This window comes from Bos taurus, chromosome 13 (assembly GCF_002263795.3).
Source record: "Bos taurus isolate L1 Dominette 01449 registration number 42190680 breed Hereford chromosome 13, ARS-UCD2.0, whole genome shotgun sequence".
Taxonomy (NCBI): Eukaryota; Metazoa; Chordata; class Mammalia; order Artiodactyla; family Bovidae; genus Bos; species Bos taurus.
This window is the reverse complement of record NC_037340.1, coordinates 43,821,849-43,966,027: the sequence shown is the minus strand read 5'-3', so window position 1 is coordinate 43,966,027 and position 144,179 is coordinate 43,821,849. Positions and strand designations below refer to the sequence as shown.

The following is a 144,179-nucleotide window of genomic DNA, read 5'->3' as shown; positions in this document are numbered from 1 at the left end:
TATTCAGTTCAGTTCAGTTCAGTCACTCAGTCATGTCCAATTCTTTGTGACCCCATTAATCGCAGCACGCCAGGCCTCCCTGTCCATCACCAACTCCCGGAGTTTACTCAAACTTACGTCCATCAAGTCAGTGATGCCATCCAGCCATCTCATCCTCTGTCACCCCCTTTTCCTCCTGCCCTCAATCCCTCCCAGCATCAGAGTCTTTTCCAATGAGTCAACTCTTTGCATGAGGTGGCCAAAGTACTAGAGTTTCAGCTTTAGCATCATTCCTTCCAAAGAACACCCAGGGCTGATCTCCTTCAGAATGGACTGGTTGGATCTCCTTGCAGTCCAAGGGACTCTCACGAGGCTTCTCCAACACCACATTCAAAAGCATCAATTCTTCGGTGCTCAGCCTTCTTCACAGTCCAACTCTCACATCCATACACGACTGCTGGAAAAACCAAAGCCTTGACTAGACGGACCATAGTTGGCAAAGTAATGTCTCTGCTTTTGAATATGCTATCTAGGTTGGTCATAACTTTTCTTCCAAGGAGTAAGTGTCTTTTAATTTCATGGCTGCAGTCACCATCTGCAGTGATTTTGGAGCCCAGAAAAATAAAGTCTGACACTGTTTCCACTGTTTCCCCATCTATTTCCCATGAAGTGATGGGACCAGATGCCATGATCTTCATTACTTAGGCCTATATAGGCGATGATAAAAATAAATAAATACATACATACACATATAAACAAACAAACTTTACTCCAGAGGGGGCGGAAGGACAGAAAGTGTGATTCATCACATTGCCTTGGGAAAAGAAAGTGTTTATTGCCTTTCTCAGACTTAGTTACTGATAAAAATTCACCTTGTTCCTTGAATTGCAACCTTTGCCTCACAGATTCAGGAAAAAGCTCTGAAAGCAATTCCCAAGTGGAATTTGGACTACAAGTGAGACAATTGATTTAAAAAAATTCCTTTCTGGCCAGAAGCCATTATTTTACAAGTTGAATAATGATATCATGCCTGTAACTTGAGAAAGTTATGTCTTTGGGGCTTAGAATTTGGCCTATAATAATAGAATGAGTGGGTATTTATTATAACAGTAAGAGCCACTATGGAGTGGATTCTTCCTTGATAAAATGCTGTCCTACAGTTCAGAGAGGCATCTCCTTCTCATTGATTGATCAATATTTATGAATGGGAATCACTCTGAAATGGCCATCTGCAAAAAAGTTGAGCACATTTTAAAAGTTAAAATAGCCATGAATCTTATTATGTTGATCTTATGATCTCATCAGCAGCAGTGAACCCATATAACAAAGTGTCTTGAATGGAACTTTTGAAAGCCTCACTGAACACCGGGCATCTACACCCTGACCCTACAGACTAAGCCTCTCTCCCTAGCCCTGACTGGGGCTGGGAGTATGCTAAGAGCTCGCTCCTACAGCAGGTCTGGACTTCCTGGTCCCCCTGCGCTCTCAGCCCCGCAGGGTCTTGGAGAAGAACACTCAGGAGCATGGCTTCCTTGGTACCTGGTGTGTTTCCACAGCCAGGAGCCCAGGAAATGCACCTCCTGACTCATCTGATTGTCACCTCACTTCCAGCTCTGCATTTGCTTTGCACTGGGATATGAGCCTGGCTAGAAACTTTTTGGTATGTTGTAAAGAAACCATACTTGGGATTGTAAGGAAATTATACAGTATTTCCTGCTTTGTGCCCATTGCTAAGACAGGTGAAACAAAAGCAGAGCCACTGTGCCCCAGAGATTAAGATGGCAAATTGATTATTGTAGAGGCAACCCCCAGCTTCCCTGGTGACTCAGCGCTAAAGGTTTGATCCCTGGGTCAGGAAGATCTCCTGAAGGAGGAAGTGGCAACCTACTCCAGTATTCTTGCCTGGGAAATCCCATGACGAAGGAGAATGGTTGGGGGTTGCAAAAGAGTAGAACACGACTGAGTGACTAAAAACAACAAGAGGCAACCCCAGTAAGTGAGGAAATTTGGCCAGAAAACTTTGCAATAAAAGTGATGTTAGAAGAATGGACAGGTGAAAAGCGAAAGGGTGATTGAAAGCAGGGCCACATGATCATTTTGAGTAAAAATCCTCTGTTGGGCAGTTGTGTGCTAAAATAATAAAGGGCACAGCTGAGAACACCCATGACAATGGAGGATACATTAGTAATGGTGAGGAAAGATCCGGGTTTTAAGGAGATGATGACTTTTATTTCTGAGCATGGCAGTTTCTCTGCAGGAGCTATGCTGCTGTGCAGTGCTTAGTTATCAGTAGTGTGGGGCTCTTTGCAACCCCATTGACTGTAGCCCACCAGGCTCCTCTGTCCATGGAGACTCTCCAAGCAAGAATACTGGAGTGGGTTGCCATGCCCTCCTCCAGGGGATCAATCCAAGGATTGAACCTGGGTCTCCCACATTGCAGGCGGATTCTTTACCATCTGAACCACGTTTTAGCCTCAAAAGACATGATAGAGGCCCAAACAGGAGGCAGTCTTAGCCTCCACTTTGCTTTCACCATTTCCCTGGATTATTTGTGTTCCTCACACATTTCTCTTTAATGCTACACTATCTCTGGGTATAGTATTTTATTCGTGGAATGGATGATAACAGCAATTTTGAATGGTCAGAAAACAGAAAATTCACATTGATAGCAGTAAACCAAATTACCACCTCATGGACAGATAAGGAATACAATGATGATTTAAATATGGTGCACTGAAATAAGAGCAACAGCAACAACAACAAAAACACATTGTCTTGTAAGCCTGTCAGCATACTAGCTAGTGATAAGATCAAGCAATTACAATTTTCCTTGACAGAGCTGAATAATTTAGAAACAAGAGATGTGAATCAAAATTGACTGGATTATTTAACTGACTGAGCTTGACTTGAGAGAGAGAATTAAAAAACTGTCAAATTGCAAACACATTTTTTCTCCCTTTGATCACTAATATGATTATCAGGACCTTGGGAAAATGTGCCTGAAATCATGGTTTGCCAGCATTTGGTTATAAAACTTTTCAATCAAGAATCATTTCATCAGCCTTGCTTAGCAGAAGTCAACATCATCTTTAATTTCACAAGCAGAGTAACCCAGGCATAGAATGACTTTATGAAAATCTTAGAAGTTGATGTGATAAGCAAGCCTTCAAAACTAATTCAATGGACCACATGAAGGCCACTTAGGGGCAAAATGAAAGATGAAAGTAGTTTTAAAGGCAGTTTGGGGGCTGTGAGTTTGGGGGAAGTTTAGTGTCTGGTCAGTCTTTTTCCCTTTTTCCATAAAAAGCATTTATAAACAAGCAGGTATCCATTTTTAAAACATTGCTGCCAGTTTTATTCTGAGCCCCTTAACAAATATGAGAATATAAGGAAATATACTTTTAAATGTCCTCTATTACATTTACAAAATTATTTATAGAGGTAATACTCTATGCCAAGTTCTGTGCTAGAGCCTTAAAATGTAAATAAGATTTGCACAGCAAAGGAAACTATAAACAAGATGAAAAGACAACCCTCAGAATGGGAGAAAATAATTGCAAATAAAAGAACTGACAAAGGATTAATCTCCAAAATATACAAGCAGCTCTTGCAGCTCAATACCAGAAAAACAAACAACCCAATCAAAAACTGTGCAGAAGACTTAAACAGACATTTCTCCAAAGAAGACATACAGATGGCCAACAAACACATGAAAAGATACTCAATATTGCTCATTATTAAAGAAATGCAAATCAAAACTACAATGAGGTATCACTTCATATCAGTCAGAATGGCCATCATCAAAAAATCTACAAACAGTATATGCTAGAGAGGGTGTGGAGAAAAGAGAAGCCTCTTGCACTCTTGGTGGGAATGTAAACTGATATAACCACTATGGAGAACAGTACAGATCAGATCAGATCAGTCGCTCAGTCGTGTCCGACTCTTTGTGACCCCATGAATTGCAGCACACCAGGCCTCCCTGTCCATCACCAACTCCCGGAGTTCACTCAGACTCACGTCCATTGAGTCAGTGATGCCATCCAGCCATCTCATCCTCTGTCGTCCCCTTCTCCTCTTGCCCCCAATCCCTCCCAGCATCAGAGTCTTTTCCAATGAGTCAACTCTTCCAATCAGGTGGCCAACATACTGGAGTTTCAGCTTTAGCATCATTCCTTCCAAAGAAATCCCAGGGCTGATCTCCTTCAGAATGGACTGGTTGGATCTCCTTGCAGTCCAAGGGACTCTCAAGAGTCTTCTCCAACACCACAGTTCAAAAGCATCAATTCTTCAGTTCTCAGCCTTCTTCACAGTCCAACTCTCACATCCATACATGACCACAGGAAAAACCATAGCCTTGACTAGACGAACCTTTGTTGGCAAAGTAATGTCTCTGCTTTTGAATATGCTATCTAGGTTGGTCATAACTTTCCTTCCAAGGAGTAAGCGTCTTTTAATTTCATGGCTGCAGTCACCATCTGTAGTGATTTTGGAGCCCAGAATAATAAAGTCTGACACTGTTTCCACTGTTTCCACATCTATTTCCCATGAAGTGGTGGGACCGGATGCCATGATCTTCGTTTTCTGAATGTTGAGCTTTAAGCCAACTTTTTCACTCTCCACTTTCACTTTCATCAAGAGGCTTTTGAGTTCCTCTTCACTTTCTGCCATAAGGGTGATGTCATCTGCATATCTGAGGTTATTGATATTTCTCCCAGCAATCTTGATTCCAGCTTGTGTTTCTTCCAGTCCAACATTTCTCATGATGTACTCTGCATAGAAGTTAAATAAGCAGGGTGACAATATACAGCCTTGATGTACTCCTTTTCCTATTTGGAACCAGTCTGTTGTTCCATGTCCAGTTCTAACTGTTGCTTCCTGACCTGCATACAGGTTTCTCAAGAGGCAGGTCAGGTGGTCTGGTATTCCCATCTCTTTCAGAATTTCCCACAGTTTATTGTGATCTACACAGTCAAAGGCTTTGGCATAGTCAATAAAGCAGAAATAGATGTTTTTCTGGAATTCTCTTGCTTTTTCGATGATCCAGCAAATGTAGGGAATTTGATCTCTGATTCCTCTGCCTTTTCTAAAACCAGCTTGAACATCAGGGAGTTCACAGTTCACATATTGCTAAAGCCTGGCTTGGAGAATTTTGAGCATTCCTTTACTAACGTGTGAGATGACTGCAATTGTTCGATAGTTTGAGCATTCTTTGGCATTGCCTTTCTTTGGGATTGGAATGAAAACTGACCTTTTCCAGTCCTGTGGCCACTGCTGAGTTTTCCAAATGTGCTGGCATATTGAGTGCAGCACTTTCACAGCATCATCTTTCAGGATTTGGAATAGCTCAACTGGAATTCCATCACCTCCACTAGCTTTGTTCGTAGTGATGCTTTCTAAGGCCCACTTGAGAACAGTACAGAAATTTCTTTTAAAATTAGTAATAAAATTGCCATATGACCCAGCAATCCCACTTCTGGGCATATACCCTGCTGCTGCTTCTAAGTCTCTTCAGTCATGTCGGACTCTGTGCAACCCCAAAAATGGCAGCCCACTAGGCTCCTCTGTCCCTAGAATTCTCCAGGCAAGAATACTGGAGTGGGTTGCCATTTCCTTCTCCAATATACCCTGAGAAAACCATAAGTGAAAAAGACACATGCACCCCAGTGTTCATTATAGCACTATTTACAGTGTCTAGGACATGGAAGCAACCTCGATGTCCATTGACAGATGAATGGATGAAAAAGTTGTGGTACATGTATATGATGAAATATTACTCAGTCATAAACAGGAATACATCTAAGCCAGTTCTAGTGAGATGGATGAAACTAGAGCCTGTTGTAGAGTGAAGTAAGTCAGAAAAACAAGTATCGTATATTAACTCATATACATGAGATCTAGAAAAATAGTACCAATGAACTTATTTGCAGGGAAGGATAAATATGCCTATTAGATACCTAATAGGGCTTTCCTGGTGGCTCAGATGATAAAGAACCCATCTGCCAATGCAGGAGTTGTAAGAGATGAAGGTTCAGTCCCGGGATCGGGAAGATCCCCTGGAGAAGGAATGGCAACTCATGCCAGTAATCTTGCCTGGAGAATCCCATGTGGACACAGAAGCCTGGTGGGCTACAGTCCATGGGGTTGCAGAGAGTCAGGCACGACTGAGTGACTGGACAACAAACAGAGGCACAGACATAGAAAATGGACTCATGGAAACATCGGGTGAAGGAGAGGGTGGGACAATTTGAGAAAGTAGCATTGAAACATATACATTACCATGCTGCTGCTGCTGCTGCTGCTAAGTCACTTCAGTCGTGTCCGACTCTGTGTGACCCCATAGACGGCAACCCACCAGGCTCCCCTGTCCCTGGGATTCTCCAGGCAAGAACACTGGAGTGGGTTGCCATTTCCTTCTCCAATGCATGAAAGTGAAAAGTGAAAGTGAAGTCGCTCAGTCTTGTCCAACCCTCAGCGATCCCATGGACTGCAGCCTACCAGGCTCCTTCATCCATGGGGTTTTCCAGGCAAGAGTACTGGAGTGGGATGCCATTGCCTTCTCCATAGGGAAAATAAATAGCTAATGAGAACTTGCTGTATAACACAGGGAGCTCAGTGTAGAGCTCAACTGTGACAACCTGGAGGGGTAGGATAGGGTGGGGGGTGGAGGGTTTCAAGAGGGAGAGAACATATGTATACATATGGCTGATGCCCATTGTCATATGAAAAGAGCCAACACAATATTGCTAGACAATTATCCTCCAATTACAAACAAATTAAAAAAAAAATAAGATACTTTCATGCTTTTAGTCTGGTAGGAGAAGACAGACATATAAATAGACTGTTGTGATACATTACAGTAATTGAAAGGATGGCCCTGGTGCCCTAACCACAGGGTACCAAAGACAGGCAGAAGAGGGAAATGGTCTCTGAGACTAGTTATGGAACATGAAGAGAGAGCCATCCAGGTAAACAAAGGCATACTGAATAATAAGAGCAAACTATGGAAGCAAGAAGCTGTAAGGTGCAGGTATGATAATGGTGGGCCAACCACGGAGGCAGAACACAAACCACAGAACTGGCAGGTGGGGGACAAGCCAAAAGCCAAATAAGCGCCTGTAATTACACTCTGGGTGGATCTGTGCTCTTACTGACTCTGCTTCTCATTCATTATTGAGACACAGTAAAAGGGAGCATGCTCTCTCAATGATTCATTGAGAAGTTCCTTTCCTTTCAAGTTTAAAATGTGGGAGTATAAAGGGAGATCATTGGCCAACCCCATATGGGATGACTCTCTCTCTACAGAGGGCACACTGACCCGGGGGTGAGGGGAGGGCAGAGGGGGCAGAAACTAGACTCCAAGTATCTTTAGTAAGAACCAAACCTGTTCTATTTTATTTGTTTTCTTTTGCTTGTTGAGGTTAATTTGTGCTTTTATTTGCAAGCATAATTTAACTACAGTGGCCTGCAAACATTTTTGACCCAAAAAAACATTTTATGTCACAATCCAAGAAGCACACACATATATACAGTATGTGTACATATGATGGCTCAGCCAGTAAAGAATCCACCTGCAATGCAGGACCATAGGAGACAGGGACTCTATCCCTGAGTTGGGAAGATCCCCTGGAGGAGGAAATGGCAACCCACTCCAGTATTCTGGCCTGGAGAATCCCATGGACAGAGGAGCCTGGTGGTCTACAGTCCCTAAGGGTCACAAAGAGTTGGACACAACTGAAGCAACTTAGTATACGTAAAAGTGAAATGAAAGTTTTGCCAAAAATATCTGCCCTGAGTGTTATTTTTATTTAAGACTGTTTTTTTAAAAGCAGTTTTATGATTACAACAAAATTGACAGGAAAGTTCATAAATTCCTCATATACCCACTCCCCTCACATACACAGCCATTATCAACAGGATGGCAACATTATTTTTTAAGCCAAGGATGAACTGCATTAACATTTCATAAGCACCAAGGTCCCCAGTTCATCGCAGGGTTCACTTTATTGACATGAGTAATGTTGCAGGTTCTAGGGGCCAAATCTATTCTTAATTAAGGGTCTGTGCTGGCTGGACTGATAGCACCTTCTGGTGTCTACATTTCCCCCACACCCATTCCTTGACCTCATTGAGAAATTCAACAAAACCAAACCAGAAGGCCCATGAGAGACCAGATTATCACCTTTAATTAGGCTGACGGGGGTAAGTGGCTTATCTTGGTGTGAGAGGGCTCCCTGGTACTGACTTCAGAATCAGGCAGAGATACCCTCACACAGCCCCCCAGCCTCCAAGGCAGACTCTCCACAGTGGCTGTTCTTCTATAAGCTGATACAGACAGTGTACATGGCCTGTAAAAGATGCACAGTAATGTTTATTAAATTAATTGATGAGTGGAATTAGAATAACTTTTCTCTGCCTTGGTCAATACAAAGAAAAAAATTAAATTATTTGTTTCAGAATCATCTAATACCCAATAAAATATTTTTAGCTTTTCTTGGACATAATTTTATACTTTTCCACTTATCTAGGAACAGGTATGTGTAATGAGAACAGTCATGATTGAATAGAAGGGAGAAAATACTTTGGTACAAAGGTCCGTCTAGTCAAGGCTATGGTTTTTCCAGTGGTCATGTATGGATGTGAGAGTTGGACTATAAAGAAAGCTGAGCACTGAAGAATTGATGTTTTTGAACTGTAGTGTTGAAGAAGACTCTTTAGAGTTCCTTGGACTTCAAGGAGATTCAACCAATCCATCCTAAAGGAGATCAGTCCTGGGTGTTCATTGGAAGGACTGATGTTGAAGCTGAAACTCCAATCCTTTGGCCACCTGATGCGAAGAGCTGACTCATTGGAAAAGACCCTGATGCTGGGAAAGATTGAGGGCAGGAGGAGAAGGGGATGACAGAGGATGAGATGGTTGGATGGCATCATTGACTCGATGGACATGGGTTTGGGTGGACTCCAGGAGTTGGTGACGGATAGGGAGGCCTGGTGTGCTGTGGGTCATGGGGTCGCAAAGAGTCAGACACGACTGAGCGACTGAACAGAACATACATCTATCCTGGAAAGAATGCTTTTCCAGATTCATTATTCATACTGTGGCATAAAATTCCTGTAAACGCAAGGCTTGTTCAGAAGAAAGCAACCTCATGTAAAGAAGAAAAAAATCTTTTTCTTGGAACTGTCTCACTTCCCAGGAAAATAGAAGAATTCTTCAGCAATGTGGGAGAGCTGGGTTCGATTCCTGAGTCAGAAAGATCCCCTGGAGAAGGGAATGACAACCAACTCCAATATTCTTGCCTGGAGGAGCATGGAAGGCTACAGTCCGTGGGGTCACAGAGTTGGACATGACTGAGTGACTAACACTGTGTGCACAAACCTTCACAAGTGTCATTAAATCCAGTCTTTAAAGGACAGGGTGGACTTTTAGAAAGACGTCTTCAAGGTGATCCATACAGTGAAATTCGTCCAAGGTCAAAAGTGATTATGCAAAGAGTTCTGAAACGTGAGAGAAGGACTTGGCTTTCTTTTCTGATTCCCACAGCTCTACCTGGTGACTCTGGAAGAGTGGAGCTGATTCTATGTTATGTGAGGAAATTGAAAGGAGATAGAATACAAGATCTTTCCTGGAAACCATTTTTATGTGATTTCTTGACTTCTGAAAACCTGCCTTCTTTTGTTTTCTCCAGAATAAGGCCCTGTAACCCATAGCATTTGACAAGAAAATAAACATGAGGAGGGGCCCTTTTGCAAGACTTCTGGTGTTTCTCAGTTAAGACGATGGGACTTAGGCCATGTAATTTTACTCTAATAACAGAAATGCTGGCTCCTAACCATTTATCATAAAGTCTAAAGACACAAAACTACAAGAAACACTGTTAACCATACAGAACTGCAAGGAAGCATGAAGATGAGAGCCCTTCAAATTGCTGGCTTTACTTTCTCTATTCTTTTATTGGGACTCATGTTTACTGTGAGTGAGTTGGTTGATCACTTATTTTTTTCGTCTTAAGCAGTACCTATTGCCAGCTGTATACCAGGTCCCATGAGGCATGCTTTTACCTCCATCACCTCACAGTCTGGTTGGAGGGGGATAATCCCCCAGATGAGTTCAGCAGGCATGAACACTCGTATTTTAGAATCTACTCTTTGACCATTCATCACTTCACTATTATTGCCGAAAAGAACCAGAGGCACTTGACAAATTCTGTCAAATATTTCCATCAGATGAGGTTAGGTGAATGCTCACAGGCCCTGAGAGAGCCAGAGCCACTGAAACAGCTCCCTGCAACCAACAATGACAGATGCTCCTTCAGTCCAAGGGCAGTAACACCACACAGGCGACGTCAGCCTCCTTGGAAATTTGAAGTCTTCAAAACATAGAGGGAAAACCAAGTACTGTTGTTTATAAGATTAAGAGTTGTTTTAACATGCTTTGTGGAAATTGAAGAGAAATAGAGAATATAGATCTAAAGACCTAGAGTGTGTGTGTGTGTGTGTGTGTGTGTGTGTGTGTATGTCTTCAAGATCAGAAGTGTTGCTCTCTATATATCCATCTATCTATCCAACCAGCCATCAATCCATCAATCACATCTATCTAGCTACCTAAAATGTGTTCAGCCACTCAGTTGTGTCTAACTCTGTGACCCCTTGGACTGTAGTCCATCAGATACCTCTGTCTATAGGATTTCTCATGCAAGAATACTGGAGTGGGCTGCCATTTCCTTCTCCAATCTATCTAGAATATTATCAGTATCAGTTTAGTCTCTCAGTTATGTCCGACTCTTTGAGACTCCATGGGCTGCCACACACCAGGCTTCCTTGTCCATCACCAACTCTCGGTGCTTGCTCAAACTCATGTCCATCGAATTGTGATGCTAATCCAACCATCTCATCCTCTGTCGTCCCCTTCTCCTCCTGCTCTCAATCTTTCCCAGCTTCAGGGTCTTTTCAAATGAGTCAGTTCTTCGCATCAGGTGGCCAAAGGATTGGAGTTTTAGCTTCAGCATCAGTCCTTCCAATTAATATTCAGGACTGATTTCCTTTAGGATTGACTGGTTGGATCTCCTTGAAGTCCAAGGGACTCTCAAGAGTCTTCTCCAACACCACAGTTTGAAAGCATCAATTTTTAAGCACTCAGCTTTCTTTATAGTCCAACTCTCACATCCATACATGACTACTGGAAAAACTATAGCTTTGACTAGACTGATCTTTGTTGGCAAAGTAATGCCTCTGCTTTTTAATATGCTATCTAAGGTGTTAGTAACTTTTCTTCCAAGGAGCAAGTGTCTTTTAATTTCATGGCTTTAGTCACCATCTGCAATGATTTTGAAGCCCTCCCCCCGCAAAAAAAATAAAGCCTCTCACTGTTTCCATTGTCTCCCCATCTATTTGCCATGAATTGATGGGACCAGATGCCATGATCTTAGTTTTCTGAATGTTCAGTTTTAAGCCAACATTTTCACTCTCCTCTTTCACTTTCATCAAGAGGCTTTTAAGTTTTTCTTCTCCTTCTGCCATAAGGGTGGTGTCATCTGCATATCTGGGTTATTGATATTTCTTAATTCCAGCTTGTGCTTAATTCACCCTAACATTTCACATGATGTATGCTGAATAGAAGTTAGATAAGCAGATGACAATAAACAGGCTTGATATACTCCTTTCCTGATTTGGAACCAGTCTGTTGTTCCATGTCCAGTTCTAACTGTTGCTTCCTGACCTGCATACAGATTTCTCAGGATGCAGGTCAGATGGTCTGGTATTCCCATCTCTTTAAGAATTTTCCACAGTGTATTGTGATCCACAAAGTCAAAGGCTTTGGTGTAGTCAATAAAGCAGAAGTAGATGTTTTTTTGGAACTCTCTTGCTTTTTCAAAGATCCAATGGATGTTGGCAAATTGATCTCTGGTTCCTCTGCCTTTTCTAAATACAGCTTGAACATCTGGAATTTCATTGTTCACATACTGCTGAAGCCTGGCCTGGAGAATTTTGAGCATTGCTTTGCTAGCCTGTGAGACGAGTGCAATTGTGTGGCAGTGTGAACATTCTTTGACATTGCCTTTCATTGGGATTGGAGTGAAAACTGTCCTTTTCCAGTCCTGTGGCCACTGCTGAGTATTCCAAATTTGCTGGCATATTGAGTGCAGGACTTTCACAGCATCATCTTTTAAGATTTGAAATAGATATATACATATAATTATATATGAATGTTAAGTATGTTGTCACTTCCTGAGTACTCTTGTTTGCAATGCATGAAATCTCAAGAAAAGAAAAATCAGAAAGTATCTTTTATTTTTACTAATATCCAGTGGAGTAGATCAAATGAATCTTTATGCAATTAGGAAATTAATATTTTAATTCTTTTCAATATGTTAATTCTTGATCTTGGATTACTGTGGAGCTTGAAGAAAATCAATGACACTTTGATATGCATTCACACTTGCAACCAATTAAGAGAGAGATCCAGGAGTTTGGTAAGTGGAAATCAAAATATACGTTAAGTGGGAAGATGTGGCTGAGGAGCATAGCACAAAGGCTTCTTAACAATAAACTCAGCAGCTAGGCGGATTTACCCTTCCAACCACATGCATTTCTAAGATCTCATGGCCCCCACCCTCAAGGCTGGGCTCTCGTGCTAAGTGCACAGAAGCCAGGAATCAGCAGGAAGCACCAGAGACAGAAAGGAGAGAGAAGATGGAGCCTGTACACCCAGCTCCTTCTCTCTGGAACTTACGACTCAGGTCATCACTCTTCCTCCCCAGCTAGGGAAAACAGTGTGCTGAGAGGCCAGGAGTTCTCTGGGAGGAGTTCCTTTATGGAGACAAAAGCTGAGGAGAGGGGTCATCCTGCCTCCTGCTGATGCTTACAGTACCTTCCTGGACCCTCACTCCTTGGAGGGGTTTTCTGGAGTCATATTCCTGAAGTGCTATCTTGCTCCCCACACATAGAATGGTTGCTAACAGACTTAGAATCCTATGCTTATAAACAACATAACAAAGACTGATTGGCATTGGGCTGCAGGTAAATATCACATTGATCAGAAAGCCAGCTTCAGGCAGGTTGGCCCCAAACAGGCATACTTCATTTTGTTTTAAGTAAATAAGTATCAGCTATAACTATGACCTGAAATGTGACATGGGATGGCAAGATTTCACTCAGGGTCCAGAGCCTTGGGTACACAGCGGGGCAAACTTCATGAACCACAACTAATTCTATAAAATGGGTTTCATGGCATTTCATCAGGGAAGAAAAAAATAAATAGCCTTTGAATAGCTTTTGTTGAAACAGAAACACGTTGGAACAAAATTTTATACCATATATCAAAATAAACTCTGAGTAGGCTAAAGAGTGGAATATCAAAAAGCTTAAACGAAATCAAGGCTGTATATTGTCACCTTGCTTATTTAACTTATATGCAGAGTATATCATGAGAAACACTGGGCTGGATGAAGTACAAGCTGGAATCAAGATTGTTGGGAGAAATATCAATAACCTCAAATACGCAGATGACACCACCCTTACAGCAGAAAGTGAAGAGGAACTAAAAAGCCTCTTGATGAAAGCGAAAGAGGAGAGTGAAAAAGTTGGCTTAAAACTGAACATTCAAAAACCTAAGATTATGACATCCAGTCCCATCACTTCATGGTAAATAGACGGGGAAACAGTGGAAACAGTGTCAGACTTTATTTTTGGCACTGAAGATGGTGACTGCAGCCATGAAATTAAAAGACACTTACTCCTTGGAAGGAAAGTTATGATGAACCCAAGCAGCATATTAAAAAGCAGAGACATTGCTTTGCCAACAAAGGTCCATCTAGTCAAGGCTGTGGTTTTTCCAGTAGTCATGTATGGATGTGAGAGTTGGACTATAAAGAAAGCTGAGCACTGAAAAATTGATGCTTTTGAACCGTGGTGTTGGAGAAGACTCTTAAGAGTCCCTTGGACAGCAAAGAGATCCAACCAGTCAATCCTAAAGGAAATCAGTCCTGAATATTAATTGGAAGGACTGATGCTGAAGCTGAAACTCCAATCCTTTGGCCGCCTGATGCGAAGAACTGACTCATCTGAAAAGACCCTGATGCTGGAAAAGATTGAAGGTGGGAGGAGAAGGGGACGACAGAGAATGAGATCATTGGATGGCATCACCGACTCAATGGACATGAGTTTGAGTAAACTCTGGGAATTGGTGATGGACAAGGAAGCCTGGTGTGCTGCAGTCCACGGGGTCACAAAGAGTTGGACATGACTGAGAGACTGAACTGAACTGAAAATTAAATAGATATGAGGAGCAATAATGATGCCTCCATCTTTGGTGTAACAGAAACAAAGTCTATGTTTGAAAACTAAAATGAAGACTTCTCTGGTGGCATAGTGGATAAGAATCTGCCTGCCAATGCAGGGGATACCATTTGATCCCTGGTCTGGGAAGATCCCACATGCCACAGGGCAACTGAGCCTGAGTGCCAGAACTACTGAGCACTCACTCTAGAGCCTGCCAGCTGCAACTCTAACCCACACGCCACATCTACTGAAGCCTGGGTGCCCAGAGCCCATGCTGTGCATAAGAGAAACTAAGATCTTGACATGTAGTCCCAGCACTTCATGGCTAAAGATGGGGAAACAATGGAAACAGTGACAGACTTTATTTTATGGGGCTCCAAAATCACTGCAGATGATGTCTGCAGCCATGACATTAAAAGATGCTTGCCCCTTTGAAAAAAAGCTAGGATCACCCTTAGTTCAGTCAGTTCAGTTGCTCAGTCATGTCCGACTCTTTGGGATCCCATGAATTGCAGCACGCCAGGCCTCTCTGTCCATCACCAACTCCCAGAGTTCACTCAAACTCACATCCATCGAGTCGGTGATACCATCCAAACATCTCATCCTCTGTCGTCCCCTTTTCCTCCTGCCCCCAATCCCTCCCAGCATCAGAGTCTTTTTCAATGAGTCAGCTCTTCACACGAGGTGGCCAAAATACTGGAATTTCAGCTTTAGCATCATTCCTTCAAAGAAGACCCAGGACTGATCTCCTTCAGAATGGACTGGTTGGATCTTCTTGCAGTCCAAGGGACTCTCAAGAGTCTTCTCCAACACCACAGTTCAAAAGCATCAATTCTTCTGATGCTGTGAAGAAAGCTGAGTGCTTTCTTCACAGAAATATGCTGTATTTGAGTCCAACTCTCACATCCATACAACATATTAAAAAGCAGAGACATGTTGATGTATGGCAAAACCAATAAATATTGTAAAGTAATTAGCCTCCAATTAAAATAAATAAATTTTAAAAAATAAAATAAGATTTAAAAAAAGCAGAGACATTACCAACAAAGGTCCGTCTAGTCAAAGCTATAGTTTTTCCAGTAGTCATGTATGGATGTGAGAGTTGGACTATAAAGAAAGCTGAGCACCAAAGAATTGATGCTTTTGAACTGTAGTGTTGCAGAAGACTCTTGAGAGTCCCTTGGATAGCAAGGAGATCCAACCAGTCAATCCTAAAGGAAATCAGTCCTGAATATTCATTTGAAGGACTGATGCTGAAGCTGAAACTCCAATCCTTTGGCCACCTGATGTGAAGAACTGACTCATCTGAAAAGACCCTGAAGCTGGGAAAGATTGAAGGCAGGAGAAGGGGACGACAGAGGATGAGATCGTTGGATGGCATAACCAACTCAATGGACATGAGTTTGAGCAAGCTCCAGGAGTTATTGATGCACAGGAAGGCCTGGTATGCTGTAGTCCATGGGGTTGCAGGGAGTCGGACACAACTGAGCGACCGAACCGAACTGAACTGAACTGAACTGCAATGAGAAGCCTGCACACTGCAAATAGAGAAAGCCTGATCAACAATGAAGATCTAGCATGGCCAAAAATAAATAAATAAAATAAAAAATATAGCTTTAAAGGACAAAGCTAAATGATTTAAAAATTAAAAACTAAAATTTACAGCTAAAATACTTTAAAAATTTAAACACTAAAACAAATAACAAAGTTAGAATAAAAACATGAAGACAAGCTAGGAAATATATTTTCATACGTTATCCCAGATGCATTTAACATGTATCTTGATTTCAAAACAAAACAATCACGGCACCAAGGAACATATCTTTCAGGAATATAGATCATTCTCAGAGTGAAAATGCTATAGAATACAAACATGTGAAACATCTTTGATCTTTGTTAAAAAAAAATAGATTGCAAATTAAAACAATTTAAGGTATGATTTTATATAAATCAGTAAAAGTTTTTTTCATTAAAAGATTTTTTTTTTCTGTAAGTGGCTAAAGTTTGTAACATTTTTGGCTTTTAAAATTATAAATAAATCTATGAGTCTGGACAAAAAGACTGATTGCCATATCCTTTGACTTGACAATTGAGTGATGAGAAATATGTGATTAAGAGCAGGAACTCTGGAGCCAGACTGCCTGGGTTCAAATGTTAGTTCTTTTGTTTACAAACAGTAAATAGTAAAGAAGTAAACGTTTGCCAGAGAAGAACACATATGGATGCAACTGAACAATAAGAAAATGGTTTCATAAATTGGAATGTGACCTGGTACACAAATATTACCCAGCCAATCAAAATTATGATACAAAAAAAGCTTTGTCAAGAAAACTGTAATAGTAAAATTGTAAATAAAAATAGCATATAAGGGAAAGACCACATGCATGTGTATTGTGAATATGCCTACATTCTTAAGGTATTATTTTAACCAGGCTGAATTTCAAATCACTTTTCATTAGTACCTCTGGAAGAGTTTCTTAAGTATGGGCAGAATATAAATTATAAATATATGTGGATTGCAGACAAATCAGGCATTCGTTAACAACCACCAGATGCTTGGATCAGAAAATATTCAGAGATGGTTTCCAGGGTGGGGATCAGTGAATAAGAAGACCTAGTCAGAGATGATGAGTTAGAGAGGAACACGGAGGCAAAAGGCAATCCAAATAAAGACGTAGAGGAAACCTGGAGTATGTGGAGAGAGATGGAGACAGAGATGAGAGAGACATGGAGAAAGAAAGGATACAGGTGTTTGAGAAAAGAGTTTTATTATATTTGGATGATCATATATTTTGAAATTAACTCTAAGTTTTGTATTAAGTAAGAAATATTCCTTCTTAGGGCTTCTCTGTGGCTCAGATGATAAAGAATCTGCTTGAAATGTAGGTTTATTCCTAGGTTGGGAAGATCCCCTGGAGCAGGGAATGGCAACCCATTCAAGTAATCTTGCCCAGAAAATTTCATGGACAGAGGAGCTGGCTTGCTACAGTCCAGGGGTTCACATGACTAAGCACAGACACATACAGATCAGTTCTTCCATGGTGTCCTGTTGTGGCATTCAAAAGTATTCCTAGTAAATACTGTGGCCCACACAATACTAGGAGTGAAATGATGAAATGGCAAAACCCTGGAGCTACTTCAGAGAGGACATGTCCTGCACTTAGGCAGGGAGTTTACTGACATATCTGTATTCAGTAGGAGACTTGGTTCCATCTTGAATTCATAGAAGAGGGAGCAAAAATGGCTATAGGCTTAGAACATTCCAAAAAACAGATGCTACAAGGCTATAATGCCAGTGGCGAGAGACATTATCCATGTAAATTCAGAAGCAAACACTGCATTTCAGAGGAGACACCAGAAAAGTAATACTTTTGCAAAATAATGAAGCAACAGGCAAACAACTAATCTCAAAAATATACAAGCAACTCCTACAGCTCAATTCCAGAAAAATAAATGACCCAATCAAAAAATGGGCCAAAGAACTAAACAGACATTTCTCCAAAGAAGACATACAGATGGCTAACAAACACATGAAAAGAGGCTCAACATCACTCATTATCAGAGAAATGCAAATCAAAACCACTATGAGGTACCATTTCACGCCAGTCAGAATGGCTGGGATCCAAAAGTCTACAAGCAATAAATGCTGGAGAGGGTGTGGAGAAAAGGGAACCCTCTTACACTGTTGATGGGAATGCAAACTAGTACAGACTATGGAGGACAGTGTGGAGATTCCTTAAAAAACTGGAAATAGAACTGCCTTATGATCCAGCAATCCCACTGCTGGGCATACACACTGAGGAAACCAGAAGGGAAAGAGACACGTGTACCCCAATGTTCATCGCAGCACTGTTTATAATAGGCAGGACATGGAAGCAACCTAGATGTCCATCAGCAGATGAATGGATAAGAAAGCTGTGGTACATATACACAATGGAGTATTATTCAGCCATTAAAAAGAATACATTTGAATCAGTTCTAATGAGGTGGATGAAACTGGAGCCTATTATACAGAGTGAAGTAAGCCAGAAAGAAAAACACCAATACAGTATGCTGCTGCTGCTGCTGCTAAGTCGCTTCAGTCGTGTCCGACTCTGTGTGACCCTATAGACGGCAGCCCACCAAGCTCCGCCATCCCTGGGGTTCTCCAGGCAAGAACACTGGAGTGGGTTGCCATTTCCTTCTCCAATGCATGAAGTGAAAAGTGAAAGGGAAGTCGCTCAGTCGTGTCCGACTCTTAGTGACCCCATGGACTGCAGCCTACCAGGCTCTTCCATCCATGAGATTTTCCAGGCAAGAGTACTAGAGTGGGGTGCCATTGCCTTCTCTGCCAATACAGTATACTAACGCATATATATGGAATTTAGAAAGATGGTAACAATAACCCTGTATACAAGACAGCAAAAGAGACACTGATGTATAGAATAGTCTTTTGGACTCTGTGGGAGAGGGAGAGGGTGGGATGATTTGGGAGAATGGCATTGAAATATGTATAATATCATATATGAAATGAGTCGCCAGTCCAGGTTCGATGCACGATACTGGATGCTTGGGGCTGGTGCACTGGGACGACCCAGAGGGAGGGTATGGGGAGGGAGGAGGGAGGAGGGTTCAGGATGGGGAACACATGTATACCTGTGGCAGATTCATTTTGATATATGGCAAAACCAATACAATATTGTAAAGTTAAATAAAATAAAATTTAAAAAAAATTTTTTAATTAAAAAAAATAATAATTAATGAAGAACTTGCATTTGAAATCTGACCTTCACACACTTCACATATATAGCAACTGAATTTCCAAAAGAAAAAAAAGAAAAGAAATACATACCAGGGTGAGACAAGAATTGTACAGACAAGAATTAAAGAGTATATAGAGTAGATAAAGGAAACAATAGTGGTACAAGAAGAGGAGAAACTACGACTGTTCCAATTTAAAATATTTCATTGATTTTAAGATATTGATTTATTTTATATAAAGAGCAAATGTAGTGCTAGCATTAAATTTTTTAAATCAATTTATTTATTTTAATTGGAGGATAATTACTTTATAGTATTGTGATGGCTTCTGTCATACATCGACATCAATCTGCCATGGGTATACATGTGTACCCCCCATCCTGAACTCCCCTCCCACCTCCCCCCCACCCCCTCCCTCTGGGTTATCCTAGAGCACTGGCTTTGGGTTCCCTGCTTCATGCATCGAACTTGCACTGGTCATCTATTTTACACATGCTAATGTACATGTTTCAATGCTATTCTCTCAAATCATCCCACCCTCACCTTCTCCCATTGAGTCCGAAAGTCTTTTCTTTCTATCTGTGTCTCCTTTGCTGCCCCACATGTAGGATTGCTGGTCCCATCTTTCTAAATCCCATATATATGCGTTCATATACAGTATATGTCTTTCTCTGACTGAAGTAAGTCAGAAAGTGTTAGCATTTTAAAAGCAGAGGTTTCAGCTCAAAATATTACTTTTATACTTAGAGTAGGTATTCAAATATGTTTCTTTTTTCTGAGCTATTTAACAAAAATAGAAACATCATGTATGTCTTCAAACAGTATGTCACAATCGGTTTCACTCCTAAGAAGTAGTGTGGTTGTATAAAGCAGATTGCAGTAAGTATAACTAAGTGATAAAAATGAGGAATAAAACATTCTGTGAGACTCTTTCAGTTCAGTTCAGTCACTCAGTCGTGTCCAACTCTTTGCGACCCCATGAATCGCAGCACGCCAGGCCTCCCTGTCCATCACCAACTCCTGGAGTTCACTCAGACTCACATCCATCAAGTTAGTGATGCCATCCAGCCATCTTATCCTCTGTTGTCCCCTTCTCCTCCTGCCCCCAATTCCTCCCAGCATCAGAGTCTTTTCCAGTGAGTCAACTCTTCACATGAGGTGGCCAAGGTACTGGAGTTTCAGCTTTAGCATCATTCCTTCCAAAGAAATCCCAGGGCTGATCTCCTTCAGAATGGACTGGTTGGATCTCCTTGCAGTCCAAGGGACTCTCAAGAGTCTTCTCCAACATCACAGTTCAAAAGCATCAGTTCTTCGGCACTCAGCTTTCTTCACAGTCCAACTCTCACATCCATACATGACCAGTGGAAAAACCATAGCCTTGACTAGACGGACCTTTGTTGGCAAAGTAATGTCTCTGCTTTTTAATATGCTACCTAGGTTGGTTATAACTTTCCTTCCAAGGAGTAAGCGTCTTTTAATTTCATGGTTGCAGTCACCATCTGCAGTGAGAGTCTTTAAGGTACTTTAAAATGTCCAGTATTCTACTCATGTTGCTGTTGTTCAGTCACTGAGTCGTGTCCAACTCTTTGTAACTCCATGGATTGCAGGATGCCAGGCCTCCCTGTCCCTCACCATCTCCTGGAGTTTGCCCAAATTCATGTCCATTGCATCGGTGATGCCATCCAGCCATCTCATCCTCTGATGCCCTCTTCTTCTGCCTTCAGTCTTTCCCAGCATCAGGGACTTTCCCTCATATGAAAGACTATTTTGAAAGGGAACATTTTGATCAATAATTACTAAAAGTGAAATGTGAGAACTTCTCTTCTTCCTATGGCTTTTACTCTAAGACAGATCATTCCAAACATGCCCTACCTCGTTGGTGGAGCTCTGCCAATTTTTCAGTGATTTGGTTCCAAACTAAAATTTGGGAGCTTTATTGATTTCTCTTTTCTTTATTTGTTTTTCTCTTAGGGCTGGGTTTAAGAATACAAAAGTAACACAGTCCCGTGAAGCTTGAGTTAGGATTGTCTTTCTGTTTTATTTCCTAGTCTACGTGAACTTGGGGACATTTTTCTATCTGTTTATGTATAGCACACACAAATATATATATATAGCACAAAAATGTTTTATTTATATTTATATGTATAAATATTTATATGACTAACATGCACATACACATAAATAAATACAATTTATTTTAACTAGTAAAACATTATTTAAATAATAACAAAACCTATCACCATCAACTAAGGCCTCTCTTCTGTTTTTATGGACTGAATAAGACCTGTATAATGCAAAGGATGACAAGGAATCTTAAAAATGACAGAAGAAATGATATCACTATAAATTTTATATAGGAAAAACAAAACAGAATGGATTAATTATGACTTATTTACTTAAAGGGATCCTAAGAGGTCAGTCTTATACCAAGTATTCCACACCCATATTGTGTCATAAGTCTTCTGTATCGTTATTAAAGTAGTATATCTGAGCAGGTCACTGTTAAATTGTATGTTACCTGGAGGCAAAATCCACAATGCCATCTGCATCTATTATTACATTCATACAAACCACTTCCTTACATTGGTTGTCTGAGACATTTTCCACAGCTGTGTTCAGGTTGTACGAATTGCTATTATGGGATGGAATCAAGGAAGATCCATAGAATAGAACATTGTTAGGGCAGGCAGTTTTGAATGGAGCATTTCAAGAGCACTGAATTCATTATGGATTTGCACAAGGGTTCAGGTTGAAAATGAGGTTTAAAAGAGAAATGAGATGGGCCAAAGAGAAGGAAAGGTATGAAGCAAGACAAATGAGAAACTCAGACCATTTTATAGTTGCTGGAACTGCAAAGGGATTTTGCTAGGGCCAGAAAAAGCAATCTGGAAGGACAATGAAAGGCAAATTGCCTAAAATCTGAGAGTTCATAACTTGTAGCAGAGGGAGAAGGGGATGGAGAGAGAAAGAGAGTTCTTTTCATTCTCCATTTTATGGTTGATTTTCTGCCTTTCCCAATCACTGAGTCATCACCAGAGTCTGGCTAGAATTCCCTCCTGTTGCCCTGGAATATAATTTACTCAACTTTTGGCTTTCATCTTTAATGCCTTCAGTCACCAGTATAGCAAAGTGGTCCTGGTGCTGAGGAAAAGCAGAGCTAGATATTTAAGAGGCACGGACCAATTCCAAGTAAGAAACTAACCATTATCAGTTTAGAGAAAAAAGGATGTTTCATTCTACCAGAACTATTGATATTCGTTACCTTTATGATCATTCTTGGCACCAAGAACAGCATTATTGGTGTCCTATACATTTTGCAGACTTTATATACAGCCTACTGATTTGTCAGTGTGTTTCCATGCGGTCTTAAGTTATGCTTTACATTTTCTTTATATTTTCAAGTCAGCATCCATCAAAGAAGGTTCCTAATATTTATCAAAGAATAATCATTTTGATGGCCAAAATAAAATAAATGAAGATATATGTTGTTCTTTAATTTTTATTAGAATAATATAAATCTATTATCTACCTACTGAATAATAGATATTGAAAATTTTAAGTTGTTTTAATTTGGAAATTAATCTAGTTGAATAGAACAAAAACCTAGGTTAGTTGGCTAACGCATTAATAGGATTTTTTAAAAATTTATTCCAGGGATGTTGCTGACATAATTTGGAAGCAACCCTTTAATATGGATGTGTGGATTTTTTAAATTCATACATTGCACTCTTCAGTTGCCTGTTTCCACGCTGCCCAATAGAAATAAAATGAGGACACACAGGCAATTTTAAATTTTCCAGTAGCCACATTAAACAAATGAAAACAGACTATATTAACTTTGGGTTTCCCAGGCAGCACAGTGGTAAAGAAGCCATCTCCCAATGCAAGAAACACAGGAGATATGGGTTCAATCCCTGGGTCAGGAAAATACCCTGGAGTAGGAAGTGGCCACCCACTCCAGTATTCTCGCCTGGAGAATCCCATGGTCAGAGGAAGCCGGCAGGCTACAGTCCACGGGGTCGAAAGTGTTGGCCGTAACTGAGCACTGCACTGCATGTTACCTTGTGTGTGTGTATTAGCCGCTCAGTTGTGCCTGACTCTTTGCAACCCCATGGACTGTAGCCCACCAGATTCCTCTGTTCATGAGTTTCTCCAGGCAAGAATACTGGAGTGGGTTGCTGTGCCCTTCTCCAGGCATATTAACTTAACTATACATTATTTAAACTAATATATTCAGGAAATATCATTTCAAAGTGTGATCACCATAAGTATTACAAATTAAATACAGCACATTATTTTATTCCTACTATGTTTTTGAGATCCGGTGTGTATGTTACATCTGAAATATATCTCAAGAGGATTAACCACACTGTAAGTGCTCACAGTCACAGCGAGTCAGTGGCTACTCCACTGGGCAGCCCAGATCTACATCACAATCATCATTCCAATCATCATTCAGTTCAAGTTTGACATGACTCATCGTCAGTCCTTAGCATTATAGACTTACTTCCTCACTTTCTGTATTTTTCACATTGCCCCTTGCTTATAAACGCTGATCCCAGTAATAGATCTGTACAGGAATGAAAGGAATAATTGAGTCATTTAGCCAGTAGTGCCAGGAAATTACTTCAAATGCACTGATTGTTCAAATTGCTTCTAATGGCATAACAAACTGACATTGTTTCTCAGTTTTGTACTTCTCTAGGTGATTTAGAGATATTGGGATTTTTCTTAAGTACTGGTTTGACGTTTCCATTTTATATGCTATTACAAAGCTCACAGGCCACAGGAATATTGGAAACAGCTATTTATCAATAATAAACCCATACCCTGTTACATTATTTTTTAAGAAGAGTAACTATACGGTAAAAAGAAAAAAAAATTAGAAAAAAGAGCAAGAAGAGAAACATTGTTTTCAGTTCAGTTCAGTTCAGTCGCTCAGTCGTGTCCGACTCTTTGTGATCCCATGAATCACAGCACGCCAGGCCTCCCTGTCCATCACCAACTCTTGGAGTTCACCCAGACTCACGTCCATCGAGTCAGTGATGCCATCCAGCCACCTCATCCTCTGTTGTCCCCTTCTCCTCCTGCCCCCAATCCCTCCCAGCATCAGAGTCTTTTCCAATGAGTCAACTCTTGGCATGAGGTGGCCAAAGTACTGGAGTTTCAGCTTTAGCATCATTCCTTCCAAAGAAATCCCAGGGCTGATCTCCTTCCTTTTTGAAAATCTCTTTATTATCTGAATTAGTAGATATCAAACTATTAGTAATATTAAACTAATAAATATAAATATTAGAGATGTCATAGAGTTTCTGAATTCTAAATATCTGAATGTCTGCATTTACATTCATTGTATTGAAATATGTTTCATTGGATAAAGTATATTGCAAAAAATTCAGCATCATACAAAATATATACCTGGAAAAGGGAGGAATATTGCAATACCCTTTTCAGATTGTTGTTATATTTTTGATGCCATACCAAAATCGAACAAGTGGGAGTTTCTTTCAATGTGAAAACTATAATGTGGGATCAGAAACCTTTCAATAATCATTTTGTACTCTAAGAGTGAACCTTGAGGACTAATGCTAAGTGAAACAAACCAGTCACAAAAATAAAATATTGTGTGATTCCACGTATATGAGCTACCTAGAGTAGGGAAATTCATTGAATAGAAGTAGAATGGTGGTTGCCAGGGACCGTGGGGAGAGCAGATGGGAAGTTATTGTTTAATGGTTAGAGTTTCAGTTTTTCAGGATGAAAAAAGTTCTGGAGGTGGATGATTGTAATGGTTACACAAAAATATGAATGTACGTAGTGCAATTGGGCTTCCCTCATAACTCAGTTGGTAAAGAATCCCCTGCAATCCAGGAGACCCCAGTTTGATTCCTGGGTCAGGAAAATCCGCTGGAGAAGGGATAGGCTACCCACTCCAGTATTCTTGGGCTTCCCTGTGGCTCAGCTGGTAAAGAATCTTCTGGCAATGCAGGAGACCTGGGTTTGATCCCTGGGTTGGGAAGATCCTCTGGAGAAGGGAAAGGCTAATGCAATTAAACAGTGCACTTAAAACTGGTTAAGATACTATGGCTGATTCATATTGATATTTGGCAGAAACCAATACAATACTGTAAATCAATTACCCTTCAATTAAAAATAAATAAATTTAAAAAAACTTGTTAAGATAGTGAATTTTATGTATTGATAATATCTTAGCAAGATTGATCTAGTATTAATAATAACACAAAAATGTAAATGAAACATGTAAAAAGGATACAGGGCTTACCACCACAAATCCTACACATTTAAAAAGATAACTTTATGACAAATACTTGAAAAACATGTGACAACTTTTATTTAAAAACAAAAACTGCAACGAAATTGAGCAGTAATAAAAACTTAAAATTGTTCTTTGTCTATGAAAGGAAGTGATTCCTTATTAATTAAATGGTATTCAAAACATTCCAGAAATGAAAACCCCAGATATAAATATCTTCACTGAGGAAGTCTTCCCAGCTTTTAAGAAATAGATGATAACTGTTGATGTATGGCAGAAACCAGCACAATATTGTAGAGCAATTAGCCTTCAATTAAAAATAAATTTTAAAAAAATTAAAGAAAGAAATAGATGATAACTATTCAATAAACTCACCCAGAGAATATTTGAAAAGGAACGATTCTGAGCTTGTTTTTTGAGGCCAACATACCTCTGGGCGACTGCACTGACAGTTAATTTCCCTTATCTCCCCGTATCCATTCCCACAGTTAATTTCTTCCCACAGACGCTGGGTTTGGCCATAGATTCGCTTTGGTCTGCGGACAGCTCCAAATGTACTGCAGGAAGAGGATAGGGCATGTGGCTGTCACGCTCTTTCCTGGAGCCCGGGCCGGCCGAGAGAGTGTTCTGGACCAGCCACCGGAGGATGCTGCAGACGCAGGAGGGCTCAGATGGCTCCGCTGAGCCCACAGCAGACCAGCCAGCTCCTAGCCCTCTCATCCAGGGATGCCAGAGTCCGCCCACCTGAGATCACCGCGTCCCACTCCAGCAGAGTTTCCAGCCTGCCCAGAAAATCTTGTGCAGAGGGAGAAATGTGAACTCGGGGCTTACAGCAAGCCCATCCCTAGCCCTCTAACTCAGCGGAGCTCTCCTTTAGGTCCCTTCAGGTCGCCATCCACAAGGGCTCAGTGCACCTTTTACACAAGCAAGTGGAGCTCGATGCCGCCCCCATCAGACCTGAAAGCACGAGGTGGGGGAAGGACCCCTTTGTTGCTATCCTTCATAAACCACTTGAAAAATGTTGCGTCGCATTCCTCTGATCCAGGGCTCAGCGGGCTTGGCAGTCCAAGTGACAGAGAGGGCACAACTCTCATCTAATGACCCTCGCCTACAAGAGCCCTTTGCTGGGCTGCAGCAACACATTTTCTCTTTTTTGCCCCATTAGGTACAAAGGCGACTTCACTTTCACTTTTCACTTTCATGCATTGGAGAAGGAAATGGCAATCCACTCCAGTGTTCTTGCCTGGAGAATCCCAGGGACGGGGGAGCCTGGTGGGCTGCCGTCTATGGGGATCGCACAGAGTCAGACACGGCTGAAGTGGCTTAGCATCTGCAGCAGCAGCAGGTACAGAGGTGGTGATAACCCCCTGAAATTCTTAGCCTCCGCCTCCATCTACATCTGCTGTTTGCTTCCATCAACTCTACCTAGACCTTTGCAAGGTTTTGATCTATTGACATCTTTTCAATCACTCTTTGTGAGGGTGTTACTGTATTATGCCAGGTTGTAAGGACAATGATATTCAGAGAGCAGGGAAAACACTGCATTGTGTCTGCAATATTTTTGATATCTCTGAATGGCACTTTCACTACAATAATGGAAAGTTACTGTTTCCAGATAATATTCTGTCTACAGACTTTAAAAGGCTATTGTATTTCTGGGTTGGGTTTTTTTTTTTTTTGGCCACTGTCATAAATATTATGACTATATTATGGATTTTCGCCTAATGTACTTTTGTTCACAATATTAGTGCCAGATTTAAGACTTCTTTTACTTCTTTTCTTGACTCATTGATCATAAATATAGTCTTTATTTCAGAAATCGCATTGTTCTCTAAATTTCCATTCCTTCAGAAAATAACACTCCAAATAAAGACAATTTTGTATGACTCACACACACATATATAATAAAGATTTGGAATGGCACCATGAAATCTGTTTTCTTTTGGAAATTGAGAATAGCCCCAATGCCTAAGCTTTTGATTCAGTTCATGAAGACACTTATATTGTTAGCAAACTGGTATAAGGCCCTAAACCTGTGAACTGCAGAGAATAATATCTCTACCTATGTAGAAAGATTGTTATAAGCATTAGTGAAAATACATGTGTATTATCAGTATATATCCTTACAATAAATATGGTTTCATGCCACCTGACTATAATAATGATTAATTATAATTGTACCCACATATTACACATATTAGTCACCCTGGTATATGAATGAATAAATCTATAACATTAAAACCAGGATACAGTCATTGCTGACCACATGCTTCTGGAGTTTTTACTGCTTAAATTCAGTTTGAGTTTCCCTTTTTGCCAGGACATATCACTAGATTAAAACCTAAACTGCCTCCTAATAGGAATCTTGAAACAGCAGCCTTCCAGGCCTTTGTATGTAGCCAAGTCAGATTAAAGATCTTGTTTTATTTTAAGAGGGTCTCATGACTCTCATTCAAATAAAGTGTTTCATTAGAAAAGATTAAATATGACTAATGAAATAAAAATTATTAACTATCATTTTAACTCAAAATAGGACTCATAACAGTGCAAATATGTACAAGTTATTCCAGAGTACTTTGTGTTTTTCTAAGAAAAATTTCCTGTGGACGAAATGAAGAGCTGCATGTATGGCTTATGTTACAGGTTTCTTTTTAATGAAATAAATCAGCTTTGGGTCTACATATAGATTATACAGTTACTTGTTTTTTAGTAGAATTTCAAGTTAAAATAAATTTAAGTTAAAAATAAAATTGAGCTGGTTCTTCCTTGGCAGTCCAGTGGTGAAGACTCCACTCTCTCAATGCCAGGCATGCAGGTTTAATCCTTGGTCAGGGAACTAAGATGGCAAAAAAATTCCTTTTTAATTTTCAAAAAACAAAATAAAGTAAGTGTTAAAATATTTACACACAGAGATTTTTATTTGCTCTTTGTCCTTCCTTCTGCCCTGAATATCCTAAGATCTCCTACATCCTAAATTTATTTCCAAGTAATCATTTTTATCTGGTTTTTTGAACAAAGAAATACATATATGATATTTCCAAGCTATGTGTAGTATCCCAGCCTTCCATTCTATTTTTAGAGAAAGAAGAGCTGTTCTATAAGTGACATTCATTTTGCTCATGTTTTCTTCTTCCTTCTCAGGAATAAGGAGCCCCCTCTTGGGTTGCGCTCTGTAAAAAGGCTAGACTGTCTCTTCATTCAGAAATATCTTAGCTTAAAACTCAGCTGAGTGGAAAGCAAACTCCTCCCCTCCTTCTATTCCTTTTTCTCATCCTCATCCTCCAAGCTTCAGTTACACTGATCTTTTCTCTCTTAACAACGTGAACAATTTTCATTACATTCAACTTTTTACAATCATATTTGAATGATTATGTCATATTCTATCTAAATCTAATTTAACCCTTTCCAATTATTAAAATCTGTCCTTCAGTTTTTCAAAGATGATGATGTTGAATTCATCAAGATGAATAAGTGGAACTGAAAATTAGACGTTTTCCCCACTGCTACATTTATGTTATCCTTAGAGCTACCATGAGCTTATTTCAAAATGTCTGCTTCTATTTGGTATCATCATGAGCTCCAGAAAAGCTTTACATGAAAATCCACACCATCTTTTGATTGACGTGTTATGAATGAACCTCTCTACTGCCGTTTCATCAGCATCTCACAGTTATGCTTTATGGCTGCATAGCCCTACTCAGTTATTCAAAAGCAGTGATGGCTTCATCATTAGTTACACCCAAACTCATGCATATGAAGACACTGTACACTGGTCTATGGATTTTCTTCTGCCTTTTGGTCTTACTATTTAGTCATCAAAATTGATGGAGAAGTCGTTATATGACCAGTCTTGTACAAGGCATTATGCCAAAGGTATGGTATGAAGTCCCTTGAATTGAGAGTACCAATAACAATAAAATAGTAGTGATGATAGAGAATGTTATATAACACACATATCAGAAACTTTCCTACATATAGAAGCAACCTAAATGTCCATTGATAGATGAATGGATAAAGAAGACGTGGCACATATACACAGTGAAATACTACTCAGCCGTAAAAAAGAACGGAATAATGCTATTTGCAGCAACATGACTGGACCTACAGATTATATACAAAGTGAAGTGAGTCAGACAGAGAAAGACGCCATATGGTATCACTTACATCTGGAATCTAAAATATGACAGAAATGAACTTATCCGCTAAACAGACTCACAGACACAAAGAACGAACTTGTCAAGGAGGAGGAGGTTAGGGGAGGGAAAGATTAAAAGTCTGGGATTAGCAGATGCAGAGTATTATATACATGGTGGATCAACAACAAGGTCCTATATCACAAAGAATTATATTCAATATCCTGTGATAAACCATCATGGAAAAGAATCTGAAAAAGAAAGTCTGCCTGTGTATAATGGAATCACTTTGCTATACAGCAGAAATTAATACATTGTAAATCAACTGTACTTGAACAAAGTAAAAAAAAAAACTGTTCTACATTTTTTAATGTTTATTATTTACTCCAATAAACTGTACTGCTTATTATTGCTTCCACTTTGCATGAAAAAAAATTGAGGCACAAAAATTATTTAAGTGATTTTCTCAAAGTTACAAACACTTTTTGGTGAAAGACCCAAGATTGGATCTCAGGCAGTTTGGAATCTGGACTTAATTTTATAATATGATTGAGTGGGACAAGTAGCATATTCAAGAAAAATTAGAGAACAAAATAGTTTATTATCAAGGGTTAAATTACTGGGTAAAAATAAATGATCCATTAGCCACTGTGTACAGAGTGTTCATTGAATGGTACAGGGAAAGAACCTGGAGAATGAGACCTTCCTAGACAAGAGTGATTATAGAATTCTCCACAGGGTAGATGCAGGTGTGCAGAGAAGACAAACCAAGCCTTCCTCTGATCAGAGGCAGAGGAAACAGGCAAATTCATTCTTCTATCACCAGGGTCAGTCTTATTATTTTTGCATTGCCAATGAGTAACCAGCTTGGATGTTGATATTATGTATTTGGTATGGAAAAAAAGATGTGAAAAACAAAAGTGTGGTATTTTGTATGTGATCATTTTAAGTCACTTTGCAAGAATGAGTTCTCATGGAAATTTGCATTGCTTAAGACTTGTCAGTCATGGTAAAAATAATTACATAACAGTAAGTATTTCCAGGATGCTTGCTTTCCACTTGCACATGTGTTATTTTGAAAACTTGAACAGGCTTAACATTCCACTGTAGAAAAATCATTCTAGCTCATTATTTAGTACATTCATAATGGCACCCCACTCCAGTACTCTTGCCTGGAAAATCCCATGGACGGAGGAGCCTGGTAGGCTGCAGTCCATGGGGTCGCTAAGAGTCGGACACGACTGAGCGACTTCACTTTCACTTTTCACTTTCATGCATTGGAGAAGGAAATGGCAACCCACTCCAGTGTTCTTGCCTGGAGAATCCCAGGGACAGGGGAGCCTGGTGGGCTGCCATCTATGGGGTCGCACAGAGTCGGACACGACTGAAGCGACTTAGCAGCAGCAGCAGCATAGTAATATAACAAGAAAAATGAACAACAACAAAATCTTGTTATGTGATGTATATCCAACCCTATGACCTTGGGTTATTTATAGCCATATCCACTAGTATAATCAATATTTGGAAAATGTTATAACTCTAATTCATGTTCTAGCAAAGTGGAAAATCTTGTATAGAGATGAATCTTTAGTAATTTTGAAAAAATCAAATTTCCAACTATTTTTTAAAGACCTTGCTAAAGGCATCAGCATTCCTTTCAAAGCAAGGCTGGATATGCGCTTTCTAACAGAAAGTGGGGAAATTTCATGTTTTGTAACCTTTCCAGATAAAATAACACATTCAAATCTGGCCTTACCTAAGGGAAAATCTGATTGTGTTAGTAAATGCTCTCATTCTTTACATTCTATATAGAAACTCCTTGATGAACCCAGTAAAAGTGTTGGTTGCTCAGTTGTGTCTGACCCTTTGTGACCCTGTTAATCTGGCTCCTGTTCATGGAATTTTCCATGTAGGAATACTGGAGTGGGTTACCACTTCCTTCTCCAGGAAATCTTCCTAACCCAGGGATTGAACCTGGGTCTCCTGCATTTCAGGCAGATTCTTTACTGTTTGAGCCACCAGGGAAGCCCCTCATGAACCCATACCACATTTCAACTGGCGTATAGTATCTTCACCCATTTAATGTAAGAGCTTGCTTTCTGAATTTTTGGAATCACTTACAACTGAATTCATTTTTATTTTGGTAAGAGAGTTAAGGAGTAGGATTCCCTTCGTGGTCCAGTGGTTAAGAATCTGCATGCTGATTCTGGAGACAAGGGTTTGATCTCTAGTCTGGGAAGATTCCACATGCCTCGGGGCGGTTAAACCCATGCGCCACAGCTACTGAGCCCAGGGACCCTAGAGCCCATGCTCTGCAACAAGAGAAGCCGCTGCAGTCAGAAGCCACACACCACAACTAGACAACAGCCCCTGCTCGCTGCCACTAGAGAAAGCCCACGCACAGCAATGAAGACCCAGCACAGCCAAAAATAAATAAATAAAATTATGTTAAAAATAGAGTTAAGAAGTAAAGAGACCAGACTATTTTTATCACCATTAATTACCTTCCCCTGAGCTTTGATGATCAGCTATCTTCTTTCATTAACAGTTTCGTATTGGTCTTATTTACCTCTTTTTGCCATGGGTTTGTTCTAAATGCTCGTGTTTTTGTCTAGACCAGCTTAAGTAAGATGGAGACCTTCCATCTTTTCCTATAGAAAGGAAGATGTGTCTCTTCCAGAGATGGAAGGTACTTCTACATACCTGTCAGATCCCACCTGTCTTTTCAGCTTAAGAACATCATTAGAATAATTAATTATGAATCATTGCTCTTCCTGTTATTCTGGATGTGATTCTTATTATGCTTCTATCTTGAGAAGATAAAGCTGCTGATTTAAGTGTTGGCATATGAGGAAAACTCCTGCAATGATTCCAGCAAGAGAAGACAGAAGAAAAACATAATGTCTGTTTGTCTTTAACATTTGGTCGTATAAAATTACAGAGCTGAGGTGGAAAGCAACATTATCATCTAAAAGTGTAGGAAATGCATAGATCTGTAAATAGTCTTGTGATAATGTTTTAAGTGTTTAGTGCCACATGTAACAGTTAATCGATGGAACTCCACAGTCCTGTCAGTTTGTCAGTAGGTCACTGCCCTTCTGCTAGCGTGAGTGGATTTTCTAGCACTTTGCAAAGGAATAAGTTCCAATCCATCAGGATAGTTTCTTCCAGGGAAGAAAGCCATTTTACCAGTAGGACCGCAGAATGACCGGGAAGACATCTGAAGTGCTGATTCCAGTTGTCCTGCAGAGGAATAGAATTATTTTTTTACTCCCCTTTCCTCTCTGCCTCTTTCTTCATCCCTAACGATTTCATCTTTGCTTCTAGTAACTTTCCATTTTGTGGGAAGAAATTTATTTTTTCTCAGTCATGAAGTACATATTCAGGGAATGTATCAAGCAGTTACATTTATCTTATAAAGATCTCATCTATTTTTTTTGAATTTTATTTTATTTTATTTTTTACTTTACAATATTGTATTGGTTTTGCCATACATCAACATGAATCCACCACGGTTATACACGTGCTCTCCATCCTGAACCCCCCTCCCACCTCCCTCCCCGTACCATCCCTCTGGGTCATCCCAGTGCACCAGCCCCAAGCATCTTGTATCCTGCATTGAACCTGGACTGGTGATTCATTTCTTATGTGATATTATACATGTTTCAATGCCATTCTCCCAAATCATCCCACTCTCGCCCTCTCCCACAGAGTCCAAAAGACTGTTCTATACATCTGTGGCTCTTTTGCTGTCTCGCATACAGGGTAATCATTACCATCTTTCTAAATGCCATATATATGCGTTAGTATACTGTATTGGTGTTTTTCTTTCTGGCTTACTTCACTCTGTACAATAGGCTCCAGTTTCATCCACCTCATTAGAACTGATTCAAATGTATTCTTTTTAATGGCATCTAAAATGTGTGGTGTTAGAGAAGACTCTTGAGAGTCCCTTGGACTGCAAGGAGATCCAACCAGTCCATTCTGAAGGAGATCAGCCCTGGGATTTCTTTGGAAGGAATGATGCTAAAGCTGAAACTCCAGTACTTTGGCCAACTGGGGGCAGGAGGAGAAGGGGACAACAGAGGATGAGATGGCTGGATGGCATCACTGACTTGATGGACGTGAGTCTGAGTGAACTCCGGGAGTCGGTGATGGACAGGGAGTCCTGGCATGCTGCGATTCATGGGGTCGCAAAGAGTCGGACATGACTGAGCAACTGAACTGAACTGAAAATGTCAGATGGCATTGAAATATTTCATCTTAGAGAAATATAAAAAGAATTGTGTGAAAAATAGTGGATTTTTATTCTGATATAGTTGCAGTGTAATTAAGGAGGATAGATCAGTACCACAAATGCACAGGTGACTCTCGTGGTAAAGAACGCCTGCCAATGCAAGTAGACCTAAGATCGATGTCTGGGTTTGATCCCTGGGTCAGGAAGAGCCCCTGGAGGAGTAAACAGCAACCCACTCCAGGTATTCTTGCCTGGAGAATCCCATGGACAGAGGAGCCTGGAAGGCTACGTACAGTCCATGGGGCCACATAGAGTCGGACATGACTGAAGTGACTTAGCACACAGCACAAATGCATGAGGTCAACTAGGAAGAGAGCAGTAAGATTCCTGAAGCAGCAGCACGTCTTACCCGTGGCTAAGGCACGTTTGTCTAAGCATATCAGTTACGAGGACACTGGAAGCCAACTTGTCTGTTTTCCTGAGCATCACATGGATGCTTGGGTACCTGAAAGGTCATGTTATGCAGACTCTTGGGATGTATCCACTGGACAGGGAGCTTCCTTCTGCTGGAAAGCACTTCTCCATCCTTCACGGTAGTAGAGGGCAAGGGAGAAAGGCAGAAATCCTTCTGTCTCCTTTTCCTTTAGAGAGACCAACAGCAAGGAGATGTGAGTCTAAGCCTTTGAAATGAGGGCAATGCAAGTCCTGATGAGAATGTGTGGTTTGTGAGCAGAGAATGACATCTGTAATCCCACAGATTTTTCTTTTCTTTGCCTTTTTTTTTTTTTTAGCTTGCTATACTTCTTGCAAAGTTTATACCACCTTAAATTATCTCTTGCTTTTGTTTTTCTGATGATGTTTCCTCTCGCATTGTTAATAATTCTTTTTTCACTGTGGATGAGTGATTACTTCCAAAAGATTAGATCAGATTGACTATTTGTAGAAAACAAGACAAGAAAGCATAACTGAATTTATAGTCAAAAGACAGTGTGAGTCATCTAGTTTGGTGGAAATCTTTGCCTGTATAACAGCCAGAAGAATTTTGAAAAACTATATACCCCTTCACACAATGTTAAGTGGCCACCAAAAAAATTTTGTCATAAGTTGAATTAGTTGTAAAGAGTGTAATTTCCAGATCAATAAATATTGAAGTTTTAAAAATAAGTTAACTAAAATTTAGAAAACTGTTGTTAAATTTACCTAACGAAATCTAAAAATTGTAATCATTTTATATCTTGTATTAGCCATTGAAAAGTACACACAAACAAGCTCAAATAACTGTTGGCTATTTTACATTTTTCTTTCCTGAATGTAAATTTCACTCCTTTTCTCCCATTAAATTTTATGTTAGTGTAAATGTTTTTATTTCAGAAAATGCTTTGTTGATCATATTTTTTTCACTTCAATAAAAATGTGGGCAAAAATTTCTGTGACCATAAGACTCCAGGGGCTAAAATTTTCCTCAAGATTGACTTTACACTATGATTATTCACTGATACAGAATGAATCAAGCAACATAGTAATACACACCAAAGAATTGAAATACAAGTGCAGCATGAATACCAGAACTAAACAAACAACAGAAATGCTGATGTATGGACCTTTGGATGGATCTGAGGTCATCCCCAGCCCTCCAGAGATGTCCCCAGTGGAGACGCAGCGGCTTGAGGCAGACTCAGCAGTGATCGGTCAAAATCCATACTCCTGACAGTCGTGTGAATGATGGTCACAGTGCTGGAGGAAGAATTTGACAGTAGAGCACAGATTACCCTTTGGGACTCCATATATATATGAGGCACTGGAATATTGATAGAAGCCAAAGTTTAGGATAACATTTTTGCTGGTGATTTCCTTGGGGCTGGAGGTAGTGAAGTTCACGCCTAAGGGTGAAGCAATGTTGGCCATTGCCAAGACAGATCTGTTTAAGTTAGGGGAAGACCCTCACTTCAGCTCTCTTGCTGTCTTTTTTGGAGAGTCTCATTGACATTTAAATATGAGGCAATTTTGTGGTAAGAATCATCTCCCTGGGAAGGTGTATATATTTGCTGCTTATTGAAAGAGCTGAATATAGCCAAGAGGGGAGTAGCCGTAGTCTATATGAGAAGCTGTGTTTATTTTGCAGAGTGGATAAACTGTGAGTGGTTCAATGATTTTTGAAAACAGCTTGCAAAGCTGCTGCAGGGAATGCAGAAGTGAATGTTGATTGATTTGTTGAAGGGTGCTGGCCCCCAGGCTGCAGCCAATGACTGGAAATGTGCAGTCTGGAGCTCTTTCCTGTTGCACACCTGATTTGCTGCTCCCGAGGCAAACTCTTTCTTTTCAACAGGGTTCTGATTCCTCCTTATACAGATCTCATCTCAGTCTATTTTTTAAAAATGCAGATTCACAGATCCTGCTCGGATCTATTGAATCAAACCTCTGGAAGGAGGGATCTGAGCTTTGCTTCTTAATAAGTCTATCAGGTTATTCCCCCCCTTCATATTTTTAAATGTTATTTGATAACTAAATATTACATGTGAAATATACATAAATGAATGTTTGTGCTGTGTCTTTTTAAACATAGAGCACAAGGACTTGCCTGGTGGTCCAGTGGTTAGAAATCTACCTGCCAGTGCAGGTGACACGGGTTCAATCCCTGGTCTGGGAAGATTCCATATGCTTTGGGGCAACTGAGCCTGAGTGCCAAAACTACTGAAGCCCGCACACCCTAGAGCCTGTGCTCCACAGTAAGAGAAGCCACCTCAATCACCACAACCAAGAGTAGCCTCCACTTGTCGCAACTAGAGAAAGCCTGCCCAGCAGTGAAGACCCAGTGCAGCCAATAAATAAATACTAAAATAAAGTACAGTAAGTGTACTTTCATGAAGCAATCACTCAGCCCCAAATCTGGATCATTAACAATAATTATATTTGCATTTATATTTGTATTTACCCATGTGCTTCTCTCTGATGTCTTCCTTCTGCCTCCCTACAAGAGGTAACATTCTGTATTGTGGATTTCACCTCATTTGTTAGTAGGTTGATGCTGACTTGAAGCACAACCCACACCAGAACAAGGTGATATTGGAAAGCGGGTGGAAAAATTGGATAAAGAGGTCAAGTGAACATGGCAGTAAAGGCTGGAGGTGCGTAGCCTGACCTGCTCTGAGTGGCAGATTTACAGCCAGCACTGCTCTCTGAAAATCACTTTCACGTTCACAGCCATATAAGGCTGAGTGTCTGCAGGAAGACCTTCCTCTGGGATCAAGGTCCTGCTCACCATGATGATCCACAAATAAACATTTTCACAGGGCAGCCCTCGACTTGTATTTTATACAGAGAAGATCACAAAGGGCAAACTTTAGTATCCCAGTTGGCAGAATCAAATTTCTGCTTTGTCTCTGACCTGGAGTCTCCTATCTTCTGAGACCATCCATGGAACTGACAGCCTAACTTGCTGGTTGCAAGTTGGGTGATATCCTACATGCTTCACCACTCTCGGCGTTGTCACAGGAAGCCACACGGTGTTCGCATCTTCAGAGCACTCACAAAACTCGATATAAGACAAACTGAAGTTAACCAGGGGCTTTGGGTGCCTCAGATGAACATCTATCTAAAAATGTAAAATGATACTGTGCATTTAGGTGCCATATGTATCAGAAATGATTCATTGTAAAAATCAGTATCTTCATGTTCTAAATGAAAAATCACCCTAATCACCCAAAAAAAGCACTTCAGGGAGTATTCAAAATATGGGAGTGATATTCACATCATCATTTTGTTTTATTGTGATGTGTGATATGGATGTTAGTAATCCATGGATGGGAGAAAGAGAGAGAGAATATATATTCCGAAGAGAGAAAGTTGACAGCAGGGCGAGAGCAGGCCATTAACTTTAGTCACTCCAGAGATTGTCTTCCCTTTCAATAACCTCAAATGCCGTTATTCTGCCATTTAACATCATTATTTTGATTCTGAGAGGACTATTCATCTTATAAGTCAATTAGTTTGACTAATGGTTAATTTTCATAGTTAGTATTCGATTTTGTTCAAGTGACTCAGAAGTTCATGGGCCCATCTCTCTTTTCAGTCTTTTTGTTCTTTCACCCTTCTTCCCATTCATCATTTTCTCAGTAAGTTCCCTGGGATCTGCTAAGCAGATTATTTGCTTAATGTGCTGCATAAGAGTGGAATTTTGCATGGAAAGGGGATGTTTTCTTTAAGATTTGAACATCGTGCTTGTTCCTAGAGCCCATCTTGCTGTTAGAACACAGTTAGAAATTGAATGTTAGGTGCTTGGTGAAATGAAAGGAGCCTAACACAGGGAGGCACCCCCAGCTGCAGAGCTGCAGAAAGCGGTGGGGACTTCAGAACCCCTCTGTATGCAGGATGTCCTGACTCCAAAGCCACTCCAATAAGCAGATAATCTAAGGAAAGCCTGCCACAAGTCTTCTAGACTCCCCATCCATCAAGTTATCCCTATAAATCTCTCCTTTTGAGAAACTCTGGGACTCCCTCTGGATCTCTCTTCTACTGAGAGACTGAATGGAGAAGACAACAGTAGCTAAACTGAGTCTTTCCCAGTGACTCAGCTGTAAAGAATCAGCCTGCAGTATAGTAGACATGGGTTCAATCTCTGGGACAAGAAGATCTCCTGGAGGAGGAAATGGCTACCCACTCTAGTATTCTTGCCTGGGAAATCCCATGGACAGAGAAGCTTGGCAGGCTACAGTCCATGGGGTTGCAAAGGGTCAGACACAACTTGGTGACCAAGCTACCACCACCACTGTGACAGCAGAACTCTGACCACAACCTCTGCAGCAGCCAGCCCAGGAGGCTAAACCACAATCCCTATAGCCATCAGCCCCAAATGGCCAGGACTAGGGCAATAACTGTCAGCTTCTCTGATGTTGGCCTTTGCTCATATTCCTAACACAGAACTGACCAGAGAAAGTCACCTAGGGGCCCCATGGTAATATTAGCCTGCCTATAGCTTTCACCACCCCGACAGCCTCAATCTGGGTCCCCTGAAGCCCTCCCTTTTGTCCACAAGGAAGCTGCCCAGCTCCTCTGCCTGCCTACGGGTCCCCTGACAAAAGCAACTGAGGGTGGCTGCCTGCCTTCACTCCTGGAAGCTCAGAATCAATAGCCGTTGCTTGTTCCCATCCACATGGTCTTCATATATTTCCAAGTAATGTATTAGAAAAAGTCTGTTAAAGGTCAATGGCTCCATAATAAAATCCTTCAGTTACTGAATTGCAAAGTTAATAAAAGTTAGCTTTTTTGTTTCAGTTAGTTTGTATGTTTGTATTGCCACAAAAAAAAAAAAAAAAGGGCACAAAAAAGATAGTGAAAATTATATGGAACCATGGCAAATAGATGGGGAAACAGTGGCTGACTTTATTTTTATGGGCTCCAAAATCACTGCAGATGGTGATCGCAGCCATGAAATTAAAAGATGCTTACTCCTTAGAAGGAAAGTTATGACCAACCTAGACAGCATATTAAAAAGCAGAGACATTACTTTGCCAACAAAGGTCCGTCTAGTCAAGGCTATGGTTTTTCCAGTGGTCATGTATGGATGTGAGAGTTGGACTATAAAGAAAGCTGAGCACTGAAGAATTGATGTTTGCGAACTGTGGTGTTGGAGAAGACTCTTGAGAGCCCTTTGGACTTCAAGGAGATCCAACCAGGCCATCCTAAATATCAGTCCTGGGTGTTCATTGGAAGGACTGATGTTGAAGCTGAAACTCCAATACTTTGGCCACCTGATGCAAAGAGCTGACTCATTTGAGAAAAGACTCTGATGCTGGGAAAGACTGAGGGCAGAGGATAAGGGGACAACGAGAATGAGATGGTTGGATGGCATCACCGACTCGATGGACCTGGGTTTGGGTGGACTCCGAGAGTTGGTGATGGACAGGGAGCCCTGGCATGCTGTCGTTCATGGGGTCGCAAAGAGTCGGACATGACTGAGTGACTGAATTGAACTGAACTGAAGGAAATAACTACTGACAGCAATGCCCCATCATCACCCAAAGCACACGCCCTCCCGAGAGTGGGGATGCGTGTTTGTCAGGTCCTACCTAATACCCACACCCCCACTGCAGGAAGAGTTATCACAGGTTTTACTTTCTCAGTGTTTGTATTTAATCAGTAGGCTTCACATGGATCCAGGTCCATTATCTTTTATCCATAATTCAAAATCCATAATGCATTAAAAACAAGCAAACAGAGACTGGCAGTCTAATGGTTAAAACTTTGCCTTCCAATGCAGGAGATGCAGGCTTGATCCTTGGTCTAGGAGCTGAGATACCACATGCCTCAGGGCTAAAAAAACAAAACATAAAGCAATATTGTGAAAAATTGAATAAAGGTTAAAAATAAAAAAAAAAAACACAAGAATTCCAACTTCCACTGCAGAGGGCATGAATTCCATCCCTGGTCAGGGATCTAAGATCCCACCTATACTTTGTGCAGACAAAACCAACCAACCAAACAAACAAACAACAATAACAACAGAAAAAAAAAAAAAAAACACCCTTCATAATTCCTCTAGTCTCATCATGTGGCCCGAGGGGAGGATAAACTCTGTACTGCCCTTATTTAGCTCCAGAATCCTTAATGTGCCTGACTGTAGGAAGCTGGTTGGGACACCATATGATCCATTGTATCCACCATGTATTTCCTTTCTAAAATCTAAAAGGATAACCCAAATCTGAATTTTGAATTCAGATCAAAATTCACATCAGACCTCGTGTGTTTGGGGTGGGGCCTTGGGAACCTGCCTGCTGGACACTGGGGCCCTGGACTTGCTCACCATCCCTTCGGGCTCCAACAGGACCATTCTAGACAGTCCACACCATCCAACCTGGGAGAAGAACCCACCTCTCATTCAGCCCAACTCATATCCTGAATGGGGACGCTACGACCCAGGGTGCTTCTCACAACTATCTGTGAAACATTTTTATGTATCTTAATTCATAGATTAGAAAATCTGGCAACTTTTGAGTAAGGGTCAACAATAAAAGAAAAAAGATAATAAGTAATGAACTATAAATTGTTGCAGTTATTAATATTACTTGGTTCAAATTAATTTCTTGGTTCGTACAATGAAAATTATCATCAGATTTTCTACTTGTTAGGTTTCTATTCATTTAAAAAGAAAAAAAGCTAATTAAACTTGACTCAAAGGAAAACATGTGATTCGCAAAACAGTGTAAATTTGGACATGAGGATAGATCATGAGATCTTTTAAATAATGCAGACCCTGCTCCCAAGAAGACTTTTGCCCACATTTAATCCAGAAAAAGTTTCTAATGAATAAGCATGGGGAAAGTCCTGTCCTCGGGGATCATCACCAATTCAAATAGATATTAAAATAAAATTCCAGAAATTTCCCATAATGTTGTCAAGTTGTTATACATAGCTGTTCACACAGAGTTCTCACAGTGAAATCAGAGAGGTTTCCTTATTTCCTTTATTTGGACAAAGGTGGTAAAACCACGAAATGCTAAACCTTGGATGTCTCCAAAAGAACATGTGATTAAGCCACTTATGTTTTATAAGAAAAAGGATATTCAGTTCTTGCCTAAAAAACCTTCTGCTCAAAAGTTGCACACGCTGAAAATTGGATGGTCATTTTGCTACACGGTAATGGATATAATAGTAACAAACTGTCTGAGCCAGGCAAAGGGGAAAGTGCTTACTCATTTAATCTGTGTTTACTGATTTAATCTTACTTCTAAAATATGTATTCCAATAGAGAAACTTTGTCAAACTGAAACTTAAAGTTAAATGTGTAACGATTTGGGTAATTTGATTTTCAGATACTTTCAAAAGGAAACCATATTTTAAAATCATGTTTAAAAGAGTTTCTGTAAAGTTTTCCAATCAGATATTTGATTGAAGTTTTATTTACCTTGTATTGTCTATAACACATTGAAAGTCATTTTATTGTTAAACTATTATCCCCATTTTAAATGCTGGAAATCCCCACAGGAGTCGAGTGTGGCCTTCCTCCTCGCAACTTTTTCGGGAGCAACATATATCTCTCTTCATGTCTTCTCACTACTTTTTCTTATTCAGTTCAATGTCTTAGCAGTTTAATTCCCTAAATACATTTTAATTTCTTTATCCTTTGTTTGGGTCAATTGATTAAATGGTGATCAGAAGCAGCTTCTACTTGTGGTGAAAGAATTTATGTCAGCCTCGAGAAGGCTGCACCCACTCCAGTACTCTTGCCTGAAAATCCGCATGGGCAGACGGGGCCTGGCTGGGCTGCAGGTCCATGGGGCGCTAAGAGTCAAGACACGTACTGAGCAAACTTCCACTTTCACTTTCACTTTCATGCATTGGAGGAAGGGAAATGGGCCCCCACTCCAGTGTTCTTGCCTTGGAGGAATCCCACGGGATGGGGGAGCCTGGTGGGCTGCTGTCTGTGGGATTGCACAGAGTCGGACATGACTGAAGTGACTTAGCATAGCATAGCATGTCAGCTTGCACTTCCTGAATAGCGGCATAGCTTTCATGAGAATTCTGGCTACAGAACCGAAGCCTGGTCTCCATGCTCATTCCTATTATCGGATATTTGTTGATGCTGTAGGAAGCATCTTCTTAGTATAAACCAAATGTGTGAAAAACCCCTCCCCCACTACTGCAGAAATAACCAGAGGCTGGAAAGACAGCATTTGTTAAAACAACTTTGCTTGGTCACAGCTGGAAACAGAGATGCTTTAGAAAATGGTGAAGAGGTTACAGGAGGATGGCAGGTTCTCCCTGAAAATGCCACTTCTCTGAAAATATGAATGTTCTTACAAGAGAGCCAAGGAGATTCTACAGATAAACATCAGCTGAAAAATATTCTTGACTTCAGTGATCCCATATCCCACCCACCCATCCAATTCCCTACCCAGGTGAACTGTGGTTATTAGGCTAAAACCACAGTTGGCTGAGTAGCAGAGTTGCTAAATCACAGTCCTGGACCCTGTAATCTGACCAGAATTCCCATCAAAACTCTTGCCTTGAATCTTAACTTCAAGATTAAGAACCTCAGTCTCCCTGGCCTTAAACAGAGAAATTGGACCAGAAAGATCTAGAGTCCCTTTTAGTTCCAAAAGTCAAATATTATGTACAATAATCCGATCACGACTCAAATACAATTATTATAACTTCTGAGATTTTAGTTTCAAATGTTGCTGTCGATAGTCATTACACTTTTTAGTGTATTAGGAACTAATAAGCAAGGAGAGAAAATGCCATTTTAGGTTGTTTTCTGAGCATTGCTTCTCCCTCATTATAAAACAGGCTGTTGCGCCCTCTGCTGGTATTTCTGAGATTGCCTACCAGGTGACTGCAGTAATTTTCCCGTTTTAAGGATATCTGTGCTTTTTTCCTCCTGTTGCTCCCAATAGCTTTCAAAATTGTTTTCTGATCTCTATTTACAGTAAATAGAAATGCCAAGATAGCTATGCTGGTCTGAAAGTAAAGTTGTGACATTTAATGGTACATTTTCACGTTTCTTCAAGGAGGCTATCGTAAATAGTGCTTCTGTGAACACTGGGGTGCATGTAGTTTTTTAATTATGGATTTCTCCAGGTATAGGGCTTCCCTTCTAGCTCAGTTGGTAAAGAATCCACCTGCACTGCAGGAGACCCTGGTTCGATTCCTGGCTCAGGAAGATCTGCTGAAGGGAGGGATAGGCTACCCACTCCAACATTCTTGGGCTTCCCTTGTGGCTCAGCTGGTAAAGAATCCGCCTGCAATGCGGGAGACCTGGGTTTGATCCTGGGTTGGGAAGACCCCTTGGAGAAGGGAAAGGCTATGCACTCCAATATTCTGGCCTGGGAGAATTCCATGGACTGTATGTATAGCCCATGGGGGCGCAAAGAGTTGGACACAACTGAGCGACTTTCACTTTCACACCCAGGAGTGGGATTGCTGGATCATATGGTAGTTCTGTTTTCAGTCTGTTAAAGAACCATCACACTGTTCTCCATAGTCACCGTATCAATTGACATCCCCACCAATAGTGCAAGAAGAGTTCCCTTTTCTCCACATCCTCTCAATCATTTATTGTTTGGAGATTTTTTGAGATGCCTGGATTGAATTTGTTGATGTAAGTTAAGTGGACCATTTGAACTCTACTTACCTAGTGTTCCAAATGAAGTCCCATCCTCATTTCTGGACTCTCTTCAGGAAGCTAAAGGCTATAAAATAAAGTGGGTTCCGTGGTTACACAGCCTAACTCTGTTTCTAGCCACTTATAGAGTAAGAGGCCATTCCTAGCATGACACTATGAGTGTTACACACATGTGTGCATGCACTGTGCCAAGGAAACTGAGGGAACACTGACAGCTCTGCAAGAGGAGTGATTGGATTCCAAGTCATGATGAATAAAGATTTGCTAATGAACAAAGAACAAAGAAAATATCTTCTTGGGGTGGGGGGGGGAAATGCACTTTGGGTAGAATTAATCAAAGGAATAAATAAAGGAAACCTCCATTACTCACTACTTCAAAGTTCCTGAAATTATGTCTCTTTCAGGGTCTTTGAAGATGTTCTAATTAAGTTTCTAGAGAGGGAAGAATATTTGTCCCTTTTAATGTAAACAAAAAGGCAATTTCATGTCAGTGACATTTTTATGGTTCTGAACTCACAAAATTAACTGTATTCTTCCATCACTCTTTACAGAAGGCAGTGTGAAGGAAACTCTTCTAGAAAAGTCCCCCATTTAGGTGAATTTATAGAAACCACACAAGGTCCCGTCCATTGCACACACCAAAGATGATATGATACACAAGAAGGCGTCTTTAAATCCTGAAATCTCGCTTTGAGTGGAGGACAGGATGGGTTCCAAATTTTATAAATGTTGTATAATCATATTGCAGTGCTTGGAAGTGAGCAGGCAGCTAATTACTGGAACCACTGATAGGTAAGATGGGACTGAAAGAGCATGACATGCAAAACAAGACTGTTTTAAAATGAAATCCACATTTAGTTTAGTTTGTAAGGGGCTGGTGCCATCACCGACACCCATGGCAGAGTTCTGCTGAAAGACTCAGGGGCTTCCACTGAATACCAGCCTCACTGCCCTGAACGCTCAGATCCATGACAGTCTGTGATTTAATCACAACACAGATGAGGTAGGACCTACTCAGGACATGCAGACTTATTGTTCCGTGTGCCTGTAAAACAGTGAGTGTCTGTCAGGTTATGCAATTCGGATTGGCTGCATGATTAGGCCCCGTGATCTGCTTTATTTTTTCCTTCATTCTCCCACCACTCCCCTGCCTGGGCACAGTGGGCACTATGTCAACTGGAAAAAAAAGAAAAATACACGACCTAAAAGTTGAGATACATATTTTATTTGGCAAGCAAAGCTGAGGACTTAAGCCCCAGAAGCAGCCTCTCAGATAGCTCTAAGGCAGGGGTCCTCAGCCTCTGGGTTCTAATGCCTGATGATCTGAGATGGAGCTGTGATAACAGAAATAAAGTGCATGATACATGCGGGCTTTCCAGGTGGCGCTAGATGCTTGGGGCTGGTGCACTGGGACGGCCCAGAGGGATGGTATGGGGAGGGAGGAGGGAGGAGGGTTCGGGATGGGGAACACATGTATACCTGTGGCGGATTCATTTTGATATTTGGCAAAACTAATACAATTATGTAAAGTTTAAAAATAAAATAAAATTAGAGGAAAAAAAAAAAAAAGGAAAACAACTTGAAAAAAATAAATAAATAAAGTAACTATCAACATAAAAAAAAAAAAAAAAAAGAACCTGCCTGCAGTGAAGGAGATGCAGGTTCAAGCCCTGGGTCGGGAAAATCCCCTGGAGAAGGGCATGACAACCCATTCCAGGATCCTTGCCTTAGAATCCCATGGACAGAGGAGCCTGGTGGGCTATAGTTCATGAGGTTGCATAGAGTTGGACACAACTGAATCGGCGTAGCACGCTCATACACATAACAAATATAATGCACTTGAATCATCCCAAAATCATTCTCCCAGCTCTGGGCCATGGAAAAATTGTCTTCCACACAACCAGTCACTGGGACCAAAATGGTTGGGGACAGCTACCCTAAAGAACTGCCCCAGAGAGGTAAGGGAGGAGCCAGGACACACAGGAGTTTTTGCAACAAAGACCAGGTAGTTAGAACATCAAGGGATTACTGTTAAGAAAACCGAACATCTCAGAGTAAGGAATTTTGCACTTTTCTGTGTAAAGGAAGATGCAAGAGTCTGGCTCACGGAAGTCATTCCTTTGTTGTGCCCCTCAGCCATCTGGGGCCAGTGTCTGGTGCTTTCTCCTCCTGAGTCCCCTCAGGGTGCCCCGCTGGAGTGTCTGTAGTGGCTTGATGACTGTAACATCCATTGTTTACTGTTCTGGCAGGTGACAGTTTTCCATTGACAGCTACAGAACCTAGATAAGGAAAAGAGAGAAATGCCTCAAGGGGCCACATAGGATCAAGGTGGCTTCCTTGCTAGAACTGCCTTCCAAGCTTTCTGAATGAATAAAAGACGCTTTTCTACCTGAACAATTTACAGATGAGTCAGTAGGTTTGAACATGTGCCTTTCTTAATTATTTGGGGGCTTTCACAAATTTTACAGGAAAGAGGGACTTCCCCGGTGGTCCAGTGGTTGGGACCTTGCCTTCCAGTGCAAGAGGTGCTGGTTCTATCCCCGGTCAGGAAGCTAAGCTCCTGCATGCCTCAGAGCCAAAAACCCAAAACATTAAAAAAAAAAAAAAAAAGCAATATCATAGCAAATTTAATTAAGACTTTTAAAATGGCCCTTATCAAAAAAACCTTTAAAAATTTTTTTCTGAGAGAATATTTGGTTGACTTAGATATGGCCAAGGTGGTGGGGTTGGTAGCAGGAGAGGGGGACAGCAAATATTTAAATCTGATCAGCACTGATGCTTTCAAAGGAAAATAGTCCTGGCCCCAGACCTCGTCTTCCCTGACATACTAGGTCTGGGCAATCAAATGAATGAAAATGTCAGGAAGAGACATAATTGAATCCAACTAGTGACTGCACAAGCCAAACCTTATTAAATAAGGTAACAGGCAAGACAACCCTGGAAACCCATTACCCTAACTCAGTTATTCCCCTTTGCCCGCAGAGGGGAGAACTGGAAACAACAGACTTGAGCACGACCAACTGGAAAACACCTAACCCATAAGAAAGTATATATTCAAATTATTCTTCTCTTTTGGAGATATAACTTTATTCTTCTCTTTTGGAGATATAACTTTATCAGCTTTATGGAGATATAACTTTATCTCCATATATAGCTTTATGGAGGTAGAACACTCTCCAAGTCTAAAGTGTACAACATGATGACTTGCTACACTTGAATGTTGTTGCAAAATGACCACCTTATCAACAAGGAACACTTCCATCACATCACATAGTTACCACTGTGTGTGTGAAAGAGGAGAACATCTAAAATTTACTCTCTTAGCGACTTTCAAGTACACCACACAGTATAAGTAACTACAATCACCATGCTGTATACTGGATCCAGAACTTGCCCATCTTTTAACTGGAAATTTTTTACCCTTTGACCAGTATCTCCCCATTTCTTACATCACCCTCCACCCCTAGTTTCTGGCACCCATTTTAAAATGTAAATATACTATTGCTACCTATGCAAACATAACATGTTCAACTATCTTTACAAATCTCTGTCAGTTGGCGTGCTTTCAATGTTTCAGAATCCAGTATAATGTTTACCTGTGAAGAGTCTTTTCATAAACTTTATGGTACATAAAATCAACTTAAATTTCTTCATGCTATGGAATTTCAGTTCCACAGTGGGCTGACAGTGTTCTCACAGGGAAAAAAAGAACTAGAGTTGCTGGCAGTTTGTTTTCTTTTTAATCTAGAAAGCAACAATACAACTCAAGGTTAACATCTTTTTTAATTAGTAAATTATATACTAACTCATACACAAGCCTGAGTCAACAGACAAGCCTTTATTTTCTGCACCATGCAATTCTCTCTCATCATTACAGAAATTGCTTATTCCTGGATGTCTCAAAAGCTTCCTAAACACAGGGAATTTGGACAATTACAAAAGGTTTTTGTAATGGAGTCCCTTCTGCAAATCAATATTAAATCAGTATCTGACTTGGAAAGAGGCGCAGACCAGAAAGTCATTTGTTTTAATGGAGTCTTAAGAAAACTGCATAAAAAAGAATATGCCTTTAATATCCTCCTAATAAATCAAAACAAGAGATAGCTTGTATAATAGTAAATGTAACTTTGAGAAAAGTTATATCATTTTTTAAAGGAATAAACCTGGATATTGTTTTGAGAACCACTAATTTTGTAATCTACCTCTTTAGTATCATTTATTTTCTTTAATCCTCTAAACTCTGAAAACTATAGTAAATGATACATCTGAATGCTAACAAACATATGAAATTGAGTAAGCCAATATTTTGAGAATTATTTGAGACATAAATTTTAAACTCAGATATTAGTGAAATTAACCCAACCTGCAAATTCACATATTAATCTCCCAAAAGAAATATGTTTGATTATTGAAAATGTCCTAGCTTTAGAGAATTAAAAGGTACACAAGAGTGGTAAAGTCTTTAACAGGTAGCTTTAAAATGTGGAACATGAAATTTACCTTGCTACATGTTAAAAACTTTACCATTCTTGTGTAGCCTTTAATTCTGTCAGCATTTTCCTGAAATTCAAAATAATTACAATGTCTTAAGTTCAAGACAACATTTTAGGTTACAATTAAAAGCATTGGTTCATTTTTTATTCTGCCTCCAACTTAGCCTAGCTACAAATCTGGACACTAATAGGAAAAAAATACTAAAACATCTTAAAAACTTTTTGGAGGGTTCTTTTTTCATATTTCAAGAAATAAACTGTACTCAATGACCTGTTGGGTAAATTAAAAACAAACATCCAAGACATGAGAAAATTCATTTAATCAAAATGTTTTCTATTTTAATAATGATATTTAAAATCCTTTAAGTATTATGCAGCTTTTTCTTTTCCTTTTTAAGGTATAAAGTTTCTCTTCCTGGTTTTGGAATCAATGAACAAATACAGGGCTATGAACTTGGTATGGACACAATCAGATCCTTTAAAACATTTTTTTCTGTTTCCTTTTTTAAGTTTCCTGTTGGTCTGACACATTGTGTTCTCACATCCTTTTGAAACCATGTGAGAAAGTAATCAAGTGCATCTCTCTGTCCCCAGATATGCAATGTTTATTAACTGACTGAAATACTGAGCGGTCACCACAACTTGTTATATATGGTCATTCAACCACACAGAGCAAGGGAGGAGTTAGGACACAGGAAACACCCGTAGAAAAGGACAATGAATAATGGGCAGTTTAATTTAACACAGAAATATAAAACAGTAGCAACAAGCTACTATAATGATGGGGGAAAAAAATGAAAAGGCTCCAAAATTACTGCAAACGGTGACTGCAGCCATAAAATTAAAAGACACTTGCTTCTTGGAGGGAAAGGTCTGGCCCTTCCTATTTAAGACAGGCTCCCTGCAAAGAGGAAGGAGGCACAGGGCTTGTGTCTCAAAAATGCCTTTTTTTTTTTTAAGCACTGAATTTGCACATTGTAGCACTGCTTCCAGTAAACGCGATGAAGAATCTTCAGACAATATTGTCTCCCAAAGACTTCCCCTCCCAGGAATTTAGATGTGCAAACACAGAACACATACTTGAGGATTTAGCTCCATCTACAGGAAGCGGGAAGTAAAACAAATTCTTTGTAAACAAAGTTCTCGCGGCCCGCACCCAAATATTAAGAGTCTTTTTGCTTCTGATAAAGGATGTTTTTCCACTGAGAACGTTCAAGAGCAGAAAAGAAAGTGAGAAGACGAGCTACGTGCGTTACGGGGGCATTGAATGGACTTTCAGTTCAGTTCAGTAGCTCAGTCGTGTCCGACTCTTTGTGACCGCAGGGACTGGCATCACGCCAGGCCTCCCTGTCCATCACCAACTCCTGGAGCTTACTCAAACTCATGTCCGTCGAGTCGGTGACGCGAGTGGACTTTAATTTTGTTTTGTCTTTCCTTAGTTCATTAAAAAAAGAAAAGTAGGTTCATCCTTGGTTTTAAAAGAAGTAAAATAAAAAGGAGCATTCTGCAGCGGGGATGTTGATGGTGGGGTCTACGCATTTGTGGGGCTGAGGGTATATGGGAAATCTCTATCTTCTTCTCAATTTAGCTGCAAAACTGAAACTACTCTTAAATATATTATCTTTTAAAACAAAAAGAACCTCAGGTAGAGCCCATTCAAAGCAAGAAGTATTCATCCTTACATCAGGCTTAGGAAAATATGGTTCTTTTCGATGTTCTCTGTGTTTAATTATGGGAGGATGTATTGACCATATGGAACAAATTCTGCAACATCATGTGGCAAGTAAAATACCATTTAGTCAAACATTAACGTGTTTTTCAGGACTACGAATAGTTTACCTTCAGTTGGCTTTGACAACATTAGTAGGGAGTCTCTGGGCAGTTTAATTTTTAGGACTAGAGAAAGTTTTAAAATAACAGCAGATATTCATTAACCACTTATTTAGTCACTTTAGGAATGACTTGTGTATAGTAATAACCTTTACTCCCATGAGACCTAAACAAGGGAGGTATTTTAATCTCAATTTTGCATATGAAAATACTGAGGAATATAGAGATTGAGTTACATCCCCAAAGTCACAGAGCCTCTATGACATAGAGACAGGATCTCAACCCAGGAAATTTATTCCAGAACTGATGACCTCAAACCCCACAGTATATTTTGCCCCTCAGCAAAGACCATCTAATATTTCAGTGTTTCAACTAAACCAAACATTCTTTGATATAAAATTATAGTCCCACATCTATTTTTTTATAGGTTAGTATTTATATTCTGATTGATTTAGGATCACCCAAATGTCATCAATGCTAAGAAAGAGCTGCCAACTCTTCCATTTAGAAAATCAATAATTGTGGAACTGGATTCATGACTCTCCAAGTAAGCTTCGTCATCAAGTACCAAATGCAATTTCATCAGGAAGTATTATGGGAAAATATAAGGCATTAATTTATGTAAATCAAAACATGAGCTTGCAAACTATCATATTTATTATTAGAAACACAGGCAACTTTGAACATTTCCCATCTATAAAGTCCATATTTGAATGATGTTTTATCTAAAAATCTATAAAGACACTGGAATACTGAAATGGAGAAAAATGGGTCTGAAAACAATTTTTAGTCTGCTTTTGGTTGTGTCAGATGCACAGGCATAATGTGGCCGTTATAATTACTGGAGCACTGCTTGCCATCTCGCGTGCCTGGATTCAAAGTTGGGATGCCAGTGCCAGGAAACAGAGAAGCCCTAGCTGTACTGCACTTCATGTTTGCTAGCACCTATTGCTCCCACCAAGGCCCATAGGACAGGATTGAGACTGGGTGCGCAGGGAAGATGTGGCATTGGGAGAAAGCAATGTCTGATGTAAACCTTCAGTTAAAATATGCCTCTTTGAAGATGCTGTATAATGGGGAGCCCAGCCCAGTGCTCTGTGAAGACCTAGTGGGGTGGGATGGAGAGAAGAGAGGCCCAGGAGAGAGAGGATATATATATATATATATATATATATATATACACACACTTATGGCTGATTCACATCACTGTAAAGCAGAAACCAATACAACATTGTAAGTTATCCTCCAATTTAAAAACAATACAATTTTTTTAAAAAACCATTTTAAAAAATGCCTATCTGAGCTGGGCTTAAATTACCTGGATCCTAGCTTCTGTGGTCCTTTTGGTTGTAGCCACGCTTTCTGGGAAACCAACTCACTCAGAAGGACAATGCAGATAGTGGAGTACAGTTCATTACACCGGCGGGGCAAGGAAGTCTTAGCCAAGGACCCTGACCAGATTTTGTGAAAACCTTATATACCCTAAGTGCCCAAACCCACCTCCCCAATTTCCCTGAAACTAATCTGAACAAAGGAAAAAGGATACAATCAAAGTTAACCTGTGATTCATATGCCTTAAGCCTAGGTAGTTAACAGTGGATAATTATCAATAGGCCTGTGGTCATACCCCAATAAGCATAATAGAATGTATGATTCTATTCGGTTCCACAGATAATTAGGGTATTCTTTTAGGTGATGGAGAGCCCTGGGGCTCTTCCTTCTAGGGGCCTGGTTTTCCAGTTGGTATGTCGTTTTCGTAGATACTGGGCATATAGCTCAAAGTCCACAGTCCACCCCAAGATGGAGTCTTGCTTTCAAGATAGAGCCTGTTCTGTTTCCTCCTTCACTTCCTCCTTCCCTCCCATCCTTTTTTTTTTTTCTTTTTTCCTCTTTTCATTTTAGTTTGGAACGTTTCAGCTGACGTACCTTCAAGCTCAGTGATTCTTTCCCTGTCTGTGTCTAATCTAATCACGAGCCCATCAGATAGTTCCCACCTCCCTGCTTGCATCATTCGTTCCTTCTTGTGTGCTGTCTACCTTTTCCATTAGAGCTTAATCATAGTGATTTCAAAGCATTCCAGAATTTGTCCCATAGCTAAGTATATCTCTGATGCTCATTTTGTCTTTCCAGACTGTAATTTTCCTTCCTTTTAGCACACCGTGTGATTTTTTTTTTTTAATTGAAAGCCAGACATGATGTGCTGGGTAATAGGAACCAAGCTAAAGAGATCTTCCGTATGGGCTTTGGGCTATTTATTGTAGCTGTACATGCCAGAGACTTCAAAGTCCTGTACTTGAGTCGGTTTTGTCTCCTCTGCTGTCTTCGTGGCTCTCCTAAAATTCTTCCTTAGATAGAGTCTGAGCTCCCTACAATCTACTGCTACCATTTGGGAGCCCCCTGATGGGACTGTGGGGGCAGGGATGTGCTCTGTTACATTCTGGTTAAACCCTGGTCTGTTGCTGGGCCTGTGTCCATGGTCTGTGACTTTCACATGTGCTGCTCAGCTCCTGGAAGAGGGGGCTGGAGTCAGGGCAGCTGACTTCCCCCAAGGGGGAAAAGGCCCTGGAGCAATCTGCTCCCCACAGAACAGGCTTCTGTTCCTGAGAACACTTGAGTGTCTTTCTCAAACACCCTTTTCCCCACCAGAGCCACAAGGGGCTCTTCCTTGGCTCTTCACAGAGCTCCTGGAGGAAAAGCCCTTTTCTGTGGTCTCCATCAACTTCTCATTCTCAAGCTAGTCCACCCTCTGCTTCCAGAAATTCAACAAAAATATAAATTAAGTTTCGCTACCAGTTTACAGTTCCAGAGAGTTCTATTCAGGTAAGCAGGTCTGGGCTCTCATTCTCCAAGTTCACCTTTTTCTCCAGAGTTTGGAGTGGTACCTATATCTGAGACTTCATCAAGTTTTTTTTTTTTTTTTTTTTCAGTTAGTTCATTTTTTTTTCCTGATCTGTAGATGCTAATGACAACTGTCAAGCTCTTCACTTGTCAGAGTTGAAGCTATAAGTCTCTGCCTGTTTCCCAGTGTGTCTTTCTACCAACGTCTCCCTCTCTTGACAGCTGCATCTCCAGATCTGGACAGCTAGCGGGAATCTGCCCTTGTAATTGGTTTCTGATTTCTTCATGTGTGCCAACTACAAATTGGCACTTGCCAAGAGCATCTGCCGCAGAGTGAATAACAACAAGGGCATTTTTAATCCATCTCTAGAGATTGAACCCTGTGTTGCTTCAGCGGCCAACCTTCAACACCCCCAGAAGGGAATTCAGGGTGGAGAGTGAGGAACTTTGTGCTCCAGGGAAACTGGTGGAACAGGTCTTTAGTTAGATATTTTGAGGGACTGCTTTCACTATCTCAGTCCTTGTATCTATTCATACCTAGAAAATCACTAAATCCCTTAATGGTGACATCAGCTCCTCGTGACTAACAGAAAACCGTTTGTAAAGTAAGTGCTTGCTTGCACTGAACTCCTCCTTCACCAAAATCTTACACCCCGAACTTCCTCCACTGCCTCTTTGGAGCAGTCTCTCCGAGCTATTTGAGGTACTGTCTCCCAGGCTGCTGTCCTCATTTTGCCCCAAATAAAACAACACAAAACTTTCAAGTTGTGCGTTTTTTCTCAGTTGACATGTGAAATCACAACTCTGAGGGAACACTGCTGTTGAGGAAAGCTAAGAGGTAGAAAGACTTGTATCATTGATATTTTTGTCATTTAACTAAATAGTTAATAAATAATTTTATGTGATTAAAAATATCATTATCCAGCAGCTCTGGCAAAATTTCCAAAACATTTATTTTGTAGGCAAGTTAAAAGTATTCAAGGGTATTGATTGAAACCACCAGACAAAGAGATCTGGAAGATGTTCTTTAAAATTCACCATTTGAAAAGAAAAAAAAAAACAAAGAAAAATACTCTGTATTCTGACATTGCCCTCCAATAAAAGAGATTAGGCATGTATATATGCATGTGCATTTCAGAAACCCTTATTAAGATTTTAATTTGCTATCAAGGACAACTTGTCATATGAAGAGGAGACTATTTTATGATTCATTTGCCAAGCGTGACTGTGACAGCCAAGATTAATTTAATCGGGGCTTTTATACATTAGTATTCAAAAGGAACCTAAAGCAGAGAGAAGTGCCTGGTTTTGTTTTATTTTAATAATGAAGGAAGTGTGTGCTGTTCTCTGTTTTGATGATTACAATGAGCTGGTGGAGTAAATGGTTTCATAGTTAAACACAAATTTGTGTGTGTGGATTGTGTTTAGGAATGAAAGCTACTTCAAGCTGTATTTCAACCCTTTTAGACAAGTGCTCAAATGACACGGGGTCATAAAAAGCAGGGGCTGTAACATTTACTCTGGAAAATAAATGTTTACCTCGAGCAGCAATTGACATTTCTAGCTCATTATGTGAATGTCAAGCACGGTTTCAAGTCCCTCTCCCAGCACCAGTGCGAGTACCTTGGCTTCGGGCCTTGGGCCAATGTCAGACTGATTCACCTTGACTTTAAAGTGGCTTACCTTTACTTCTTATAATTCACATTCGTGTCAGGAACGTGATCTCCACATTCATAATGAGCGATGCATGTTCAGAGAGGAAATAAACCCGCAGGAACCATGGAAACAGGAAGAGCTGCACACGTGGGTGGCCCTCGTTGCACAGCACCCCATCAAGAGGGCTGTGCTATGAGGTTTAACCCACCCCGCTGAAACCAGGAGGCCTCCGGGACCACAAGGTGCTGCTCAAAGCCTCCATCCTCAACCTGACCTCTGACCTACACTGTGCCTGTTATCACCTCTAGGCACTATGGTTACTGTTGCTAGTGGTGATGCAGCCACAGAAACCTCAGCTAGCACAGGAGCCCCGTCCCTTCCATCACCTCCTTCCTCTTCTCCTGTTCCTTTTTTTTTTTTTTTTGCCAAACACACATAATCCATGGCCATTGTAAGCAAAATCCTTGAATCTTCTGCTTTTGTTTCCATTTTACTAATGCGAAGTTTTCCTATTTTCTTGTCTTAATTGCAGCAACAATAGCACCATAAAAATCTTCATTCTGATGTTTCTACCTATTGTTTCTTTCTCTCAATGTAAGTCTATGGAGAAAATCACACACACTTCATTTCTGTTTTAGTTGTTCAGTCACTGAGTCATATATGATTCTCTGTGACCCCATGAACAACAGCTCGCCAGGACCCCCTGTCCTTCATTGTCCTTCATTATCATTATTGAGAGTTTGCTCAAACTCATGTCTATTGGGCCAGTGATGCTATCTAACCGTCTCATTCTCTGTTGCCCCTTTCTCCTCTTGCCCTCAGTCTTTCCCAGCATCAGGGTCTTTTCCAGTGAGTCGGCTCTTCACATCAGGTGGCCAAAGTATTGGAGCTTCAGCATCAGTCCTTTCAATGAATATTTTAGGGTTAGTTTCCTTTAGGATTAACTGGTTTGCTTTCCTTGCTGTCCAAGGGACTCTCAAGAGTCTTCTCCAGTACAATTTGAAAGCATCAATTCTTTGGTGCTCAGCCTTCTTTATGGTCCAACTCTCACATCCATATATGACTATTGCAAAAACCATAGCTTTAACTATATTAGTAACTTTAATGATTACTACTGAGAATTTATCATATGCCAAGAAGTCCACAAGCTTCCCGAATTTTTAATTATAGACAGCCCCATTACTGTTAGTTATCTAGTCTGTGCCATGCATTTAGCATTTCCATAACATTTCAGTATTATTATTGTATGTAAGTACATACAGTCTGACTCCTCAACTACATGTAAGCCTCTTATAGTTAACTATTGTGTCTTACTATCTATAACAAAGGTCTATATAGTCAAAGCTATGGTTTTTCCAATAGTCATGTATGGATGTGAAAGTTGGACCATAAAGAAGGCTGAGCACTAAAGAATTGATGCTTTTGAACTGTGGTGTTGGAGAAGATTCTTGAGAGTCCCTTGGACTGCAAGGAGATCAAACCAGGAAATTCTAAAGGAAATCAACCCTGAATTTTCAATGGAAGGACTGATGCTGAAGCTGAAGCTCCAATACTCTGGCCACCTAATGTGAAGAGCCAACTTATTGGAAAAGACCCTGATGCTGGGAAAGATTGAGGGCAGGAGAAAGGGGTGACAGGATGAGATGGTTGGATGGTATCATCAACTCAATGGACATGAGTTTGAGCAAGCTCTGGGAAACAGTGTTACTAGACAGGGAAGCCTGGCAATGCTGCAGTCCATGGGGTTGCAAAGAATTGGAAATGACTTAATGACTGAACAACAACATTGTGTATGATTATAATAACAAAAGTGACAGAAAAATAAGCTTTAAAGTCAAAGAAACAGATCCAGCATGGAGTCAAAATAGACTCTCCTCTGTTGCAATATTATTACCTTGCTTGAAATATTTGTTTTAAATGAAAAGACATGATGTGTGTAGCGTGGTGGAGCACTGGAGGAGTGGGGAAGGGTCCTTTCCTGTGTAAACTCTCTGAACAAGAAATATCCAGTGTGCAGCCCTTAATTAAAACAGCATTTTATAATGTGAAAAATAGCTAATTCTTATTTAGAGTTCAGGCTATAGGTCTAAAAGGAAGAACTGTAATTTTTTTTTAAGCTACAAGAAATATCAATATTCTCCATTATTACTGATAATTGGATTATGGATTAAAATTGAGGAATGAGTTTCATAAAAGTGTTTTTTGTTAATTGTTTATTATTACATTATAATATTTTAATAGAATATACTAAAGACCCATTTTACTATAAGTTCACACTTTAGATTTTTTGCATATTGTATATCACATATTTTTTAATTTTTAGGTATTCAAATACATGAACATATATAATGTATCCCTGAACTACAGTTTGATGTGAAAAATCCTACACCTCACATTTTATTCTTTTTTGATGTTTCTTTTTCTTTTCTTTTCTTGGTGGTGGGGGGGTGGGTTTATTTTAAAGCTAAATTTCTGCACTAATTTTATCTTACCTGAATTACAACATCCATTTTTGGGGGGCCACACTATACAACATATGGACTCTTAGTTCCCCAACCAGGCTTTGAACCTACGCCCTCTGCAATGGAAGTGCAGAGTCTTAACCACTGGACTACCAGGGAAGTCCCTATAATAAAGTGTTTTTTAAGATGTTTACCTAAGATGTTATGGAAAATTTGATGAATTTTGGGGCCAACCCAATAAGTTCACTGTAAAAAACCCTGTTTTATGCAGTATTGCTGTCCTAACATGCACAGCATTTTGTTTTTGCTAGTAGATGACAATCGATAAAGCTCTTATTTGATTCCCTGAGGCCTTAGTGATAAAATGGCAAAATGAGATGTATAGACATGATGTTCTCTTAAGATTTCAGAAGATAACAGTTTTAGGTGAAGGGAAGAATAAAAGAGAATCTAATAGAGGAAATGCAGAGCCTTCATTAAATTCTTCAGAAAGGCGATAATGTAATTAAGCCAATAGGGAAGAGAAAACTCAAGATAAGGGAATAATTCAAACCTAAGCTAGACTCCAAAATGTCCACAAAAAGTATGAGACAGAGTGAGAAAACCAGGTTGGCTGGACTGGAGAGGTGGGATGGTCAGCTTTTGGAGACAAAAATTGAGAGCCTGTGACTTTTTTTTCCTCAGTAAGAGGAAACTGACAGAAGTTCTTGCATGTCCCTGGGGGTGAGGAAACAAGTGACAAGGCAGGTCAGATCACGTGGGGAAATACTGTCGTGTCTTCTACAGATGAGTGCCCAGATTCTGGAGTCAGATGTTTCAAACCCACCCCAGCTCCATCATTCATGGGCTCTGTGATTTGGGTAATTAGCCTGGCCTCTCTGTGCCTCAAGTTGTCAGCACCAAAAAGGAGGTTATAATCCTATCTCAGTTGGCCTCATAAATTATGGATATGTTAAAGGTTATATGGAGAGAGGGGGAGGTTGCAGAGGAAGGGCTGTGAAGGTTTGGGAAAAAGGGAACTGGAACCAAGCAGGACTCCATGGACCTTCCGGAACAGGCCTTCCCCGTATCCTCTGCTTTAGCTCCTCTCTGAAAAGTACCTAATGAATAGATAACGGCACCTGATGCACATTTCCTGAGTTGTTTTACAGATATGAAGACCCTCCACCAAATGAAAAATGTTAACTGCTTGCTGACAAAGGTCTGTCTAGTCAAAGCTATGGTTTTTGCCGTAGTCATGTACAGATGTGAGAGTTGGACCATAAAGAAAGCTGGGCACTGAAGAATTGATGCTTTCAAATTGTGGTGCTGGAGAAGACTCTTGAGAGTCCCTTGGACTGCAAGGAGATCAAACTAGTCAATCCTAAAGGAAATCAACCCTGAATTTTCAATGGAAGGACTGATGCTGAAGCTGAAGCTCCAATACTTTGGCCACCTAATGTGAAGAGCCAACTCATTGGAAAAGACCCTGAAGCTGGGAAAGACTGAGGGCAGGAGGAGAAGGGGGCAACAGAGGATGAGATGGTTGGATGGCATCACCGACTCAATGGACATGAGTTTGAGCAAACTCTGAGAGAAGGTGATGGACAGGGAAACCTGCAGTCCATGGAGTCGCAAAGAGTTGGACACGACTGAGCGACTGAACAACTGCTTGGCGACCATGAGCACACTGCCCCAAGCCTCCTGGAGCCTAAGGACTGACAATGTTAACCCTGGTGACACCAGCCTGCTATCTCACTATCAGTCAATCAGAGAACTGTGCACAGAGCTGATCTCAAACCCTGAGACACCCTCTCCCTCACTGGGCTTTTGAAAGTGCTTTGAGGAAACCCTTCAGGGAGGTCAGGCCTTTTTAGGGCAGAAGCCACTCATCTCCCTGCAAGGCCCTGCAGTAACCCCTTTTCTGTTCCAGACTGTGATGTTTCCATGTATTTGGCCTCACTGTGCCTTGGGGACACGGATTTGTGCAAATAGCACCAGTAAAAGATAGATGCAATAAAAACTGTTAGCAGCTACGGAAAGTCAGTCCCCACCTGATCCTGTGGGGAAGTACCCACAGCTCAGGGAATTTCTCTCCATCTATCTACAAATAGCTAGTCTGAAATAGTGAGAAGGCAATGGCACCCTACTCCAGTACTGTTGCCCGGAAAATCCCATGGATGGAGGAGCCTGGTAGGCTGCAGTCCATGGGGTCGCTAAGAGTCAGACACGACTGAGCGACTTCACTTTCACTTTCCACTTTCATGCATTGGAGAAGGAAATGGCAACCCGCTCCAGTGTTCTTGTTTGGAGAATCCCAGGGACGGGGGAGCCTGGTGAGCTGCTGTCTATGGTGTCTCACAGAGTCGGACATGACTGAAGCGACTTAGCAGCAGCAGCAGCAGTCTGAAATAGCATCCTTTACTTGTGAGTAAGAATACATTAACTGAATTGTTACCAAAGCGATAAACCAAAGCCTCTTTGGTGTATCACCAGAATGATGGCATCACTTGGTTAAGGGCTCATTTTCAAACCACATTCCTGAAGTGGTGCTTGACCTGTAATTAAGAGTGATATTGAAAACCTTCCTGCAGCTTCTCAAAAGTGTCCTATGTGGAATGAGAATATCTCCTGACATATCAATAAACAAGAAATGTCACAGCCAACAGGGATTTCTGGCCTTCAAATATGAATGAAGGCTCACCAAAGTGGGATCCAGCAGATGCCTCCAGTCCCTACAGTGACTGCTGAGGAGCTGGGGGAATGCACGAATCAGCCATCTGCCACAACTGCCACTCCTTAAGGTGAACAAGGAAACAGAATTTGGCCCCAGATAGTCGAGGTGCAATGAAAGGAATGGATTCAGTGAGTCCAGAGGCTGGCATCTTCCCATACCTAGAACACTAAGTTCCTTAACTTGATATCTGATCTTTAATGTTCAGACTGACTGCTCCCTTTGTTGCAAACGTATATACAGCCTGACTCCCCCTCCTGCCTCCTTGGAGCAGTTTTCTCAGAGCTACTGAGATGCTGTTTCCCCGTCTTGGGGTCCTAAACATTCCCACCAAATAAAAAAACTCTCTACTTTGAGGTTGTGACTAATATTTTGTTGATACCTAGTACAACTTGGAAGGGTCATCGGAAAGAAAAAAAAAAAAAAGACCGCATAATTGATAAACACAGCAAACAGATCATAGTTCTCTTTGGCCTGAGAACCTGCAACAGTTTTAAGACTCTATCCCACTTAGCATAATGCTCTTGACGGTCACTCATGCTGTTATTCTTTTTCATCATCATAGATTTTTTACTGGGATGTACAGATAAATACAAATTTAAAAGGATCGACTGTCATTTGATCTCAAAAGAATAGAGACATAATTACCAATAATCGGTGTGTCTGTGGAGGATCTGCTTATTCCATTGTTCTGAAAGCCTTGGTCATGGTCAGGGCAAGTCTTCAACACACCAGAAATGCAGGGCTTACTTTAAAAAGCATTATTTTGCCCAAGGAAAGGCTTTTAATATCACATCTAGTTTCCACGTTTGTTTGGGTGAGCTTCTGACATGACCATGACTTGCTTGCCTCCCTTCTTACATCATTTGGACTGAAGGAGAAAGTCTTTCAACAGAGATAACCCCAAAACATGGGATTGAAATTGTGATGCTTTGCAGAGTCAGAAAGACTTTTCCTGCTTAGAAAATGTTTCCTCTGTAACACAGATGTGCTTTTCAAAGCCTTGGAATTTCCTCCTTTGAAAATATGTTGAGTCAACTGAATTTTTAAAGAAAATAATTATACCCTGAATTTGGCTCTGCTGAAAAAGCACACAAGAACTGCAATCATGCTTTTTATATGTGTTTTAAAGTTTTCCTGGAGTTTATCATGTGAGGATGAACTGAAGAACTGTGGTCCTGGGATTAATGCAGACTCGATCTTCAAAAGAATGAGAAAGTGCACAGAGGTGAAAAAATGTGCCAACATGCTTATTATCATTAACCTTTAGGATCTGAAGTGTAATATTCAAAATCTGTATTGATCATTATTTGAAATATGTTTGTTGTTAAAAAATTTTTCTAGTCAAATGAATATTGAGAATGGGTAAGTGTATGACGATGGTAAGAAGGTTCCTTTATGTGTTTCAAGTTTGGGGGGATTACAACTACAGACAGTGTTAACGTATCTTTCCACAGCTGGCTGCACCACTTGTGTTCCCAGCAGCAATGGATGAGTTTTGTTTGCTAAGTATTTCTGTCAACATTTACATAGCCAGCCTTTTCTGTTATTGTTGTTCAAATGTAGTGGACCTCACTGTGGTTTAATTTGAATTTCTCTAATGATTAAAAAGCAGCAAGAGAGTTCCAGAAAAACATCTATTTCTGCTTTATTGACTACGCCAAAGCCTCTGACTGTGTGGATCACAATAAACTGTGGAGAATTCTGAAAGAGAAGGGAATACCAGACCACCTGACCTGCCTCTTGAGAAACCTGTATGCAGGTCAGGAGGCAACAGTTAGAACTGGACATGGAACAACAGACTGGTTCCAAATAGGAAAAGGAGTACGTCAAGGCTGTCACCCTGCTTATTTAACTTATATGCAGAATACATCATGAGAAACGCTGGGCTGGAAGAAGCACAAGCTGGAATCAAGATTGTTGGGAGAAATATCAATAACCTCTGATATGCAGATGACACCACCCTTATGGCAGAAAGTGAAGAGGAACTCAAAAGCCTCTTGATGAAAGTGAAAAAGTTGGCTTAAAGCTCAACATTCAGAAAATGAAGATCAGGGCATCTGGTCCCATCACTTCATGGGAAATAGATGGGGAAACAGTGGAAACAGTGGCAGACTTTATTTTGGGGGGGCTCCAAAATCACTGCAGATGGTGACTGCAGCCATCAAATTAAAAGACACTTATTCCTTGGAAGGAAAGTTATGACCAACCTAGATAGCATATTGAAAAGCAGAGACAATACTTTGCCAACAAAGGTCCATCTAGTCAAGGCTATGGTTTTTCCTGTGGTCATGTGTGGATGTGAGAGTTGGATTGTGAAGAAAGCTGAGCAGCTGAAGAATTGATGCTTTTGAACTGTGGTGTTGGAGAAGACTCTTGAGAGTCCCTTGGACAGCAAGGAGATCCAACCAATCCATTCTAAAGGAGATCAGCCCCGGGTGTTCTTTGGAAGGAATGATGCTAAAGCTGAAACTCCAGTACTTTGGCCACCTCATGCGAAGAGTTGACTCATTGGAAAAGACCCTGATGCTGGGAGGGATTGGGGGCAGAAGAAGGGGACGATGATGAGGATGAGATGGCTGGATGGCATCACCGACTCGATGGACGTGAGTTTGAGTGAACTCCGGGAGTTGGTAATGGACAGGGAGGCCTGGCGTGCTGCAATTCATGGGGTCGCAAAGAGTTGGACAGGACAGAGTGACTGAATTGAACTGAACTGAATGATTAAAGATGGTGAGCATCCTTTCACGTGCTTATTTGCTATTCATATATCTAATTTGGTGAAGTGTCTGTTCAAACCTTTTTGCCTGGTTTTTTATTGCTTCTGTTTTTTCATCATTGAATTCTGAATGCTCACAGCTTATTAAATATATGCATTGATAAAAAACACGTAGTAGAATATAGTTGCCTTTTCCTTGTCTTAACAGTGTCTTTACAAACTCAGTTTTTAATTTTGGTTAATTCTATTTCTTCATTTAGGTGAAGGATTTTTGGTTTTATATCTAGGAAATCTTTGCTAAACTTGAGGTCACCAAGGGCTTCCCTGGTGGCTCAGACGGTAAAGAAACTGCCTGCAATTTCCTGGCAGTTTTCTGCAAAGAAACTCCTGCAACCCAGGAGACCTGGGTTCAATCCCTGAGTCAGGAAGATCCCTTGACCAAGGGAATGGCTACCCACTCCAGTATTCTTGACTGGAATATTCCATGGACAGAGGAGCCTGGCAGGATTATAGCCCATGCAAAGGGTTGGACACGACTGAGAAACTTTCACAAGGTCACAAAGCTTTTCTCCTATGTTTATTTCCAGAAATTTGATACACTTTAACATTTAGGTCTACGATGCATTTTGAGTTAACTTTTGTATACATTGCAAAGTACGGACCAAAGTTCAATGTTTTTGCATATGGATGTCCCTAGTAGTATTTGTTGAGAAGACTATTCTTCCTCAATGGAATTACCCCTGAAACTTTGTAGAAAATCAACTAACAATATTTAGCGGGTGCATTTCTGGAGGCTTCTCAGATCCCTCGATTCATGAGCCTATCCTTTTGCTAAGACCGCACCATCTACAGCAGATTCATAGGAATCCTTAACATCTGGACATGTGAGCTCTCCAACTTTGTTCTCCTTTTTCAAAATGGTTTGGGCTAACAGTCCTGTCCTTTTGAATTGCCATTAAAATTTTAGAAATAGTTTGCCAATTCTTATGAAAAACCCGTGTGATTTTAACTCAAATTGTATTAAATCTCTTTATTAACTTGGGGAAAATTGAGTTATCACCATATTCAGCCTTACTGTTCCTGAACAGATCAAACCACTGTGTTTATGAAAGCGCCGTTTCAGTGTTTCATTCGTGTTTTGTGGCCTGGGCATACAGATCAAGCACATACTGTTAGACTGATACTTAAGGATCTCGAATTATTTTGTTCTAGTGAAAACGGCTTATTTTTAAACTTCAGTTGTTCGTTGCTAGCCTGTAGACGTGAAATTGATTTTAAAATACTAATTTGCTAACCTTACGAATCTGTTCTAGTAGCTTATTTTCTTCATTCCTTTGGATTTTCTACTCAATTGTCTGTGAATAGATATATATATACACAGGATATAAGCCTTTTATTTCTTTGTCTTCCTTTATTTCATATCTAAGATGACTGATACAGACTTCTGTCCTGTTCCTGATTTTAGGAAAAGAGCATTCAGTCTTTCACCAATAAATACATTTGAGCTACAGGTATTTTATAGATCCACTTCATCAGGTTAAGGAAGATCTCTTTTAGTGAATGAATTAATAGTGAACTATGTCAATTTGTTTTTCCTGCATCTGTGGAAAGACCTTGTTTTCTTCTTTAATCTATTATTATGATACATTACATTGATTTTAAATATTTAACCAGCCTTCCATTTCCTGAATAAACACCACGTTTTGCAGTTTTTACATATTTCTGGGCAGTTTGCTCATTTTGTAAACAGTATTTGCATTTATATACAGAAGGATGTTGTCAAGGCTATGGTTTTTCCAGTGGTCATGTGAGTTGGACTATAAAGAAAGCTGAGAGCTGAAGAATTGATGCTTTTGAACTGTGGTGTTGGAGAAGACTCTTGGACTTCTTGGAGTCCCTTGGACTGCAAGGAGATCCAACCAGTCCATCCTAAAGGAGATCAGTCCTGGGTGTTCATTGGAAATACTGATGTTGAAGCTGAAACTCCAATCCTTTGGCCACCTGATGCGAAGAGCTGACTCATTGGAAAAGACCCTGATGCTGGGAAAGATTGAGGGCAGGAGGAGAAAGGGATGACAGAGGATGAGATGGTTGGATGGCATCATCGACTTGATGGTCATGGGTTTGCGTGGACTCTGGGAGATGGTGACGGACAGGGAGGCCTGGTGTGCTGCGGTTCATGGGGTCCCAAAGAGTCAGACACGACTGAGCGACTGAACTGAAGTGAACTGAGAGAAGGATGTTGGTCCATAGTTTCACGGGGAGGTTTGGTGTCTTTGGATTTTTCGGTACTGCTGGCCTCATAAAATGAGTTGGAAGTTGTCTCCCAAACCTCATTATTGTAGAAGAAATTATGTAAATTTTTTATTATTTCTTCCTGAAATGTTTGGTAGAACTCACTACTGAAACTTCCTCGATCTGGAAGAATTTTTTTTTTTTTTGCCACACTGTAGGGCATGTGGGATCTTCACTCCCCACCAGGGATGGAACCAGTGCCCTCTGCAGAGGAAGCCTAGAGTCTTAATGACTGGACCACCAGTGAAGATCCTGTTTGAAAAACTTAACCGCAAACAATTATGTACTTTAATAGATACAACGCTATTATCCATTTCTTCTCAAGTGACTGGCAGTTCCTTTAATGTCCTAGGGAAATTTCCTCTGCAAATATTTTAAGAATAGCTCAAATCCTTTTCACCAGTGGCAAATCATTTTTTGCCTTTAGTATCTGCCGCACTGCAATATTACTTTTTCTAGTCTCAGCCCCCTGGAACTATTTTCACCTTTATCATCTACCCAAAATGTAATATTGTTCATGTCTCACTCTTTCTTGCTGCTGCTGCTGCTAAGTCACTTCAGTAGTGTCCCACTCCGTGCGACCCCATAGATGGCAGCCCACTAGGCTCCGCCGTCCCTGGGATTCTCCAGGCAAGAACACTGGAGTGGGTTGCCATTTCCTTTTCCAGTGCATGAAAATGAAAAGTGAAAGTGAAGTCGCTCAGTCATGTCCAACTCTTAGCGATCACACGGACTGCAGCCTACCAGGCTCCTCCATCCATGGGATTTTCCAGGCAAGAGTACTGGAATGGGGTGCCATCGCCTTCTCTGCACTCTTTCTTAGCAGTCTTTTAAAGGCTCATTCAAATTGCTGAGTATATAAATTCTTCGCAGCACATTAAAAATGGATCTCTACCAAAAGCCTCCAGCAGCATCTCCACTCACATTTTCCTAAGGTGAAAATCATGGCCTACAGAAGCCAGACTGCTTGTGCTTCTGTGACTCAACTGCATTGCCCACACTATAGCTTTTACTGTAACTTTCTACCATACTTACTATCAAGACAGTCGTAAGCATTTTCTCTATTCCTAATCACACATATCCTCTCATTCAGGAACCTTCTTTCTCTAGGGAGAGACACTTTTCCCTCATTCACTCATGCTGTTTCATCATAGGTAATTCAGGTATTTACCATATTAGTTTAGATGGTGGCGATGGTTTAGCCTCTTAAGTCATGCCTGACTCTTCAGACCCTGTGGACTGTTAGCCTGCCAGGCTCCTCTGTCCATGGGATTCTCAGGCAAGAATACTGAGGTGGGTTGCCATTTCCTTCTCCAGGGAATCTTCCTAACCCAGGGATTGAACCTGTGTCTCCTACATTGCAGGCAGATTCTTTACCTCTGAGCCACCAGGGAAGGTTAAATACATATACAAACATAGGAAAGTTGAAATTATCTAAGTTTGCCTCCCTAACAAGGCCAAGCTTCTAGAAAACAGTTAAAGTAATATTATATTTCTATTTCAGTCCCTTACTCCTAGCCCAGTGTCTGAACCTAAAGTAATACCCAGTAATGTTTGTTGAACTATTCTGGGTTACAGAGCACTGTGGTGGGTAGATTCTGGTGTTAAGATGTGACTATAATTTGTATATCATTATCCAGCATTCCTATCATTGAACGAGGCCCTGCCAGTAGCAGAAAGAAAGTAGAGAGTAACCTCTTCTTATCACTCACAATACCCTTTAGGCTCACAGATCACCTTAAACACATGATCAATGTAGACAGTAATTTCCCAAGCACAGTTATCTATACACACACACACACACACACCAATTTTTTCTGAAATTTCATGAAGTTCATAGAATTCTTGACCTCCATCTGATTTCCAATGTGTATACAGGCTTTCCATCCTGAGTTGTTCAAAAAGGATATCAATAGCATCCAATAGGATCAGATGAGCCGGGGGGAACAGAAGAAAAAGAATTAAAGAGACCTGAAAGAAGGCAGCTTAGACCAGATCCAGAAAGTCCGTGTTCAGCGTTTGGTGGAGATCGTCAGAGTACGTTAAAAAAAACTGTGAGGCTGCTGGCTTGACTGTCTCCATATGTGTTCATCGGAGGTGTGAGTGCTCCAGAGGATCATGATGAGACCCTCCACAGTGATCCACCAGTGACCAGAGTTAATGTTGCTGACAGGGGTGGAGCATTAATAGGGGCAAAAGCCCTATTCTTTTGAGGAGAAAAACAGTGTTTTGAAGAGGAGTGTTTAAGAGCTGTTCTGTGACAAGCCTGTGGTGAAAGGAGACAACCCGAATGTGCAGATCTCTGAGGACAGAGGCCATCCTCCACCCCTGCTTCTGGGGCCACTCCTTCCTGCTCTCCTATTCCACTGACTACATCCCCACCAAGCATTCCTCTTTTAGTCAATCTCTCCCCTCAGCATACAAATATACTCAGCCCACTAACAAACATGCCACAAGAAAGAAAAAAGAAAAAAACACAATTAAGATAACAACAGCAAATAAGCTCCAAAACAGAGTATCTTGACTACAACCTTCTTTCACCCACCTTTAAATTCCCCAAATTCTCTAAGAAATAACACTAAGTGTGGATTCCGACATCTTAACCTACTCTTCCCCCTTTCACCCCTAAATCTACTGCAATTTATCTAGCATTCATGTGCATTTCACTGAAACTGCTCATATTAAGGACACCAATGAATTTTTCAGCTGACCTATTTTATCCCCACTTAAAATATTTTTCAGTTGGGGGTCTATGATGCCTCCCTATAAAAACTGAACTCTTTATAAATTTAAATTTCAGAAAACTTAAGTAAAAATGAAGCAATCTACAAGAAAATTTTTTTCATTTCACAGAATTTAGTCACATCCCTTAAGAAGTCTCAACATAAGAAGTCTGAATAGTTGATTAATCATCAGTTCATATATCAATAAGGGCACTATTATTTTCTATTTTCAACATAACCACCTTCAGACTATTATCAAGGTGTGTGTGTGTGTGTGTGTGTGTGTTTAGCAAGAACAAAATCATTCGCCATACAAGGTAGGGAGAGTTTCTCCCCAAGCATTTTTTTTTCAGTAGCCCTTCCTAACGCAGGTCACACACCCAGCTATAAATGACTCAAAACCAGGAGGAAGGACCCTCTTTTTCCTAAACATAAGATCCTGCTTAGCCGTAGGCCCCATGCCAACCCACAAATGAGTCCATCTCATAGGGAAATAGACCACCCACCATGATAAGCCTGGACTAATGACCATTTTCCAGACTCCTGTAGACAAGGGATGGACCCACATTTTCACCACCAAGAAAGAAAAAGCGGGAATAATGTTTGTTGGGTGGACAACCAACAAAGTCTGAAGTTTTCTTTGTACCGGATTTTGTTTCTAGTATTCCCCCTTAAAGCAGTCGTATGAATAGAGTTGTTTCGGGCCTCTCTCTACTCAGTTTTTTTGGCCTCAGAGAATGTTCTTAGCTTCCCCGACCAGGAATGGAATCTGAGGCCCCTGCAATGGAAGCGGCAGTCTTAATCCCTGGACCATCAGGGAAGCCCCTCGCCATTTTCTCCCCCTACTTTTTCAGTCACTAGGGTCTATCAGGGGCACGCTCTTGACTTTGAAATCTACATTTCTGAGGGAGATAATGAGCCTGTTCCAACGAATACCTCCTTAGACCAACAAGACAGGAAATCTAAACTGACCTCCGCCGTGGACACAAACACACTCACAGGCACACAGACAAATGACACACACACACAGACAGAGAGGTTCGTTCCAAAACTTTTACTTGGCCTTTCTCCTTTTCTAGTGTCCTCTGAATGTCTTAAGCACTGAGGAGCGGCCTCCCTGGCGTCACTCGGACACAGGCTGGGCACGAGGTCCGCGGGGCACCAGGCGCGCGTCCTCCCAGGCTCACTTGTACGTCTTCATGTGCCACAGCCCGTCATTGAGGTAATGGATGTTCTCGATGCCGATTCCTTTGTTGACTTTCTCGATCTCGTCCGCGGACATCTTCATGACGCCCACGCACAGAGCGTGCTGCTTTCCCTCCGCCATGATCGCCACCACCGTGTCCACTGCGGCGGGGAAGAGGCGGGCCCCCGGCGAGGTCAGGCCTGGGCACATGATGTTGGCTCCGCTGAGCACGAACTTGATGGCTCCCTTGTCCACCTGCTGGCGGGGCAGGATGAACGGATACTTGTGCAGCAACCTCAGCGTTGGGTAGAAAGGCCCTTCCCTTTGCCTGAAGAACAGCAGCTCCCCGTTCACCGTGAGGATTTCTATGTGCTCGTGGCATCGCACTATTTTGACCGGATCCTTCTTTGGCATGATTTGGTTCAGCCACGGTTCGATGCCGGGAAACTGCTCCATCAACTGGTTCTTAATGCCCTTAATAACGGAAGTTTTCAACTGGATACAGTTCGACACGTTTTCTTTTTCATCAAATTTCTTGAACATGATGCAGGGGTGAAGAGGGCGACCACAGAAAACCGTGGCCGGGAAGCGGGGAGAAAACAGAACTACCAAGAGTCCGGCGGGGGCGGCTGCCGGAGGGGACGCTCGGCACGGCGGTCGTTAACCGGAAGACGCGCGCGCTTTACGACCTTCCGGCACACGACTTTCCGGCACGTCTACTTCCACCGCCCGATACGGCGTCGCGCTCGGCGGCTTTCTGGGGGTTGTGGGTTCTTCTCCGGAGCCGGGCGGGTGAAAGGGCGGGACTTGAGGGAGCGGAGGAACAGCGGTTATTCTTGCTGTTAGAAGAGAATGGGGGGTGGGGGTGGGGGCGGGGGCGGGGGCGGGGGCTGTGTTGCATTTCTGAAACTATTTCCGTCCAGTTAACCCGGCCGGAAACCGGAGGAACCCGGAGCGGTAAGCCCTCACCGTCCTCCTGGTCGCGGCGAGGAGTCGCGCCCTGGCGGTTACTCCTCTTCACGGTCTCTCACGCTCGCCGATGTCGTCAAGCGCAGGCCCGAATACTCGTATACAGTTGCTGTTCGTTCTCTCCACCTGCACTCGGAGAGAAGGGGTTCTGTGCCCAGGAGGAATGCGAATGTTATAGTTTGGATTTCGGTCCTTTTTCAGTTCACTTCAGTTCAGTCGCTCGTCGTGTCCAACTCTTTGCGACCCCATGGACTGCAGCACGCCAGGCCTCCCTGCCCATCACCAACTCCCGGAGTTTACTTAAAACTCAAGTGCATTGAGTCGTTGATGCCATCCAACCATCTCATTCTCTGTCCTCCCCTTCTCCTGCCTTCAATCTTTCCCAGCATCAGGGTCTTTTCAAATGAGTCAGTTCTTCACTTCAAGTGGCTCAGAGTATTGGAGTTTTAGCTTCAGCATCAGACCTTCCAATGAACATTCAGGACTGATTTCCTTTAGGATGGACTGGGTGGATCTCCTTGCAGTCCAAGGGACTCACAAAAGTCTTTTCCAACATCACAGTTAAAAAGCATCACTTTTTCCCCGCTTAGCTTTCTTTATAGTCCAACTCTCACATCCATACATGACTACAGGAAAAACCATAGCTTTGACTAGATGGACCTTTGTTGGCAAAATAATGCCTCTGCTTTTTAACATGCTGTCTAGGTTGGTCATAACTTTCCTTCCAAGGAGTAAGCATCTTTTAATTTCATGGCTGCAGTCAGCATCTGCAGTGATATTGGAGCCCCAAAAATAAAGTCTGCCACTGTTTCCACATCTATCTGGCATTGAGTGATGGGAGAGGATGCCATGATCTTAGTTTCCTGAATGTTGAGGTTTAAGCCACCCTTTTCACTCTCCTCTTTCACGTTCATCAAGAGACTCTTTAGTTCTCTTTCTACCATAAGGGTGGTGTCATCTACATATCTGAGATTATTGATATTTCTCCTGGCAGTCTTGATTGCAGCATGTGCTTCATCCAGCCCAGTGTTTCTCATGATGTACTCTGTATATAAGGTAAATAAGCAGGGTGACAATATACAGCCCTGATGTACTCCTTTTCCTATTTGGAACCAGTCTGTTCTATGTCCAGTTCTACCTGTTGCTTCTTGACCTGCATACAGATTTCTCAACAGGCAGGTCAGGTGGTCTGGTTGTAGGGTAAGAGAGTTAGAGAAGGAGAGGTTTTGAAAAAGAAGGAGACCAGCACTTTAGAGGAACAGATAACCTTTAATGAGGCGAGAAGGGACAGCAGTCAGAATAGTGAGCTGCTGCGCTAACCCATCCAGTACTCTCACCTGGAAAGTCCCATGGACGGAGGAGCCTGGTAGGCTGCAGTCCATGGGGTCGCTAAGAGTCAGACACGACTGAGCGACTTCACTTTCACTTTTCCTTTCATGCATTGGAGAAGGAAATCGCAACCCACTCCAGTGTTCTTGCCTGGAGAATCCCAGGGACGGGGGAGCCTGGTGGGCTGCCGTCTATGGGGTCGCACAGAGTTGGACATGACTGAAGCAGCTTAGCAGCAGCAGCAGCAACACTAACCCAAGAAAAGAGTAAGTATGTATATAGGCATATACGTGGAAAGCTACTGTCATAAGGGGCCCTCTTCTACTCCAAGGCTGTTCGGAGTAGTTATCCCTTAAATGGCTGGGGCAAGGAATTCTGGAGATTGGCCAGAGGCTGGGACGGGCTGGGAGCTGGGCGTAATCAACCTTATTGTCTGTTTTTTTCCTTGGGGTGAGAGAGTTCTTTGTTTTCACAGAATGGTGGGAGGACCTGGAGGGGGCTTTTAACTCCAGGCCATTTTGAGGTGTGAAACTTTCCTTCATCCCAGACCCTAAGGAATATATATAGAAAGAGAAAGAGAGGTGGATGTTGCTAATGTTCAGGGCTTCTTCCTGCTGATAAATGAGGTTCAGGGGATTGTGGTCTGGGAGGAAGGAAGTCTAAGGCCTGTAGTGTTGCTTTTCTATTCTAGCCCTCAGGGTCTCAAGCAAAAGAACAGTCTTGACTTGGTCTCAGAAAATGGCTTGGATTCGGTCTTGGAGGAATCCCTGGAAAAGATTAAACAGGGCCCAAAGGTGAGTAGGAGGATGATAAAAATGAATGGTCCGAGAAGGCATAAAACCCAAAGCATCCAGTTCCAAACTATTAACCATGACTGCCAGGAGTTGCTTAATCTCTGGCGGGTTCGTGAGGCTCGATCTGTAAGGTTTTTTGCAGCTCCTTGGGTAATAACGGACTGGTTGGCATAGAAACAGCAGGATTTGTCTAGAAAAAGGCACAGACCGCCCTTCTCTGTGGTTATCTAATCTCTTTCTGTTTTTGTAATACTATGGCTGCCAAGGAATCGGGTTGATTTTGTATAGTTATTAGGCCTTGAGCTATTTCCTGGAGGCTGTCTGATAGGTCCTTAGAGAGTGTCTGGTAGTTTTGGATGGAGGTGGTTAAGCCAGCGGTTCCTTTTTAAATTCCAGCCGCTATTCCTAGCCCTACTAAGAGGGCAGTGAAATGAATGGCTCGTTTTATTCACTTGTGGATGAGAGGAATAGGCAAAGGCTGATCATTGGGGGCTATTAAAAGGTTTGGATTGGAATATACCAGGGTGCAGGTCCCGGTCCAGTTAGTAGGTAGACAGGTGTGTAGAAGTCCCACACAGGAAAAATAGGCCAGGTGTCATAATACAACAGCTGAAGTTGATGGCAAAGAGGAGTTGGGGGGTGGGGTTTTGATCATTCGTTCAAGGATGCTCAGAGACCCTGCTAAGGCGGCCCCAACAGTGGGAGAAGTGGAGGAATATGCTGAGGGAAACCACCCTGTAAAGGTTAAAGAGTGTCCTGTAGGACCAGAAACATTATATATAGCCTTTCCAGTGGCAAACAGTAAGGTGGAGGTATGGTTGCACATGGAGTTAGGGATTTGTGCCCATGGGTTGGTCATATGAACTGTTTATGGAATTTCTAGATATGCAAAAAGGAGCTGATTGTAACAGTGTTACTCTCTAGGCAATAGGGCCTCCGAATGAAGGTTTTTCATTGAAGGAGGAAAGTTCAGTGAGTAAAAATTCTAAGAGTGTGTCTGAATTTCGGATTTGGTCACTTGTGTGAAGCTATGTAAGATATGAGACGAATAAAGGCTCTCTACGGTGGTGTAGTGGTGTGGGGACATGTTACCTGTGGTCCAGTTGAGGATGGATGTGGGGAGGGCTGAATCTCACAGAGGAGTTATGCATAGACATATCTAGCAGTCTTTAGCCAGTTGTGTGTTAGAAGCATTGAGAAGTGTATGGGTTAAATTAAGATAGTCGAGATTAGGATTTTCAAGGAGTTTCTGGGTCACAGGAAGAAGGGAGGATAAGAAGAAGATGTTAAACAACATTTGGGGAAGTGAGCATAAGATAGATTACTATGGAAAAGAATTGGATTTCAAAGGGGCAAAATTTATAAAAGGTTCCCTGTAGCCATAGGGTGGAGATGTAATCTTCAGCAAGTTTGAACGTGACTCCTTGAGGACTCGAGACCCACATATCTGCCAGAAGTTGTTCCAGGAATAATTGAAGCCGTGAAACCTACAGGCTCATCCATCGCCAGTTGAGTCCGGTGGAAGCTATGAGAACTTTAGAGTTGTAGGGCCTGTGTGAGAAACTTGATAAGTATTAGTCTGGCAAGCATTTTCATCACTGGGCTGCATAACCTTTTTTAACTGGGTGATGTGACCCAAGGGGTAATTTCTTTTAATTTTGTAGTGGTAGGGGTCAGCAGAATTACCGTGTAGGGACATTGCCATTTTGGGGTTAGATCTGAGTGGGACTCAGTTGTCATAGAAACTTTTATTATCTCCTATTTGAAGGGATGGGTATGGAAGATTGGGGTGTGGTCAAGGGAGTAAGTCATCCATATGTTGCCAAAGGGCATCTCGTATCTGGGCAAGTAAAGGAAAAGGAAGGTGAGAAGACAGTTTGGGACTGTCCTGGGAAGGGGAAAGACCCAAAGGTATTATGGGCTTCCCATACATGGCCTTGAATGGACTGATACTTAAGGGTTTTTTTGGTAAGGCCCAGACCTTTAAGAGGGCTAAAGGGAGGAGTTTAGTCCAATCTTGATGAAGTTCGATTGTTAATTTGGTCTGAGTTTTTTTTAGGACTCGGTTGGCTCTCTCAACCTTATGGGAAGACCAGGGATGATAAGGAATGTGAAACTGAAAGGTTGTTGTTGAATTCACGCAAAAACACCGGGATTCTTGGCCCCCGGAGGAGAAGAATTCAATCCGGGGCCAGAGATGAGGCTTGATCACTAAGAGCTTTTGGGTAATAAAGTTTTTTTAAAGTATAAAGGAGATAGAGAAAGCTTCTGACATAGGCATCAGAAGAGGGCAGAAAGAGTGCCCCCCTGCTAGTCTTCAGCTGGATGTTATATAGTCACTAGCAGTCCGTTAATGAAAGAAAGAATGTCTTAAAACTCAGAATGGCACCAGGTCCCTCATCCATAAGATGTATTTTGGGATAATCTTGGCATCAAATGGTTTATCCTGGGCCATAAAATGATTAATTTGAATCTTGAAGAAGGGCAGACCACATAGTTTCATTTACATAGATTAGGGGAACAATATCTCAGTATAACATACTGGTTTGTCAAATAAGTTCTGAGCCAAGAGGGAACCGACTTGAAGACAGAGTTTGGGGTAAATGCATAGTACATTAGCATAGCTTAAGACAAACATTTCCATAAGAAAAAGGCTTTGGTTATCTTTAGGTTTGAGAATAGTTAACTTCAGGTGAAACCAGGTGTCATTATGGCAACATAGTATTTTAAGAGAAACTTCCTTTTAAATTTGTATAGAGAAGAAAAAAATATGCCTAGTTTGTTTCCTCCTGCCGCTTAAGAGAGATAAAAATGTCTGACACTTGCAGGCTATTTTCTCCGTTTGGAGACCCCTGGCCTTCCTGCCTGTTACTCTCTCAAAACCTCCAAGGAACTTGAAGGGCTCGTGCAATATTTTGGGTGATTTGAGATGTGAACTCGGGCCTGTTGTCAGACTGGAGGGAGGAAGGCATTCCAGACCTAGGGAGGATTTCAATAAGTATAAGCTGAGCCATAGTAGGGACTGGTTTGTTAGTAGTCAGGAAAGCTTCGATCCATCCAGAAAATGTATATACAAAGACTAGGAGAAATTTAACCTTTTTTATGGGTGGCATGTGGGTGAAATCTACCTGACAGTCTTGTGTGAAAGATGTCTGCAGTTTGGTGGGTGGGGAAAGGAGGGAGGCAAATGTTACAATTAGGATTTGTCTGCTGACAAATGGTACAAGTTTGGGTCAGATTATTTAAATAAGTCATATCGTCCTTAGTTCAATACAGTTCTGAAGGAAAACCTTAAGTAGTTTTGCAGAGGGGTGGAAAAGGGAATGCAAATATGAAAGTAATGTGTGGATGTTAGGCTCGTCAATATGGGGCATAGTAAAGACAGGACTAACAGAGGCAGCCTGCCGCTTTGTTTGGTGATCTGCTATATTGTTATAAAAGGAGATAGGATTATGTTACTGATGTCCCCAGCAATATATTACAGCAGCTTGTTTTGGGAGCTGAGACACATGGAGGAGTTCAGAAATAAAAGAAGCATTGAGAATAGGTGTGCCCTTCTGAGTCAGGAATCCCCTCTCCCTCCAGATTATAATGTTAGAATGTTATATGTTATAGATATATATGGAGTCAGTGTAAATGTTTATCTTTTGGTCTTTGGCTAGGGTCAAAGCTTGTGTAAGAGCTATCATTTCAGCCTGTTGTGAGGATGTGTGAGCTGGGAGTGTGGCTGACGTGATGCTGCGAGGAGGGATAACTTTTTCAGGCTGTCCCTGGACTATAGTGTATCCAGCCCCAAATGGGGCTTGTTTCTGAGCACTATCATCTATGAACCAGGAAGGGACTGTGGGGTCAGTAAGGGGCTGATCGGTTATATGTTCAAATGAATTAAGTGTCATATCTAAAGCCTGAACACAGTCATGAGATAGGTGTTCTGGATCTGGTGTAGGGAGTAAGCTAGCTAGCAGGATTAAGAGGTTTATAAGGCATAAAAGAAAGGGATGGGTCAAAGAGGTGTCTGTGGAGGATCTGTAGTTAAGCAGGGAGCAGAGAAAGGAAAGCCCGATGAGAGTAAATCTTAGATGGAGTGAGGTGAACATACATTTAGAGGAGCATTTCAGGTTAGTTTTTGGGCTTCAGGGATTAAGAGGGTGGTTGCAGCTAAGGCCTGGAGACAAGGTGGCCATCTGAGCATGACGAGATCGAGTTGTTTAGGTAAGTAAGCTAGAGGCCCTCATTTGTGCGCAGTATCCTCACGCATGTCCTTGTCGAGGATATACAAAAAGGAAAAAAGGCTTGGTGTAATCAGGTAAGTAAAGAGAAGGGATCTGTAGTAAATGTTTGATAAGAGTCTGTATGGGAGTGTGGAGAGAGGTGGGGGCCAAGAAGGGTTCATCTACTTTTCTTGGAGTAGCTTGCTAGAGAGGTTTTGCATGGAGGGCAAAATTCGGGACCCATATTCGGAAGAAGTTTAATAGACCTAATAGAGAAAGAAGTTCCCTTTTGGTTTGGGGCCTGGGGATCTGGGTCAAGGCTTGAAGTCTCTGAGCTGGAATTATTTTGATTTGGGCGTGAGAAGCAATCCCATGTAATTGACAGTGGTGGAAGCAGTTTGTGCTTTGGAGAGTGAGACTCTAGCCCCAGTTGCCTATGGCATTTAATACCTTTGCAGTGTGGACTAGGCAGATATGGTGAGAAGAACTATATAACAATAAATCATCTACATACTGGAGTAGGGTAGTAGAGCCTAAGTCTAAAGTTTGTAGGTCTCTTTGGAGGGCTTGACCAAAAAAATGAGGGCTATCTCTAAACCCTTGTGGTAAAACGGTCCAAGTTAATTGTTGACATTGATTTGTGTCTGGATCCGTCCAGGTGAAGGCAAATAGGGGCTGTGAGGAGTGCTGTAGGGGTATAGTAAAGAAAGTATCTTTTGGTCCAGTACCGTGAAGTAGAGTGTCAGGGGGAATATGTGAGAGAAGGGGTAGGGATTAGTGACCACGGGGTACATGGGTATTATGGCCTGATTGATCTTGCAAAGATCTTAAACTAGATGCCAGGAGTGGGCCCCATTTTGGCTGCCAGTATAGGAGAATTATGAGGAGAACGATAGCCTGCAAAAGGCTGGCTTTGAGCAGTCGGGAGATTATTGGTTTAAGTCTTTGTCGGGATTCTGTGGTCAGGGTATATTGAGTTTGGGTTATTACCTGAGGGATTTTTTTTTTTTTTTTTGCCTGTTTTTTTTACTGGAGGCTCAGGTGGCACATGACCGTTCATAAAATGGCTTCAGAGGTAGGGGGAGCAGGGAAACAAAAAATAAACTGGGGTGGGAAAGAAAAACAACCAGGAGGAGGGAAGAGCTGGCTGGTTCCTTCTCAGCGTGATTTAGGGGAGGGAGTTGATGCCTCTGAACAATAAGGATGGATCCCTTCCTTCAACCCTTGGTAAGGGAGAAAGGAAAAAAAAAAAAAGCAAAAGGCTGTTGCTTTGGCCCTCCTGGGTCTCAAGGAATGGGGGGAAAAGCCGGTGTTTTGATGTCACAAATTATGGGAAAGAGGGGAGGGAGGTGTTGGGTAGAACACAAGTCAGTTGGAAAAACTGGCAGATACCAGACGGTGGCTCTGGGTGTCCTTTGAGTTGGAATCACTCCAGTATGGTGGTTGGGGGGTCCCCACTGTTGATGGGGGCTGAGGTCTCTGGGGCTGTGGACTGCCTGGGTCCCGGGGGCTGCTGCCGTCTCCGCTGGAAGTAGGGGCGGTTTCGTGGACGCTGGGGCTCAGGTCGGGAGCCCCAGAGGGATTTTTAAGAAAAACCTGCACAGGGGAATGGTGTTGGGCTACCAATGAGGATTCAGTGACCCAGACCTGAGAATCTATCGGGGGAAGGTCAGGGGGCAGATTTTGGGAGTGAGGGCTGGCCAAAGGTTCGGGTGCCATTTCGATGCAAAGAATTGGTACGGGATCTAAGGATGGGAGGTTTATAGAAGTTTGCAGCTTAGCCAGAAGATCACATCCCATCAATGCCATTAGGCATTGAGAAACTACTTTATAAGAATGTGTTAGTGTTGTTTTGTCAAAGGAACAAAGGAGAGGAGGGGTTATTTTGGGATAAAAAGGGATGCCTGAGACCCCCTTTGATGGCCACTTGTGAAGGTTGGAGAGGGCCCTTAAAGGAGGATAAAAGTGAAGTCCCAGTGTCTGTTAGGAATGAGACTTTGTGTCCAGCCACCGTGCCAATTACCCAAAGCTCCGAGTCCATCTGTATGTGGTGGACTTGGGGTTTGGAGCTTGTGCTCCATCACTGGAATAACTGGGGCACAATTGGATCATCTCTTACCTCATCCGAGGAACCATGGTCTGGGGTGCCAGGGCCCCCTTCAGTCTGGTTCCTGGCTCATTGTTGTTGGGCCTGGGGTGGACCCCCAGATTTGGTGGGAAATGTCTGAGGACGATCCATTTTCCAGTGGCCCCATTGTTTGCAGGTGGGGCAGGGTTTGGTGGGTGGCTGGGGGTTTAAGTGGGACTTAGCCCAGTGTCCCATTTGGTTACATCTAAAGTAGGGCCTGGAGGGTTAGGTCCCATCCGGGTGGGACGAGGTGGATGGGCCAAAGGGGTTGAATTTTTTTCTTGGATAGCTGCAGTGAATAAAGCATATTTGGCCTTTCGTTCCTTTTCTTTTTCTTTTTTTGCTTCTTTCTCCCTATTGTTGAAAACTTTAAAGGCTGTTTCTAGGATATCTTGCTGAGGGGTTTTGGGGCCTTTCTCCAACTGGCATCATTTTCAGCGAATATCGGGCTGACTGGCTTATGGACTGGACGTGTAGGTACAGAAGTCCGTCAGGGGTGGAGATATCTAGTGTATTTTTGGACTGCCTCAGTAAGCCATGAAAGAAAAAGGACAGGATTTTCATCTTTTTCTGGATTCACTTTGCTAGTCTTATTGTAGTTAACATGAATGTGAGAGTTTTTTAGCATTCCTTGTAGTAAACAGGTGATCATATGATGCAGGTACCGGATGCTGGCATCGCCTTGATGTGTCCATCGTGGCTCAGTTAAAGGGACTGCATCATCAGCCACTGGATTAGTCCTGTCTTGATTATGGAGCTGATCAGCATGAGTCCGGGCTGCCTGTCATATCCATTCCTTTTCATCAGGGGTTAATGTGGCATTTAGAATGTAATCAAGATCATTCCAGGTCAAGTGATAGGCTTGTGTAAGGCAGAGGAATTCTTCTCTATACCTAGTAGGATTTTCTCAATAAGATCCCAATTTTTCTTCATTTTGGCTCATATTAGAAATTGAGAAAGGCACATGAACCCGTGTAGGGCCCTCCGGTCCTGCTACCTCTCTGAGGGGAAGCATGTGTTTGCTTCAGGTCCTGGCTGATGGGGGGTGGGGTGGCAATCTCTTTTGGGGTTTTGGAGTCATCGCTTCCTGTTTTGGAGGAGGAAGGGCTAGAGGATGGGGTCTTGTCTCTGGAAGTTTTCTCTCTGGGCGGTAGGGAGGAGGCTCATCTGCCAGGTCAAAATCAGGGGCTGGGAGTTTAGGGGGCCTTTTAGGGGCTTTAGATTTGGATTCTTTTGTAATGGAGGGGGAGAGAGAGCAGAGGATTTGATAGGTAGAATAGTCCTTGCAAAGAGAAGGATGACTTCTAAGGTCCCAGAAGACTTGAATATAGGGGACCTCCGACCATTTGCCATTCCGTTTGAGGAAGTTTGTGAGAGCTGATAAAATATTGAAATCGAAAGTCCCAAACTCAGGCCAGTGGTTTTGGTCATCCAGTTTGTATTGAGGCCAAATTTGAGTGCAAAGTGACTCGAGTTTATGAACCTTGAGATCGGTCAAGAATAGAGGTTTGAGGTTTCATTTTATGCAGGCCAAGGGAGAGTCCCATGAGACAGATTGGCTTGACCCCATAGCAAATGGCTAGTGACTGTCCAGTGGAGAGAAAAGGGTCATCACCTAATCTTTTAACTAGGCAGAGAGAGAGAGGCTCCAAAGGAGGGGAGGGGCGTCCTCCACGTGTACCTCCCCAGAGGACCTTTTGGCCGGAGGGTTCTCCAGGAACCCAGAAAGGAGGATAGTCTATGGCACCCTAGAGTACCATCCGAGCTTACCTGGGCTGTTGGGTCAGGTGAGAATTCGTGGTGGATGGAGGTAGGTTGAATGGCAAAAGGCCTCTGTCCTAGAGTTGGTTGGTCTCGTGGAAAAGAAAGTGTAGAGAAAAGAGAGAGAGAGACCAATATTCCTTGTGTTACGTGAAAAACCAATAAAGCCCTTACACAGGACTTGTACCACTCAAGAAGGCACAGGATGTCCTCTCTAGGAGGTCTTGAAAGTCCGGGTGGGAAAGTGAGCTCGGCAGGCTTCCACACTCCAAAGAGCTGGCTGTGGAGAACGAGAAGAAATCTCAACCTCCCGGGTTTCAGCAACAAAAAATGTAGGGTAAGGGAGTTAGAGAAGGTGAAGTTCGGAAAAAGAACAAGACCGGCACTTTACAGGAACAGATAACCTTTAATGTGGCGAGAAGGGGCAGCAGTCAGATTAGTGAGCTGCTGCATTAACCCAAGAAAAAAGTATATACAGGCATGTATGTGGAAATGTACTGTCTTAAGGGGGCCTGTTCTCCTCCAAGGTTGTTAGGAGTAGTTATCTCTTAAATGGCTGGGGCAAGGAATTCTGGAGGTTGGCCAGAGGATGGGAACAGCTTGGAGTTGGGGGTAATCAACCTTAATGTCCATTTTTTTTTTTCCTTTGGGTGAGAGTTCTTTGTTTTACATAGACTGGTGAGGAGGACCTGGAGGGGAGTTTTAACTCCAGGCTATTTTGAGCCAGGTAACTTTCTTTCACTGGTAATCCCATCTCTTTCAGAATTTTCCACAGTTTATCGTGATCCACACAGTCGAAGGCTTTGGCATTGTCAATAAAACATAAATAAATGTTTTTCTGAAACTCTTTTGCTTTTTCAATGATCCAACAGATGTTGGCAATTTGATCTGTGGTTCCTCTGCCTTTTCTAAAACCAGCTTGAACATCTCTCCAGATGTTCCCGGTTCACATATTGTTGAAGCCTGGCTTGGAGAATTTTGAGCATTACTTTACTAGCGTGTGAGATGAGTGCAGTTGTGCAGTAGTTTGAACATTCTTTGGCATTGCCTTTCTTAGGGATTGGAATGAAAACACCTTTTCCAGTCCTGTGGCCACTGCTGAGTTTTCCAAATTTGCTGGCATATTGAGTGCAGCACTTTCACAGCATCGTCTTTTAGGATTTGAAATAGCCCAACTGGAATTCCATCACCTCCACTAGCTTTGTTTGTAGTGATACTTCCTAAGGCCCACTTGACTTCACATTCCAGGATGTCTGATTCTAGATGAGTGATCATACCATCATGATTATCTGGGTCGTGAGGTCTTTTTTGTATAGTTCTTCTGTGTATTCTTGCCACCTCTTCTTAATATCTTCACGTGCTTCTGAAGCCTGGCTTGAAGGATTTTGAGTATTACTTTGCTAGCAGGTGAAATGAGCATAATTGTATGCTACTTTGTACATTCTTTGGCGTTGCCTTCCCTTGGGATTGGGATGAAAACTGACCTTTTCCAATCTTGTGGCCATTGCTGAGTTTTCCAAATTTACTGACATATTGAGTGCAGCACTTTAACAGCATCATCTCTTAGGATTTTAAATAGCTCAGCTGGAGGGTAATACTTATGGTTAAATATTGATAATTTAAAAATTAACTCAAAATTAATTATGAATTGTTAGAAGAATGAAAATCATGACACAAAACTCAGTCTTTTAGGCCCAGGGTGTGTCACTTGCCAAGTCTTATGAGCCCCCGCTCAGTATCACTTTCTTTTCTCGTGAAATTGGAATAATACAGTGTGTACTTCACAAGGTGTATGGGGGTAGTAAGAGGAATACAAGATACAGCATGTAATGGACTTAACTAGTAATAGGAAACAGTGTAGTATATATTAAAGTATTTATTTTCAAAACAACCTTTATGCAATAGTGATAAGACTATACTAGATATGTACCAATTTTACAGAACATTAAGTCAAATGGTCAAGAGATACCCAAATTCAGTTTTCTATCCGTAATCTCAAGGGAGTATGTAATAGAGACATGGCGATTATGTTGTGAAAATGATGAAACCAAGTTAGAAAACTTCTCAGCTTCCTCAAATGTCTTAAAATTTGGAACTTGATATTTACACTTCAGTTCAGTTCAGTTGCTCAGTCGTGTCCTACTCTTTGAGGCCCCATGGACTGCAGCACGCCAGGCTTCCCTGTTCATCACCAACTTCAGAGCTTGCTCAAACTCGGGTTGTGTTCATTTCAGAGTTCACCGCATACAGCTTTTAGAAATGACCACTAGAGGGCAGGAGACTCAAACGAAGTTTACATACAGCTCAAGAATCAAGTACTCTTGCCTAGAAAATCCCATGGACGGAGGAGCCTGGTAGGCTACAGTCCATGGGGTCGCTGATTTGGACACAACTGAGCGACTTCACTTTCACTTTTCACTTTCATGCATTGGAGAAGGAAATGGCAACCCACTCCAGTGTTCTTGCCTGGAGAATCCCAAGGACGGGGGAGCCTGGTGGGCTGCCGTCTATGGGGTCGTGCAGAGTCGGACATGACTGAAGCGACTCACCAGCAGCAGCAAGAATGAAGTTCTCCATTTTAGGAGTATTTTCAACTAAATAGGTAACAGTTTTTTATCATGCAGTTGTTTTACCTCAATTATATTTCCTAAATAAACCCATCTGTGCAGAGTCAGAAAATATTTCCCAAGCTCAGCACATATAATGAAGTACATTATAATCTACTTGATTTGCAATTTGTGGATTTTCTCTGCATCTACAGAATAAACAATAATTCCTTCTGAAATGCTATTAAAAAATTAACCGTCCGTTTTTGACCTTTTGAAATAAATATGAAAAATCCTTTTTCTCACGTTGTTTCAAAGTATAAACTATTTTTGAAAATTTAAAACATGTTATTGTAAAAGTAATCTCACAACAGACAGTTTTTAATATCATCATCTATCTCATTGCTCCATTGCACAGGTAACACTGCCAAGTTTCTTATTTATACTGCAAAAATGGTCTCTGCACACCGCGCATATAGATTGGATAGGGAGGAGACCGGAAGTCACGTGCACACCATGTGGGGATGCCCAGAGGAAAGGGCCGCACGCAGGGGCTTAGGGGTTCTCATTCCCAAAGCACACCCAAAGGGAGGGTTTGGCCTTGACCTCAGGGTATTGAACCCTCCCTTCTCTGGACTCCGCCCACCTCTCTGGCTCTAATTGTCTCACTTCCCAGATTGTCCCAGCAGGGGATGGGCTCAACTGCATGAGCCCCACTCAGTGTGGGCACGGCCCAGGCTCCTGGACCCCTTTTCCGTGGATGGATGCAGCAGGATGAGCTCCAGGTCAAAGGGCCTCCCTCCCACATGCGGACTCAGCGAGGGGTGGTGAGGCAGCCTAATCTCCTAGCTTGTCCAGTGCACATGCACACATTTAGCAACGCGCGAAAGAGACCCCGCTTGGGCGAACCCCTGTCCAATGTACCAACGGTTCCCTTCCCGGCGGTTACCGCACGGCACCAACGGCCGCCATACTGCGACCCCACAACCCCAGGGACCCACGGACTACCCCACACCAATCAGCCTGGCTGAAGACCATGGGACGTGAAGTCACAGAATAACCTCCATACGTCCTGCTGTCCTGGTCCCACTCTACCCTTCTCCCCGCCACCAGCGGCCAGCTCCCTGCACCGCTAAGTCAGGAGGCCTGGAGGTGGTGTAGACATGGGCCTGGGCAGGGGAAAGTCAGGCCACCCCTTCCCCTCTCCATCTCTTCTTCAGCCTCTCCCATCTTTTCTGGCAGGACTTGGGACCCGCACCAGGTCCAGCCTGGCCTTGGCCGCTCCCCTGGCTGGTGTAAGGGGCTGGAGGGAGCCCTGAGAGCAGGCAGCTCCACAATGAGGCCCGAGTGTTAGGAGTTAATTACTGTTATTAGGGAGCTCTCCCTGCCACTTAGATCACCCCAATTTCTTGATGAGCCAGGCATGGGTGCTCAGGGTCACTCAGCTCTAAGTGACCAAGTCCAGCCAAACTAAGAGCCATCACGACGAAGCTTGCCTGTGACTGACCCCAGAGGCCACGCCCAAGAGGTGTCCCCGGAGCCCAACCTTGGAGAGGAGTCCGTCTTGGGTGCTGGAGCACGAGGAGGGGCACCGCAGGCCGGGACTCCCGCAATGGCTCCGCCCACTCCCACCTGCAGACTGGAGGCTCTGCAGGGAGGGTCTCACCCCCGGTCCCGGGAGATGCGGCCCCGTACCCACCGCGTCCTGGTTCCCCGGGTCCCCAGGTTGCGCTCTGCTCCCACGGACTCCGGGAGTTAGAAAACATTCCCAGGACTCGGAGCACCGGGTCACCAACGGGGAGCTAAGGCCACCAACTCTTGTATGGTACCGCAGACCCTCAGGGTCCCGCCCAAGCACAGTAACTTGTAGTCCCTCTGGCACCCTGAAGCCGTACCCGCCCCGCCCCCCCCCCCCCCACGCCAAGGTAGGGGTCTCGGGGGCCTAGCCTCCTCCCAGGGCTCAGAGGGAGGGACACCAAGCCTCTCCCCCCGCTGCTCTAGGGGTGACCCGGCCCAGCCGCCCCTGCGAACCTCGGGATCCCCGCCGAGATCCAGATGCTGAGAGCAGGGGAGGCGTTGCTAGGAGACCGAGGGCAGGGCCAGGTCCTTCCTGGGCTGTCTCGCCCCGCGCCAGCGCGCGTCCGTTCCCCGAAGTCCCACCCTTGGCCCCGACAGCTGAGCGTGTTCACGGCCTAGCGTGCTTTGGCTTCTTCCGCCGCCTCCGCGCCGTCAGCCAACCCGGGTTGGCCTCTGTTGTTGCCGGCAGCCAGTCCGGCGTCCACTCGGGTAGCGGCCCTACGGAGCCGTGCGGGCAGGCGGGGACGCACTCCGAGCCATGGAGGCGATACCTCCTGTCCTGGGCCTGGGCACCTGGAAGGTGAGGCGGCCTCTTGGTCGAGGAGGGGCGGCGCCTTCCTTCGACACGCCCCTGCGTGGAGAACCACCTACCTGGGGAAACCGGCAACAGCCTCCGCAGGTCCAGCTGGTCGCTGGCACCTGCCGGGGGCTCGCCTCTAGCTTTTGGAAATGGAGTGTTTAGTTTAGTCATTAGGTTTTCTAGAATTGGGGGTTGTCCTTCCCAATCACTACTTATTTCAATTCAGTTCAGTCGCTCAGTCGTGTCCAACTCTTTGCGACCCCATGAACTGGCACGCCAGGCCTCCCTGTCCATCACCAACTCCGGAAGTCCACCCAAACCCATGTCCATCGAGTCAGTGATGCCATCCAACCATCTCAACTTCTATTGTCCCCTTCTCCTCCTGCCCTCAATCTTTCCTAGCATCAGGGTCTTTTCAAATGAGTCGATTTTTCGCATCAGGTGGCCAAAATATTGGAGTTTCAGCTTCAACATCAGTCCTTCCAATGAAGGACTGATCTCCTTTAGGATGGACTGGTTGGATCTCCTTGCAGTCAAAGGGACTCTCAAGAGTCTTCTCCAACACCACAGTTCAGAAGCATCAATTCTTTGGCGCTCAGCTTTCTTCACAGTCCAACTCTTACATCCATACATGACCACTGGAAAAATCACAGCCTTGAATAGAAGGACATTTGTTGGCAAAGTATTGTCAGAGACTTTTTATTTATTTGTTTGTTTATTTATGTCTGCGCTGGGTCTTCCTCACTGCCTGGGCTTTCTCTAGTTGCTCTAGCTGGACTTCTCATTGAGGTGGCTTCTCTTGTTGGGGAGCCAGAGCTCTAGGGTGTGTGGCCTTCAGCAGTTGCAGCTCCCTGGGCTCTAGCGCACAGGCTCCCTAGTTGTGGCACACAGGCTTAGTTGCCCCGAGGCATGTGGGATCTTTCCCGATTTGGGGTCAAGCCCGTGTCTCCTGCAATGGCAGGAGGCTTTTTTGCCACTGAGCCACCAAAGAAGCGCCCCCCGCCCCAGCCCCGCTGCATTATAATTGTTCAGGGAAAAAAAAAAAAGTCTGAGAAAGCCCAGAAGAAAAGATTGTCAGGCTTGGATAAGAGCAGGAAACTGTCACCTGATGGATCAGAGCAGCAGCCATCAGGAAGATGGGGAAGTGTCTGTACCAAAGAGACAGGAGAATGCTGTCATTGCCAACTTGGTTTTAAAAAGAAACTTTCAAACTTTTTCTTCCCAGTGTAAAAACCTGATAGTGGAAGTTCAGTTAAGTAGCTCAGTCCTGTCCAACTCTTTGCAACCCCATAGACTGCAGCCCTCCAGGCTTCCCTGTCCATCAACTCCCAGAGTTTGCTCAAACATGTCCACTGAGTTGGTGATGCCATCAAACCATCTCATCCTCTGTCATCTCCTTCTCCTGCCTTCAAACTTTAGTGGAAGTACTTTGGACCTTCCTCTACTTTGTCTTTTTCTAATCCCTGTCAGTGGTTTAGACAGCCTTTTATAATTAGACAGACTAATTATAAAGCCTTTCAAATTTGCTTTCTTTTTAAAACAGTCTTTAATAAAAAGATATTTAAGAATTCACATAGGAAGTTATTGGTTGGTGGTGCTAGTGGTAAATAATCTGCCTACCAATGCAGGAGACATGAGACAGAGGTTCTATCCTTGGGTCAGGAAGATCACCTGGAATAGGAAATGGCAACCCACTCCAGTATTCTTGCTTGGAGTATCCCATGGACAGAGGAGACTGGCAGGTTACGGTTCATGGAGTCGCAAAAGAGTCAGACATCAATGAGCACACACAGGAATTAGAATGATCACCCTTACTCATCAAAATATTATTTAAATTATTTCTTCTGTCCATTTACCAACTGGTAGAGGTCAGGGATGTATTAATAGTTTAATTTATTGTGGTCGAGTAAAATAAGTTGAAAGTGTTTCCTCTTTTCCTCTGTCAGAAGAACTTTGTTTTTAATTGGTATGAATTCTAACTGGAAAATTTTGTAAAACTCTGTGTATTGTGTTTAATTGCTTTATTTAAAAAAATAGTTATAGACCAATTGAGCTTTATTTTTTCTTAAGTTTTTCTAGGAATTTTTCCATTTCATTTCACTTTTCCAAATCATTGGCTTCTAGTCATTGATAATGGAGAAGGCAATGGCACCCCAATCCAGTACTCTTGCCTGGAAAATCCCATGGACAACGGAGCCTGGTGGGCTGCAGTCCATGAGGTCGCTAAGAGTCGGACACAACTGAGAGACTTCACTTTCACTTTTCACTTTCATGCATTGGAGAGGGAAATGGCAACCCACTCCAGTGTTCTTGCCTGGAGAATCCCAGGGACGGGGGAGCCTGGTGGGCTGCCATCTGTGGGGTCACACAGAGTCAGACACGACTGAAGCGACTTAGCAGCAGCAGCAGTCACTGATAATAGTTTCTTAAATATGTATTTTTTATCTGTATATACTGCTTTTTTTTCATGTCATTTAAAAAAAACGTGGTCTCCCTAGTCTTGTCCAAAGTTTGTCTACTTTAGGGAATCCCCTTGAGGTCCAGTGGTTAGGTCTCCACACTCCCACTGCTGGGGGCCCTGGCTCAGTCCCTGGTTGGGGCACTGAGATCCCGTATGCTGCACTGTGTGGCCAAAAATTAAAAAAAGACAACAGCAAAAAAAAAAAAAAGAAGTCTATTAAGATTTTTCAAAAAACCAACCACAGGCCTTGTTGGTCTTCTCTATCAATTTGTATTTGGTGTTCATTATTATATTCATTTTCTCTTCCTTCTGATTTCTTGGTGGTCCTCCCAACTCTGAAGTGGATGCTTGGTTCATTAGCTCTCATCCACTCTAAATGTGTTCTCATTCAATGAAGATCATTATGACAGATGAATTTCACGGGGTAATGTGACGTTCAAGGGAGAAAGCGCCTTGTGAGCTGAGACCCCTTGGGGTTTAGTGGTTGTGTGAGCCTCTTCCCTCTTCCCCCACCCCAGGCCCCTTGCCTGCTCGAGCAGCCCCCTTTACAGAGAATGTTTCTTTTCTGAACTTGCACATTGCTGATGCCATCCATTGCATTCCTTTGGCTTCTGGCAATGCTCTGCGTGGTGGGTTGTCTTTGTGTGCACCTGTCTGCTTTTACACTTGGGCTGATGGCCTTTGTGGGTAGTGGGTGAGTCTGTACCTCCTTGCATCACACCTGTCATCATTATTCATCCTAAATTTATTTACGCACCTTCATTCCAGTAGCACAGCCTCTAGCTCAGTCATTTGCAGGCACCAAACATGCCTAAAACATTTTCCCCAAATAAGTAAAGGAATTTGAAATTAGATTATCTATAAAGTCTTTCTGATGCTGATGTTCCTAATTTTAGGATGGATGAATATGAGTACCAACTCAGTAACTTCACTTTTTATGGCTTGTTGACTCTGTGTTCTAGAGTGAACAGGGGTTGTTGGGGTTGGGCTCTCCTGAGTGCAAGTGGCTGACTTCTTGTCTTGTAGGCGGCTCCAGGGGAGGTAACAGAGGCTGTAAAAGTGGCGATAGACGTGGGCTACCGGCACTTGGACTGCGCCTACGTGTACCACAATGAGAATGAGGTTGGAATGGGAATCCAGTCCAAGATCAAGGAGGGCGCGGTGAGACGGGAGAACCTGTTTATTGTCAGCAAGGTAGGATTTCCCGTATATAGAGAGAGGGCCACTGACCACTCAGGGCCGGGCTACCAAGTGGTGGGAACTGCACGGGGAGGGTTTTCCAGTTTCCTTTGTAGGAGAACCCTTGAGACAGGACTTGTGCAGCTCCATGCACAGGCTGGGAGCATTGCAGGTCAGGGGGGTCAGAGACAGTGTGACATGAGCAAAGGCATGGGGCATGGGACACCACAGGTGCAGGGACCCCCCAAGAAGCTTGGCTGGCATTCCCAGATGAAAAACTTTTTAGGCAGCAGAGAGCTGCCAGGTTGAGGAATTGGACGGGCCGGACTGTGGAAGAAGTCAAGATGTCGTCTAAGAAGTTCACTCTTTTCCCCTTAGAAAGGAGCACGGTTGAAAGTTGTTACATAGGGAACTGTGTTGTATAGAAGCGAGGCTGGTGTGGTTTTGAGGAGATTGTAGATGCTGTGTTTGCACAGGAGATAGGAGACGTTGACAGCCTGAACAAGGGCTGCCATGGAGGATCCCAGGGTGCCCGAAGGACGTGTCACTGCCCCACTGTATTTACTGCCAGGGGGTCCCGGACGCCGCGCATCTTGCAGATCCTGGGCCAGCAGGCAGGGATGCACTCACAGCTCCCACGGGCTCCGTGGCCATTGTGTCTGTGCTTCCTCCCTGCCCCTGCAGCTCTGGTGCACCTGCCATAAGAAGTCCCTGGTGAAAGCAGCCTGCACCCGGAGTCTGAAGACCTTGAAGCTGGACTACTTGGACCTCTACCTCATGCACTGGCCCATGGGCTTCAAGGTACAGGACGGAGAGGCCCCCATAGGCCACACCTCCCTTCCTGGCTGCGCCCTGTCATCATTCAGTGAGCACACGGTTCCCTCGGGGCTCAGCTCTGGGGAGGTGTGGGCTGGAGGACCTCAGAGCCCCCAGGCTCTAGTGCCCTACAGGTTCTGCCTCTCAGCCTGCCCTTTCATTTCATACACAGGGCTCCCCTTTGACCTGCCTCGGGGGGCTATACCTGGCGGGGTGGAGGGGTTGCAGACCAATCCCCGAGGCTGCGCTGAGGTCTGGCTTTAGGTTTTTAAAAATTTCCTGCCATCCTTCTCTGGCACTTCCCAGGTGACACTAGTGGAAAAGAGTCCACCTCTCAGTTCAGGAGACGCAAGAGATGTTGGTTCCGTCCCTGGGTCAGGAAAATCCCCTGGAGGAGGAGGTGGCAACCCACTTCAGTATTGTAGCCATCTTTCTCTGCCCTGCACCTCCCAGCATCCTGGTACTAGTTGATTCACTATCTCTCACCATGATGGGGATTCTAAGAAAAGAGGGAGGATCCTACCAGTGGACTTGGGAGATGGGGCCCTTAGGACATGAAAGACTCCATTTTTTTTGCCTGAAATTGCCAAACAGTTTTATGGCCGCTGGCAAGGATTCCAGGTCTTCCTTCCCTGTTGGGTGAGTGGTGGGCAGCGACGTTCAGAGTCCTGGAGAAGGTTAGCTGTGTGTTGGAGCGGAGCCAGGCTTCCTGCCCTCTGGTCCAGTGTTCTTCCCTGCCTTCCTCCCTGTCCTCCCCGGGGGTCACCATGAGCCCCCAGTGAGTGCCTTTCCTCTGGCTCTTGCAGTCCGGAGAGGCAGACTTGCCGGTGGACCACAACGGCATGATCATTCCCAGCGACACGGACTTCCTGAACACGTGGGAGGTAAGCCAGCCCCGCTGACCGTCTCCGGAGGGAACCGTGAGGCCTGCAGCTGCCCATTCAGAGGCCCCTGGTTTGCAGCACGAACTGAGGACGAGCACCTGATTAAGGACCTCAGTGCGGGTCGGTCATCTTTCTGAAGCACTTACTTTAGGGATAGCTGCTGCTGCTGCTGCTGCTAAGTCGCTTCAGTCGTGTCCGACTCTGTGCGACCCCATAAATGGCAGCCCACCAGGCTCCCCCGTCCCTGGGATTCTCCAGGCAAGAACACTGGAGTGGATTGCCATTTCCTTCTCCAATGCATAAAAGTGAAAAGTGAAAGTGAAGTCGCTCAGTCTAATTCAGACTAATTCAGAATGTTTTGAGTAAAAAAAAAGATTACATGGTCTTTACTGAAAATATAGAAAGTGTAAAACATACAGAAAGAAGGAAAATTTGAAAACCTGTGTCCTGGTGGTGACCCCGCTGCCATCCTGTAGTTCCCTTTAGTGCTTTGTCAGCATTTCGGAACCATAACTTCAGCGGCAGGGGATGTCTCGGGGTGGGCAAGGAGAAGTGGAGGAAAGGGTAGCTTATTTCAAACCAGAGTCCAGATGAAAAGTGCTGAGGTGGAAGCAAGGCGGGAGCGTGCCAATCGGGGTGGTGGGTATGGGGCGCTGGGCAGTGGGCGGCCTGCCTGGGAGGAGGGCTCCTGCCTGCAGGGTGTCCAGTCAGGCTGGCGGGTGCCTGTGACCCCCACACAGGCAGGGAGGGGTGGAGGCCAGAAGGGGATGTTCACACTGGAACTTGCAGAGTTCAGGGAGACGAAGTGCAAGCTCTTCGTGTGGGGTGAGAGGTGCAGGTGTGGGGTGCGGGGTCATCCAGGCAGCGTGGGGAGGGGGCACAGATGGGGAGGCGTGCGGGGCCAGGTCAGCCTCTCCTCCTCTTTCATCAAACAACCAAATCAGTGAAACTGAGCTCACCTGGCCCGTCTGTCCACTGCTTGGTCTGGTCTCAAGGATCCAGGTCAAACCCTGGGCTGTTTGTGTGGCCCAAGTGAGGGTCTGGGCAGCTGTTGCCGCTTCAGGGCGTCACAGGGACACCGGGACCCTGGTCACCAGCCGTGGCCACTCAGACTCACAGCTGCCTGCGCCTGGCACCAGGCCTCGTTCCTGGTCAGTGAATAGCGGAGCTGTTCTGCCCTTGTCCCTGAAGACGTTAACTGGCACTGGGGCAGGAGCTGAGCACAGGTCATGGTGCTGAAGCAGCTTGTGATCCAGGCGACGAGGGGTGAGCAGGTGAGGCCGGTGTGGACACCCTGCAGACACCAGGTGACAGGGACTTGGTAATGGCAGCCCGACCTGCTGCGTTTGCTCAACGCCAGCCCACAGCGAAAAGCTCTGTATGCATCTGCTCACACGGCCCTTAAACAGCCCCATGACCTGGATGGGGTGGTCCCCAGTGTGCGGGTGAGGAAACTGAGGCTCAGTGAGGTCCCGTGGTGTGCCCACAGCCCCCAGCTCCTAGTGGTGCAACAGGGAGCAGACCTGGAGCACAGAAGCGCTGGAGAAGCCTTGAGGGAAATACTGTCGAACAGCGGGCAGGGCCGTTATTTGGACCCTGTGCGGGGTACCCATGGGGCTGGCCCAGCCCAGATGCCCCATGGTTCTTTCTCCCCACTAGGCCATGGAGAACCTGGTGGCCGCAGGCCTAGTGAGAGCCATCGGGGTGTCAAACTTTAACCACGAGCAGCTCGAGAGACTTCTGAATAAACCCAACTTGAGATTCAAGCCGGTGACCAACCAGGTGAGCGTGGGGCCAGCTCAGAGGCTATGGATCAGCTTTTCAGCCATTACCTCCAGGAGGCTGCAGGGGCCACGGAAGAAAGGGTGGATCGAGAGATGTAGGTGTCTTCCCCAGGGCTGTCAGCATCGTGAACTGGGAGCAGTCAGGCAGGCGGTGGGTGAGGGGACAGAAGATCCCCGGAAGTCTGGTCTGGTGAGGTGGTGCCCCCAGAGCGAGGGCCTGAGCTGAGCTTGGCTCCCATGTGCAGCTGTGGGTGCATCACCAGGTGCGTTCAAAAATGGAGTGGTCCCAGTGGCCCCCACCCTTCACCAGTGGTGATGCTCCAAGGTGAGTGGGCTTCACGGGAAAGCACTGGGACCCCCCTGCTCTCCAGCCTGGCATGTTGCAGCCTGAAAAGCATGGACGAATGGATGACCTTCAGCCCAGGTCACAGACTGCCGAGAGGTTAATGCAGAGAAATAACTAGTCCTGGCAGAAGTATTGAGTTCTCTAGACGGGCTGGCACTGCAAGTAGAAAGGACATTCTTGCAGTACTTTATTTTAAACTTTCTGTTAAAGTGTTAAGTCCATACAAAAAAGTGCTCACATAAGAACAGAGCTTGAGACCATCTTATAAGCTGAGCCTGGCTCTGACCAGCATGCGGACCAGTAAACCAATGTGACCAGCCCCACTGCCCACCGGAAGCCCCTGGATGCTCCTTTCAGTCCCCCCTCCCTCAGGAAGGGCAGCCGCTCTTCTGATTTCCAGCAGCACTGAGGAGTGTTAGCACTTGGTGCCGACACCATGCTGCCTCCCGCACATGGTGTCTGTGTCCTGCTCCTTCACTCAGCCTTGTGCCTCGTGGGCTCCACACCCGCCTGTGACCATGGGTTGCCGTTCTTCTCTATGTGCATAGAGCAGATGCGAGGCTGAGGTTTTTACCTAAAGTGATGAGGACGGCCTCGCAGAGCAGGGGAAGTTTAAGTGCTCCTGATGTAGGTCTTCCCAGCGGGCTGGTGTCTTGGGGACCACAGTCCAGGCTTTTCCATTTCCCAGTGGAGACACTAGAAGTGGGTCCTAGCTTAGCAGTGATAGGGTCCAGGAAGGAATGTAGGCCCCTTTTCCGGTGGACTGTTTTCCTGGTGAGCTGTCATCTTGTAGATCGAGTGCCACCCATATCTCACTCAGAAGAACCTGATCAGTTTCTGCCAATCGAGAAATGTGTCCGTGACAGCTTACCTGCCCTTTGGTGGCTCCAGGTAGGGATGCTCCAGGGGCCCTGAGTCGAGCCCCAAGCAGGGAATGACTGTACCCAAGCTGAGAGGTCAGAGGGGCCGAAGCACGGAGACCCACTGCCCCGTGGCCTCCAATACTGCCGCCTGGTTCTTGAGAAAAAGCACCAAGTATATGTGAAAAGCTGTGTGTCTAGTTGCCTCCCCTAAAACATTAGCAGTGGTTTGTCTGAGTGGGAGGATTTGAGTGGCAGCTTCTCTGCATCATTTAAGTTTCCTATGATGAACAAGTATGACAAAAATACATCTAGATTTTGTGTTTGGAGGAAGCGTGAGGTTTTCCTAAAGAAGGAAGCATGTTCATTTGTCCTCGTGGCCTCTGCCCTGTACTCTTCTCTCTAGTGGGGGGATGCATCTGATGGAAGACCCTATGATCCAGACGATTGCTCAGAAGCACAGGAAGTCCGCAGCCCAGGTAGGCGGGGGTCGCCATGTCCTGGCTCCACTGTCCCATCATTTGGGGATGGGGCATGACAGTGATTTCTCCTTAAGATGCATGCAGGTCCTCTGAGCTTCTCCCGCTAGAACTGCTCAGAGAATCCCAGTTGGGTTTCTGAATGACTCAGAATGAAAGCGCTTGCAGTACATGCTCCCGCCGCGGGCTTCTGGACTTTCACTGCACGATAAAGCATGACCGTTGGGGAATGTGCTGAGCTCTGACCCCGGTAATGCCTTGTGTCTGATGTTGGACATTTCTTTCCCTGCAGATTTTGATCCGATTTCAGATCCAGAGAAACGTAAGAGTGATTCCCAAATCTGTCAACCCAAAGCGGATTCTCGAGAACTTCCAGGAAAGTGCTTCCTCCTTTTGAATCACATGGCATCGGAGGCTTTGGGGTCACCTTTTAGCTTGGGGAAGGGGTGTGATGATGTCGAGAGCCAGCAACCACACCCCCTGTGGCTTTAACACTGCAGGGGTGTCAGGGTGAGGCCTCTGGAGTAGAGACAGACCCTTCCTAGCCCGGAGCTGTCGGAACTGGACTGGATGGAACAGGGGGTGGGGGTGGGCAGGCAAGGCTACAGCTAGAGTTCTCTCGAGGCTGACCCTCACCCCAGTGCCAGCCACTGCACCCAGGCTGCCCCAGCCCTGATGTGTCGGGGCTCCAGCTGTCTCTCCAGGCAGAACTTTGGTTGCCACTGAGTCTCTGATTTCTGCTTTGGTTGCCACTAAGTCTCTGATTTCTACCCTGCAGGTAGAGGCTAGGCCAGGTTCTGTCCCTCCCCCGGCCCCAGCTCCTCAGCTGCGGGCTCAGGGTTGGCTGTCCCTGAGTGGACGGGCTCTTAATGCAGGCAAGGGTCATAGTCCGCATGTGTGTTAGGGATAGGAAGAGGGGAGAGCTGCTTAGAATACTGCTTTCGAAGGACTAAAAAACTACACAGTGAGCATCAGTGCCTCCAGGGACCAGGGTTCTCCCTCACCAAGTGGGTGTGTGGAAGAAATGGTTTTGGTCTGTGTTTCTTGGGGGGTTTTGTTGGTTTTGTTGTTGTGATGGTGTTTTATTTTGTTTTGTTTCATCTTGTGTTGTTGTTTTGGTTTGCACGTTGGGAAAATTTCTATTCTGGAACATCCCTTACCCTGTGGGCCACACGCAGGGCATACCTATCTTCCCAGGGATTCCTAAGCAGCAGAGGCTGAGCCCGCCTGGTTTTGGTCCAGTGTCACAGGAAGTCTGATCCCCACCTGTGGATCCCCACTTGTGTTTTGCAGCTGAGGTGGTTCAGCCGAAGATCTACCAGACTAAGTTCCCAGTGACTGTTTCCTTCTGGTTTCCAGGTGTTTGATTTTGAATTATCAGAAGAGGATATGACTGACCTCCTTGGCCTGGACAGGAATCTCCGTTTGTCCACGTTCCCCATGTAAATACGACTCCTTTACCCTCCTTCCCAAGGAAGGGGAGCAAGGTCCAGATTGCGTGACTGCTCCCTGCAGAGGGCTTTACCACCTTTGGGGTTAAGTTAACCTTTTCATAATTCTCTCCTGTCTAAGGACAGGCCACTTTGGAGGTAAATTATAAGACTGAGTCCGTACACTCAGAAGTTTAAACAATATGTTAAGTGTATTTTTTCAACATTTCTCTTAAAAATATTAACCGTTCTCTGCTTCTATCTTTGATCTGTTTTTCTCTTTTTCAGAACTGAAAATCATAAGGACTATCCCTTCAGGGCAGAGTTCTGAGGACCCTGCTCAGCCCAGATGAATCCTCACTGACGCAGGGCAGCCCTGGACAGGGCAGGGGACACAGCTTGATTTGAGTGGGCTCCCTGAGAAGTCCCAAGAACTGAATATGGTCTGTGCCTGAAGGTGGAGGCTTCATGAGAGCAGCGATCACTCTCCACCGAGACCCATTCAGGTTTTAGAATCCAAGGAGCCCACAGTGTGCTAGGTTCTCACAAGTGCACGGGGCAGCCTGTACCCTCAAACAAGGATATTTGATGACTCGTGAATAATTTGCCTTCACATTAAAAAAAAAAAATGCTATGGCAATGTTGGAATGTCTACAGTATAAGGAACCTCCACCCCCATCACTCAGCTTCAGCCATTGTCAGTCCCTGGACCCTTCTTGCTTTGTCTCTGATCCTCTGTTCCCTGCCAATCCCCCCAGACAGTTTTAAAGCAAAATCCTTACACAACACACAACAAAAGGGTGTGCTCAGCTGCCTGCCACTGTCCCATCCCTCACTGATGCTAATGTGCTGCCATAGGGGACAGGTTTCCCATAGCCTGGGAAAAATGATTTCTAAACGGTCTAAAAGACAAAGTAATAAAACCATAATGCAGTTCTTATAAATAAGGAAATGATGAATTCCCAGTTTAAAAGGATGATATTGGAGGAGCACAGTAACAGTCGATTATTTACCACGTTGTGCTGTGTGGTTGTGTCCGGCTCTTCGTGACCCTATGGACAAGCCCGCCAGGCTCCTCTGTCCATGGGATTTTCCAGGCAAGAATACTGGAGTGGGTTGCACGCCCTCCTCCAGGAGATCTTCCCAACTCAGGGACTGAACCCGGGTCTCCTGCATCTCGTGCATTGTAGGCAGATTCTTTACCACTAGAGCCACCCGGGAAGCCCACTGGGCCTTTAATTTGCAGAACGTGCTGAGTCCTCTTAAGAAGACAGGCACATGGTGGCTGAATAATTCCCAGAGATTACCTGGTTGTGAAGGTTGAAGCTAGGATTTGAATGTCCAAAAACCAGTGAGCAAATTCTTTTTTTCTTTCTCTTTTTTTTTCCTTTTTTTTTTTTATCAGAGCTTCATTTTATTTTATTTTTTTTTTTTACAATAGTTTTAGATTTACAGGAAAAAAATGTGAAGGTAGTAAAAGGCATACATAACTCACAACCAGTTCCCCTATTATTAAACAGCTTACACTTGTACGGTACATTTGTCACAGCTGAGCAAATTAATTATAATAGAAATAAAAACTGAATTGACAGGGATTTTCCAGTTTCTCCACCCAAAATTTAAAAAAAAATCAACTTCCAAAACCCTTAAAGTATTTTGAAAAAATAGCACTTTCAGTAAATTTGGGTAGGATTATAAATTTATGTAGATGCTCCTGGAAGCAATTTGGTATTATATTTTAAAATCATTAAAAATGTGCATATTAATTGATAGCATTTGAGCCTTTAGGCATTGAACTTTAAAAAAAGAGGGGTTCCCCCCAAATTCTCAAGTTAGAGTATGTTGCTATAGGAAAGTTGTGTTTATGGTTAGTCATTTGTGGTTGTGGGAAGAAATTAAAATTTGAATTTAAAAACGCTTCCCAGAAAGGACTTTTTCTCCTGGTCTCACCCCCTTTTTTTTAATTCCACCTCACACCCCACTCAATAATCTTGTTTTGGTAATGAAGTGAAAGTGAAAGTTGCTCAGTCATTTCCGACTCTTTGTGACCCCATGGACTCTACAGTCCATGGAATTTTCCAGGCCAGAATACTGGAGTGGTTAGCCTTTCCATTCTCCAGGGGATCTTCCCAACCCAGTGATTAAACCCAGGTCTCCCACATTGCAGGCAGATTCTTTACTGTTGGAGCCACCAAGGAAGCCCAAGAATACTGGAGTAGGTAGCCGATCCCTTCTCCAGCGGATCTTCCTGACCCAGAAATCAAACCCAGGTCTCCTGCATTGCAGGTGGATTCTTTACCAACTGAGCCACCAGGGAAGCCCACTGTTTTGGTGATAGCAGTGCCAAATCTCAGGACTGGCTTCCAATTTCCAAAGTTCATTTCCATAGAACAGGTTGTGTATTCATTCAGCTCCTGGTTTTCATGGCCCAGACTATTGTTATTCCCATTTCCTCCAGCCTGTGCTCTGGGCAGAATTTTATTTTTGGATTCCACAGTAAGTAGGGAGGACCCGAAGCTAGAGCCACATCAAAATTCTTCTGACTAGAAAGGAATGCAAAGGGAGGAGAACATGTGGAGCTGGTGCCAAGTTTTCAGTGGCTCTTTTTAAAGTAAACACTTTCTTTTTTGGCCACATTGCAGCATGTGGGATCTTAGTTTCCTGACCAGGGATCAAACCTGTGCCCCCTGCAGTAGGAGAACACAGTCTTAACCACTGGCCCACCAGTGCAGTCCTTAAAGTAAACTTTTAGTTTGAGATGATCATGGATTCACTTGCGGTTCAAAAAGAATACAGAGCAAGCTTGTCTATTCCCCCAACATTACTGTCTTGCAAAACCAACAGCTGCGTGTCACAACCAGAATATCAACATCCATGCAACCCACTGACCATGTTTGGATTTTCCTAGATTTGTGCTGGGTGTGCATTTAGTTGGGCTTGACCTGTGGCTCAGGGGTAAAGACTCTGCCTGCCATGCATGAGATCCAGATTCGATCCCTGGGTGAGGAAAATCCCCTGGAGGAGGGCATGACAACCCACTCCAGTATTCTTGCTGGAGAATCCCCATGGACAGAGGAGCCTGACAGGCTACAGTCCATGGGGTCACAAAAAGTCGGATATGACTGAAGTAACTTAGCAATGCACATGCATTTAGTTCTGTGCAATTTTTTCACACGTTTAGTTCATGAGTCGTGACCACGGTCGGGACACAGGACTTTGCCATCATCACGGGCATCCCTTTTATAACTGTCCTCCCCACTTCTGCCCCACTCCCTCCTCTGGTTCTCCAGCTTTCTTGAGGTATAATCAACAAACTTCATATTTCAAGTGCATGGCATGGTGATCTGCTATGAAGTGAAAGTGTTAGTCATTCACTTGTGTCCGACTCTTTGAGACCTCATGAACTGTAGCCTGCCAGGCTCCTCTGTCCATGGAATTCTCCAGTCAAAAATACTGAAGCAAGTAGCCATTCCCTTCTCCAGGGGATCTTCCCTCCCAAGGATGGAACCCTGGTCTCCTACATTGCAGGCGGATTCTGATCTGCTATCCAGGTGCATTGTGAAATGATAAGAGTTAACTCCCATCACCTAACATGGTTCCCTTCTGAGTGCTGAGAAGGCTTCAGATTTACTCTAGTAGATAGTAGACACTAGCACAATAAATATAAAACTCAATTTTTAAAATTAGAATAGTTATAAATTCAAAGTATTCTCCTCATTGTCAGTTCTATTGTTTGATTCCATGAAAGGACATTTGATGAGATTCATCACTTTTTTTTCAGATTTATTGATGTATAATTGACAATTGAAATTTTAAATATAATGATGGCCTGCTATGCATATACATTATGAAATGGTCCCCACATACAATCAAGCTAATTAACACATCCATCAACTCTCCCATTACTTGTTTGTTTGTTTTTGTTTTATTGGGAACCCTTAGGATCTATAAGCAAATTCAATTATACATCAGTTCAGATCAGTTCAGTTCAGTCGCTCAGTCGTGTCTGACTCTTTGCGACCCCATGAATCGCAGCATGCCAGGCCTCCCTGTCCATCACCAACTTGCAGAGTTCACTCAGACTCATGTCCATCGAGTCAGTGATGCCATCCAGCCATCTCATCCTCTGTCGTCCCCTTCTCTTGCCCCCAGTCCCTCCCAGCATCAGAGTCTTTTCCAATGAGTCAACTCTTTGCATGAGGTGGCCAAAGTACTGGAGTTTCAGCTTTAGCATCTTTCCTTCCAAAGAAATCCCAGGGCTGATCTCCTTCAGAATGGACTGGTTGGATCTCCTTGCAGTCCAAGGGACTCTCAAGGGACACTCAACACCACAGTTCAAAAGCATCAATTCTTCCGCGCTCAGCTTTCTTCACAGTCCAACTCTCACAACCATACATGACCACTGGGAAAACCATAGCCTTGACTAGACGGACCTTTGTTGGCAAAGTAATGTCTCTGCTTTTGAATATGCTATCTAGGTTGGTCCTAACTTTCCTTCCAAGGAGTAAGTGTCTATTAATTTCGTGGCTGCAGTCACCATCTGCAGTGATTTTAGAGCCCCCCAAAATAAAGTCTGACACTGTTTCCACTGTTTCCCCATCTATTTCCCATGAAGTGGTGGGACTGGATGCCATGATCTTCGTTTTCTGAATGTTAGGCTTTAAGCCAACTTTTTCACTCTCCTCTTTCACTTTCATCAAGAGGCTTTTTAGTTCCTCTTCACTTTCTGCCATAAGGGTGGTGTCATCTGCATATCTGAGGTTATTGATATTTCTTTTGGCAATCTTGATTCCAGCTTGTGCTTCTTCCAGCCCAGCGTTTCTCATGATGTACTCTGCATATAAGTTAAACAAGCAGGGTGACCATATACAGCCTTGACATACTCCTTTTCCTATTTGGAACCAGTCTGTTGTTCCATGTCCAGTTCTAACTGTTGCTTCCTGACCTGCATATAGGTTTCTCAAAAGGCAGGTCAGGTGGTCTGGTATTCCCATCTCTTTCAGAATTTTCCACAGTTTATTGTGATCCACACAGTCAAAGGCTTTGGCATAGTCCATAAAGCAGATGTTTTCCTGGAACTCTCTTGCTTTTTTGATGATCCAGTGAATTTTGGCAGTTTGATCTCTGGTTCCTCTGCCATTTCTAAAACCAGCTTGAACATCTGGAAGTTCACGGTTCATGTGCTGCTGAAGCCTGGCTTGGAGAATTTTGAGCATTACTTTACTAGTGTGTGAGATGAGTGTGATTGTGCGGTAGTTTGAGCATTCTTTGGTATTGCCTTTCTTTGGGATTAGAATGAAAACTGACCTTTTCCAGTCCTGTGGCCACTGCTGAGTTTTCCAAATTTGCTGACATATTGAGTGAAGCACTTTCACAGCATCTCTTTCAGGATTTGAAATAGGTCAACTGGAATTCTATCACCTCCACTAGCTTTGTTCGTAGTGATGCTTTCTAAGGCCCACTTGACTTCACATTCCAGGATGTCTGGCTCTAGGTGAGTGATCACACCATTGTGATTATCTGGGTCATGAAGCTCTTTTTTTGTGCAGTTCTTCTGTGTATTCTTGCCACCTCTTCTTAATATCTTCTGCTTCTGTTAGGTCCATACCATTTCTGTCCTTTACTGAGCCTATCTTTGCATGAAATGTTCCCTTGGTATCTCTTATTTTCTTGAAGAGATCTCTAATGTTTCCCATTCTGTCGTTTTCCTCTATTTCTTTGCATTGATCGCTGAGGAAGGCTTTCTTATCTCTCCTTGCTATTCTTTGGAACTCTGCTTTCAGATGCTTATATCTTTCCTTTTCTCCTTTGCTTTTTGCTTCTCTTCTTTTCACAGCTATTTGTAAGGCCTTCTCAGACAGCCATTTTGCTTTTTGTACATTTCTTTTCCATGGGGATGGTCTTGATCCCTGTCTCCTATACAATGTCACAAACCTCCGTCCATAGTTCATCAGGCACTCTGTCTATCAGATCTAGTCCCTTAAACCTTTTTCTCATTAAGCTTTAGATCCCTTTAAAAAGTCTCATAAAATTGCACAGTGTGGGAAATTCACTGAACAGAAGAGGAAAAAACATAGAAGAACTATAGACAGGTGAAAAGCCACACCTGGAAAATTTGGAAAATATACTATGGTTAGCTTTTTCTGAGGGCTCCATCTTCTACAATCACTTCCAGGAACATCAGCATTTCAATTTCAGTTACACAGGGAGAAAAAGATGAAAAAGCTAAACAAGCAGTATGTTGCATTGTTTGGATTGTGTCTTTATTTACTTTTTGGGGAAAAGACTGGGTTTAGGGATTTTTATTTCCTACTCTAGTATCATAACTGGTCAGGCTAAGTAATGTCTAATAAAGCAGGCACCTCGAGATGTGGTTTGATCATCAATCCCAATGCAAGAACTCTGGAGCAACCACAGACACAGTTGTTAATATTCCTCGTGAAATGGGTAATCTGGATGATGAGCAAACCTAAGAGATAAAGGGAAAGTTTTAGTCAAGTACCTGTTTCTGGGCTGGATAGAGAGGTTTCTTTTAAACTGGCTTAATCAAGAGATCATGAACTAACTCCTTATTGCCAAATTCAGACTTAAATTGAAGAAAGTAGGGAAAAACCACTAGACCATTCAGGTGTGACTTAAATCAAATCCCTTACGATTATACAGTGGAAGTGAAAAATAGGTTCAAGGGGTTGGATCTGATAGACAGAGTGCCTGAAGAACTATGGATGCAGATTCGTGACATTGTACAGGAGACAGGAATCAAGACCATCCCCAAGAAAAAGAAATGTGAAAAAGCAACATGGCTGTCTGAGGAGGCCTTACAAATAGCTGTGAAAAGAAGAGAAGGAAAAAGCAAAGGAGAAAAGGAAAGATATAAGCATCTGAATGCAGAGTTCCAAAGAATAGCAAGGAGACATAAGAAAGCCCTCCTCAATGATCAGTGCAAAGAATAGAGGAAAACAATAGAATAGGAAACACTAGAGATCTCTTCACGAAAATTAGAGATACCAAGGGAACATTTCATGCAAAGATGGGCACAATAAAGGATAGAAATGGTGTGGACCTAACAGAAGCAGAAGATATTAAGAAGAGGTGGCAAGAATACACAGAAGAACTATACAAAAAAGGTCTTCACTACCCAGATAATCATGATAGTGTGATCACTCTTCTAGAGCCAGACATCCTGGAATGCAAAGTCAAGTGGGCCTTACAAAGCATCACTATGAACAAAGCTAGTAGAGGTGATGGCATTCCAGTTGAGCTGTTTCAAATCCTAAAAGATGATGCTGTGAAAGTGCTGCACTCAATATGCCAGCAAATCTGGAAAACTCAGCAGTGGCCACAGGACTGGAAAAGGTCAGTTTTCATTCTAATCCCAAAGAAAGGCAATGACAAAGAATGCTCAAACTACTGCACAATTGCACCTCATCTCACCCACTGGCAAAGTGGTGTTCAAAATTCTCCAAGCTAGGCTTCAGCAGTACATGAACTATGAAATTCCAGATGTTCAAGCTGGATTTAAAAAGGCAGAGGAACCAGAGATCAAACTGCCCAAATTAACTGGATCATCAAAAAAGCGAGAGTTCCGGAAAAACATCTATTTCTGCTTTATGGACTATGCCAAAGCCTTTGACTGTGTGGATCACAATAAACTGTGGAAAATTCTGAAAGAGATGGGAATACAAGGCCACCTGAACTGCCTCTTGAAAAATCTGTATGCAGGTCAGGAAGCAACAGTTAGAACTGGACATGGAACAACAGACTGGTTCCAAATAGGAAAAGGAGTACATTAAGGCTGTATATTATCACCCTGCTAATTTAACTTATATGCAGAGTACATCATGAGAAATCTGGGCTGGAAGAAGCACAAGCTGGAATCAAGATTGCTGGGAGAAATATCAATAACCTCAGATATGCAGGTGACACCACCCTTATGGCAGAAAGTGAAAAGGAACTAAAAAGCCTCTTGATGAAAGTGAAAGAAGAGAGTGAAAGGGTTGGCTTAAAGCTCAACATTCAGAAAACTAAGATCATGGCATCTGGTCTCATCACTTTGTGGCAAATAGATGGGGAAACAGTGGAAACAGTGTCAGACTTTATTTTGGGGGGCTCCAAGATGACTGCCTGTGGTGACGGCAGCCATGACATTAGAAGATGCTTACTCATTGGAAGGAAAGTCATGACCAACCTAGACAGCATATTAAAAAGCAGAGACATTACTTTGCCAACAGAGGTCTGTCTAGTCAAAGCTATGGTTTTTCCAATAGGCATATATGGATGTGAGAGTTGGACTATAAAGAAAGATGAGCACTGAATTATTGATTCTTTTGAACTGTGGTGTTGGAGAAGACTCTTTAGAGTCCCTTGGACTTCAAGGAGATTCAACCAGTCCATCTTAAAGGAGATCAGTCCTGGGTGTTCATTGGAAGGACTGATGTTGAAGCTAAAACTCTAATCCATTGGCCACCTGATGCAAAGAACAGACATTTGAAAAGACCCTGATTATGGGAAAGATTGAAGGTGGGAGAAGAAGGAGCCAACAGAGGATGAGATGGCTGGATGGCATCACTGACTCAATGGACATGAGTTTGAATAAACTCTGGGAGTTGGTGATGGACAGGGAGACCTGGCATGCTGCAGTCCATGGGATCACAAAGAGTCGGACATGGCTGAGCAAATGAACTGAACTGACCTGAAGCAAGAGAATTGATGTAATTTTCCTTTTGGACAAGTACAAGCCCATCCAGTTTTATAACCACTATGTGCAATTGCATTGCAGTGTAATAACACATTGTAGAAAAAAATATGCTTACATGCACTTGGGCACATGCACAAAAATAAACCAATATATTAAATTTTTGTAGGTTTGTTATTCTACAGTGTAAGGAGATAGTTTGTGTCGATATTATAAACTCCCAAGAGGGCAGAAATGAGTTCTTCCTCTTAAAACAGTGCCATTCTGGCTTAATATCTGAAGTTAACAAATATTTCAAGGTGATGGTGAGGAAGGTGACAAGAATAATACTGTTGCTCAGTCTCTTCCAAGCACTAAGAAATAATTTACCTATGACTTCACTGGGTGAAAAATTATGTATTAGATCTAGAAATGGATAGGATGATTATAATATAAGCCACTTCAACAAGGGTTTCCATTTTGGCAAAGAAGGTGAACTCTCTTTGTATATATAAAGTCATCATTTTTGAGATAGGTGGTGCTAAATCACTGGATAATTATTATTGATTAAAATGACTGGTATTAATTGCTAAAAATTACTGCCTGCTGCTTCACTGTCTGTTACTGTACCCTATTATTTTATTATTCATTCAACCAATATTCACTAATTACTAAGGGAAAGAATAGTTTCTTAAAATTCCTTCCCTAGGAACTTACTGTTCTATGATAAGCAGAAAGTACCCAAAATAGGTTAGAAAACCATGTGCTATGTTAATGAGGGAGATGTGCCAAGAGAGAGACAGAGCAGGACCCAGAGGGAGGAAGTGTTGTGTGGGCTGGGCCGCCTTTTTAGATGAAATGACAGAGAAGGTGTCCTGGAGGTGCCATCTGAGTTAAGACTGACATTGGTGAGAGAGGGAACACCTGGGTATCTGGAGGAAGAGCATTCTGGGTAGAGAGAACAGCTTGGGCAGAGGCCCTGAGATGGGCCTGACACGTGGGGCAGCACGGAGGCCATTGGGCTGCACTGAGTCGGAGGGGCCGGGCAGCAGGACCAACGTGGAGGCAGAGACATGGAGGGGTGGTCCCACTGTCTCTGTAGGCACTCTGAGGACTTTGGCCTTTGCTCCAAGTGAGAAGACAGGCCACCAGATGCCAAGAAAAGGGGTTCCTGATCAGACCTTTGTTTTTTTCCTAGAAAATAGTAGTATCTTTATTTTATTCAATTTAATTTTTATATTCTATTGGAGTATAGTTGATTAACAGTGCTGTGTTAGTTTCAGGTGTACAGCAAAGCGCTTCAGTTATATATATATATATATATATATATATATATATATATATATATATATTCTCCCAGGGGAGGAGGAGATGATGACGCAGGCAGAGAGCAGGATGTAGCCAGGTTTTAGACCAAGGAGTAAGACAAAGAAGAGTGAGGAGACCTGAAAGTACATGCAAAGGATGTCAACGTGTTGATCGATTTTGGAATTCAGGAAGAAAACGGACTGAGGGGCGTGGAGCAACAAGGGTATGAGGGCTTGAAGGAAAGAGGTTTTCCATCCACTTCCCTAAAAGAAGAGGCAACAGAAGACCCTGCCCTTTGTGGACTAGAATAAATGGAATTCCCTTCTTACCCTGCTCCCACAGCATCTACAGTGTAACCAGCTACTTACTCGCCATAGTCAAAATAGCGTATGTTTCTATTTAGGCCATCCAGACGCTCCATATCCTGTGGGGTCAACTGGAATTCAAAAACCTATCAGAAATATGAGACGACCAATTCAATTTCCCAGAGGCAAGTACTGCCACCCCTACATGCCCCCCAGCATGCAGATACAGACACACACATTTATGTAGGAACTTGTGTAGTTTTTATGAACCTGGGGTTCATCCCCGGCAAAAGTCACAGAAATTTGTCCATTCAAAGAGTTGAGGTTGGTGATTCAGGTCACCCTCAGAGACTTTGGGTGACTGTGGTGATAGCCAAGGAATCTTAGAGATTTCTGAGCCCAGATCTCATCTCGACAAACTCCTTCATTTTTTTCAGCTGAAGAAATCAAGAGATGATTTATTCAGGGCCATACTGTGGAGTGAAAACCAGGTTTGAGACTTAAACTTGACTTAAACCCTCTGTAGACTGTTCTTCCCAAACACTATGCTTCCTGCCTTGTAGGTTTGGAGGACAGGAGAGTTAAATACAACACATATACCCATAGAGAACATAGGGAGATAAGCTTTACCCAAATACACATTGGGAACCTCCCAAACAACCCATCCCAGAGGGCAGACAATGTGCCTTTGTCAGCCTCTTGCTGCCCACAATCCTACAGGAACTGGAAGTTCTTGATCCTCTTCTCACTGAAGCTCTTGGCCAGAGCCACCACACCCCGCTGTAGCTAGTAGCACAGGGCTACCTGGGCTGGAGTTCGCCGGTGCTTTTCAGCAATGGCATTGAGTACGGGATCCTGCAGGATAACCAGATTTTCCTTTTTCACCCTGGGAAGGAGACAGAGATGCTCTGTTTCTGAGGTTGCACATCCATTCTACCTAGGTTAGTTTAATCAGGCTCAGTTCAGTTCAGTCGCTCAGTCGTGTCCGATTCTTTGCGACCCCATGAATCCCAGCAGGCCAGGCCTCCCTGTCCATCACCAACTCCCAGAGTTCACTCAGACTCACGTCCATCGAGACAGTGATGTCATCCAGCCATCTCATCCTCTGTTGTCCCCTTCTCCTCCTGCCCCCAATCCCTCCCAGCATCAGAGTCTTTTCCAATGAGTCAACTCTTCGCATGAGGTGGCCAAAGTACTGGAGTTTCAGCTTTAGCATCATTCCTTTCAAAGAACACCCAGGATTGATCTCCTTCAGAATGGGCTGGTTGCATCTCCTTGCAGTCCAAGGGACTCTCAGGAGTCTTATCCAACACCACAGTTTAAAAGCATTAATTCTTCGGCGCTCAGCCTTCTTCACAGTCCAACTCTCACATCCATACATGACTACTGGAAAAACCATAGCTTTGACTAGACAGACCTTTGTTGGCAAAGTAATGTCTCTGCTTTTGAATATGCTATCTAGGTTGGTCATAACTTTCCTTCCAAGGAGTAAGCATCTTTTAATTTCATGGCTGCAATCACCATCTGCAGTGATTTTGGAGCCCAAAAAAATAAAGTCTGACACTGTTTCCACTGTTTCCCCATCTATTTCCCATGAAGTGATGGGACCGGATGCCATGATCTTCGCTTTCTGAATGTTGAGCTTTAAGCCAACTTTTTCACTCTCCACTTTCACTTTCAGCAAGAGGCTTTTTAGTTCCTCTTCGCTTTCTGCCATAAGGATGGTGTCATCTGCATATCTGAGGTTATTGATATTTCTCCTGGCAATCTTGATTCCAGCTTGTGTTTCTTCCAGTCCAGCGTTTCTCATGATGTACTCTGCATATAAGTTAAATAAGCAGGGTGACAATATACAGCCTTGACATACTCCTTTTCCTATTTGGAACCAGTTTGTTGTTCCATGTCCAGTTCTAACTGTTGCTTCCTGACCTGCATATAGGTTTCTCAAAAGGCAGTTCAGGTGGTCTGGTATTCCCATCTCTTTCAGAATTTTCCACAGTTTATTGTGATCCACACAGTCAAAGGCTTTGGCATAGTCAATAAAGCAGAAATAGATATTTTTCTGGAACTCTCTTGCTTTTTCCATGATCCAGCGGATGTTGGTAATTTGATCTCTGGTTCCTCTGCCTTTTCGAAAACCAGCTTGAACATCAGGAAGTTCACGGTTCACATATTGCTGAAGCCTGGCTTGGAGAATTTTGAGGATTACTTTACTAGCATGTGAGATGAGTACAATTGTGCGGTAGTTTGAGCATTCTTTGGCATTGCCTTTCTTTGCGATTGGAATGAAAACTGACCTTTTCCAGTCCTGTGGCCACTGATGAGTTTTCCATACTTGCTGGCATATTGAGTGAAGCACTTTCACAGCATCTCTTTCAGGATTTGAAATAGGTCAACTGGAATTCTATCACCTCCACTAGCTTTGTTCGTAGTGATGCTTTCTAAGGCCCACTTGACTTCACATTCCAGGATGTCTGGCTCTAGGTCAGTGATCACACCATCATGATTATCTGGGTCGTGAAGATCTTTTTTGTACAGTTCTGTGTATTCTTGCCATCTCTTCTTTATATCTTCTGCTTCTGTTAGGTCCATACTATTTCTGTCCTTTACTGAGCCTATCTTTGCATGAAATGTTCCTTTGGTATCTGTAATTTTCTTGAAGAGATCTCTAGTCTTTCCCATTCTGTTGTTTTCCTCTATTTCTTTGCATTGACTGCTGAGGAAGACTCTTATATCTTCTTGCTATTCTTTGGAACTCTGCATTCAGATGCTTATATCTTTCCTTTTCTCCTTTGCTTTTAGCGTCTCTTCTTTTCACAGCTATTTGTAAGGCCTCCCCAGACAGCCATTTTGCTTTTTTGCATTTCTTTTCCATGGGGATGGTCTTGATCCCTGTCTCCTGTACAATGTCACGAACCTCATTCCATAGTTCATCAGGCACTATATCTATCACATCTAGGCCCTTAAATCTATTTCTCACTTCCACTGTATAATCATAAGAGATTTGATTTAGGTCATACCTGAATGGTCTAGTGGTTTTCCCTACTTTCTTCAATTTCAGTCTGAATTTGGCAATAAGGAGTTCATGATCTGAGCCACAGTCAGCTCCTGGTCTTGTTTTTCTTGACTGTAAAGTGCTCCGTCTTTGGCTGCAAAGAATATCATCAATCTGATTTCGGTGTTGACCATCTGGTGAAGTCCATGTGTAGAATCTTCTCTTGTGTTGTTGGAAGAGGGTGTTTGTTATGACCAGTGCATTTTCTTGGCAAAACTCTATTAGTCTTTGCCCTGCTTCATTCCATATTCCAAGGCCAAATTTGCCTGTTACTCCAGGTGTTTCTTGACTTCCTACTTTTGCATTCCAGTCCCCTACAATGTAAAGGACATCTTTTTTGGGTGTTAGTTCTAAAAGGTCTTGTAGGTCTTCATAGAACTGTTCAACTTCAGCTTCTTCAGCGTTACTGGTTGGGGCATAGACTTGGATTACTGTGATATTGAATGGTTTGCCTTGGAAACGAACAGAGATCATTCTGTCATTTTTGAGATTGCATCCAAGTACTGCATTTCGGACTCTTTTGTTGACCATGATGGCTACTCCATTTCTTCTGAGGGATTCCTGTCCACAGTAGTAGATATAAGGATCATCTGAGTTAAATTCACCCATTCCAGTCCATTTGAGTTCACTGATTCCTAGAATGTTGACTTTCACTCTTGCCATCTCTTGTTTGACCACTTCCAATTTGCCTTGATTCATGGACCTGACATTCCAGGTTCCTATGCAATATTGCTCTTTACAGCATCAGACCTTGCTTCTATCACCAGTCACATCCACAACTGTGTATTTTTTTCGCTTTGGCTCCATCCCTTCATTCTTTCTGGAGTTATTTCTCCACTGATCTCCAGTAGCATATTGGGCACCTACTGACCTGGGGAGTTCCTCTTTCAGTATCCTATCATTTTGCCTTTTCATACTGTTCATGGGGTTCTCAAGGCAAGAATATTGAAGTGGTTTGCCATTCCCTTCTCCAGTGGACCACATTCTGTCAGATTTCTCCTCCATGACCTGCTCGTCTTGGGTTGCCCCACGGTTATGGCTTAGTTTCACTGAGTTAGACAAGGCTGTGGTCCTAGTGTGATTAGATTGACTAGTTTTCTGTGAGTATGGTTTCAGTGTGTTTGCCTTCTGATGCCCTCTTGCAACACCTACTGTCTTACTTGGGTTTCTCTTACCTTGAGTGTGGGATATCTCTTCACAGCTGCTCCAGCAAAGTACGGCTGCTGCTCCTTACCTTGGATGAGGGGTATCTTCTCACCACCGCCCTTCCTGACCTTCAACTTGGGATAGCTCCTCTAGGCCCTCCTGCGCCCGCACAGCCATGGCTCCTTGGGCGTGGGGTTGCTCCTCACGGCCGCTGCCCCTGATCTCGGACACGGGGTAATGCCTCTCGTTGCAGCCCCTGACCTCGGACGAGGGGTAGCTCCTCTCGGCCGTTCCTGTGCCCTCCCAGTCTGGCACTTTCGACCACTGCCCCTGACCTCGGACGTGGGGTAACTCCTTTTGGCCGCTGCCCTTTGGGCATGGGGTCCTCCCAGCTTCTGCCCCTAACCTTGGACATGGGGTAGCTCCTCTAGGCCGTGTTTAGTGTGTCGGTCGCAGCCGCCAGGCTAGGGGTGGTTAATTTGCTGGAATCTTCCCCATGACACTCTGGCTGTCTCAATAGCTCTTTTGCTTCTTTTGGTAAAGTCAAAGAAGAAAGACAAGAGAAAGCAAGGTAAGAAGGGAAAATCAGATCTGTTTGTTTTTTATCATCTTTTAAACATTTTTGAGAAACTTAACAAAATATGGAATAAGTCAAGAAGGCAAAATTGTTGTTCCAAGTAAGACCCAATGACCACCATTGAAACAGATAGTCAAGAATTTTATAAGAACCTGCTATTTCAAAAGATGCACTTGACTAACTGTCTCTGTTTTGCACTCAAGTGCTAAAAGGTACACATCTATATTCCTCTTCAAGAGACTCATATGGCTCAACTGCTAAGTGTCAGAATCATGACTTGGAAACCTTATCAGTCTTTAAAGCCGAAACTTTTAAATTGGATGAACATTTTAATTATTAATAATAATTTGTGCTTCCTAGGTGGCATTAGTGGTAAAGAATCCACCTGCCAATGCAGGAGACATAAGAGATGCAGATTTGATCCCTGGGTCAGCAAGATCCCCTGGAGGAGGAAATAGCAACCCACTCCAGTATTTTTGCCTGGAGAATCCCACGGACAGATGAACCTGCTGGGCTATAGTCCATAGAGTTGCGAAGAATCAAACACGACTGAAGTGACTTAGCACTCATGCAATAATTACTTTTTATTCAATAATACTTTATTGAGTCCTCAAAATGTACGCTAGGGAAAGGGTTTGCAAAGATGGATCATTCCTGCTAACTATCCTTAATTTCCCCCAGACAGTTGAGAGATGGCTCCAAAAGACACAGCATCTAGGATCAGAATACCTTTATAGAGATCATTACCATTTCTTCCTTAAGTCAGACCCCAAGGGAGCGTAGGCAATGAGGAGAATGTCCTTGGACTTGCAGAACTCTAGCAGTTTGCTCTGGTTGAGGTAAGGGTGACATTCCACCCGTAAATTGCCAAGCAGAAGTACTGGAATGTGGGGTCAGCAGGATCACCTTCCCCAAATATACAAGGAACACACAGAGCTATATTCATGGTGTCAGAATTATTTAGAAATACCAGCAACAAGGGCCAGCACATGACCGTCATCTACAGCTGTGACCATGGTGCACAAGACCCAACAGTTTTCCTGCTTAAAAATGTCTTGTGCTTTATCTATTCATCCCTCATTCCCTCCCCAAGAAAGAACTCTTCGCAGCCAATTTTCTTTCCTTTCTCAAATCAGTGATCTCCAAAGTGAAGGTAAATCTCCCAAAGGACAAAAAATAAACATTTTTAGACTTCCGTTTTTATTTTTATCTACAAGGAAGAAAACACTAAACCTTACTAATATCTAATATATGGATTGCCTTTAGACGTGAGATGTCTAAAAGGAGATGAGATCATGTAGAAATATAGGCCCTCTGCCAGGAAGAAGTGCTGCCAGTTATTAACATTTTTACACTCATGGTTTCCTTCCCTATTCTCCAAGATAAGGAAATGTATGTGTTGCTCATTAATGTGAGCTTATCTTAACAAACAGACTTTTTAACTTTTACTTTTTTATGGGAGTAAAAGCTACATTACATACTTTTACCATTTCACCCATTTTTAAGTATACGGTTCAAAGGCATCAAGCACGTTCATGTCATTTGGGAGTGATTTCATACCATGTACCCACTACTATATTTAAAATGGATGACCAAAAAGGAATTCCTCTGTGGCATAGGGAACTCTGTTCAACACTCTGTAACAACTTAATTGGGGAAAACACCAGCAAGGACTGATGCTGAAGCTGAAGCTCCAATACTTTGGCCACCTGATGCGAAGAACTGACTCATTGGAAAAGACCTTGATGCTGGGAAAGATTGAGAGCAGGAGGAAAAGGGGGTGACAGAGGATGAGATGGTTGGATGGTATCATGGACTCAATGAGCATGAGTTTCAGGAAACTCCAGGAAATAGCGAAGGACAAGGAAGTCAGATGTGCTGCAGTCCCTGGGGTCACAAAGAGTCAGATATGATGGAGCCACTGAACAACAACAATTGGTAAAAGAATCTGAAATGGACTAGATACATATGTGTGTGTAACTGAATCACTTTGCTGTACACCTGAAACAAACACAGCGTTGTTCACTGACTGTTCTTCAAGATAAAATAAAAACTTCAAAAAAGAATCCCAGTGGTTATCTCATGACAAAGAACTCAAAAGAGCCATTAAAAGATGAATTACCCATTCTCTCTGATGCATGAGTGTTCCAATATTTCTGACCTTTTATGCGAAAGGTCAATCATTTGCTAGCTCTGAATTACTAGGGCCGACTACCATAACACTTAGTAGATTATACTTCAACCTGACTCCTGGATGTTTCTTGCAAAATGACATGGGAACAAAGACAAATAAAAGAAATAAAAATAAATGGATACAATCTTTAGCAATATCTTCTGTAACTTAAAATACATTCTGTTCTCTTGGAGCAGCTGATGTCCTAAGGTCAGTGGAAAAGAGGGAAGTGCCATTTGGTGACTTTGTTGAAATGAATAAAGAATAAGCTGGTGAGGAGGGAGAAGAGATTGGGGGCAGACTGATGAGGGGATTACCTGGTTGCAGACGGGCTTGTACTTGAGCCCCGGCTTGTTCAGGATCTTCTCCAGCTGCTTGTGGTTAAAGTTGGACACCCCAATGGACTTGGTCAGCCCTGCATCCTTACACTTCTCCAAGGCCTGGGGTGGGAGGGGTGGTGAGGGGTAACTGGCTAGAGAAACATACTAAATGGTAGCATGAGTGTCTCTGGGTGAGGGAGAATACAAGATGCAGATTGCAATAAATAAGACAGGAGTTGGCCAATAGGAGGAGGATGAGAAATAGGAGAATGAGAACTATTTTTAAAAATAGTTTTTTAATTGGCTAAGAAGATAGAAAAAGAAAAGGATGAAAGCAGCCCAGGCGGGTTAAGAGAACCAGTACGACCTTTAGCTGATCACCTAGAAAAATCTGGTAAAACACTAGCAGAACAAGTGCTAGGAGAAAGGAACTTGAGCTAGGCATAGCCTGGGAAACAGGAAGCTGCCATGCTCGCCTCCCAGACCACTGGCTTCCTATTTTCTCTTTGACCTCCTATCCTATGATTGACATCAAACTCATTGGGCTCCAGCCCTGCCTGTTCCTTGATGTTTTTTAAATATGGTGAGCTTTCTCCTGGCCTTCCCAGGTGGTGTTAGTAGTAAAGTAAAGTAGTAAACCTGCCAATGCAAGACATGCAAGAGAACTGGGTTCGATCCCTGGGTTAGGAAGATCCCCTGGAGGAGGGCATGGTAACCCACTCCAGGATTCTTGCCTGGAGAATCCCATGGACAGAGGAGCCTGATGGGCTACAGTCCATAGGGTCATGGAGTCAGATATGACTGAAGCAACTTAGCATGCACACACAGACTTTCTCCTACCTTAAAATCTTTGCCTTGATTTTCCTTATGCCTACATCAGTCTTCCTCCAGATGCTCGCTTAATAAATTTCATCTCCTGAAAGTCTTTGGTCAAATTCCACCTTCTCAAAGAGGACTGCAATGTCCCTTCTGTTTTTCTTTTTCTAAACAAATTATTCAATTTATTTATTTGGCTGTGCCAGTTCTTAGTTGTAGCATGTGGGATCTTTGGCAATGGCATGCAAACTCTTGGCTTCCCTGGTGGCTCAGATCATAAAGAATATACCTGCAATGCAGAAGACCCAGGTTCGATTCCTGGGTCAGGAAGATTCACCTGGAGAAAGGAATGGCAACCTACTCTAGTATTCTTGGGGCTTCCCTACTGGCTAAGATGGTAACAAATCTGCCCGAAATGTGGGAGACCCAGGTTTGATCCCTGGATTGGATAAATCCCCTGGAGAAGGGAATGGCTATCCATTCTAGTGTTCTTGCCTAGAGAATTCCATGGACAGAGGAGCCTGGAGGGCTGTAGTCCATGGAGTTGCAAGGAGTCAGACATGACTGAGAAACTAATACTTCCTGTGAACTCTTAATTGGAGCATGTGGGATCTAGTTCCCTGACCAGATTAAACCTAGGGCCCCTGCACTGGGAGCACTGTGCCATGTCCATTCTGTTTTTAATTGTCTATCTGTGCCCCCAAACCATCCTGGCATTCTCAGTTCCCTGAATCAGCTTCACTTTACTATATCACTGCATCCATCCCCTGCCCAGTAGAACCTACCTCACTATGGGGCCAGAGATCTTAGTTTTGTTCACAGGTATAGCCTGAGTACATGGAAGTACCCAGGGCTAAGTACATCACAGGCACTCAGTAACTACTCACTGAATCTACACCGATGGAATGTGAAACTGAGGTGCAGGGACATTCATGGCCTCGTCCATGTGTACACAAGAGGCAGAATTGGACCCTGTCCGCCTCTCCCCACTTCCTTGTGAGTCTTCTCTCTCTCAGTGTGCAAAGACATGGCCTCTTTGGAGCTGCACTCACCTCCCACATGATACAGAGATCCACTGTGTCAAAAGTGATGTTTCCATGGATGTCCTCTGGGATTGGGTCCTCTCCAGGCTGGAACACAGGAAAGAAGAGGAGGTTATATCAGGCTGTGTCTGGCTTCACCCAAGCTGTTTGGAGCCTTTAGACCTTGAGACCAATGAAACAATCAAGGCTTGTTCTTGAAAGGAAGAGGGAAATGTAGTACATTGAAAAAGTACACTTCTAGAAATGTTTTTAACTCCTGAAGATTTAATAAATATTGCTTGTGTAAGGACAACTTGAGATACCCAAGACCCCATCATAGTGAGAGCCCAGTGTGGTGCCATGGCCAAATGGGCTCCTTGGTCCTGATCCTTGTGGGATAAGACTCTTCCGCCCCTGCTCTCCACCTAGAGGTGGTCGTATGAGAAAGGGACTTGTGAGCATCTCAGGCCTGAATCTCATCCTCATTACATGTTCTGTGCCTTCCCTGGTTTCCACATCAAGATTTTCCCCAGACACCAGTGGGCACGAGGTCGAAATTCAAGAGCACAGGGCCTAGAAAATTTAGACATTTGTCCACAAGATCAAGGCAAAGACATTGAAACCAGTAAACCCATCCAACACTTTGGGCACCAGATGCAAAAAGCCAATTCATTGGAAAAGACCCTGATGCTGGGAAAGATTGAGGGCAAGAGGAGAAGGGGACGACGGAGGATGAGATAGTTGGATGACATCACTGACTCAGTGGACATGAGCTTGAGCAAACTCCAGGAGATAGTGAAGGACAGGGAAGCCTGGCATGCTGCTGTCCATGGGGTCGCAAAGAGTTGGACATGACTCAGCAACTGAACAACAACTAACCCTTCAGTTTGAGACTGGAATAATGAGCTGGAATGGGGACAGGTGCAGAAAAAAGAAAAAACAAAGAGAATGTCAAAATATTATGTATGATTCGGCCCACTTTCATAAACTATGTCCTCTTTTTAGTTCACTCCTAATGAGATTAATAACCAAAGTAAAATAACTCTTACTAACCTTCAGAGCTGTTGGGGAATGAATAAGATAAAGATCCACGTAGCTCAGTTGAAGTTTTCTCAGCGAGCTTTCCAGGCAGGTTTGGACCAATTCTGGATGGAAAAAAGTGTTCCACAGCTGCAGTGGCAGAAAGAGAAGTGGGGTGGGATCATTTAAGAATATTCAGGAGAAATGAATATAATGGTGAATAAACAGCAACAACCAGAAACCCACTTGTGATTGTTGGGGAGCGATAAGTCATCCTGTGAATCTCGGGATTCTTTATCATCATAGTTTATTTTCACACTGAAGTAAGACACCAGCGTAGGAAGTTAAAATATGGTCTTACACAGGTGTTCTCAAAACTGGAAACATAAAATAATTATTTGGTTTGTTTGTGCAAATTATAGCCCTGAGTTCTCTCTCAAACATCATAAAATCATAATGTTTGGAGACTGGGATGGGAAATTGCATTAAAAAAAATTTTTTTTTTTAAGTTCATTTATTCTTGAGATATCGACATAGAATTGTATGCTTGGGGCTTCCCTGGTGGCTCAGAGGGTAAAGCGTCTGCCTGCAGTGCGGGAGGCCAGGTATCAATCCCTGAGTCAGGAAGATACCCTGAAGAAGGAAATGGCAACCCACTCCAATACCCTTGCCTGGAAAATCCCATGGATGGAGAAACCTGGAAGGCTACAGTCCATGGGGTCACAAAACGTCAGACACGACTGAGCAACCTCACTTTCACTTTCACTGTATGCTTAGGTGTACAGCATAATAATATGGCAGAAACCAACATAATATTGTAAAGCACACCAAATCTTTATCTGTGGCAAGTGAACTCTTAGTTGTGGCATGTGGGATCTAGTTCCCCCACCAGGGATCAAACCCAGAACCCCCTGCATTGGTAGTGCAGAGTCTTAGCAACTGGACCACCAGGGAAGTCCAAGGAAACTGCATTTTAAACAAGGACATCAAATGATTGTGATCTCGGCTGTATTCAATGATTAGATTTGCCAAAGAAAGTTAGGTCTCTTAGGAATTTGGGGGTAGAGGGTGTTATAGTCACTTCATTTTAAGTGTAATAATCTAAGGAAAATCTATCAAAATTACTAAGGATAAAGAAACAAAAGGATCCCATGAAAAGAGGATGGAAGATGAGAGTTAAGAGGGTTAGTGATGTAGGGATACCTCTGGAGCTGGAAGGAAAGAATATCCATTCATAGACCAGGATGGGTTCACTACCACTAACACCATCTCCCTCCTCTTGGGCTGCATTACCTGCAATTCAAATGCTTTTTTTTCTAGTAGTCAGTTCAAGGAACATGATGGGAAAAATTCCTCTCAGGTTCCCTTTCTAATCCGATTCAAATATTAAGTTCTTTTGTTTTAGATATGGCATCAATGGATATAAATTATATGAGTTAAAATGGTTGAGAGTTTAAAAAAATACATTAGAAATGCTTTTATAAACATGAATGTTACCCTCATATGAGTTCCATGGTATTATTTTTCCTATCTTATAGGAAAGAGAAACAAATGTTTATTGACAATGCTATATCCGTTCCATAGTACAGGAGTTGTACGACTGAGCGACTGATCTGATCTGATCTGATCTGATATCCATTCAGTTCAGTCACTCAGTTGTGTCCGACTCTTTGAGACCCCATGAATCACAGCATGCCAGGCCTCCCTGTCCGTCACCAACTCCTGGAGTTCACTCAGACTCACGTCCATCGAGTCAGTGATGCCATCCAGCCATCTCATCCTCTGTTGTCCCCTTCTGCTCCTGCCCCCAATCCCTCCCAGCAACAGAGTCTTTTCCAATGAGTCAACTCATCGCATGAGGTGGCCAAAGTACTAGGCCGAGATAAAAAGACTAAGATTTAAAGAGGTCCAAAGACTTTTTTTTTTTGGTTAAGAAATTTCATAAAGTCAAATATATGGGATATTAAAAAGCTAAAATTTGATTGTAGTTTCCATAACCCAACTTTTCTGATAAATTGTTCTCTTTCACACTACAGCTAAAAAAGATGTACATCAAAATATGAGTATAATAGAGTTGGAAAAGATAAATCCACTTTGAGTTTTAAACCTTATGACAATAATAGCAGCTAGTATTATAAGCATTTAAAATGCATTAAATATTTTTAAAGCTTTACATGTGTTTTTGACGTATTAATAATACTCAAAAAATCCTGTAAGGTAAATATTATTTTATTTATTTTACAGCTTGGGAAACTAAGGGATAGAATTTAAGTAGTTTGTCCAAGGTAAGTAAGTGACAGAACTTGGATTCAAAGACAGGAAATCTGACCACAGAATTCACATTGCTATCCATCTGTTCCAAATCAGCCTTCTCATAGTTCAAGGTCTAAGAATGAACAGGAATTAAACCAGTGAGAAGAGGAATTTGCCAGGAAAATGATTCCTCAAAGAGTGAGCTTCCCACAGATACACAAGTAGCTGCACACAGCACCTTTGTAGTGTAGAATAAATCACCCTGCTTCACGGTACCATCTGCAAGCTTCATCTGGATGGCCCTCCCAATTTCTTCTTCATTTTGGTAAATATATGCTGAGTTAATATGGCAGTAGCCAACATCAATTGCTCTCATGACGGCTTTTTCTACCTCACTCTTAACAACCTAGGAAAGCATAACAAGATAAAGATCTACTTAAATCAGGAACAGAGGACCAATTCCACAAGCAGAGCTGTTCAATAGAAGCCATCACTCTAAGGAGTTAAGAGCTAGTGGGGACAAAGCATCATGTTGACTTTTATTTCATGGTAAATATTTAACAACTGAGTCTGAAGAAGAGGAGTCCTGATTTATAGCTTTAGCCAATTTCTATGGTGGAAGTACTCCCACCATGGCTCATTTCATGCAACCAATGTTGGGAAAAGATAATTATGATAGAAACTTTGAGTTCATGAACTGGTCTCAGAACATCAGATCATTAACCCTCTATTTCTGGACTTCCACTATCTACATGATGTATAGATTTACATAATATATAGAGTTACCTTTCTAAATTAATTCTCTTTGTAAGAGATCATTAACTGGTTTCAACCCAGATATCCAGTGCAAAAAATTATCAGTGCAATGAGGACATAACTTCAGATGGAATAAATTAGTGATTTACCTAAGTAAACTTGGAGAAACACTTCAAACAACATTTGAGGAAGAACTTAAAATGTAAAAAAGAAAACACAAAAAACCAAAAAGCACTTTTTTTCACCTTAAAAATTTCTTATTATTAATTTCTTTTTTGGCTACTAAGTTCATCCTTAGCTAACATTTTCTTCTTCAAAACTGTTATTCTTCTTAGCTGTCTACTCGTTTGCTGGTCCACCAGGCTGGTCTTCCAAAATTATCTATAATTTTCACCTCTCCATTACCCCTGTTACTTCACTCAGTAGTAAAATGTCTCTTGGGTGTATATATATATATATATATATATATATATATATATATATATATGTATATATATATATATATATAACTTGCAACTCCTGATGAGTTAACTAGTCCCATGAAGATGAACTGATTGTTCACAGATGAAAAAGCCAAGTCAAAATAAAGCAATAGTTCCTGCCAGTGTCCTTGCATCAGACTTCAACATCATACACCAAATGACTCTCCTGCTGGGGCATCAAACGTGAAGTTCAGTCTTCCAAACAGAGAGAGAATTTTCAAGTGCCACATGCTTCTTCCCACAGCTCAGTATTCATAGCCTGACCTCTAAGGGACTATCTCCACCTCAGACCACAAAAATTCCCTCTGAGATGAAAGATTAATCTCTTTCTATAGGTCCTTTTATCCCCAAGATTTCTCTGGATGCTCTATGATTAGAGGTACATGGGAGGGGACAACTTGGATGTTAGAAATTTCAGAGAAAATGCATGACAAGCAAATTTGCATCAAGGTCTCTGATACATGATAAATAGGCTTCCCTCGTAGTTCAGTCCATAAAGAATCCACCTGCAATGCAAGAGACCTGGGTTCTATTCCTGGATTGGAAACATCCTGTGAAGAAGGAAATGACAACCCACTCCAGTATTCCTGCCTGGGAAACCCATGAACAGAGGAGCCTGGCACGTAACAAGTCCATGGGTTTGCAAGAGTTAGACACGACTAAGTGACTAAACCACCAATCAGGACAGCTGGATTTCATTGATTCTGAAAGTGTTAGGCACTCAATCATATCTGACTCTTTGCAACTCCATGAACTATAGCCCACCAGGCTCCTCTGTCCATGGAATTCTCTAGTCAAGAATACTGGAGTGGGTTGCCATTTCCTTCTCCAGGGGATCTTCCCTATCCTGGGATCGAACCGGTGTCTCCTACATTGCAGGCAGACTCTTTATTTTCTGGGACACCAGGGAAGCCATTGACTCTAATCTGTTGTGAAATGGCACCCCTGAAAATTCGAAAAGCACTGACTTAATGCACCAAATAACCTACCCTGGAGAGAAGCATAATATAAATTAAGAAAGGGTGGCCCCTCTGGATTTCCCAAATTTACTCAGTGACTGGTTCTGATCAGGACCCGAGTCTGCTACTCCTCCATCTCTAACACCATTCTGATTACCTGAGGAGCAGAGGTGCCCAGTCCCTACCAAGGCATGAAGCATCCATCATTCATCTTTAAAGAAAAAAGTTTCACTTGATTCATCTTCTCTCACTTTTCTGGCTAGACAAACTGTGATTTTCCTCTTTATTAAGAGAAATCTGCAAAGGGAAGAAAATAGTACAAGTTTTTTGAAACACAGAAGTAGGATTGCAGTCCATCCTAAAGGAAATCAATCCTGAATATTCATTGGAAGGACTAATGCTGAAGCTGAAGCTGAAGCCACCTGATGCGAAGAACTGACTCATTGGAAAAGACCTTGAGGCTGGAAAAGACTGACAGTAAGAGGAGAAGGGGGTGACTGAGGATGAGATGGTTGGATCTCAATGGACATGAGTTTGAGCAACCCCAGGAGATAACGAAAGATAGGGAAGCCTGGCATGCTGCAGTCCATGGCGTTGCAAAGAGTTGGACACAACTTAGCAACTGAACAGCAAGGATTGCTGAATATGGCAAATCTATATTCAATTTTTTGAGGAGCATTCATACTATTTTTCATAGTAGCTGCATTATTTGCATTCCTGTTAACAGTGTACAAGGCTTCTGATTTCTCCACCTTCTCTCCAACACTTATTGTGTCTATCAGTCTTTTTAAATAATAGCCATTCTGACAAGTATGACAGTATCTTATAGTTTTGATTTGGATTTTCCTGATGAATAATGATGCTGACCATGTTTTTAATACCTATTTGCCATTTGTTTGTCTTCTTTGGATAAATGGCTTCATCAAAAATGTAATTTTGATTAGCCAGGTCGAAATTGTCTGGTCAGCACCACTGAGGTCAGCCCACTCCATTTCCTGCAGGAATAAGAAACAATTTACATGCTAAAACCCTTGTTGGCTGATCTTTCAAAGTATTGTTTTACTTTAAAATCTGGTAAGATAGTAATAAAGTTAATTTTTTAAAAAACCACTAATTTTTGTGTTGCAAAGTACTAACATCATCTCATTAAAATTAGATAATACAAGGATGTTAGTTCAAACTTGACTAAAGTAAAAACATCTTGGAGGATGCAAATATATCCACAAACACAAGAGATTCTAGCAAAAAAAGAAGTTTACTGGAATATACTAGAGACTTTTGTCATTGATCAGATAGGAGATAAATACTCCATATATATATATATATATACAGTTGACCCTCCAACAATGCAGGGATTAGGGGTGCTAACCCAAGCACAGTTGAAAACCCACATTTAACTTTCAAGTCTCCTCTTCAGTTCTGCCTCTGTAGCTCCAACCAACCTGGGCTTACCAGTGTGGTACATATTTACTGGGGGGAAAAAAAAAAGCCACTTGGCCCCACGTGTTTCAAAACTGTGTTGTTCAAGTTCAGTTCAGTTCAGTCACTCAGTCGTGTCCAACTCTTTCTGAACCCATGGACTACAGCATGCCAGGCTTCCCTGTGCATCACCAACTCCTGGAGTTTACTCAAACTCATGTCCATTGAGTCGGTGATACCATCCAAACATCTCATCCTCTGTTGTCCCCTTCTTCTCCCACCTTCAATCTTTCCCAGCATCAGGGTCTTTTCAAATGAGTCAGTTCTTTGCATCAGGTGGCCAAAGTATTGGAGTTTCAGCTTTAGCATCGTTCCTTACAATGAATATTCAAGACTGATTTCCTTTAGGATGGACTGGTTGGACCTCCTTGCAGTCCAAGGGACTCTCAGGAGTCTTCAACACCACAGTTCAAAGGCATCAATTCTTCAGTGCTCAGCTTTTTTTATAGTCCAACTCTCATGTCCATACATGACTACTGGAAAAACCATAACCTTGACTAGACAGACCTTTGTTGGCAAAGTAATGTCTCTGCCTTTTAATATGCTGTCTAGGTTGGTCATAACTTTTCTTCTAAGGAGCAAGTGTCTTTTAATTTCATGGCTGCAGTCACCATCTGCAGTGACTTTGGAGGCCCCCCCCCCATATAAAGTCTGTCACTGTTTCCCCATCTATTTGCCATGAAGTGGTGGGACTAGATGCCATAATCTTAGTTTTCTGAATGTTGAGCTTTAAGCCAACTTTTTCACTCTCCTCTTTCACTTTCATCAAGAGGCTCTTTAGTTTTTCTTCTCTTTCTGTCGTAAGGGTGGTATCATCTTCATATCTGAGATTGTTGATATGTCCCCCAGAAATCTTGATCCCAGCTTGTGTTCATCCAGCCCAGTGTTTCTCATGATGTACTCTACGTATAAGTTAAATAAGCAGGGTGACAATATACAGCCTTGACATACTCCTTTCCCTATTTGGAACTAGTCTGTTGTTCCATGTCCAGTTCTAACTTTGCTTCTTGACCTGCTTACAGATTTCTCAAGAGGCAGGTCAGGTGGTCTAGTATTCCCATCTCTTTAAGAATTTTCCATAGTTCGTTGTGATCCACACAGTCAAAGGCTTTGGCATAGTCAATAAAGCAGAAATAGATGTTTTTCTGGAACTCTCTTGCTTTTTCAATGATCCAACGGATGTTGGCAATTTGATCTCTGGTTCTTCTGCCTTTTCTAAATCCAACTTGAACATCTGGACGTTTATGGTTCATGTACTGCTGAAGCCTGGCTTGGAGAATTTTGAGCATTACTTTGCTAGCATGTGAGATGAGTGCAATTATACGGTAGGGTGAACATTCTTTGGCATTGCCTTTCTTTGGGATTGGAATGAAAACTGACCTTTTCCAGTCCTGTGGCCACTTTGCTGTTTTCCAAACAACAAAATTTGAGTTTTCCAAATTTGCTGGCATATTGAGTGCAGCACTTTCACAGCATCATCTTCTAGGATTTGAAATAGCTCAACTGGAAGTCCATCACCTCCACTAGCTTTGTTCTTAATGATGCTTCCTAAGGCCCACTTGACTTCACATTCCAGGATGTCTGGCTCTAGGTGAGTGATCACACCATAATGGGTATCTGGATCATGAAGATCTTTTTTGTATAGTTCTTCTGCATATTCTTGCCACCTCCTCTTCTTAATATCTCCTTTTTCTGTTAGGTCTATACCATTTCTGTCCTTTATTGAGCTCCTCTTTGCATGAAATGTTCCCTTGGTATCTCTAATTTTCTTGAAGAGATCAGTGGATCACCTGAAACTAACACATTTTACATCAACTATACCCCAATTCCATGAATAGAGGTGCCTTGTGAGCTAGAGTTTGTGGGGTCAAAAAGAGTCAGACATGACTGAGCGACCAAAGAGAAGATACCCCAATAAATTTTTTTAAAAAGACTGAAAGTTATGCACACTATAGTCCACAGGTGAATTATTGGAGATAGTTTCACACTGAGAAAGGGAGAATCCATGACATGAGAGAATATTACTTTCTTCATGTCAAGATGTTGGTATTTACCTCTAAGTGAATATCTAGGATATATTCAAACTTGAACATGAAAAAGTTTGGTAAGGTAGAACCAAATCTTTTACCTTTTGGGAAAATAAAAGCTAAGACAGTTGCCCAGTGGACACTGGGAAGGCATTTATGTGCCCAGCTGCCCTTGACTTTTGTGTGCAAACTTACACGCGGGTGCTGATTGGCAGTACACTGTTTTTAAGACTCTCTTCTAAGTACAATTAAAGTCATACAGCAAACAATGTATAACAATCAAAGAGGAAATAGTCAAGCACAGTTTTAAATATTTGAGAGAGTAAATAAAAACATCTATGGTGTTGCACATGGCAAAACCAGCCCTTCTCAGACTGTGAGAACTGCCATGAACCTGTCTTTCAGGAACAGGCCTGAGTCTGATCTGGAAAAGGAGAATTTATCCAGACACTATATTTTACTCGAGAGTACTGACTATTCTAATATGGATACAATCAGGCTATCATTTCCAGAGTTAAAACTATGGATACTGGGCTTCCCTAGTGGCTCAGTGGTAAAGAATCTGCCTGCCAATACAGGAGACATGAATTCAATCCCCGATCTGCGAAGATTCCACATGCCATGGAGCAACAAAGCCTGAGGACCACAACTACTGAGCCTGTGTTTTAGTGTCCGGGAGCCACAACTACTAAAGACCACGTGTCCTAAAGCCCATGCTCTGCAGCAAGAGAAGTCGCCACAATGAGAAGCCCAGGCGCCACGACTAGAGAGCGGCCCCCACCTGATGCAACTAGAGAAAAGCCCTAGCAGCAAAGAAGACACAGCACAGACAAAACTTTAAAAAAAAAAGGAAAGGAAACCTACAGATATTATGCTATGAATAAAGCGAATAAACAATGAGGAAAACGTTGCTTCATTGGTTAACTTTTCACCCCCGACTACTAAGAGGAGCAAGTCCTCTGAAAAGCCTTCACACATTGTTTTTTCTCTCTTTCCTCTGCATTTTCAACAATGTGCTGTGTGTGGTAGGTGGGGATATAGGGCTACTGGATTCACCAAGACTGGGAAAATAAATGGAAGAATCAGTGACTTGACCCTCATTATATTTGCAAAAAGACTTTCTCCAAAACACATTTTGAAAGCACTTTCAAAAGTCAATGGCAAAGAAAGAATTTTAAAGGCTGCCAGGGAACAACAGATGACCCCTTCCAAGGAACCTCCATTAGACTATCAGCAGATTTCTCAACAGAAACTTAATAGGCATGGAGGAGGGGAGAAGGATGGAAATATCATTTTCAAGATACTGAAAGATAAAAGAGGTCAGCCAAGAATACCCTACCCAGCAAAATTATAATTCAGATATAAAGGCAAAATAAGGATTTTTCTCAAACAAACAAAAGTTGAGGAAGTTCATCAAGTTTCATTAACTTTTCCTGCATTACATAAAATGTCAAAAGGACTTCCTCTACTGGAAACAAAAGGCAAAACTTGGAGTAGATAATGACAGACATAATCAGGAAGTTGAAGACTTATATCAAAATAGGTTTTTGAAAAAAACACTTTACTATAGAGACTTCCCTGGGAGTCCACTGGTTAAGACTCCAATGTAGGAGGTGCTGGTTTGATCCCTGGTCCAGAAACTAAGATCTCACATGCTGCCATGGGGTGCAGCCAAATAAATAAATAAAAATACTTTATTATAGCATAAATATCGAAAGGAGAAGTATTAGATTTCCTCATTTGCATCCATTATTTTTAATTTGAGAAACAACCCTGTGACTGCTTGTCATGGGGTTTGATGGTAACTCTTGTGGTTCCAGATCTTAGGTTAAGCTTCAGGATATTCAGTCTGAATGCCAGGTTTTGTAACATCAATTCCAAACAGGCCAATATTACTATGACCTTTTGCTGGGAGAATCTTAGCTGAATTTTTGAATGAATCCCATGGTTTTTCAAATGCATAGTGTTTGGCACTGCAATTTCCATGGGTAAGGACCCATGGGTTGCCAACAAGGGTTGGCAAAAGACTATTTTTGGTGACTTTGATTCCAAAGAATAAAATATAGAAATTATTATCGAACTAGTAATTTTGCCCCAGCTGGCTGAGTTCTACAACCACAGTGCTCTTCTTTCAGTCTGCCTCGGGCATGGGTGACATTCAGCGGCTGTGCCATCTTAGACGTTATCTCTGAACCTTGCTATAGTCCAGTGAATATCTGTTCTTTATCTTTGTGGTACTATAGGTCAGCATGGATTGAAGTAGTTACTTTGCTGTGTGAGTTATGAAAGAATCTGGCACCTCCAACTGCTGTGTAGGCAAAAAATGACTAGATGAAGAAAATGAAAGTTGCTCAATCATGTCCAACTCTTTGTGACCCCATGGACTGCATAGTCCATGGAATTCTCCAGGCCAGAATTCTGGAGTGGGTAGCCTTTCCTTTCACCAGGGGATCTTCCCAAGCCAGGGATCAAACCCAGGTCTCCCACACTCCAGGTGGATTCTTTACCAGCTGAGCCACAAGGGAAGCCCAAGAATACTGGAGTGGGTAGCCGATCCCTTCTATTCTAGATGAGGAGAACTGCACTGAATTTGTAGAGGTAGGCAAGTCAGTTCACAGACATGGAAGGTCCTTTGAAGTCAAATTCCACTCTCCTTAGGAGGGAAATACCCCTTTGAAAACTAGTTTATTCAAAACTATTCCACACAGTTTCATGTGGATCACCTGGAAGTCTGCTAACCTGTTTTGCTAAGACATAGGTGATGATCACAAAATAGCCTATTTGCCATTCTAGCTCACCTTCATAGACCTGAAAACTATTAGAAACACTGACAATTTGAGTATCAAATTCTTTAACAGTGGTGTCAGGAGATAATCACAAAATCTGACTCTTAGCAGATCCTCAAAAAAGTTCTTTAAAAAGTTAAAAGAAATAAACTGTTAGAGGGTTCAGCAGAGTGGTATAGCAGAGGTGTGCTGGGCCCATAACGCAGAAGGTGATGGATCAAAAGTGCGCTCTGCTCTCTGTTTAGGGCTTCCCTGGTGGCTCAGACAGTAAAAAATCTGTCTGCAATGCAGGAGACCTGGGTTTGATCCCTAGGTCAGAAAATTCCCTGGAGAAGGGAATGGCAACCCACTCCAGTATCCTTACCTGGAGAATCCCATGGACAGAGGAGTCGGGAGGGCAACAGTTCGTGGGGTGGCAAAGAGTCGGACCCCTGAGCAACTAACACTTTCACTTTCAAACTATTCGAAGGAATAAAAATTGGACCCTACATTGTTTATCTTAACACTAGACTCTTTTTAGAGTAGTTGTTGGATTGACAGGGAAATCCCTCCTCTCCTCCCCGCCACACTTTGCTCTGTTATTAGCATTTTGCGTTGCTGTGCAACATTTGTTAAAACTGATGAGCTAATATTGATACTTTACTATTAAGCAAGGGCCATAGAGTGCAAAACAATTCAAACTTTTAGTTGTACAGCAGCTCTATGCATACTAAAAAATGCATATTGACATAAGAATCCACCATTACTGTATACACAATATAGAATAGTTTCACCACCCTGAACATTCAGTGTGCTCCAGTATCCATATTTTCCTTTCTTTCCTCTTCTAAATCCCTGGCAACATTGATCTTTTACTATCTTTATATTTTGCTTTTTCTAGAATGTCATACAGTCAAAATCATATATATAGTATGTAGCTTTTTAAGTTTGCTTTTTTTCACATAGAAATATGCATTTAATTTTGCTCTGTGGCTTTCCATATCCTGATAGTTTATTTCTTATCACTGAATAAGATTCCACTGATGGATAAAATTATGTCTCTGTATCCAATGAATATCTATATTTATCACATTGGTAAAAAATTCGCCTGCCAAGCAGGACTCAGGTTCAGTCCCTGGGTCAGGAAGATTCCCTAGAGAAAGAAGTGGCAATCCACCAAGTATTCTTACCTGGGAAATCCTGTGGACAGGGGAGCCTGGTGGACTACAGTCAAGGAGTCGCAAAGAGTTGGACACAACTTAGTGACTAAACGGCAATTATTAAAACTAGCATAACCATTCATGTGCAAGATTTTGTGTGGACATAAGTTTTCAGCTTCTTTGTGTAAATATCCAAAAGCACAATCGCTGGATCTCTTACTAAGAGGATGTTTAGTTTTGTAAGAAACCCCAAACTATTGACCAAAAAGAACAGTACCATTTTGCATTCCTAGGACTCATGAAGGAGAGATTTTATTGCAGCATTAAATGTTGTCACTGCTTTGAGTCTAGCCATTCTAATAGGTATGTAGGAGAACCTAATAGTTTGTTTTTTTTTTTTTTTAGTTTGCAAGTCCAAATGACAAATGACATTGAATATTTTTCATTTGCATATTTTCCAGCTGAGTATCTTCTTTGGTAAAGTGTCCATGAATATTTCTTTCTATATTTCCAGAGGATAAAAGTGAGACTCAAAAATTAAGGACCAGTCCCTGGTCATACAACTGCACACTCTAAAGTCACAATGCACAGAAAACTTTCTGGCTTCCAGTATAGAGACTTGTCCACTAGCCCCTCTTAAGTCCAAGCACTGAAGTTATATTTCCATTAAAATACAGTAACAAGGATCAAGAACTGAGACCTTGCCCTGTAAGATTGCAGCTTATTCCTACAAATGATAATGTATTTTCTACTCAAGATAAGTTTCCAAGCAGTAACAAGAGTGTAAGGCAAAACCCGGGTGCAGTGTTTCTCATCCAGCACTCAGCTGTGAAGGAAAGCTACAGGGCTGAAAATAGCCTGGAGTTAAAACTACCTCCAGGTCCTCCCCACCATTCTATGCAAAACAAAGAACTCTCTCACCTGAAGGGAAAAAAAATGGACATTAAGGTTGATTGTGCCCAGCTCCCAGCCCGTCTAGCCTCTGGCCGATCTCCAGAATTCCTTGCCCAGTCATTTAAGAGATAACTACTCCGGGAAAAAAAAAAAAAAAAGAGATAACTACTCTGAACAACCTTGGAGAAGAACATTAGCAAAAGTACTGGAGTGGGGTGCCATTGCCTTCTCCTGGAGAAGAACAGGCCCCCTTAAGACAGTAGCTTTCCACATATATGCCTATATATACTTACTCTTTTCTTGGGTTAGTGCAGCAGCTCACTAATCTGACTGCTGCCCCTTCTTGCCTCATTAAAGGTGATCTGTTCCTGTAAAGTGCCAGTCTCGTTCTTTTTCTGAATCTCACATTCTCTAACTCCCTTACCCTACATTTTTTGGCGCAGAAACCACGGAGGTTGTGTCCTTCTCATTCTCCATGGCCAGCTCTTTGGAGTGTGGAAGCCTGCCCACTTTCCCGCCCAGACTTTCAAGACCTCCTCGAGAGGACATCCTGTGCCTTCATGAGCGGTATAAGTCCTGTGTAAGGGCTTTATTGGTTTTCCATGTAACCCGAGGAATATTGGTCTCTCCCCCTGCCCCTCTCTCTCTCCCTCTTTTCTCTGCACTTTCTTTTCCGCGAGACTGACTAACACCAGGACAGAGGCCTTTTGCCATTCGACCTCCCTCCATCCACCACGAATTCTCGCCTGACCCAGTAGCCCAGGTAAGCTCGGACGGTACTCTAGGGTGCCATAGACTATCATCCTTTCTGGGTTCCTGGAGAACCCTCTGGCCAAAAGGCCCTCTGGGGAGGTACGTGGGGGACGCCCCTCCTTCCTTCAGAGCCTCTCTATCTCTGCCTGGTCAAAAGATTACATGATGATCTTTTCTCTTGACTAGACAGTCGCTAGCCATTTGCTATGGGGTCAAGCCAATCCATTCCACTCTCCCGTGACCTGCATAAAATGAAACCCCAAACCTCTATTCTTGACCGATCTCAAGGTTCTTAAACTCGAGTCACTTTGAACTCAAACTTGGCCTCAATACAAACTGGATAACCAAAACTGCTGGCCTGAGTTCGGGACTTTCGATTTCAATATTTTATCAGATCTCACTAACTTCCTCTAATGGAATGGCAAATGGTCAGAGGTCCCCTATATTCAAGCCTTCTGGGACCTTAGAAGCCATCCTTCTCTCTGCAAGGACTGTTCTACCTATCAAATCCTCCTCTGCTCTCTCTCCTCCTCCATTACAAGAGAATCCAAATCTAAAGCCCCACAAAGGCCCCCTAAACCACCAGCCCCCGATTTTGACCCGGCAGATGAGCCTCCTCCCTACTGCCCAGAGAGAAAGCTTCCAGAGATGAGACCCCATCCTCTAGCCCTTCCTCCTCCAAAACAGGAAGTGATGACTCTGAAACCCCAAAAGAGATTTCCATCCACCCTCCATTGGCCAGGACCCGAAGCAAACACATGCTTCTCCTCAGAGAGATAGCGGGACCAGAGGGCCCTACACGGGTTCATGTGCCTTTCTCAATTTCTGATATGAGCCAAACTGAGGAAAAATTGGGATCCTTTTCAGAAAATCCTACTAGATACAAAAAAGAATTCCTCTGCCTTACACAAGCATATCATTTAACCTGGAATGATCTTTATTACATCTTAAATGCCATTTTAACCCCTGATGAAAAGAAATGCATATGGCAGGCAGCTTGGACTCATGCTGATCAGCTCCATAACCAAGACAGGACTAATCCGGTGGGTGATGATGCAGTCCCTTTAACTGAGCCAGGGTGGATATAAAAAGCAGGCGATGCCAGCATCCAGTACCTGCATCATATGATCACCTGTTTACTAGAAGGAATGCTAAAAAGCTCTCACATTCATGTTAACTACGATAAAATTAGGGAAGTGACTCACGAAAAAGACCAAAATCCTGCCCTTTTTCTTTCACGGCTTATTGAGGCAGTCCACAAATACACTAATCTAGATATTTCCACCCCCGCCGGACTTCTGTACTTACACGTCCAGTTCATAAGCCAGTCAGCCCCCAATATTTGCCGAAAACTAGGCCAGTTAGAGGAAGGCCCTGAAATCCCTCAGTGAGATCTCCTAGAAATAGCCTTTAAAGTTTTCAACTAGAGGGAGGAAGAAGCAAAAAAAGAAAAAGGAAAGAAAGGCCAAATATGCTTTATTTGCTGCAGCTATCCAAGAAAAAAATTCAACCCCTTTGGCCATCAACCTTGGCCCACCCGTATGGGACCTAACCCTCCAGGCCCCTACTTTAGATATAACCAAACGAGACACTGGGCTAAGTCTTGCCCAAATCCCCAGCCACCCACCAAACCCTGCCCCACCTATAAACAATGGGGCCACTGGAAAATAGATTGTCCTCAGACACTACCCACCAATCTCAGGGTTCACCCCAGGTCCAACAACAATGGGCCAGGAGAGAGACTCAGGCAGGCCCTGGCACCCCAGACCATGGTTACTCAGATGAAGTGAGAGATGATCCAATTGTGCCTGAGTTATTCCAGTGATGGAGCCCAAGCTCCAGACCCCAAGTCCACCCCATACAGATGGATTCGGAGCTTCTGGTAACTGGCACAGTGGGCGGACACAAAGTCTCATTCCTAATAGACGCTGGAGAGGCCTTTTCACTTTTAACCTCCTTTAAGGGCCCTCTCCAACTTTCACAAGTTGCCATCAAAGGGGGTCTCAGGCATCCTTTTTTATCCCAAAATAACCCCTCCTCTCCTTTGTTCCTTTGACAAAACAACACTAACACATTCTTATAAAGTAGTTCTTCAATGCCTAATGGCATTGATGGGACATGATCTTCTGGCTAAGCTACAAACTGTTATAAACCTCCCATTCTTAGATCCCATATCAATTCTTAGCATCCAAATGGCACCCAAACCCCTGGCCAGCCCTCACTCCCAAAACCTGCCCCCTGACCTTCCCCCGATAGATCCTCAGGTCTGGGACACTGAAGCCCTGTCGGTAGCCCGACACCATTCTGCCATATAGGTCTTCCTTAAAAATCCCTCTCAAGTAATAACCCAAACTCAATATACCCTGACCACAGAATCCCAACAAAGACTTATACCAATAATCTCCCGACTGCTCAAAGCTGGCCTTTTACGGTCTATCTGTCCTCCTCATAATACTCCTATGCTGGCAGTCAAAAAGGGACCCCACTCCTGACGTCTAGTTCAAGATCTTCACAAGATCAGAGGCCATTATACTCATATACTCCGTGGTCACTAACCCCTACACCCTGCTCTCACATATTCCCCCTGACACACTCTATTTCATGGTATTAGACCTCAAAGATGCTTTCTTTACTATGCTTCAACACCACTCCTCACAGCCCCTATTTGCCTTCACCTGGATGGATCCAGACACATATCAATCTGAACAATTAACTTGGCCTGTTTTACCACGAGGGTTTAGAGATGTCCCTCATTTTTTCGGTGAGGCCTTCAAAAGGACCTACAAACTTTAGACCTAGGCTCTACTGCCTTACTCCAGTATGTAGACGATTTATTGTTATGTAGTTCCTCTCGCCTAACCGCCTAGTCCACACTGCAAAGGTATTAAATGCCCTAGGCAACTGGGCTACAGAGCCTCACTCTCCAAAGCACAAATTGCTTCCAGCACTGTCATTACATGAGATTACTTCTCACGCCCACATCCAAAATAATCCCAGCTCAGAGACTTCAAGCCTTGACACAGACCCCCAGGCCCCAAACCAAGAGAACTTCTTCCTCTATTAGGTCTCTTAAACTTCTTCCAAATATGTGTCCCAATATTTGCCCTCCACACAAAACCTCTCTACCAAGCTACTTGAGAAAACTTAGATGAACCCTATTGGCCCCCACCTCTCTCCACACCCTAATTCAGACTCTTATCAAACATTTACTACAGGCCCCTTCTCTTTACTTACCTGATAACACGAAGCCTTTTTTCCTTTTTGTACATTCTCTACAAGGACATGCCTTAGGGATTCTGTGCCAAAAAAGGGGAGACATATGGGGGCCTCTAGCTTACTTATTTAAACAACTTGATCTCATCATGCTCAGATGGCCACCTTGTCTCCAGACCTTAGCTGCAACCACCCTCTTTATACCTGAAGCCCAAAAACTAACCTGAAAGTCTCCTCTAAATATATGCTCTCCTCATTCCTTCAAAGATTTATTCTCTCATCGGGCTTTCCTTTCTCTGCTCCCTGCTCCACTACAAATCCTCCACACACACCTCCTAGACCCATTCCTTTCTTTTATGCCTTTTAAATCTCTCAATCCTGCTAGCTTACTCCCTACACCAGATCCAGAAGCAGAACACCTATCTCATGACTGTGTTCAGACCTTAGATATAACACTTAATCCATTTGGACATATAACTGATCAGCCCCTTACTGACCCCACAATCCCATCCTGGTTCATAGATGGCAGTGCCCAGAAACAAGCCCCTTTTGGGGCTGGATACGCTATAGCCCGAGCTTCCCTGGTGGCTCAGATGGTAAAGCGTCTGCCTATAATTCGGGAGCAGAGAAGGCAATGGCACCCCACTCCAGTACTCTTGCCTGGCAAATCCCATGGGCAGAGGAGCCTGGTAGGCTGCAGTCCATGGGGTCGCTAAGAGTTGGACACGACTGAGCGACTTCACTTTCACTTTTCACTTTCATGCATTGGAGAAGGAAATGGCAACCCACTTCAGTGTTCTTGCCTGGAAAATCCCATGGATGGAGGAACCTGGTAGGCTACAGTCCATGGGGTCACAAAGTGTCGGACACAACTGAGCGACTTCACTCACTTCACTTCACGCTATAGTCCAGGGACAGCCCGACAAAGTTACCCCTTCTCGCCTCATCAAGTCAGCCACACTCCCAGCTCACACGTCCTCACAACAGGCTGAAATGGTAGCTCTTACACAAGATTTGACCCTAGCCAAAGACCAAAAGATAAACATTTACCCTGACTTCAATATGTCTATAACACATTACTTTTCCTCACTCAGAAGGGCACACCTATTCTCAATCCTCCTTTTATTTCTGAACTCCTCCATGCGTCTCAGCTCCCAAAACAAGCTGCTGTAATATATTGCCAGGGACATCAGTGACATAGTCCTATTTCCTTTTATAACAATATAGCAGATCACCAAACAAAGCGGCCGGCTGCCTCTGTTAGTCCTGTCTTTACTATGCCCCATATTGACGAGCCTAACATCCGCACATTACTTTCATATTTGCATTCCCTTTTCCACCCCTCTACAAAACTACTTAAGACTTTCCTTCAGAACTTTATTGAGTTAACTAAGGATGATGTGACTTATTTAATTAATCTGACCCAAACTTGTACCATTTGTCAGCAGACAAATCCTAATTCTAACATTCGCCCTCCTCCTTTCCCCACCCACTAAATTGTGGACATCTTCCCGCACAAGACTGGCAGGTAGATTTCACCCACATGCCACTTGTAAAAAGGGTTAAATTTTTTCTAGTCTTCATATATACATTTTCTTGATGGATTGAAACTTTCCTATCTACTAACAAATGAGCCCCTACTATGGCTCAGCTTATTCTTATTGAAATCCTTCCCAGGTTTGAAATGCCTTCTTCCCTTCAGTCTGACAACGGGCCCAAGTTCACATCCCAAATCACCCAAAATATTGCACGAGCCCTTCAAGTTCCTTGGAGGTTTCACATTCCTTATCATCCCTGGTCTTCTGGTAAGGTTGAGAGAGCCAACCGAGTCCTAAAAAAAAACTCTGACCAAATTAACAATCGATCTTCATCAAGACTAGACTAAACTCCTCACTTTAGTCCTCTAAAGATCCGGGCCTTACCAAAAAAACTCTTAAATATCAGTCCATTCGAGGCCATGTATGGGAGGCCCATAATACCTTTGGGTCTTTCCTCCTCCCAGGACAGTCCCAAACTGCTTTCCCACCTTCCTTTTCCTTAACTTGCCCATATACGAGATGCCCTTTGGCAATATGTGGATAACTTACTCCCTCGACCACAACCCAATCTTCCGTACCCATCCCTTCAAACAGGAGACAAAGTCTATATGATAGTTCAGTCTTACTCAGATCTAACCCCAAAATGGCAAGGACCCTACAAGGTAATTTTGCTGACCCCTACCTCTACAAAATTAAAAGAAATCACCCCTTGGGTTATCACCTGGTTAAAAAAGGTTAACCAGCCCAATGATGAAAATGGTTGTCAGACTAATACTTATCAAGTTTCTCACACAGGCCCTTCAACTCTAAAGTTCTCATAGCTTCCACAGGCCTCAACTGGCGGTGGATGGGCCTGTCGGTTTCACGGCTTCAATTATTCCTGGAACAACTTCTGACAGGCATCTGGGTCTTGAATCCTCAAGGATCCATGCTTGAACACATTGAAGATTACATTTCCACCCTGCGGCTACAGGAAATGTTTTATAACTTTTACCTCTTCAAAATCCAATTCTTTTCCATAGTAATCTATCTTATACTCACTTCCCCAAATGTTGTTTAATATCTTCTTATCCTCCCTTCTTCCTCTGACCCACGAACTCCTTCAAAATCCTAACCTCAGCTATATATTCCAGACCCTTAATTTAACCCATACCCTTCTCAATGCTGGAAAAGGCAACGGCACCCCACAGCAGTACTCTTGCCTGGCAAATCCCATGGATGGAGGAGCCTGGTAGGCTGCAGTCCATGTGGTCGCTAAGAGTCAGACATGACTGAGCAACTTCACTTTCACTTTTCACTTCCATGCATTGGAGAAGTAAATGGCAACCCACTCCAGTGTTCTTGCCTGGGGAATCCCAGGGACGGGGGAGCCTTGTGGGCTGCCACCTATGGGGTCACACAGAGTCGGACACGACTGAAGCGACTTAGCAACAGCAGCAGCTTCTCAATGCTTCTAACCCACAATTGGCTAAAGAGTGCTGGATATGTTTATCCGTAATTCCTCTGTGAGATTCATCCCTCCCCACATCCATCCTCAACTGGACCACAGGTAACATGTCCCTACACCACTCATACCGTGGAGAGCCTTTATTTGTCTCATATCTTAAACATCTTCACACTAGTGACAAAATCCAAAATTCAGACATACTCTTAAATCTTTACTCACCAAACTTTCCTCCTTCAATGAAAAATGTCCAATAGGAGGCCCTATTGCCCAAAGAGTAACACTGTTACAACCAGCTCCTTTTTGTATATTCAGAAATTCCTGAAAGGGTTCATAGAACCAACCCATGGACACAAACCCTAACTCCATGTGCAACCATACCTCCACCTTTTTGCCACTGGAAAGGCTATATATAATGTTTCTGGTCCTACAGGACACTCTTTAACCTTTTCAGGGTGGTTTCCCTCAACATATTCCTCCACTTCTCCCATTGTTGGGGCCACCTTAGCTGGGTCTATGAGCGTCCTTGAACGAATGATCAACCCCTCCTCCCCCCAACCCCGACTCTTCTTCACCATGGACTTCAGCTATTGTCTTACGACACCTGGCCTATTTTTCCTGTGTGGGACGTCTACATACCTCTCTCTACCTACTAACTGGACTGGGACCTGCACCCTGGTATACTCCAGTCCAAACATTTTAATAGCCCCCAGTGATCAGCCCTTGCCTATTCCTCTCATCCACAAGCGAATAAAACGAGCCATTCATTTCAATCCCCTCTTAGTAGGAATAGGAATAGCGGCTGGAATTGGAAGAGGAACCGCTGGCTTAACCACCTCCATCCAAAACTATCAGACACTATCTAAAGACCTATCAGACAGCCTCCAGGAAATAGCTCAAGGCCTAATAACTATCCAAAATAAACTTGATTCCTTGGTGTCCATAGTTTTACAAAATAGAAGGAGATTAGATCTAATCACTATAGAGAAGGGAGGTCTGTGCCTTTTCCCAGAGGAATCCTGCTGTTTCTATGCCAACCAGTCCTTTATTGCCCAAGGAGCTACAAAAAACCTGCCAGATCGAGCCTCATGAATCCGCCAGAGATTAAGCAACTCCTGGCAGTTATGGTTAACAGATTGGAACTGGATGCCTTGGGTTTTACGTCTTCTCGGACCATTCATTTTTATCATCCTCCTACTCACCTTTGAACCTTGTTTGTTTAATCTTTTCCAGGGATTCCTCCAAGACCAAATCTGAGCCATTTCCCAAAACCAAGTCAAGACTGTTCTTTTGCTGGAGACCCTGACGGCTAGAATAGAAAATCAACACTACAGGCATTAAACTTCGTTCCTCTCAGACCATGAACCCCTGACCCTCATTCATCAGCACCGAGAAGCCCTGAGCATTAGCAACGCATACCTCTTTTTCTCTTTTTGTATATATTCCTTAGGGTCTGAAATGAAGGAAAATTACATGGCTCAAAACAGCCTGGAGTTAAAACTCCCCTCCAGGTCCTCCCCACCATTCTATGCAAAACAAAGAACTCTCTCACCCGAAGGGAAAAAAATGGACATTAAGGTTGATTTTGCCCAGCTCCCAGCCCATCCAGCCTCTGGGAGATCTCCAGAATACCTTGCCCAGCCATTTAAGAGATAACGACTCCGAACAACCTTGGAGAAGAACAGGCCCCCTTACAGACAGATCAGTTCAGTTCAGTCCAGTCCCTCAGTCATGTCCGACTCTTTTGGAACCCATGAATCACAGCACACCAGACCTCCCTGTCCATCACCAACTCCCGGAGTTCACTCAAACTCATGTGCATCAAGTCGGTGATGCCATCCAGCCATCTCATTCTCTGTCGTCTCCTTCTCCTCCTGGCCCCAATCCCTCTCAGCATCAGGGTCTTTTCCAATAAGTCAACTATTCGCATGAGGTGGCCAAAGTACTGAAGTTTTAGCTTCAGCATCCGTCCTTCCAATGAACACACAGGGCTGATCTCCTTTAGGATGGACTGATTGGATCTAATTGCAGTCCAAAGGACTCTCAAGAATCTTCACCAATACCACAGTTCAAAAGCATCAATTCTTCGGCGCTCAGCTTTCTTCACAGTCCAACTGTCACAACCATACATGACCACAGGAAAAACCATAGCCTTGACTAGACGGACCTTTGTTGGCAAAGTAATATCTCTGCTTTTCAATATACTATCTAGGTTGGTCATAACTTTCCTTCCAAGGAGTAAGCGTCTTTTAATTTCATGGCTGCAATCACCATTTGCAGTGATTTTGGGGCTCCCAAAAATAAAGTCTGACACCATTTCCACTGTTTCCCCATCTATTTCCCATGAAGTGATGGGGCCAGATGCCATGATCTTAGTTTCTGAATGTTGAGCTTTAAGCCAACTTTTTCACTCTCCTCTTTCACTTTCAGCAAGAGGCTTTTTAGTTCCTCTTCACTTTCTGCCATAAGGGTGGTATCACTTGCATATCTGAGTTTATTGATATTTCTCCCGGCAATCTTGATTCCAGCTTGTGCTTCTTCCAGCCCAGCGTTTCTCATGACGTACTCTGCATATAAGTTAAATAAACAGGGTGACAATATACAGCCTTGACATACTCCTTTTCCTATTTAGAACCAGTCTGTTGTTCCATGTCCAGTTCTAACTGTTGCTTCCTGACCTGCATATAGGTTTCTCAAGAGACAGGTCAGGTGGTCTGGTATTCCTATCTCTTTCAGAATTTTCCACAGTTTATCTTGATCCACACAGTCAAAGGTTTTGGGATAGTCAATAAAGCAGAAATAGATGTTTTTCTGGGACTCTCTTGCTTTTTCCATGATCCAGCAGATGTTGGCAATTTGATCTCTGGTTCCTCTGCCTTTTCTAAAACCAGCTTGAACATCAGGAAGTTCACGGTTCATGTACTGCTAAAGCCTGGCTTGGAGAATTTTGAGCATTACTTTACTAGCGTGTGAGATGAGTGCAATTGTGCGGTAGTTTGAGCATTCTTTGTCATTGCCTTTCTTTGGGATTGGAATGAAAACTGACCTTTTCCAGTCCTGTGGCCACTGCTGAGTTTTCCAGATTTGCTGGCATATTGAGTGCAGCACTTTCACAGCATCATCTTTCAGGATTTGAAAGAGCTCAACTGGAATTCCATCACCTCCAGTAGCTTTGTTTGTAGTGATGCTGTCTAAGGCCCACATGACTTCACGTTCCAGGATGTCTGGCTCTAGGTCAGTGATCACACCATCGTGATTATCTGGGTCGTGAAGATCTTTTTTGTACAGTTCTTCTGTGTATTCTTGCCACCTCTTCTTAATATCTTCTGCTTCTGTTAGGTCCCTACCATTTCTGTCCTTTATCAAGCCCATCTTTGCATGAAATGTTCCCTTGGTATCTCTAATTTTCTTGAAGAGATCTCTAGTCTTTCCCATTCTGTTGTTTTCCTCTATTTCTTTGCACTGATCACTGAGGAAGGCTTTCTTATGTCTCCTTGCTATTCTTTGGAACTCTGCATTCAGATGCTTATATCTTTCCTTTTCTCCTTTGCTTTCATTTCTCTTCTTTTCGCAGCTATTTGTAAGACCTCCTCAGACAACCATTTTGCTTTTTTGCATTTCTTTTCCATGGGAGTGATTTTGCCAAGAGAATGCACTGGTCATAACATACACTCTCTTCCAACAACACAAAAGAAGAATCTACACATGGACATCACCAGATGGTCAACACCAGAATCAGATTGATTATATTCTTTGCATCAAAGATGGAGAAGCTCTATACAGTCAGCAAAAACAAGACCGGGAGCTGACTGTGGCTCAGATCATGAACTCCTTATTGCCAAATTCAGACTTAAATTGAAGAAAGTGGGGAAAACCACTAGACCATTCAGGTATGACCTAAATCAAATTCCTTAAGACAGTAGCTTTCCACATATATGCATATATATACTTACTCTTTTCTTGGGTAGTGCAGCAGCTCACTAATCTGACTGCTGCCCCTTCTCACCTCATTAAAGGTGCCAGTAAAGTGCCAGTCTCATTTTTTCTGAACTTCACCTTCTCTAACTCCCTTACCCTACAAGCAGATACCCCATAGGTGCAAAGCAGTTCTCTCCTGTCATTTTCCCATCACCTCATCGTCAGGACCTTGTAGCTCATGTTTCTCCGGGTCATGTCTTCTTGAAAGGAGGAAATATTTCTTGAACTGATGAAATATTTAGGGAAACCACTCCCATTACAATCAACCTCAAACCAAAGAGGCTGACAGTCAGTGTTCTAGACAGCCGAGTTTTACCTCTTCTGCCAAGCTAGGAAAGAGATGGAAACTGGAGAAGATCCCAGAGTAATCTGTAGGTGACTGAATGATATCAGACCATGATCCAGAGTGAAGACTGAAGGCTTTCTCCCTTGTCACAAGGAATGTTTCTAGACTGATTAGAAAAACCAAGGGAGCCCTCCAGAGTCATCAAAACTCAATGACTTGACAACCCATGTTGGTTTCCATTCATAGTCTGTCTATTCTTTTTTGAATCCTCAACCCCAATCCACTTACTGTTACCTTCTTAAGTGCACAAAGTGAAAGAGGAGAGTGAAAAAGTTGGCTTAAAGCTCAACATTCAGAAAACTAAGATCATGGCATCTGGTCTCATCACTTCATGGGAAATAGATGGGGAAACAGTGGAAACAGTGTCAGACTTTATTTTTGGGGGCTCCAAAATCACTGCAAATGGTGATTGCAGCCATGAAATTAAAAGACGCTTACTCCTTGGAAGGAAAGTTATGACCAACCTAGATAGCATATTGAAAAGCAGAGATATTACTTTGCCAACAAAGGTCCGTCTAGTCAAGGCTAAGGTTTTTCCAGTGGTCATGTATGGTTGTGACAGTTGGACTGTGAAGAAAGCTGAGCGCCGAAGAATTGATGCTTTTGAACTGTGGTGTTGGAGAAGACTCTTGAGAGTCCTTTGGACTGCAAGGAGATCCAACCAGTCCATCCTAAAGGAGATCAGCCCTGTGTGTTCATTGGAAGGACTGATGCTGAAGCTGAAACTCCAGTACTTTGGGCACCTCATGTGAAGAGTTGACTCACTGGAAAAGACCCTGATGCTGGGAGGGATTGGAGGCAGGAGGAGAAGGAGATGACCGAGGATAAGATGGCTGGATGGCATCACCGACTCTATGCACATGAGTTTCGGTGAACTCCGGGAGTTGGTGATGGACAGGGAGGTCTGGTGTGCTAAGATTCTTGGGGTTGCAAAGAGTTGGACTTGACTGAGTGACTGAACTGAACTGAACTGAACTAAGAGAACATACAGGAAAGAAGTGATGGTCATTAAGTACCAGACACTGGCATTTGCATCCATTACCTGTTGCTCCACAAACTACAGGAGCTGCTTTCTTTTTCTTCTGCCTTCTTGGGTCATCAATAACAGGAAGGTAACACCCCAACTGCAATGACAGACTATTAGGAAACAAGCTGTAGGAGAAGCAATGTTAAGGCAGTGCCCACTGAGTCAGAACAGAATTGAAGCCAGGTAGCGTGTACTTCTACTAGAGTAAATTATTATGTAATAATAAAGATCATTAATTTCTTGCAAAATTTAAACTCATGTTTAACGAGTAGATATATAAATTCTAGATACATTTACATTACTGCAAATTATTACAAGACAATGTCCAGCAATTATTAACCATGTGTTAGACTAGAAAGCTCAGCATACCAGTTACTTTCTTATTTTTCCAGTGATGAAGCCTCTTCTTGACCAAACATTATTTGAAACAGTTATCTCACACTATACTACACACACACACACACACACAACTTTTATTTAGTTAAATTTTTATTTTATAATGGAGCATAGCCAATTAACAATGTGATAACTTCAGGTGAACAGTGGAGGGACTCAGCCATACATAGGCATGTGTCCATTCTCCTGCAAACTCCCTTCCCATCCAGGCTGCCACATAACATTGAACAGAGTTGCCTGTGCTATGCAAGAGGATCTTGTTTGTTACCCTTTTAAAATATAGCAGAGTGTACATGTCAATCCCAAAATCCCTGACTACCTCTTCCCCCTCACCACACTTTCCACCTGGTAATCATAAGATAGTTCTCTAAGTCTGTAAATCAGTTTCTGTTTTTATAACAATTCAAAAGAATGATTAATGAACATTTTTTGAAATGTTAACCCTTAATAAGAAAGTAAAACTTCAAATTGAAAGAAAATTTGCTTTTTTTACCTTTTTTTCATGATAAAAAAATCCTGTTTCTTCTTCATTGCTTAATAATAAGAGCATTCAGTCCTGACAAGAATGCAATCCTGAAAAAGGTAACAACAACAAAAAAAGACACTCTGGCAAGGATCTTAGTGGGGGTTAATTATTAGTTTTTGCAGTGTGCAAACAGACCAAGGGTGGGGGTGGGGGGTGGTTATATCTTTCACCCAGTATATAACTTTTAAAGAACTATCACAATGTAACTCCCCCAAAATGATAAATATTTTATTTAATTTATTATCTTTCTCAACATTATCCATAAAAGAAAAACCTGTCAAGGAAAAGTTAAATTATAATAAATTGGGAGGAGTTAGGGAAATTATGGCACAGTGAGTGACACAGTGGAATCTGAAGGTAATTAAAATTTAACACGTACAGAGATGTCAGCAAAATGGTGAGCTGGAAAGTGCTGAATTCTCCCATGGAAAGGTAAGAAAAGAAACAAAAACTAAGTGAAAAATCTCTTAGGAACTTAAGGAAAGAATCAAGCAAAGATCTTCAGAAACAAAGTGAACATGTAATTAAGAGAAATTGAAGGATATTTTCTTGCATGTTTCTTTAAAAAAATTTTTAGTTCTTTTAATTGGAGGATAATTGCTTTACCATGTTGTGTGAATCAGTTGTAAATATACATATATCCCTTCCCACTTGAGCTTTCCTCCCACACCCTTATCCCACCCTCTAGGTCATCATAGAGCACCGAGCTGAGCTCCCTGTGCTAAGCAGCAGCTTCCCACCAGCTACTTTACACGTGGTAGTGTACATATGTCAATGCTACTCTCAATTCATCCTGTCATCTCCCTCCCCCGTGGTGTCCACAAGTGCATTCTCTAAGTCTGCGTCTCTATTCTATGATTTCCTTGTGTTTTTATTCACACTCATCTCTCCTCTGACTCGTACAGTGGAGTCTTGATCTGTAAAGGGCGGCAGTTCAGCTCTCTGCTGCCTCCCTCAAACCAGAGTGATCGCAGAAATCCTTATGTGCAATGTTCCAACCTATGTAGGGGCTGCCTGGAGACCGATGTCTGTTCCACTTAACTCTGAGCTTAAGGTGAAGAGCATCTGGAATGGATATTACAACTACAGAATTCTGCCTTTAGAATTTTCTACTTTTAACTTTTGTCATTTTAATTATGATGTGTCTTGGTGTGGGCCTCTTTGGTTTCATCCTGCTTGGGACCCTCTGTTCTTCCTGCACCTGGATATCTTTTACCCTTCTCAGGTTTGGAGATCTTTCTGCCATAATTTCATCAAATATGTTTGCTGCATCTGTCTTTTTTTCTCTAAGACCTCTATAATGCAAATGCTAGTGCACTTGATGTTATCCTAGAGCTCCCTTAAGTTATTCTCATGAAAAAATTTGTATTCTTTATTGCTGTTCTTATTGAGTGATTTCCACTATTTCTGTCTTCCAGGTTGCTAATGCATTCTCCTGTATCACCTAACCTGTTGCTGATTCCTCCTGGTGTATATTGCATTTGTTACCATGTTCTTCAGCTCTGATCAAGTCTTTTTAATATTTTCTAGTTCTCTGAAGTCCTCCTTGAAGTTCTGTATTACACATATTCAGTGGGCACCTTTATTGCTATTGTTTTGAGTTTTTTTCAGGTAAAGTATTTATCTCTCAATAGGTTAGTTGTTTTTTTTTTTTATGATGAGGTTTTATCTTGGTCCTTCACTTGGGATGTGTGTGTGTGTTTCTTCTAATCTGTTTGGTCTTTTCTGTTTGTCTCTATGAGGTTAAGCAGTCATCTAGTCCAGAGTCTGTTTCCCTTGTAGTTCAGTTGGTAAAGAATCTGCCTTCAGTGCAGGAGACCCAGGTTTGATCCCTGGGTTGGGAAGATTCCCTGGAGAAGGAAATGGCAACTCACTCCAGTATCATTGACTGGAAAATCTCATGGACAGAGGAGCCTGGTGGGCTGCAGTCCATGGGGTCTCAAAGAGTTGGGCACAACTGAGTGACTAACACTGACTCACTTAGTCCAAAGTCTAAAGGGATGTCCTTTATGTAGGACTCGCCACACAGGGTGTCTCTGCGTGGTCTGCTGGTGACCAGTGACTTTGGTCAGTGAACAGGATCGGAGGCCACGTCTCCCCAAGGTGAACTGGTAGCTGCTATTTCCATGGGAGATAGGACTGGAAGCAGGATGAGACAGTGGTGAGCTGAGGCTTCTTCTGGGCTCAGTGGTGATGGGTGACCTGTTGGGGACAAGACTGGGGCTGGAGACACACTTCTGAGTTGGCACCACTTTCCCTGGTGCCTGTGATGGCTGATGGCCATCTCCCCCTCAGTAGGCAGCAGTGCCAAGCAAGAGCGGCTGGAGGAGGAGCCTGTGCAGGGGGATGGCCTGGACCGAGGTGGTCCTGCAGGCTGGTCAGAGCATCAAGCAGTGCCAGTCAGCTGCCCCATGGGCTTGAGAGCAGTCACATGTGCACACACTCTTGCAAAGTAGAGTCTTGGCTCCTTGAACCCTCTGGTAAAGCTCCATAAGGTTTCAAATGAGTCGAGGGGGCTCGTCTTCCCAGGGCCAGTCCTCAGACCTGGGGTTCCTAACATGGGTCTTAAACCCCTCGATCTTTAAGGACAATCTCTGAGCCTGTTGGTACTTCTCCTCTTCTGTGTCACCTGCTAGGGGTGTGGGTCTTAACTAGATTTCTTCTACCACATGCCAGCTAGACTCTGTAAGTTCTTTCTTGATGGCCTCAGTTGTAGAAGAGCCACTACTCTTCTG

General features: G+C 42.8%; 3 protein-coding genes, 1 long non-coding RNA gene and 1 other non-coding gene across 10 annotated transcripts; 1 reads left to right on the top strand and 4 right to left on the bottom strand.

Moving 5' to 3' along the window:
* Positions 1-57,128: 57,128 nt before the first annotated feature.
* TRNAG-UCC (transfer RNA glycine (anticodon UCC)) lies at positions 57,129-57,201 on the bottom strand. Its single transcript has one exon. It is a non-coding gene; the product is annotated as a tRNA-Gly (tRNA).
* An 11,330-nt stretch (positions 57,202-68,531) lies between these two features.
* On the bottom strand, positions 68,532-69,333 carry LOC515358 (uncharacterized). Its single transcript, NM_001100368.2, is given in 1 exon segment — positions 68,532-69,333. A coding segment is annotated over 1 exon segment (546 nt). The 5' UTR covers positions 69,222-69,333; the 3' UTR covers positions 68,532-68,675.
* Positions 69,334-69,564: 231 nt separating this feature from the next.
* AKR1E2 (aldo-keto reductase family 1 member E2) lies at positions 69,565-101,184 on the top strand. Of its 6 annotated transcripts, none has more exons than XM_059892959.1 (10): positions 69,565-69,635; positions 88,281-88,448; positions 89,118-89,234; positions 90,056-90,133; positions 91,793-91,915; positions 93,057-93,154; positions 93,530-93,602; positions 93,895-93,979; positions 94,963-95,044; positions 95,321-101,184. In XM_059892959.1, the coding sequence occupies exons 2-10, from the start codon at positions 88,383-88,385 to the stop codon at positions 95,361-95,363; spliced, it is 765 nt and encodes a 254-aa protein (XP_059748942.1). In that variant the 5' UTR covers positions 69,565-69,635; positions 88,281-88,382; the 3' UTR covers positions 95,364-101,184. The 6 variants fall into 6 exon arrangements, 5 of the variants coding, with proteins under 5 accessions (XP_059748942.1, XP_059748940.1, XP_059748938.1 ...); XM_059892957.1 differs by lacking the exon at positions 69,565-69,635 and adding an exon at positions 71,789-83,243 and having other exon boundaries at positions 93,084-93,154; XM_059892955.1 differs by lacking the exon at positions 69,565-69,635 and adding an exon at positions 71,791-83,243.
* Positions 101,185-101,273: 89 nt separating this feature from the next.
* On the bottom strand, positions 101,274-141,508 carry LOC112441521 (aldo-keto reductase family 1 member C4-like). Its single transcript, XM_059892960.1, has 6 exons — positions 141,412-141,508; positions 115,482-115,598; positions 114,459-114,536; positions 112,588-112,710; positions 105,383-105,465; positions 101,274-101,501 (listed from the first exon to the last, which is right to left on the bottom strand). Exons 1-6 carry the CDS (start codon positions 141,466-141,468, stop codon positions 101,459-101,461), a joined length of 501 nt encoding a protein of 166 aa, XP_059748943.1. The 5' UTR covers positions 141,469-141,508; the 3' UTR covers positions 101,274-101,458.
* On the bottom strand, positions 117,729-140,726 carry LOC100847956 (uncharacterized). Its single transcript, XR_003037805.2, has 3 exons — positions 140,538-140,726; positions 120,056-120,195; positions 117,729-118,107 (listed from the first exon to the last, which is right to left on the bottom strand). It is a non-coding gene; the product is annotated as an uncharacterized lncRNA (long non-coding RNA).
* Positions 141,509-144,179: the final 2,671 nt, after the last annotated feature.

Excerpts from the sequence above, each read along its gene's own strand:
- AKR1E2 (XM_059892955.1), top strand. The coding sequence starts at position 83,181 with ATGCAGCAGGATGAGCTCCAGGTCAAAGGGCCTCCCTCCCACATGCGG. Across the intron at positions 90,134-91,792 it reads ACTTCCTGAACACGTGGGAG|GCCATGGAGAACCTGGTGGC; the intron begins GTAAGCCAGCCC and ends TCTCCCCACTAG. Across the intron at positions 93,155-93,529 it reads CTGCCCTTTGGTGGCTCCAG|TGGGGGGATGCATCTGATGG; the intron begins GTAGGGATGCTC and ends TCTTCTCTCTAG.
- LOC112441521 (XM_059892960.1), bottom strand. The coding sequence starts at position 141,468 with ATGCTCTTATTATTAAGCAATGAAGAAGAAACAGGATTTTTTTATCAT. Across the intron at positions 112,711-114,458 it reads ATCTCTGTATCATGTGGGAG|GCCTTGGAGAAGTGTAAGGA; the intron begins GTGAGTGCAGCT and ends CTCCCACCCCAG. Across the intron at positions 101,502-105,382 it reads CGCTATTTTGACTATGGCGA|GTTTGCTCATCATCCAGATT; the intron begins GTAAGTAGCTGG and ends TTTATCTCTTAG.